This window comes from Stegastes partitus, unplaced genomic scaffold, assembly GCF_000690725.1.
Source record: "Stegastes partitus isolate 25-593 unplaced genomic scaffold, Stegastes_partitus-1.0.2 Scaffold547, whole genome shotgun sequence".
In the NCBI taxonomy this organism is placed as follows: domain Eukaryota; kingdom Metazoa; phylum Chordata; class Actinopteri; family Pomacentridae; genus Stegastes; species Stegastes partitus.
Genome location: NW_007578278.1, coordinates 202790 through 346968, shown reverse-complemented (window position 1 = coordinate 346968; position 144179 = coordinate 202790). Strand labels below are relative to the sequence as shown.

Below are 144179 nucleotides of genomic sequence, written 5' to 3'. Positions count from 1 at the left end.
GAACTAATTAAAAATTTTGCCTTTGGTCATTATTATCTTGCATTTTGGAATGACAGTTACTCCGAACCCCTGTGCCTCTTCACAGAGATGATTTATTCACAACTTTAGTGCTCCCACCTTATTTTAGGAAGTTTAAGCAACATGACGCCACTATTTCTGTAAACTCTTGTGAGTTAAACCCCTGAGTCTGTCAGTCTAACATATCGGACTGAAACCATGATATCACCTCAAACCTGAGACAAGACTCAAATGCTCACTAGACTGAAGACAATAATAATCTCAGAGTTTTGGAAATCCAGATGTTAAAATGTTTTATTATGACCAATAACTTTTTGATGACTGTTCATGAACACACTAAAACCAATATTTTAATCCACTGCAGTCACTGGGCGTTTATTTCTCCTGTCACTTTTGTACTCACTCTGGGCTTATTTTTCATTACAATGCAAAGTACTGCACTTTTATGGAAACAGCACAACCATGGCTAGAAGTAGAGAGGACTGAAGATGTGTTTTGTGCTGTACAATATGGTTATAAGGAGATACATCGTAAAAGAGAAAAAACAAAAGTCATATAAAGTTATATACACTTATTTGTAGTGATGCACGATATTAACATTTCTGGCCAATATCGATATCCGATATTAAGATTTCTGATATTGCCGATAACCAATATTACCTATGTCGATATTCAATTTTTGCTCACACCGAAAATGAGTATAAGTAAGCAGTTTGAGAACGTGATAGCTTTTCAAAAGAAGCCCCATACCAAATTAGACCACATAGTTTTCTTTATTAGGTAACAAAAGCAAAACATATTAAGACGTATTTTAACATATTTAATGTTTAAGTTCAGGACCAATTAAGTAAAATCATCTGTGAAATAGCAGCAATATCAAATGTAGAGACGATGGTACTAATGTTAAACAATCATCGGTTTTTCATAGGACCGATACCGATATATCGGAAAAAACACTAATATCGGACGGTACCGATGTGGTTGCCAATATATATTGTGCATCCCTACTTATTTTACAAAAACCTGGAATGAACATGTACACCATTTTTCAAGTGCCTACAGGTGTAACCAATACTGAAAAATGGTGACTCTACATACTGTAGATATTTACGTTTTTAATTTGTTTCCATACTTGTCTCCTATTGTACTGTGTATACATAGCGTGCAGTTCAACCACAGATTTACTGAATATTTCTCATTTAGCGGGATGGTTTCCTAGTTGTGTCAAGAATTCTTGACTTTTTACAGAACAAAAGAATAAAGAGATTTTTATGAAACACCATGATTTTCCACTTAAATGTGGTTAAGGTTCCTAAATGAACTGCATAGTGGTTCAAAGACCGTTGAAAAGTTCAAACTCTGATGATTTTTGTGGTAATTTTAAAGATTTTTTAAAGACAACATGCCTTTTAAACCTGCGTTACGGTGTTAGTAATTTTGCACAAACCTCCAATTTACCAAATTTCTTTGCACATACAGCTTCAAATGTATTCATGGCAAAAAAAAGGCTTTCTTTGGACTGCACTCTGCTTAATTATGTGTACATAACAAGCACTAAACAGAGACACGTGGACATGCTGTACATAAACAAACACACACTTATACACAGAGCTTGGCCTTGGTGATTCTCTCTCATGTGCTCGTAAAGCGAGACCTCGATACAGATTCAGTTAGGATGTCATTGTAGGTTTGATCACTGACCTAGTCAAGCGATTTCTCTTTACATACTCACACAAGACACACTGTTGGCGGTCAGCCTAATATGGACGTATGTTTCCTACAAACTGACAACACAACATCCACAACATCCAGTAAAGAAAAATTATCTCTTCCCTTCCATGCACTTCCAGTGTACTGAACAAAACACACATATTCACATGTTTTGTGATAACTATGAATGACTACTGCTTTCATCACAGCCTTTCTGTCTGGTGTTCACTATATCTTTGCATTGAGGAGCACATGCTCAAACACAGGGGTGTGTATGTGTGTGTGTGACTGTGCATGTGTATCCTTTCTTGTGGTTTATGCTCAGTCAACAGTCTGCCGACGGTGTGTTTGTCTTGGACGCCTCCAGCCTGCCTGTAGATTACCCAATCAGATAATCAAGGGTATAATTGCATCACATGCATCTGGGAGTGTTTTTCCCTTCCATTATCCCTCATAACACACACATCCATGTCTCCGTCACACACAAACGCGTGCTGCAGACACACAGTGATGACGTACATACAGCAGCTAATTGCCAGAGGTTGTCTGTGATGAGAGACAATAAGTGCCCTCGTGGTTTCGTTTGGAAATAAAAATGCAAAGCTGTATTCACATGCGGTGCCCTGTTTTGACAGGACAGCATCACGGAGAGCTAAAGCGCTTTCAAGAGAGAGAGAGTCTGGCATACCTGCTCCTTTGAAACTGGGTCTAAAGTTATTATAATGATGGGGAAGTGGACCGTGAAATGATGGATAAGAGATTACGATACTTTGCTTCTGATGTTTAAAATAACTCCTGGGATATTTTGGTTTGAAATGTGTCCTGATATTTTCCATTGGGTGATCCAACGGTCCCATTTTATTACATTGTTTTAATGTATTAAGTTTCCACTCTGTTTTTATAGTTTTGCCATTTTCCGTATTTGCCTTCTTACAGGAAGACATTTAATTCCTGCCTGTTTTTGTATATGTATCCATAATCATCAATACAATGCCACTGTGATGTAATGTAATTAGCTTAGCAGTATATTTGTTATATTAAAGCTACATAACTCAATTTCATAACTTCTCATCTCATATGAGAAATAATGACCAGAACTTCAAGGTCTATACTTTGATCCAAATGGAAAACACAAGGAGCTTCACCACCACAACAAAGAATTGGAACTGTATTCCTTTTTATACAGGAAGTAATCAAACTTCCATTACATAGATGTTTATCTATACTAGTTATTTTCATGCATATTAAACACCATTGCACTACATACTCAGAATTCACACTTTCATTTGAAAAGGATGTTTTCATTTAAAAAAAAGGCTGATATGTCACTAAAAACACATGTCCACCTCTGCTATCTATGGTTACTGTTTTTAAGATCACCTCACTGTGACATAGTGATGTTGATGATTATCTCACTGATTATTATTAATAATAATAATAATAATAATAATAATAATAATAAATGGCCAGCAAGTAGAGAGCAAATGTAGAATGTGCTCACATCATGAAGACACAGTAGACCATATTCTATCTGGTTGTGAGGCCAAAACAGAGTCCATCTCCAGGCACAACCAAGCTGCAGCGTATCTCCACTGGAAGATGACATTGAGGTTACAGCCCGAGCATGAGCTGGAGACTGTGATGCACAATAAAGACAACAGCGTCACCATCATGTGTGACATGCCAGTCAATACTGATAGAACTATAGCAGCGAACAGACCAGACATCGTCATTAAAGATTCAGTGAATTCTACCTGCAAACGGATTGATTTGACAATTCCATCAGACAGAAACATCGCACTGAAAGAAATAGAAAAGAAGTGGAAGTACAAAGATCTAGAACTAGTAATACAGAGAATGTGGCAGGCGAACACCAGCGTGATCGCTGTGGTTGTTGGTGCGCTTGTTACAATAAAGAAGGGGGGTGGTAGAACACATCAAGTATCAGAGAGAGCTACAGTAACAGAGACCCAAAAGATCAGCATGCTGGGATCTTCACGGATCCTCAGGAATGTCCTTAGTGCATGAACAGAATTAAAGACTTGAGTGACCTAGGAGCATGGTTTGCACTCGGCTGAGGTGCAAAAAGAACACAAGCAAAGACTGTGACAGAAGAGATAATGATGATAATAATAATAATAATAATAATAATAATAATAACTCAACTGACGAACAACATTTTAACTAATAAGACACAAGATGAAGGACATGCATGTCAGCAAAGTGATTGTAGATTAGCTGTAGCACCACCAGGTGCCTCTTGCTGTTTAACCAGAGACTGTGTGTATTTACCATTGTAGCAACTACCAGAAAGTTTTGTGCTGTGCCGGAGTTCTTGTGATGTTGGCAAGGTACTAGAACATCATTAGGAGCTTGTGGGCTTGTTGTCCACATCAGTAGAGTCAGATCGTGTGTGACTGATAAGGCAACACCACCAAGCTCTATAGGCAGCAACCCATCACACTGAAAATGTCAAGTTTTGTCAAGGATTTGGATTGTGCAGTAAGGCAGGCCTTAATGACAGTGCCCACCTCCCTACTTGTAAATCCATCCATCCATCATCTATACACCACTTAATCCTCACTAGGGTCGTGGGGGGGCTGGAGTCTATCCCAACTGACTTAGGGGGAAGGCAGGGGACACCCTGGACAGGTCACCAGTCTATCACAGGGCTACACTTAGAGACAGACAACCAAGCACAATCACATTCACACCTACGGACAATTTAGAATCACCAGTTAACCTCAACATGTTTTTGGACTGTGTGGGAGGAAGCCGGAGAACCCGGAGAGAACCCACGCTGCACGGGAAGAACATGTAAACTCCACGCAGTAAGATTCCGGTAAGAACCGGCAACCTTCTTGCTGCGAGGCAACAGTGCTAACCAACTGCGCCACCCTGCAGCCCTCCCTACTTGTAAATGTTTCACAAAAACAATTCCCCTGTCATGTTTTGAGGGGAGACCACTGCTGCTTCCTTGATTTAACCCAATTTGATTGTGATGAGCTCAGAGAAACACAGGCGACAGAGTGGTTTTTATATTTAGGGAAATGATGATGAGGTACAGTCAGACCATTCTATGCTGCATTCTTTCTATGCTAGACTGGTATATGTATGTCTCCGTAGGCGTCCTCACCTCGTCCTAGTCTCCTGATTGTTTATCAGCCTCTGAACTCTGAGCTTTCCCCTGCATTTACATAGATTCTTCCCTCGGTTGACTGTGTCAACATAACTGTTTCACCAGAATCAAGGTTCTTCACATTAAGTTCCCAAATCTGCATAAATGTGTTGCTACAAAAAAAAAGCAAAAAAACATGTGTTATTCTAGGATGCACCTGTTTTTAATAGTGTGGAGCAAACCCAGGCAGCTTTTAGGTAAGCCTGCTTCAGAAGTCTCTGTGGTCTAAATTGGGATCCATCTGATCTCATGTCGTAAAATGAAAAAGAAGAGCTTTTTAAGGGGACATGTGATCAAACATTTATGAGAAGTCATTTTAAATTCAAAATTTGCACAGACCTAATCTATAAATGAACAGCATTCTCTCAGACATCTTGCCTCAGGAGGAATGAACACACCTGGTATTTCTGAGCAATCAATGTATTGTTTTTCATCAGACAGAATTTAGGTAAGATGTTTCTTCATATCTTTTTTTGTGTGTTTGTTTAATTAATATCTTCTCATTTACAATACTTGGCTGGATGCCTGGATGAATAATTGGAGGCTGCTTAACATCTTTCAACATATCATATCATATTGATAAAAAAAGAAATCATAGACAAATCAAGCAACCTACGTTTATCTGCATATGATGTTATACAGTATGAGGTTTTCATTTAGTGTTTCTTATTTTTTTTTCAAAACAAATATATAATCCATGCATGATACAAGTGCACACACATTACCTCACTTCAACTCACCTCATACATTACAAATGAGCTAGTATTTGAGTATGAATTTGCTTTGAGGTTTGAAGGATATTTGAATACTGCATAAGATATAGTAAAATGCTACTTTGGTGCATTATTTCGCCGTCTCGAGTTGCAGCACATAGTCTAAGGAGAAGATGTGGAGAAGGTCTGAAAATGACTGGACTACAGCACTAATTTGGGTAATATTTTCCCTTGGGGCATTTTGCCTGAGGCCATGGGCATCTGTAGTCAGAAAAATCTCTTTTTTCTCCCTTTGTATCTTTCCTAGTCTCAGCCTTTCTCTGCCCCCTCTCTTTTCTCTCTCTCTCTTTTCACTTTCTGTCGCTTTTTTGTCTGCCTGTCCCTCTCTGTTTTCGCTCCCACTCACCCGATTTCCTCTCTGTCCAACTTTCACACGACAAATGCCAAAGGCAGTATTATTGTGTCCTCAGCTGCCATCACTCACTGTGTTATGTAAGACACTGCTGATGTGTGTCTCTGTGTGTGGTATGTATGTGTGTGTGTGTGTTTAATTGTGTGTTTGTGTGTTTCTCTGGCATCAGTCCTGATATGCCTTCTCTGAATTTATAATCATCCCAGCGTATCTAAACTAAAGCCAGCCTCATTTCAGGTCCACAGATGTGTGGTCTGTGTCTACCGCCATCTTTTAACATATAGCAATGCTCTGTTTTGAATCTATGAATTGGCAAGCTTTGCAGACTGGGCACGCTGAGTGTCACCTCTCTGGTGGGGCAGCAACCAGAGTCGGACTAGTCTGACTCTCCTGATGTAGACTGTGGATATAAGCCTGCCATTGGCCATCCATTTTACACATGGCTTTCTTCTTCCCTTCCAAAACCCACATTACAATTTTCTAAATACCCCTTACTACGGGAAATAACAAAAACAAACTCTGAACCAGCATCCTACCACACTGACAGTTTCAACTTTTGCAGAAAATTTCGATTCTGCTGTGTGCTTTTTTCAGTGATGTAGCCATTTTCTTCCACCAAAACAATTCCCTGTTGTCCCTATTTTGCAGGAGAGTTGTCATTGCATCCTTGACTTAGCTCCATCCAATATGATTGTGACTGGTTTAAAGAAATACAAATAGAGTGTTTTTCCCACTGTAGCAGAAGGATAGTGAAGTGGGAAAGTAGAATTGGACTACTAGTTCCTTTTCCATAGTTGCCTGTGGTAGGAGATGCTGGTGGTGGTGTGGGGATTTGCACGAGGCTTTCACTGAGGTGCCGTTTTCCCTGGAGAATGAGAGGGTTGCCGCTATGTGTCTGTGAGTTCCTGAAAGGAAGCTTCACTGTTGTTTGTGTTCATGCACCAAGTAGCATTTCAGAGTATTCAGATTTCTTGGAAAATCGGGGTGAGATCCTGAAAAGGATGCTGTCTGGGGATCAGCAGAGGTGGTTCTGGGATTTCAGAAGTGCCACTCGCTTCTTTGCAGATGACGTAGTGTTTTCAGCAGACTGTGAGCTGTAGCATCCACTGGGGTGGTTTGAAGCCAAATGGGAAGCGATTGGGAACGGAGTTAGAACATCCACTTCTGTGGATTTTCTGCTGAAGAGCAGTGCATCAGTTCAGATTGAGCTGGTGAAGGCCCAGAGTGAAGGTGTTTAGGTACTTCAGGGTGCTGCACCTGATTGAGAGGGAAATAGTGAGGAACTGACAGACGGGTCAGTTCAGCATCAGCAGTAATGTGGGCAGTGTACCACACCATTGTGGTAAAGAGGACAAATGATGTACATTCCAATAGGTATGAATGAGGTCGTGAATACAATCAGACAAAATGAGTTTCCCCTGCAGGGTGGGTGGGCTTGCCTTCAGAGAGTAAGACGTTTGGATACCCAGAGGGAACCTGGAATAGGGCCACTGGTCCTTCACAGTAAATCTTCTCAGTTGGTGTGGGAGGAAGTGGAAAACATTGCTGGTGAAAGGGATGTCTGGGTACATTGCTCAGCCTGCTGCCATCTTCACCTGATTCTGGATAACAGATGAAAATGGATGGTAGAGTGGACTAAACAGGGAAAACAATGTTTGTTGGAATGATCTAGGTTCCTCTCCTCACTCAGTCAATATCACTTTCATGGTGCTGATTCATCTAACCCTATGCTTTTTGTTGCATCGACGTGGCCAAGACAAAATTCTTATTTTGATGAACATGTAGTAACTTTGTTTTTGCATAAATGTTACATTCAACTGGATCATAGAATGACTTTGTTTAATATTCAACTTTCCTACACCTTACCGGAGCTCAAAACCAGTAGATCATAGACCACATCTTTAATCGGTAAGTGTGTTACATGTAAGTGACTTGTCTTTTAGGGTATTTTCAACCAGTTGTAGAGGACAGAATTAGTTGCGGGTCACGTTTCGATATTTAGAAATAATTGCATGCAATCTATAAATGGCACCCTGTTTTCTCTCAAAGCTTTGGTAAACCATCACAAAGTGAGCGCTTGGCTCTCATCTGAGAAGCAGACGAAGGAGTTGGCCTTGGGCTGTGATGTGTATACAGGATGATACACAAACTACACACTCTCTCTCTGTCTGAATCGCTCAGTCACACACACGCACACACACAAACGCATATACGTACAGTACACGTGTGGCCTGTTTGCTTCCTTTATGCTTCATGCAGCTAATGTCAACGTGTTCCCTTTTTTCATTCATCTTATTTTCCTGAACGTGTCTCTTGCTTTCTCTGCCTTTATCCTCCTCCCACTTTTTTCTTTCTCTACTGCTCTCTCTCCAATTTCATTCAACAAGCAATTCAATGAGTAAGTCCTTATTGGATGAAGCTGCTCTGGTGTGAAACACACTGAGTGTCTTTGGTTTAGCCTGAAGACAGGACTACCCAGAAGAGTTGCTTTCTTTCTATGGATTTGTTCTTTTTCAAATTTCCTACTTGGTGTCTTCCTTTTCTTGTTGGTCTATGAGACCACTGTTAACTGCATGCTATCTTTTCTGTGCACAAACCAGCAAGGGTCACAGGTTTTTGTATGGACTTTATCCCTGGATGAGACAGGACCAACACATGAAAAGAGAAACAGTCACATCATCCTCATACTATTTAGTGGATACTTTGTATTTACAGGCCTCTTCTGGAGGGTCTCAGTTAATGTTTCCCAGGAGAAAGTGCTCAAATAAACCCATAAAATGTTGGTTTCCTGTGGGTTTTGCAAATGGCAATAGGCCTAGAATCCAAAAATAATATGTTTTTTTTTTTCTTGCGAAGATTATTATTTTTTTTTTCCACTTTGATGTTTGTATTATAAAGGATTCTTTCACCCTCGTATCCTCTCCACAAAGATGTGTTTTACCTATGCTATCTGACAAGAAATCTTGACATCTACAGAGTGGACTACTCCTGTTAGCATTGCTGTTAAAGCGGGACAATTTACACTTTCATCATTGTTAATAATTCAGTTTGGTAACATTGTGGCTCCAACCAACCTGACAAAACCAGACAGAGTGACAGAAGAACACCTGTGTGGGTGTCGGGGGGCGTTAATAACACCAAACAGTTCACCACAAGATGAGCCTCATTCCCTATTTCATACTCAAGAATTTCAGTTTTCAGCACAACTTATATTTGCAGCTGTCTGCAAGAAGGACCTTTAAGCAAACTCTCACAAATATCTGACAGTAATGGAAAACAGTACACAATATGATTTACATCAGAATCAATACAAATACACAACAAAGTTGAATAATTCATAAAAAAGTAAGAGATGCAAGACCGATTTGTTTCATTTATCAGTTATCATGCTTAAAAAAGTATAGTGAAAGAGCAAAACTTCGAGAAGTACAGACACAAAATGGGATGTAAGTCATTATGCATGCAGCTTCAAATGGAAGACCAGTGTCTGGACGCTCACGTTGTTCCCGAGAGACTTGGGCTGAAATGCTAACGCCCGGCAATGTCAGTGTCAATCAGCAAGAGCAGAAAGCTGACAGAGAGAAGTGGGTTGTGGGAGCTGTGACGCACTCACCTCTCACAGTAATAGGAGTAGAGAATGACAAGCTGGCGTCAGTGGCCTAACATGGGTACAACAACACGAGGGAAAAGCACTTCACTTAGCCATGGAGCCTTGGAGGGGAAGAAGGGAGGGAGGGAGGGAAGCCAGGATGAAATGGTTGTGCGTTTCAGATGAGTATTTTTGCATGCATGAGAGCTTATTTGCGTGTGATGCAGCTTGTTCAGTGAAGTAAAGATGACAAGTGGATGGTGCAAGAATATAATAGGTTTTGTTATTGTTGCAAATTATATTATTTTTCCTGAATGTCGTATTTGCATGCATATCATTCATTCACTCACTGCAGTACTGCTCAGTATCATTTCAGCAGCTGAATTACAATAAGGAACACATGAATAAAGGATTTTAGTTTAGTTTGTCAGTACTATTGCTTCCTTCATTAGGAGAAATTCTGACAACCACAGTCAAGGATTGTAGTTATTAGTGCAAATATCCATCAAAAATACAGATTATGGAAGGGATATTTTCTTCTTCCTTACAGTCGGTTTGGGTGATACAGTATGTATAAAATCTCTTAACGTCTTGTAATTTCTGGTTAATCCAGAGTCAAAATCCTAAACAACAGCAGGAAGTATTTCAGGACAATGACACATACTATGAAACAAACAAACAAAAAACAAATACTGCTTATTCTTTTGCAACATTTACTACAAATACACTAGAAATTGAAGTTCTATACACACTGATGTGTTGATATATGTCTGTAGTGTCCGTTTTTCATGACCAAGCATATGTTAATCACTTCTTAGAAGCATATTCGTCTACTTTTAGCTACATCTGTAGTTTCAGAATGGATAATATTAATGCTTTTATTGAACGCAACAACTCATTTTCTTGCATGTGCACCCCTTTTTAATCACATCTTCATCACATGGCTCGGTGTCAAACCTAAATGCTGTTTCCATGTTGGCCACATTTCTCCCTTTTTTAATCTAGCGTCTGTGTAAGTGTACATTTGAAGCAGAATTTATTCTATTATTTGGAAAAGTAAGGGTTTTTGTGGAAAAAAGGGAAAAGGGCATCCTTTTGTTTTCCTCTTGGCCTCAAGGGAATGTAAATCCTTGAATTACTGGCATGTTTGGCCTGATTTTGGTCTTTCCAACTCTGGCGGAAATATCTGTCTTTAGCTTAGTAATATTTACACATCTTCATCAGTTACCTTGGCTCTCAGTGGTGTTACACGTGTATCATAGCATTTGATTCACCTGTGCGGGGAGTACATTGTGCTGAATTAAATAAAACCACTAAAACATAGTTGAATAGTATGAAAGGTAGGCATGGGAAGAATTAGCATCGCAAGGAAAATCTTTTTGTGCAGCATTATTGTTGAAGAAATTTCTAAGCTTACCAACCAAGTGGGCTGCAAACTCAAGACATTACCTTAATGTTATTTTTACCATTTACTGCCTTTTGAAGAACACACAATGCTTACATTAAGAGAGACAGTCAACACTTCAAGTGCTTTTAATGCCCGAGTGGTTTCATTCATTTAATTCCCGAAGTTCAGGGTGCAGTTCTATTAAAGCCATCGCTGGTTACAAGGCATCCCGCTGCAGGACACATGATCACATGCAAGTGCAAAACCAAACGCAGCAATTCATGCATCAAACATGAATAGGGGAATACAAATATAAAATGTATACATGTAAACTTGCTGACAGATGCGTGCATGCGTTTGACAGTACATGCGAAGGCTTAGTCATGCAACTCCACAGTGAAACACATAAACACACACACATACTTGCCCAAGGCTGTGTTAGTGGCTGCCATCAGCACAACGCATGCACAGGGGAACAAAACAGGGCAGAGATATGAATGAAGTGACATATATAACTGATATTTTTCAGCTTTTTTACAACTATACAACTCCTAAGTTGTATCCATATAAGCATTAACTCAGTTTCCATCTTAGCATGAACACAGTAAACGGTGTACTACACAGGAGGAGGAAGTCTTTTCACCAGCTGCCTTTTACTTATTCAGAAATGTAAACATGCCAGCTATGACTTCTGGGACTTTGTGATGATCATTAAATGATAAACAACAAAAGTACATTTCTTGTAATGAAGATTCTCAATTGCACGTGAAATTAAATCCTCTTGTCTTTACATCTCACATTCTGCCATTCTAGTTAGTAATTATATAGTGTATACACTTGTACTTACTAACTGCTGTGTATTAATAAGCATATACAAAAGGTGGTATTGATCTTACCTGAGTGTTTCTGCTGAGGAAAAATACAAAACACAAGTAGAGAGGAGCATGCAGTTAAAAATGTAGAGCTGTGTTTAAGGTTATTTATGAGTCCTATTAATTATGTGCTGTAGCTGCCAATATCAATACCGTAGTCTTACTGACATTTAACTGAAAATTTCAGATGTACAATAACTTGAGTATTAAAATTGTTGTTTATATTGGGGAAATTATCTATCAATTATTTCTGAAACATAAAAGAACATGAATCTACATTTTTTGGTGGACTGTTGCTGTAGAAAAAGAAAGTTTTCACTCATCTATTTCATGAGACAGGTGCTTTGGACAGCATGTCCAAAAGCTTCAAAAAGACTCCGCCATCTTACACAAAGTACATTTATTTGAAACAAATAAACAGTGTGCAGGAGTCAATTTGAAATTTTTGGAATTGTGGTAGTAAATAAGTTTTACAGATTTAATTTAAAAAAATAAATTTAAATAAATAAATAAATAAAATGTTATATATATATATATATATATATGTGTGTGTGTGTGTGTGTGTATGTATATATATATATATATATATATACAACAGTGATAACAGTGATTGTTACACTTTGATACTTTGATCCAGTCTAACCATATTTCAACAACCATTGGGTGGCTTGCCATGTAATTTTGTGCCTAACTACAGCGTTGCATGGTGGCCAACATGGCTGTACACTGCTAGTTTTGGTTCACTGAATAAAACAGATTTCACATGTTTTTGTCTGGTGCCTGATCATCATTTTAAATCCTTTTGAAGTTCAGTTTGAAATAGTTGCAGCACTGGGCTCCACTATGAGGCTGGTAGTGTTTCAGCGGGTCCATCAAACATCTGTATGCACACAAACGCTGGATGTAGTGACGTGAGCATGTAATGAGATCAATAAGCAATCGCTGGTGTGGTCTGGTTTCACGGTGCATTGACAGGACCCCTGATGTGCTGATTGGGAACAATTAGCATCAGTGAGCAGCGCTAACAGGGTTTTGAGTGATGACGGTAATGAGTGCATGTCTGAATTCACGTGTGTGTGCGTGGGTGGGTGGGTGAGTCATCATCATCCATCCCAGGAGTCCCATCTCTCTCCCTCGCTCGCTCACACACACACACTCACATACATACACTGTCATAAACACACACATGCAAACCGTAATGCACAGGCGGCATTGCCAAATCCATCTGGCAAGTTAGCTATGTTGAGTGGGTGAACAGTGATTCTTAGGGTCAATAAGTTTGCATTGAAAGCACAATCTGATTTAACTGCATGACGCGGAAGACAACAAAATTAGGATACTGAGCAACAATACAACAGTTAAAAAAAAAAAAAAAAAAGAAGACTTTAAATATAAGCAAATTTCAGAATCCTGAAACTTGAGGTTTTGCAACAAGGAGCTGATAAGCTTTGGCATGAGATGAGATGAAAGAAGATGTTTGCACACATCATTCAACCTTTTCCTGTCAGTGTATTGCTGGGCAATAATTACACACATTACTGACATAAGTATAATGGTATTATCTTTAAACAAAGCTTGATAAAGATGTCCATCAAGGACAATACTAGGTCCACTATTTCCTCAGTAGGTAGGTAATATTTATTTTCCAACTCTTCCAGGAGTGTAATACCAGTTTTTTTTTATGCTGATGATACCATCTTCTGTCAACCAAACTGCAAACTAGGCTTACTCCGGATTGGAGGCTGGTTTTTTTATGTCCTGCACAATTGACTGTTTCATTTATAACTTCTTCCAAAGAAAGACAGAAAAAGAAAAAAAAAAACATTTGAATTTCACAACAACTTGCACAATGTTTCTAATCTTATCCATGTGTTAAATGGAGATCTCACGGATGAAGTCCAAATTTCTAATTATATAGGAATCTGGCCAGACAGAACTTATTTTGAACATTATAACTGTGCTCTTTTTTCTTTTGATAGCAGAAAAAACCTACAACTGGACCATACTACATACAATAGATTATTAAGATATCTTGCATGCTGCAACCACCATCCTTAAACCAAAGGACACTGTTTACTGCAGTGTTATTCACTTCATACTGCAGGCATAACACAGTCACTAATGTGTAGCATTTTAAAAGCATACTTGCGTCTTGAGTTCTAAGTTCTTCATATAAGTGACTTAGATATCATATCTATATCTCTGGACTACTTCATTAGTTGTAGTGGCATAACGGACTATAGTTGATTGGCGATATGTACGGATCTCCACCCATGGTTCAGCACACATTGGAACTTTGGATGAATTGCAAAGTTGAACCATCATAGTATGAAACCACTGACATTTAATTGGCCATGCTCTATCTCTTGACAAATTTCATGAAATTTGGTGTGCTTTTGTTTTTCTTTTTTACATAACGCTGCTGACAGAGAAACAGAGACAAACAAACAACAGGGCGTGTTGAGTGCAGTTGACTATTGCTGTAACTTATTGATTTATTTTTTGTATTGCTGATTGAAAAAAATATTCAGTCTGTGATTCAGAAGTTATGATATGATCTGAAACCATGAGGTTTGTGAACTTTTGCACCCTATTTAGTTGAGTTCAGGGCAAATTGCCTGATCGCAGCAGATATTGGCCTTGAAAGTTCCTCATTATAACTCTGAACTGGTTACAACTGGTTTCTAGGACTGTGGAGCTACTAGAATGAGCAGCAGCACAGCTTGAAGTTAAAGATACTCATTCCTCTGAGAGACTTTGAAGCTTTACTCATTGTATTTAGTTTGGTCCTGTGTGTGTTTTAAGTGGAGGGTTTTCTTTGTTATGATCTTCTGTATATGTAATTTGTTCTCAGGTCTCTTTTGCAAAGGAAATCTAAAACTCAGTGAGGCTTCCTTAATATATAAAGCAAAATATATTATGCTGTCATATTATTTTTCATTCTTTACTTCTCCAAATATCACAACATCCCCAGATCAGACCAAGTCAGGTGAAATTAGATGGCGTCAGCTGAGGTAACAGCATCTCTGCTCAGATATATTATTTTGGTGTCTGTCGATATTTATTATTCACAGTATACAGGAATTGAATAAGATAACTTCAACAAGATTTGTTATCATCTGCTCTGCACTTCTGTTGTTTTTAAATTCCAGTCTCTCTCTGTCTCTTTTCATATATGTGTTATGTCTCTCGCAGCCTCAGCTGGGATCTAGTAAGAACAGTTGCTGGCCAGTAGGGGTTTTGGTCTGGCTTGCTGGGTTTTTCAGGACTACAGTGTCTGAGTCGTGACAGAGAGCATGTGTGTTAATGTGTGAGTCGGTGCATGTGTCTGCACCCATATGTGCTTGTGCCTCTGCGGGTGTGCAAGTGTGTGGGTGTGCATATGTGACGATGGACTTGCAGACATTCATTTTGCGCAGCTCCTTTGTTCGTACAGCCCTTACGTGGCATTTGTCATTGTGGGTCACAACATGCACAGTCACTCACACATGCTGCCGTTAGTTTGACCGATAATCCAGGTTGAGAGGGATAGTTTGGTTTCTTTGAAGTGGGGTTGCATGAGGTACATATCGGTCGTCAGTGTGCTAACTACAGTAGACAGTCAATTTCAATTTAACACTATATATAGAATATTTTAACTGCATTACCTCGTCGTCGGAGAGCCCATCCAACAGGAAACTGAGCCTTTTATGTTGCTCTCTTCATAGCCACCAGACTCTGTTGACAAAAAGCGTAATTTTACATTTCAGAACATAAGAGTTGTCAGCCTACTACTGTGTGACTTTGGCTTTATACCACATCAGTTTGAATCTGAACTAGTCTGACTCATCAGATGTAGACTGCAGGTATACGCTTACTGTTGGCTGCACATTTCAAGCAGCTTTCTCTTCCCCTTCCACTGTCTGTGTGTTACTGTTTTCAAAATCCCAATCAGCAAACTACCACACTGAAAAGTTTTCAAGTTTTGCCAAAGATCTGAATAACACAATAAGGCAACCATAACAGTTTTTTTGGTTTGTTTTTTTTTGTTGTTTTTTTTTTATTGTGAATTAGCCATAATCATGACAGTGCTCACCCTTCTGCATGCAAATGTCCCACCAGAACAATTTCTCCATTACTATTTTGAGGGGGGCACTGTTGCTACATCCTGGGCTTTGTAATGCCTTACACAAAATGAGCCAAAGTGTGTTTTTGTTTGTTTGTTTGATTGATTGTTTGTTTTTTTATTTTTTTACAGCTATAGCAGATTGATAATGAGGTTCAGCTAGACCACTCTACACAGCTCTGTATTGTTACTAGAGAATAGTCTGGTTTTACAACACTGGACTTGAACTGCTATGTTAAACTACCAAAGTCACAAGTAGCACAAACAAATTAGCCAAAAAAGGCAGTGGTAGAGCAGTGTTCTGCAGGTACAACCACTGTTTTGTCAACTTTGGAGACAGTGATATGAATGTTTCAATTTCCCATTAGAAGAGGCTGATGAAGAGGTATGGTGAAAATATTCTAAATATGGATTTAAATTGATATAGTTTTGTTTTGTTTTTTTTTCACTTGGCCTTTTTGTCTCCCCCTTATGTTCCTGTCTGCCTCTCCAAACTGGATGTGTATGTAATACGCTGAGTATTCATAAGTTTCTCATTGGTCCCTTTAAAGACAGTCACATATTGCATTTTATACTAGAATCTAAAACTCTAAAATGGTTTCACATTGTTGGAGTGACTTCCACTTAAAGCATTAGGAAAAGAAAGGATGTTGTAGTACACAGTTTGTATTTCCATGTTGTATCTGGGGTGGACTAATGTAATATTTTTTTAAATGCAAAACAAGGATGTTCTCTGTAGGCCTGTGGGGTTGGTGAAGAAGTTTCTTCTTTTATTTTTAGCTTTGAGGCTTTTTTTTTTTCTTTTATGATAAGTGGGTCACAACTTCTCAAAAGCTGCACAATTGTGGTTTGAATTATATTTGTCTTGTAAAAATAATGAGGTTGATGAAGGACACGCAGCAGTAGAATTCATTTAGGAGCAGTCAGGATTAACACAACTCATTTGTAACAGTCCTAGTAAACTGCAGTGTCTCTTGTATTGTTTCCTAATTGGGAAATGTCCCTGACATAGTTATAGTTTGTAACTGACCAACAAGAATTCTTTGGTTTGTAGTCTGACCACTAGTTATAGTGTTTTTCCAAGTTTGAGGATGATATACAAATACCTGATAGTCATGTGAACCTAAAGGTACTAAGGGCAGACACACACATAATAACAGGTTGGTCGTGATAAGCAGCAAGTAAAATCATTCCAATTCCGATTCCAGTCATCAGTCATCAGATCCAGACATTGGCAGTTGTTCTCATATTTTTTCTGTCTTCTTCTTTTAATCCTCTTCAGTGTAAATCTCACTACATTGAATTTGTTTTGGTTCAAGAACCTGCAGTTGTTAATGACCACCAAACGTTTCTTCCTGAGTGGCAAAGATTAAAATTCTGTGCACGCTGGTGGAAACTAACTTTAAATGCTGCTTGTCCAGTCCAGTAGGTTCCAGATAGTCTTCAGATGTGTCCAAAACTTTAGATACAAAGAGTTGTTTTTTTTCCCCGTTAGCACTGTGGTGAACTAGAAAACCTCTGTCAAGGCTACAGTCCTGTTGTTTGTCCCCTCTATGCTGGGATTGACTACTGTGAACCTACATGTTAAGTGATTTGTAGATTTTCCTATTTTCTGTGCATGTACTGTGAATTCTAAGAGAATTTAGGTTTATTTAATCATAACTCAAAGATACTCTGTACAATAACTGTGCTACCATGTTTTTGATTTCAGTTTTGTGTGTTCTTGGTAAATGTATTAACACATAGGAACGCTTGTTTCTTAAAGAGATGTAAGTCCTGAACATGCCAGAAAGCACCCCTCATACTAGCAGTGTTCAGCTCAACTAGAAGAGCTCCCCCTGCAGTGTGCAGCATGTCGTCGCATGTGTTGGCCATCGTAGTAATCTCACTCTGTGATGTGTGTGCAGCTGAAGCTTCTCTGCTTGCACAAAATGTTGACTTTTTGTTGCACAATTTGTATGAGTGAAATTAGTATCAGTCTAATTAAGACTGAATGATGGAGTTGTCAAAGATTATGTGGCTCAGAAGCACATTAGGCCACTGTGATTTCCCAGCCTCTTATAGACTTGACAAGAGAAGTGTATTTGAGTTGTAATGGAGGCTGTCAGGAGACAGCAGAGCGCAGAGGAGGATTTAATGGCTCGGGTAAAAGATGGAAGCTGAAATGTTTGTGAAAGAGAGAACAGGGACTCATTTGGTTTTCTAAAGTTTAATTTCTGCTACGGTGCTGCGCTGTGACTGCATCATTACTTCAATATAGCGCCTCGTCTCTCAAGCAAAGAGTGTCAACAAGAAAGACACAAAGGATTTAAATTCAAGTGTTTTACATGCTAAATGAGTGAAGAGTGACTCTAGCTTTTCATTTTTTTCCAAGCTGCCTCCCTCCTATTCCTCAAGGCCGTACATAAAACACAAATCTACTGTATTAGGCAGATTATCTCATCTGCCATTCAAGATGCAAAGTCATCTCCAGTGGATGACAGTTGCACTGTCAGGTCATCACATTTTATGGCGTCAGACTACAGCCTGGGCGCTCCACAGACACACACTCACAGACACACATGTGCATGCACACTGGGCCTGGGACCAGTTGTTATCGAGGGTTATGTACATGATTAAAACTGTCAAATTGTTGCACCAGAAACATTCTACACATTGGTCAGTTTTACAGAAGACACAGCGAAGTCACATTTAAACATTTTACCTGCAACAGTTTTAATTTTCCCACAATCACAATTAAATGTAGCTGCAGTTATTTCAAGATTGATTATTGATATTTTATATTTTTATTAATGTACTCTGCTAAATATATTTTATCAGGTAGCTGGTAGCATGCTGTGAACACATAGTTCCAACATATAGATGAATACAAGGATCTATGTCAAGATACTTTTGGTTTTAAAACATACTATATACGTAAAAATCCCACCCACAAGAAACAAAATCATATTGACTTTGGTCTGATATTTTCTTGCAGCATTTAATCTAGTGACAGAACAATAACAAAGTCACATCCCCTTTAAGTCGAGGACCAAAATTATTTTAATTTGCACTGGACAGAATTCTTAATGCAAAAATAAGCCATCTAAATCTATCTGAATCACACAGTGGGGATGCAACAGAGAAGCTGACCCTAGCTGAGCTTTCAGTCCAGCATCCAAATGCTGTCTGACGTGATTACAAGCGGAAATCCGTCTCTCCAGAAGGTAAAATTATAATAGTAAATGCTGAACTTCTAGCCTGAGCTTAGCTTCAAATTTCTACGTCTTCTTCTTCATCACTACACCAGCTGCTAGCCACATGAAATCTAGGTCAGAAGAATACGTTTTACAGTACTCGTGTCATATCGCACAATTTCTGTGCTGTCTTAAAGATTCAAACAGTTATATCTTGCTGCCATCTGGGGCCACCAGTCGTCTGCTGCAGCTTTAATTGGCCCCTTTTGTATTTTGTATCCTTCTGCTGGTCATCGATCATCAACTTCATCTTTGTGTTCACTACAGAGATCAGTCACGGATTGTTGTGTTTGCTCAGCTCAAAGACTGGAATCAAGAGGAAACATTTCGACTAGATCTCCTAAAGGGGCCTTCCAGAAACATAAAAGCTCTCACATTTAGGGAAAGTCACTCAAAAACGTGTCATCTGACTGTGAAATTGAATGACACCATTCTATGACAGAGGAAAAGTGAAAAATCATCGCAGAGAGGACAGAGTGGTGGTGGTGGTGGTGGTGGTGGTGGGGTGAGGGGTGAGGAGAGACGTATGTAGATCAGCCCTCCAGCATTAAGGGTGATGTGTCCTTTTCTTTTTCCTCATCAGTAGTGCCTGCTCTTGTTTTATTTTTAGATAGGTTGATGGAGAGAGTGATGGAGGAGGGGTGAAGCAAAGGAGGGTCAGTGGAAGATGTTCTGTGCTCAGATAGAGCTGTATAGTGTCATGGAGTGGACAGGTCTCTGACAGTAGCTTCTGTTTGTGTGCTTCTATCTGCAGATTATGGGCCAACCAGACTGGGACTACAAGAGAGTTCTGAGCAGATCCCAGGTCAGTGCAGCCCAGAGGGGAAGGCGAGGAAGGATATGTGTGTGTGTCTTTGGCATAACTTTTCCCTTCTAATTTGAAGATTGGCTTATCACATAAATAGCTGTACAGTAGATATTTTGTGTATTTGCTAATCTTTAGGCTCATTAGCATTTTATTTACAAGTGTGATGGTTCCTCCTCTCCCAAGCTGAACCCAAAACTTTTATTTACTTCTTCTTATTTTTTTAAATACAAAAATATATTTCAAGAAGTTGTCAGTCAGTGTTTGACTTTCCTCACAAGTTCTTTATTCCCTGTGACATATTGTGCTGGTCGGAGTCACTTGTGTAACTGGTAGCTGCTTAAGGTTTTATAAAAAGCAGCATTTTAGTGTTCTTGGCCTCGACAGAGCCAAATAAACAAACTGAAAGCTACTGAATTTTGATTTTCAGGGATCAGCAGAACTAGTAACCCCTTTACGTACCCTGGGAGTCAGCTCATTTAATGTTAATATAAACATATTGCTTAATATATCACTTTAGCTAGCTCTGTGCCTTGCAAACATTCGAGTGGAGTCATCACACATGAGAAATATGCAAAAGTGCTTTTATGCTGGAAAGCTTGGCAACATACACATTAGGGAGAATTAAGGAAGTGAAACAATGTGGGCCAATTTTTGAAAGCGAAGGAACAGCCATGGCTGCTAAAAATGATGTTCCTATACAACTAAACTGAGCTCTCAATTACATTTTGGGTCAATTTTAACCCTAAACATGATATTTTCCAAAAATTTTACCAAGTTGTTTTGGTCCTAACAAGTATTTAACATAGTATAAATGTACATTTTAAGCCAAAGCATGATATTTTTTTAAGCCCAGACAAGTAGTTTTGGTGCTTAAACGTAACCAAACAGAATGCAGAATGCAGTTTGGCTGTATAGGAATTTAGTTTCTGTAAATCAGGGTTGCAGCAAAGAAAAACATGTAATTCCCTTTTTCTGCAGGGTGAATGAATCGTTATTGACATGCTGAGGCAAAGATGCTGTTTACTCAGCAGGTAAAACATTACCTGTGCTACTAATTTGGGCAGGAATAAATAATTTAATTGTTATAAGCATGCAATGTGAAGTCAGTACACATCATTAGTTATCCATAAGAGGGAAAGCTGCAAAGTTCATTCTTATATATTTTGGGAAAAAGTTCCCACTGATTAGATTATTCTGACCAAGACTCCGAGATTTTAAAAATAAGTGTGATCTTTTCAGAAAACTGGACTGCTTTTATGTCGTACTAATTAATTATTTTGTATATTTAATAGTAACTCATACGTGTTTTTTTTCCACACTTGGCGTACAGCTGTAGTGTACAGCAAACCTACCATCTCAATGGACTTTTTATGAATCAATATGTTCCTCAGTTTCCTGATGTAGAAAGTGCATTTCCGATAATACACGTTACTCACTGCTTGGTTGTTATGCATCACCTGTTATCACAGGAAACACTTGACAAGTAGTAGGCGTAGTATGACTGTGGCCAACTGAGCCCCGAACAACTATTTTATGGTCCGTAGACGAGTCACTTTGATCTTTGTCCCGATGTTTCCTAGCAACCAGGTATTTTCAATACAACTGATTTCTCTGTGCTGCAGGTCTTCTCATCCCTGAACCGCCACTGATTTCGCAGTTGGCAGATGCAGAGGTAGGGGCGGGTGAGAGGACAGAGGGAGGTTCATGAAGCAGCAGAGCAGAGGAGAGCAGAGGAGATGAGAGGAGAGACTGAGGAAGCGTTTGTGGGCTGCACTGTTGAAATGTCAGCTGCTCTGGATTGAGTCTCTTACTTGTGACATTTGGGTTGAAGGAAGAAAAATCGGGCATACAGCCGTTCATATCTACAGCAGTCTAGATAGCGATATTACAGTTGTGTTCAAACTGAACACGAATGATGCAGAGGAGGCACTCAGCTAGTACCATGGGACGGCATCAGGAAAATGCACGTCTTCCTAAACAGGTTGAGTATTGGTTTAATTCAGCCTGGGTGTGTGCTGCATGTACATGTACGTGAGCTGCGTGTGTGTGTCTGTGGGTTGTGTGCACATGTGTGTGCCTGCCATTTAATCAGAAATGATGAGATGGTTTAAATAGGACAACTTGAAGCAATGTCTAAATTAAGCTTCTTGATACAGCCTAGTTTTTAGGTCAATTACGCATGTGAGAGACTGGTGTTCGTAAGCAGGAGAGTGAAGCCTCTGCTGGGAGATCCAGTGTCACTATTGTTTCTTCTCCATTTGCTGAGGAAAATGTCTTGCAAGGGTGGGTGTGTTATCTGTGCATTCATTACATATATTTGCAAATGCACGCTTTCTTTATCTTTCACACAAATAATCAATGCCTAGTGATTTTGTGTCTGTTTTGCTCAGTGTGAATAAGAGATAAAGGTACATGTATTGCAAAGTGAAAGTAACAATCAGAGGTAGGTGTTTAGTGATTCAGACCAGTTCAAAAACACACCTCTCAGCTGGCCTGTGCCAAAATACATAGTTTGCTCGCCATTACTAACAAATCAATAGATGCATTTGTAAAGGATTAATAGCTTTGCAACCGTGTGGTGCTCCAGCTCTGCAATCCTGCAACTGTTTGCAATTCTGAAATTGTCCTCTTGTATCGAGAACATGAACTTGGCCTCTGGCATACTTTCTTGGCTACTACTGCTTGAGAATTAATTCTTAAAGTTCAGGGAGGTGTAAAGGCTTTCTACATATTTCACCGTTTTTTTTTTTTTTAACTATTGATTTAGTAGTACAAAAACAATGGGCAGCCGACCACTGTAGTGCTGTATTTACAGTTATTGTGGATCGGACTGTGGAGGAGCTCAGCTGGTCTGGAGAGTGAGCTGTTCTCTTTTTCACTTGACTGGCCACGGCCTGCCTGTGGACTCATCTCCTCTCTTTCTATGCGTCTGTCAGTCTCTTTCCATCTCTCTATTGCTCCATCACTCTTTTTCTCTTTATCTCCCTCTCTGCTCTCACCATCTGCCTTTATGCCTGATCTGCCTACATATTTCCTAACCGTCTCTCAGGAGAGGGCTGGGGGATGGGGTGGGGGGGCTGAGAAAGTGGGAAATGGCAGATATGGGAAACTGGAGGGGAAATAATTGCGAGAAGGTGCGAGAGAAAGAGAGACGGGGGAATTGTCAGTGATATTATTTTTCAGAGCAAGTGTCAACAGTGAAAATTTGGTTTGGTTTCCGTATAATCTGTATTTGTGTGGAATATAGTCCATCTTCCAATAACTTTAATTATTTGCATTATGTGCATGTGTACACTTACTTGTGTAAATTTATTGCACAGGATTACTTAATATGATCAGAGACCAAGGCAATCTAAACCTAAAAAATCTGCCTATAAAATGATCTCTTGATAACTATCAGGGAGTTTTCCAGTGATTGCAGTTGCAGTTCCCAAAATAACAACTTAGTGCAACCCGATACAGACTGACTCAACTATATGCTAGTTTTTGTCATTTATGTTTTAACATATATAAAAAAGTGTTTATCTGTTGTCGTATTTTTTTTAAACACCTTGTGTGTGAGTTTGAATGCCAAACCCGACTCTGCTGTAAACAGACACGTTTTAACATTTGGCTCGACAAGTGATCCAAATCAGCATTTCTATTCTTAGAAGCTTAATATGCACAGATCTTGTTTTATTTATCTGCGTGTATCATCAGACCCCAGTGTTTAAAACTGTCTTCCGTCACAGTGCACTGCATTCGTTGAGGGATTACGACCCATCTTTGTGTGTGCAGCGTGTACTGTATTACCCTGAAAGCTTGACAGACTGATCCCAAGGGGCAGTTCTGGTACATGCATGCCTGTGTGTGTGTGTGTGTGTGTGTGTGTACACATTTGCGTGTGTCCACTGTTCATTTACTCATTGACATCGCTCCCCCTGCTGTATCCTGTGGGCCTTTATGCTGGGAGGAATCAATAACCTTCTCCCTCGCCTTGCCTCTCCACTGTGTCTCTACCAGAATAGCGCTCTGTAGCACTTCCATCAGCTCAACTCCTCCTGCACGTTGCACTGAGCGCACTTGCAAATGTATGCGCATGCTAGTTGTTGATTTTTTTAAACTCTAAAGTAAAAATGTTATACATCAGAGAATAACAGAGAAAAGTGCCTTAAAACAGCTGCAACGCCAACATCCTTGTGTGTGTGTCTATAAACACACAAATTCATGCTCCTACTATCTCACTCCCTCCCTGACATTAGCCGAACAGAGTCCATTACTGCCAGGTAATAGGTGAATGTCACAATAGCAGGATGTCATAAAGCTCTGGAGTGGTCTAATGGGTTTTGTTCAGGTTGAGGTGACACATGCACACTCGTCCACGCACGCACACACACACACACACACACACACACACACACACACGCTCTTCCAGGAAACTATCTTCCTATGTGCTTCATGCATTTTACTCATCACACCACAGCACGGAGCCCTGATGTGTTTGAAGAGCTAATACGGTCTGTTTAAAGAAGTAAATTATGAAAATCATTTTCGTTTGAATACAAAGGAGGGGCTCTGCTGTTGTTAACTTTTATGCAATTTAATTGTCTGTGCAATATCAAACTCTAACACAAACAATGTGAGAGAAAGATGAAGTGAGAGCATGAGTTAACTGACCCTGAAAGAGAAGTAAAAATGTACAAGCAGGCAACTTAGCAAGCTCAGGAGACCAAAGAAAACACTGACTGTAATTACAACCAAAGTGGGAAAACTTTGGCACGGATACAAGCAGAGAGGCAAAAGCAGAGGTTGCTGCCAGTCATCAAGCCTTGCAGCCTCAGGGGGCAGGCAGATGGGAGAGGAGAGGCTTATGGATGGAGTTATCATGTGAGCTCATTTGCTTCATGTGCCGGCACAGTGGGGAGGAGAAGGATGCAGGAGGACAGCAGGAGTGGGCGGGTGGAAACATCATGATTTGATTCAGCCACTCTAATAATCAGCTGCTTTTTAATAAGCTTGGTTTTCGTTCCATTTCCGAATTGATAAATAGATGACAGTGTTCCATTTTATTTGACATTTGAAGGACGTTGTTTTGGTTGTGCTCCTTTTCTCAAACACATAAGAGGACTAATGCTGTTATTATTAACAGCTGATATTGGCTCAAAGATATATTGGTATTCTATTGATGATGGCGAGTTTGTGATTATTCCATTTTCTTTTTTACATTTTCAATACTGAAAACAACAGTTTCATAGTTCAGTTGTAACACAGCCTTTGTGCTTGATATCAAACTGTATCGCTCCCATATTGTCAGCAGCAGCACTAGTCACACGAAAGAAACAAGATCTGAACTTTGAGGAGCTAACGCACCTTTCGATGGGGATGTTAGAGACAGTCAGGCTGGAAAATAAATGTCACTACTGTCATGATCGTGCTTAAAGTTCAGACAGAAATGTGGGGGAACATATAGGTCTCTGCGCAGCACTAGTATCGACAAGCAAACAATATCCAGCACTAGAGTCAGACTAAAGGCAGTATCTTAACTAATCAGAATTGAGAGAATCAAGCAGTGCTTGAGTATTTGAATTAGTTACATTTTTGATTTTCCTTCCAGTCACTGCTAGTGATTTCTTCTGATATTATCTTCAATGTTCTTGGCGTTATTACTGAAAGTAGAAATATGGTGTCAAAATCGAAAATACAAATGTTAAACAAAAACTTTTAAATATGCCTTTGTGTATTTATGTTTTCTGTACATTTACTTAAAATACAACTTTTCAACATTTTTTCTTTAGCATTAGTAGACTGTTATTTATGACATGTAGCCAGTCAGACAGCGCTGTGGGCCAGCTATTGCTTCACAAAAGACATAGTAAACACTACAGATAAAGAAGGGCAGCTGCATCAGACCCAAAGGAGTGCATATAAAAATATCTATCGCATATCTATTTTGTTTCAGTAAATTTCTCTCGAAGTTTTCGGGGTTTTCCCCCATAACACACATCTAATCGTAGTTTATTCGTCATTTAGTGTGTAGTCTGATGCATCCAGCCGTATTCGGGTGTTTGAAGTGTTGCCTCCCTCTGACTGAAAAAATGAGTGATGTGTAGGATCATTGTCTTATCGGTGTAGTAAATAAAGTAATAGTCAGCTCTGTTCAACCACAGTGATCAGTGATATTCTTACAGCACTGATTTGAACCTAATGACTGTAAGTAGATGACATGAAAAGGAAAAGAAACCAATAGCATCCTCTTCACCCTCATACTGGATTTATACATATATACAGTATATATTGAAAAGAGAAAACAATCAGGTCACCACTTGACTCCGCACCACTGTCAGTTCAGCTGTGTACTGCACTCTGCTACATGTGCTGCAGACAGTGTAAACCATGGGAATTGAGTTGCTCTGCTGGAAAAGCTATGTGATAAAAAAAACAAAAAAAACCCAACATTTTTTAAATTACCCCGAGGAGTTTATTCTACATTATGCTCTATAATAAAAAAGTTTTCATGTTTTCACTTATTACTTATTACTGATATATCTTTAATACGCTAAAATCAGCACATAATTATGTTCTATTATCCTCCTTTTGAAATATCTTTAAGTCATTATTTCAGATTTTTCACATTTATTAATAATTTTGTATTTGGATTGTTTTTTTTAAAAAAATGTCTGCCCTGTTGCAAGATTTTGAAATTTGGTTGAAATTCCACAAAATCCACTCCTTTTTTTGTACATCCGAGTCTTTAGCGTTCTCCTTGCTCATTTCTACGGATTCACTTTGCAATCTAGAAATGCTAAATTCCAAAGCATTGCATATACTGTGCATGTATAAACAGGCTGGTGCGTATGCATGTGGGTGCTGTGAGGAAATTGATTATAAGCTAAAGAGAAGCTGATTAGCACATGTTGACATTAACAGTGGAATCCATTACTGAAACCACACGTGGTTGGCCTTTGGCACAGATTTGTCAGTCAATATGTTGAATCACTGACAGCTAGATTTAGGCAGCAAGAGGTGGGGAAGGTGTGTATGAATGATGCTGTTTTATGACTATAATATGTTTAACACTGTCATTCGTCCATGCTAACCTGCTGTCATTGTTCCTTCTGGGACTGTAACATGTTTAATTTAGTGTAAAGACAGATGCATTCACAAGAAGCTCACTCACAGTAGATGTGTTCTGCCCCCAGCACACAGATGAACACATTCTCTTTCTCTTTCAGGTACAGTGATAAAGAAGCCACGTGCGTCAGTGCATACTGACGTTTGTTCACTGCGTCATCACTGTGTTACACCAGAAAAGATGAACAAAGAGCGATTGTCTCACTCCCTTTCCTTTCCTCTCACCTTGTCTTCCAGTCTTCGGGCACCAGTGTGGTGGTGGACATCGCAGTGATGGGTGAGGCGCACGGTTTGATCTCAGACCTGCTGGCAGATCCATCACTGCCTCCGAACACCTGCAGCTCTCTGAAGGCTGTCAGCAACCTCCTCAGCACCCAGATCAGCCTCCAGCCACTGCACCGACCTCGCATCCCAGCAGACACACACACCTGCTCGGACTCTGAGGACGGGCCGGAAAAGGTGGAGAGATTGGCCATTCCAAAGGTTAACGTTCGTCTTTCTTAAGAATTCTTGTTCATTCTTGCAGTAAAATCAGAATATATGGAGATATCAACTGGAAGTTTACTCACCAGCTGAAATTAAGGATGCACAGAATGGCCACAGTGCTGGTCTGTGAAGAAAATCAGTACTTGTGTCATTTGCAGCAGTGGTTCCCAACCTGAGGGTCAGGATCCCTCAAAGGACTCTCTGAAAAAACTGTGTTTGTTTTTTTAATTTATCTTATTTCAAACCAAAAATTTAAAACAAAAGTCAACATTTGATACACAAAATTAAAGTTTCAAAGTTCGAAAAGGGTTTTGGAAGAAGTTGAACACTTATATATACCAAAACCCTTATGACAATAATAACTTAAATATTGCCACTTTCACTGTGTCTCATCAGAATATGAAGCACATTACACAACACATATTGTAATACCTTCTCAAAATAAAATCATAATACACAATATACACAATGATAATACTCTCTCAGAATAAATCATAATGCACAATTACATTGATTTTAATAAGTCTCATTAATAGCAGCATATATTTTATTAATATCATCTTCTATTACTTGTTTAAATTTCCCTATTGTTTGACATGTTTTTTATGTTCTGACTGCAGCTGTTCCATAACTGAACCCCTCTTGCAGAGATACAATGAAGTTTAGTGTTTGTTCTTACAATTGTTTGGGCTTTCCTTTAATTATTGCAGTTAAGTACTGACGCAGTTTATCAGAGTTGTGGAGCCACAAAAGAATGTAAAGTGTAAAATCAACTCAGATGCAAGTATGTATAACTAAAATTCCCCTATACATTCTATGAACAACTTTTTTTGAGTATATAACAGGAAGGATGCATAATTGTAATTATGTTAGTTTTAATAATTTACAATTGTACTGTAGTGGACCAAAACAAGGTATGTCACTAAGTAATTTTTCCTTTTTATTCCAAAATAAAATGCTGCAGCAGTTAGAAAATATACACATATATTTCTGACATAGCAAAATCAGACGCATAAGTGTGCTCATAGAGACTAATTTCATTTAGTTTAGTGTGTGCTGCAGCAACACACTCAACCCAGGTGATGCCCAGGTGTTCCCCCTCCCCCTGCACACATCACCTCCCCCATTTCCTCCCTTGCTGCCGGCACAGTGCGGGCCTCTAATGTAGCTAACAATGACGCAAAAGCTTCCACGGGGCTTTTTAATGTTTTACAAGGCCAGCGCTTCAAAATGTATGCAGGCACTTAAGGCGGCAAGGAAACTAAATAAAGCGTGTGATGCAATGCAGGATAGCCTACCAGGAAAGTGACAAGCAGCTTTAACGCTGCCTGAGTGCACTCAAGCGCTCAAGCCATGTAGCGGAACTCAATGAGATGCTTCCTCATTTTTAGCTCATTGGGGATTTGTGAGTCTGCATGTGGCGGCTGGTAAAGTTGGTGATTCAGCTCACCTGTGTGGCTGTAAACCGAGGACAGGAATAGCGCTTACATAAAGGTAATCAGTAATGGTGGTGACTGAGGGCCATTCCTTAACTGAGAAACACTTGGAGTTTTTTTTTTTTGTTACAGGCTTTGGTACAATTTGTACCTTTTGCTTGTAGCAACTCTTTGGATTTGACTTGTCTTTTCTCAGTCTTTAACTGCCATAGTTCAGAGTATTTGATCAGTTTTCATCACATTCTACTACCTTTTGCTGCACAGATTTGCCTTTATATTATGTCTTTTTACTCTCACAGTTCCCAATCTTGTAAGATTAAAACTCTCAGACGGAAAAGTGAACATCACACCTATTATTTTTTGTCAACTCATTACTGTTGCATAATGATGCAGTGGAGATGTTTCACTTGAAACTGCAGTAGCACACAGTAATAAAACTCACGACAACAAATGCAGACATGACGTTCGCAGTGACTGTGTCCTCGTCCTGCCTCTATTTTACTCTCCTCCTCCTCCTCCTCCTCCTCCTCTGACTTTCTTTCACACTCTATTAGAGATCTTTGATTAGATTTCCCTCACTGTAGGAAAGAAGCATCACAAGACAGCCTGAGTGCATGTGTATGTGTGCGTTGGGTGTTTTTTGTGTATGTGTGCAGTGATCTTCCTGAGCACATACGTTTTTATTTTTTATTTTTTTAGAAGAAATCTGATCCTTTGCTGCCCTCTATATTCCACTGTGCATCTGTGTACAAATAAAATAAAAAAAAACTCATCTATCTAACCATTATCTACACACCGCTTAACCCTCACTAGGGTCATGGGGGGCTGGAGTCTATCCCAGCTGACTCAGGGTGAAGGCAGGGGACACCCTGGACAGGTCACCAGTCTATCACAGGGCTACACTTAGAGACAGACAACCAAGCACACTCACATTCACACCTACAGACAATTTAGAATCACCAATTAACCTCAACATGTTTTTGGACTGGAAGCCAGAGAATCCACGCTGCACGGGGAGAACATGCAAGCGCCATGCAGAAAGACCCCGGTGACCTTCCAGCTGCGAGGCAACGGTGCTAACCACCGAGCTACCTTGCAGCCCAAACTAAAACCCAGCAGTACAAAATTATAAGCTGACAGTTAACTGAGTTCCTCTCTTGGTTTTACAAGAAAATTTACAACACTGGATAGATTGTCAAGCATGTCTACTTAACATTCAGTCTCCTGTATGCTTTTTACAGAACAGCAATAGGCCTGAAATACAGATACGGCTCCAGTTTGATGTCTTTGCTTCTCCGATGGAGGAGAAAAATGTGCACAGCAGTTGCTCTGCAGATGTATATGTCCTTTTTTATTTGTTAAGACATACGCCTGAGGCTGAAACTTCAGGTTTTAACTTAAAATTAGAGCGAAATTTCTTCACAGAGCAAGTGTGACATTGATGCTCCGTTCAGTTGGCAGCACTTTTCTGTCTCTAGCTTGTGTCTAGTGTGAACTGTGTGTGACTTTTTGGATCGTTTTACTTTTTTCTATGCTCATGGAGTCAGTGTGATCCAAGCTTTCAAGCAGTCATTTTGGATAACCAATATCCAAATAGTAGCTGTGGCACGGTATGATTTAAATATGAGACAATGCTAGACGTTTTAAAGACAATATTGGGAAATGTGAAAGCAAATGAGAAATGCAGTCACATTAACACACTTCATTAATAAGTACTGCATTAATAATCTAAACCTTTTGAATAAGAAACTTATTACAAAACGTCCTACTGGGAAACAAACATTGTGATATTTATGAATAAGTCACTTGGGACTGTCTGGAAGTTGGTTGAACAATAATGATGCTCACCTTTGGTTGTATATTAGAACATAAGAGATATTCAGATGAGATTGAAAAGCTTATAAGAGTACAAATACATTTCCCACTATCCGATTTCTATTGCACACACTCGTCATAATAAACATTTGTCAGTTACAGACGAGAAAGAAATCATTTATACTGACTGTTCTTTTAAGTTTAGAGCATGAACAAGCCACACTGTGAGTAGCTCAACGTCTGTACGGCAACATTGAGGGACTTGGATTGCTGGGAAAGGCTGAATTCTGAAATTCTGAACTGTTTTTATCCACCGTTAGTCAAAGATTAACACAACTGAGACACTGTAAAGTCCACTTTACAATGTGTTTGGCAACATTTAATGACATAGCTCCATGTATCCACTAGTGCAGCCGTGTACTTTCGCCACAAGAGGTTATTTGTACCGCAGTTGTCACCCTTTCCAATTGATGTGTATGTTAGAATTTTAGCAAAGTAAAAAATTGAAGTATAATAATATTTGCAGAAGTTTCTATTACCAAATCCGCATAGCTACACGGGCATCTTTATATATTGGCATGCACAAAGTTTATTCTTGGGTCAATAAAAAAAAGAAAGTAAGAAAATTTGAATCTCAAGTTGTATGTCTACTTATCATGTTGCACAAACTGTACATATAGGCAGGGTTGTATCTTTGATGTTTCTGAATTGTGTCCAGTAAGATCTATTACAACTACTTTATTTAAAGTTCCTTCACTTGTAGGTTGTCTCTGAAGCATGAGCACACTGTTGGTGCTTCCCTGTGAAGCTCTTGTAAGTGGCTAAAAGTTTCTACGTTTGTCTGTGGTGCAGCGTCTCAGGCGGAGTTTGCCCCCAGGATTGCTGAGGAGAATTTCATCAACTTGGACCACAACCACCTCAGCTACGGGGCTGCCCACCATCGAGCCCGGCCCCGTACGCAGAGACCGCTCAGCCAGCATCAAACACACTCCAGACAGGTAACGCCACATCACTCAAAGACGTCTCAGAGTTCGTACCATTTCTTTATCTGACTTTCTTACCTTCACCCAGTGAATTGTGGGGCAACTCTGTGATGATGACCATCTCGAAGAGTCGCTCCATGTCCGCCTCCTGTGCTGCCTCTGTCACGTCCAACCACCTCTACAGCAAACCACTGGGAAGACCAGGTGTGTGTTTTGCAAATTTCCTAAGACACAAAGTAGTGTACATTGAGAACCTTACTTTCAGATGAGGGTGTTTACAATCTGAAACCATCTCTTTCAGGTTTCCCCCCCTCCAACATATCACCTCTGGGCTCTCCATGCCCGTCTCCTCCCGTCCAGGGCACGCCTGTCTCCAGCCCGACAATAAAGACTTGTTCAGTGCAGCTTCCTGAGCCGGCCGGGCCACTAACAGAGCGGGTACCCGGCGCTGTGGCCCCCAAGAGCCATCACAGAGCCTTAACTCACAGCCAGAGCGCCCCGAGCTCCACCACCACTCATTGGCGGCCTCCATCGCTTTGTGGCAGGTAACTGACACGCAGTCACGTGCCGGGTTAATTCTATTTCTCGCCAGTTTAATGAGCAAATCTAAATATAGAAAACTTAAACTCACAATTCATGTATGAGTGTTCATTTGTGTGAGAATGAGAGGAAATTAGTCACTTCATTAGTCTGCGCTGAGAGAGGAAAGTAGCTGGGTTAATTATCAGATGAAAGAGAATGATCAGGATGGACCAGTGCTTGTCCTCTGAATATGTTAGTGTTTCTCTGCTCTCCTTCTGGCAGCTGTGGCAGGCCGTTCAGCAGTCGATTAAACCACGGGGTAGAATCTGTCGACAAAGGAGACAGAATACCACATCCAGGTAACGTACAGCCTGCAAGCTTTTCTGCCTTTGTTTAGCTTTAAACTGACTCATCAACTTTAAGCAGGAAAACAAGAGTTTTGGAGAGACGATGCATTATTCATAGAGTCCAAAAAGTAATGAGGCCAAAGTGTTTGGTGTGGTAGAAGCATCTGTGCAGGAAACTGTAACAAAAGAAACTCTTTTGTGTGTACGTGTAATGTTTTTTCTCAGATGAGCGTGCAGTAGCTTCATCAGACTATGACAGCACCTACGACAGCACCTATGAGACCAACCACAGTGACAGCAGCGACTTTGCACAGAATGAAGAGGAGGGAGAAGGAGGCAAGAAGCCGCCTGAAGCGAGGGAAGGTTGCAGGGAGTTTCCAACAGATGGCATCGTTCTTCACCCTCTCCTGCCATCACCAGAGGTAGGCGATCAGACATGCTTGATTTTGCATCAAGGAAGCAAGTCATGAACTGAAGGAACCTTTTGGATTGGAGCTGAAACAGCTTCAAGAACCTAAAAGAGAAGCCATTTGTTTGTTTTTGTTTGTTTTTGTAACTAAAGCTCCTGGTATTATCATGATCTGGATGACTGAGAATCTACATGACAGGTCACGTGCTTCAAATTCTGCTTGATAAACAACTGGCACTTTCTCAAATGCCGTACAATACTTGCTCACTGTTGCTTACTGTTACTGTTCCTGCTGGTGCTTATCAGCTCCTCAAAAGTTAAAATAATTCAAGGTATTTTACTGTACTTGCAAGTATCTTTCCTCCGTATCTTTACCTGACAGGACAAGCCCATCTTGGCCTCAGAGGCCCCAGTAGTGCCAACGCTGGAGCCTCTGATGAGTCAGCTCGTCAGCTGGAACTTCCCAATTTTCAGTCTTGTGGAAAAGACTCATGGCAAAGCAGGCTGCATCCTCAGCCAGGTAAACACTGATTAGTGAGGAAATGTTGCAACCTGTATGATTTTATAAACATATCATGTTGATTCAATAAACAGGAACACATATTGAAAGAAGTGTCCATGTGAACGGTGTAATTAGCAGCTTAATGAGGTGGTGACATCAGATGTCATTGTAGGTAGAGGAAAGGGTAAATTTGTAACAACATTAACACAAGAAATCGAACGAAACAATCGGTGATATACGTAACTTTTTGGTATTTTTTGAATATATAAAACCTCTCGTAAGAACTGTGTGTTTGTACAGCAGGTTATAGTGTATAAATATTCTCACAGCAGTGAAACACATATCTGACAGGTAAGTTAGGTCCAACGGAGACACACCTGATAACATTTTTTACAATACAAGTATTTCTTTGAATCACAAAGAGATTCCCACCCCCAGATACTTAATTGCTAACATACATTGCTGCAAATTAAAGATATTAGTTCTGTCACAGGTCAGTGTTAAAATCATTCAAAAAGATTTCTTAATAGGCCTGGTTTCACAGACGATTGTGGTGATTATGTTGTTTATGTTGTCTTCCAGGTTTCTTATCGGCTCTTTGAGGACACGGGTCTGTTTGAGACCTTCAGGATTCCCGTACAAGAGTTCATGAACTATTTCCACGCTTTGGAGAACGGATACAGGGACATCCCTTGTGAGTAGAAGGTTCCACGTATTTATGTAAATTTAAATGTCTACATGTGGCATTACCTTTAGCTACCACAAGGTGGATGCATTGCTCATAAAATAAACATTTCACAGCAGGTGTTCTTTCTGCTGAAGAAGCGTGTGGCATATGTTTACTGTACAATTAGCAGGAATATTAATTGAGTGGCAATACTGGAAACATGTTGACACTGGGAGCTGATGGGTAGCATGAGCTTATGCTTTAATGTAAATGTTTGAGGCTAACACAATGCATGAAAATCTAAGAGTTCACATTTTGATGTGGCAGTTTTTCTTTTTCCAGATTATAACTCCCTTTACATTTGTGCAGCTTTAGATACATTTTACACACACACACACACACACACACACACATATATATATATCTACCAAAGAAAATGGAAGCACCCAAATGTCATTAGTAAAACAGAGCATTTGTAGGGAGGCAGTGATATAGACTAAATATCATCACTGCATTAAGAGTGCTATTACAAAGCTTGAAGGTTTTAAATGTTGGAGTTTTTTTGGGCCTTAATGAATTGGGTTTTTGCACCATCTTGTACAGATCTTGTATGTATCCCTTGTATGAAGGAAGGTCAGGTTTCAACAACTGATTGTGTAACAGTTTATAGTGGCTCCTAATCATATTTGCAGCAAGTACATTTTAGCTTTTCCCTTCTGGATGTACACCTAAACCTGACAACTTTCGGATCTTTAAGGACATTGTCATTCTTTAAGGGTCTCAAAATCCATCTAGTAATTCTTTAACATTGACATGCAGGAAATATGTGTGTGATTGTCAATTTGCAGCTCACATTTTTATCCAGTATTTGTTTGAGCTGCGAGCTGCAATGTGACGCAGTTGGTTAGCACTGTTGCCTCACAGCAAGAAGGTCGCAAGTTCATGTCCCGGTGGGGACACCGGGATCTTTCTGCATGGAGTTTGAATGTTCTCCCTGTGCAGCGTGGGTTCTCTCCGGGTTCTCCTGCTTCCTCCCACACAGTCCAAAAACATGCTGAGGTTAATTGGTGATTATAAATTGTCTGTAGGTGTGAATGTGAGTGTGCTTGGTTGTCTGTCTCTAAGTGTAGCCCTGTGATAGACTGGTGACCTGTCCAGGGTGTCTCCTGCCTTCACCCTGAGTCAGCTGGGATAGACTGAAAAATCTCTGCTAAGTGTCAAGTACCAAAGTATTATTCAAAAGTTTGAGCCTTAGATGCATTCTGCTCACTGCTTTGAACTGTTACAGTTACAATATGTCAATTTTAGGATAATAACAGCTGGATGGCATCGACCAATATCGGTTCCTTTCAGAAAAGTGCAGATGTGGTCCATATATACTCCACCGCCACCACTTTCCCATTTGCTTGTAGTCGTATCACCACAAGCTGATATAACTATTCAGATTCATAATGGGCTACTGTGATTTCTTTACTGTGGTCTTACTGCTGACACTTGTGTGAATTGGTGCTTTATTCTTTCTTCCCAGATCACAACCGAATCCATGCCACTGACGTGCTACATGCTGTCTGGTACCTCACCACTCAGCCTGTGCCGGGCCTGCCCACCCTGTTGACCGAGAACGGAATACACACTGGTACACACTCTTTATACTTACTGTACTTTATTATAATCAAACCCTGATGAAACAAAACCCCTACTTTTGGCGTCATTGTTACACTTTAATCTCAAACTAAAGTAGGTAAAAACATTGGTTGAACTCTATTGTTAACATGCTCTCGGAAAAAGTGTCACACACACTCATGGAAGAAGATTTTTTTTTAAAGCAAACACAAGCCAAGTCACACTTTAAACACACTGTCGCATGACAGACAATTAGGCATTCATCCAGTAGCTAAAAGTGCACACATAAACAGAGACATAAGCACGCTATACATTATGTATGCATATAGAACTGGCTGTCTTACCACCACAAGACAAACAGCTAAATAAGTATTAATGCATTCAGTCTTCCTTATGGGTCCTGACCCAGAACCAGCATTTACAACTTCAGTAAATGTCTCTTCTTGTGATCGACCTTCACTTGTGACTCTTCATATTCAATGAGTCACGAGTACAGTGTGATAGCAAACAATCATGCTGATCCTTTTTTTCCCTTCAGACTTCATGACTACATTTATTCTGATGCTGATGTTGGTTTGTCACTGCTGAGATATTGAACAGTGGGTGAAAACAGTGAAATTATTAACAGGTTCTACTTAATAAAAACAGTCTAATAACACAGTGTGTTTTATATTGGGTAACAAGAGGCAGCATTTCAGGCCTGAGTCACTGACAGTGAGTCTCTGTTGTCTTTCTGTTCACAGACTCAGAGAATGGTATTACACCTGGTGCCACAGGCTTCCTGGTGTCCAAGATGAACTCTGTGCTGGAAGAAGGCTACGGCTCCCTGGCTGGTCTAATCCCTGGCCTGGAGCTCATGGCTCTATATGTAGCTGCTGCCATGCACGACTATGACCACCCTGGAAGAACCAACGCCTTCCTAGTAGCTACCAGCGCACCGCAGGTAAACAAATGTAGCCGTGCTTCAGCAGCGCCGAAGGCCTGGGGAGGGGCTGGATCGACAGAGAGGTGGCCCTGATGGATAATGAGGTCCATTTATTGTAGGTTTCACAACAAACAAGGGCAGCTCCAACTGGGATTTCATGCACTTTCCACAAGCAAACACCAAGCTCAGAAATAGGGAAAGGTCATTAATAAAGTTCCAACCAGCAGAGTCCAGCTCAAGCTGCTGCTGCTTGTCCAACAGAACTGCTCCAATAATTGTGATGTATATTATCGAGTGAGCTAAATTCTACACCTGATATGAATTAGTAGGCCAAGACAGAAAGTTTGAGTTTATGCAGCAGCTAATTATTATTTTAAGCATGATAAGCAGCTCAGAATTGAATGACTTGAAGGGATGATTGTTGTGTATGAAATGCTCTGCATTACTGATAAGAAGCAATTTATTATTCCATGAATATGAGGCTAAAGGCTGTTGCATGTAGCAACAGTGTAAACATTTAGAACAGTTTAGATGTAGTAATATAATCATTATATAAAGAAGAGTAATGTAAGCTACAACATAAATCGTGTTTGCTTTCGCAAAGTTTATGAATAATCAAAAATGAGGCTACTTTTCCTGTGAGTTTAAGTATTAGTATAGAAACATACATATTAGTAGGAGCTTAAAGTGATCATAATGTAAATGCAAACCAACAACCAAAATATAAAGGGCTCAACCACTACAACAAAGCATTTCACAATTAGAAAAAGAAGAACTACAATAAAACGCTTTCTGTTTGGTCTGACCCTAACAACACCATGACACAATGAATACGTTTCCCATTCAATATTAATATTATTAATGATAAATAATTTTAATTCCACTCTCTCCTCTTGCATTACAGGCTCTTCTATACAATGACAGATCAGTCTTGGAAAACCATCACGCAGCTTCAGCTTGGAACCTCTTCATGTCTCGACCTGAGTATAACTTCCTGGTGAACCTTGAACATGTGGAGTTCAAGCGCTTCCGTTTCCTCGTCATTGAGGCTATTCTGGCCACTGACCTCAAAAAGCACTTTGACTTCCTCGCAGAGTTTAATGCAAAGGTAAACATCCACATCTGTTAATGATCCATCCAGCTGGAATTACTAACATGTCATTTCTTCTTCAATATGTTGTTGTGTTTCTGTAATACTTTTAGTGTAGATTGTCCTAAATACATGTTAACAGCCAATCTGTGGTGAATTTTATTTTTTACACATTTTCTTTTTACAAAAACATTTCTGTCTCCTCAGGTGGGTGATGAAGGAGTCTCTGGTATTGATTGGACCAATGAGAACGACCGGTTGCTGGTGTGCCAGATGTGTATAAAGCTAGCTGATGTCAACGGACCGCTGAAGTGTAAAGAGCTGCACCTGCAATGGACGGAGGGGATCGTCAATGAGTTCTACGAGCAGGTACGTCTATATAACTGTCTGCAGTCTAGAAGGAATAAATATGTTGGGCAGACCCTGAATTAAAAAAACAAACAAAAAAAACCCCATCAGTTTCCAAGTTAGAACAGTTTGGACCAGAAAACCCCCAAACAAAGATAGATGGGACTGTATTTAATACAGTATGAAATGAATTATACCAAATGAAAGGAGCGTGCAAGAACTTTACAAACAGAAGTGGAAAAAATAGTGTAAAAAAACGAAAAACTACCAAAAAAATGACATGAATGGTTACAAGTTATAATAGCGTATAATATAAATTACACAGTGTGCATTTGTGCAAGTTAGGAAATTGAAAGCCCCCCATACACTTGGCCTTCAATCAAAATGTATTTCTTCAAAGAGTAGGACTAAATAAGAAACATTAAGTTAAAAATAGATCATTAGTTATTCAATATTTATTAAATGTTTGGTCTGCAAATGTTTAGCTTATCTGTCTCATCAGTACTGTGTGAGTGTGGTTTGATTAAAATTGATTGAAAAATTTTGAAGCACATTTTGACTGAAATCAATCCTGGAGGCTGGTGCAGCGTTGCTGTGTGCCTCAAACCAAATAACTGTGCAAGACCAGCAAATTATTTGAAGGAAACTATCGTAATTTAAAATCCAGACTGTGCAGCACCCAAACTGCTTGAAGATCTGTGCTGATGTTTCCAATCGCAGTGTGCTGCAAATGCAGGCTGACACTGTGCATCACAAATGTTTTTGTTGTGCAGTAAATCAAACTAAGTGTGAGCATTTCCACACAAAAAGAGTTGAAAACACACTTCTTAGGTAAAGTAACAAACACTTGTTAAGAGGCTACAAGTGACAACAGTGGCTGTCTCACGAGATGTCAGCTGTGTTGGAATCATTAATAGCAGATCTAAGGTCAATTTTCTGTAATAAATTACATGGTTAGCACAGGATGAATAGTCACACTGCTTCCAAATCAGGTCAATGGCATTTAACTCTTGGGAAAAACTAGGAAATATCAAAATTATGGTTTGTTTAGAGCAAAATTATTGTACAAATACTATAATTATTGTACATAACATTTTTCAAACGAGTCAAACTAGTATGAGAAGCACCAGAACAACAGAAATAGCTTAAGTGAAACAACAAAACCTGTTCTGACTTTGGCAGAGAACAGTCTTTTCTTGTACACCCCCATTAGTCATAAAAGGAAGCTGAATAATCTCAGAATACATCATAATAAAAGCAGGTGCTATGAAGTTTTTAAAAAATAAATAAATATGACAGATAGGTGCATTTGAGTGTAGCTGAGCCACATCAACAGGGAGGTCAGAGGCCGCTGCATAGCAGCAGCTTTGCATATGATATGGATTTAATTCTTTGTTTATGGACCTTTCAGCAAAGGTTTATGAATGTAACCGCATGTTCCCTCTGAACAGAATATTCAAAACACTTACCTACTAGCTCATGAATTTGTTAGCGACCATGTGGATGGATGCCTGGCAACAAATCCTGCTCTGAACTAACAAGGCCATAATGATAAAATCTGATTATCCACAGAGATATGATTATTTGCCTAGCAACAACATTCTCAGTAGAATGGTGCTAATTTGACATTTGGTGGTATCTATGATATTCTGTCATCTCAGAATAAAATGTTTTTTTTACATTTGTACACAGATGCCCTGACTGTAACAGAAGATTGTATTCACAAAGTTCCTTAGTCATCATGAGAAAACTCAGTGTCAGCATATATTATATTTATTTAGTCCATTTTTCAATGAAGGGAATTTGTGCACCAAATGTCTGATCTGAACTCTGCTGATGGCTGAAGAAAGCAGCCTCCCTCTGATCTGTGTCTCATACGTAGCATTCTGCAGTTCCTGTCTGTTCAGTTCTCCTGATAGCTCTGAGAATCATGTTTGTCCTGAGCATACAGGGGTGAGCGAAGTGAGACAGAGTGGGTGAGAGACAGAGGGTGCGGATACAGTTTCCTTTTTTTCAGAGAGGAGACGGATGACCTAAATGTGCCATCCCTGGCAGCACTCATTCACAGTCACACAGAGGACGATCACAGATGGAAACAGAGCCAGCGCAGACGTAAACACACACACAAATGCATTTATGTCATGCTCTGCAATGCACCACTTTGATTTTCTAAACATTAGCAATATCCGCTTCTAACATTTTTTTTCTCTCTCAGATCACAGTGTGACAAAACAGACACACAAACACACCTCTCTCTCACTAAACCGCAAGTGCTGTGCACTGACGCCATCCAGGTTTCTGGTTGCCATAGCAATTGGAGCTCTTGCTCCTGTGTCCTCCTTGTGAATAGCTTTGAAATCCCTAGCATCAGAAAACAAACATGAAAGCGTCGTTGTAATATATGAAAGTAACACACAAGCTGTTGGGTTGTGGGTTGTGCAGCATAAAATACGACACAAATGGGGGTAATTTCAAGGTTGCTACCGTGGAATAAGGCATGCAATCAGCAAAATAAACCTAAATATCAGATTTCAGACATGTCGCACTTGCATGTCTGGGATACAACATGCATTAATCACTGCTCTGTTTTTGTGGATGAAAAAGCCTGACTGACAAGGACGAGGGAGGAACGAGACCCTAAGGGTCCACTTCAGCTTCTCCTTATCTGCTGTCCATTTACAGTAGATGCCAAGTATGATAACAATATATCCAATGCACTGTGTGGAGCCTGATGTGGTTGCTGCAGCCAGCATATGCATAGCTGGTGGTCAAAGATAATTAGTCACATTAATGTCTGTATTTACTGGCGGTGGCCTTGTGGGTACAAATATACCGATTAGTCACCATTACTGTGGCGAATCTTTACAGACAGCCTCCTTTGTGTGACTGAAATGTACAGATCAGCCATAGCTTGAATTGATGTTTTTCTATTTATGGTCCTCTTGACCTAATTTCAGGAGACTGTACCCAGAGGCAGCGTATCTGTGCCTGTGAACTGTACAGAAGAATAACTGCGCAGCCGAGATCATACCATTTCGGTGACGCAGAATTTACCAATATGCGCCGAAAAGGTTTTAAGATGTAAATATTGATAGATTTAATATGTAATTTCATTTGTATAATATTTTCTTGAAAGTTAAAAAAAATAATAATCTAACCAAATTTGTATCATGTACATTCATATTAGAGTTGATAGTAAATTTAATTGAATCTCTACTTTACTCTGTGCTGATTTCAAGACAGTTTAAATTCAATATCTCATGAATTCACAAATGAAAAACTTAGTCTGAAACGACTGCAGGATGCAGTTCAAGCCAAAAGCATTTTTTGTCCAAGGAAAATGTTTTCTGTCTTCCTAAATCCCATCCCTATATAATATATAAATGTTTAAGTTTCCAGTGCATTTATATTTCATCATCCCTGAGCCTCCTACATATTTACCATGTTTGCACCCCTCTAGGGTGATGAAGAAGCGAGCCTGGGCCTTCCCATCAGCCCATTCATGGACCGTTCCGCTCCGCAGCTCGCTAAACTACAGGAGTCATTCATCACTCACATAGTGGGACCACTGTGCTCCTCCTACGACTCCGCCGCCCTGATGCCGGGACGCTGGGTCGACCCGCCTGAGGGAGAGCTGGAGCCAGAAGTGGACAAGGCAGGACAAGACACAGAGGAGGAAGAGGAGGATCTGGCGGATGAGGATGCGTCAACAAGTTCTGACAACTCCCGTATGTCGACCTCTTAATTATTCATGTTGTAGGAAACATCTCACTTATTATTTTGTGTGGTCAGTAATGATGAGCCTCAGCGAGCATTTAGTCTGACAACATCACTGACAACTGAGATTAGTGTTTTGTTGCTCAGTGGAATCTGGTGAGATCTGACTGACAGTTTCTAAGAAAAACACACTGATAATGTGGAAACAGCCTTTCGTTTTTATGGACTGGTGATTTTTAGATGGTTTTTGTTTTGCTCCATTTATTGGAAACACATTGTAGCACTGGACTTACTTCCCACAACCATGATGTATTTCTAAATAATACCAGCAAAGATTGCAACAATGAAAACAGCACTGACTTTTACATAAACTACAAATTTAATGAATGGCCCATATGATTAAATAGTTGAAATTTTGGGAATATTGGCAGTACAGTTGGTAGTCAGTTGTTGCTCGCCATTAATACAATTCATGAGAGCAAAAAGAAGCACTTTCACAATGTGATAATCCTTTGCTAAAGGTTTGGCTAGGTTAGCAAGAAGGGAAGATCTGAATGAATACCTCCTCAAGATTAAAGGAACTTTTTTTTCATAGTTAAAATAATAAACACACAGTTAAAGTTATAGGGTCAATAAAAGAATCAACATTCAATATCAGTTAGACCACCAGAAAATGAGCAGCAAGTCTGGTCTTGCCGACCCATCCATCCACCCCGACCTCCTCCCTACGCTGATTTGGTGGCTGTACAACAACAGCACCAGACTTCCTCCTTGTGCTAATTACCACAACTTCTAGAGGACTTGTGACTGTAGTGGAAACCACAACATTTAGCTTTTCAAACTAATTCCCCATTAATTGTTGAGTTTTAGAGGTGCTTGTAGATTTTTTCTTTACTACGAACTGAGCCACATTAGCTGTTTCTCCGTTTTCTTCTACCAAGCTATGTATGACAGTGGTATCAATCCGCTTGCCTAACTGTTGGGTTTGTGTCCCGCAGAGCGTCGAGAAACCAAAAAGGTAAGCAGGAGGAAAGTGTTTTGCCAGATCACACAGCATCTGCTGGAAAACCATGAAATGTGGAAAAGAGTGATTGGTGCAGAAGCCCCGGAGGAGGCCCAGGAAGAGAACCCGAACTGCATCAGCAACCCCACCGACCCAATCACAGCCATTCACGAGGAAGAGGAGGAGCAGGCAAGCAAAGAGGAGGAGTTGACTGATGACCTCGATGAAAGGGAAGAGGTACCGGCTATCGAGGAAGAGGAAATCCTTCCCCAATCAGAGACTTCAGGAGAAAAAGAGGAAGAGCCAGAGTGATACTATGAACTTTGACCTTCTCGTAAGCCAGGAATCTGAACGTTGTCTAAAAAAAAAAAAAATCTTTGTTTCTTTCCTAACTAAACTCTTGATATGGTAGCCAGCACATCACTTTGACACAACACTGTAGAAGATGTTTTGGGTAAAATGTGCCTAACAAAAACAGGGTTGAGGACAGGGATGAAGCATACCCAGTGCATCTGACAAGAAGAGAGGTGAGATCAGCTAAAGATTAAGTGACAAAAGGGGAAAGAAGAAGAAGCTGAAAAAGAAAATGAATATGAGCTGTATTTGTTTATGTTTTAGTATTTTTTTTAGTCTGGATCGGACGACCTGCACCACACCCAGACTGCCCATCCTGCACTTTGGGTCAACCGCCCTGATTCACAAAGTTCACTCCACCTGAGAGTAAAACACTGTCACAGCGCCCCCCCCCCACCTTTACTCTTCTTGTTGCTCCCATGATATCAACACACTGTGGAGCCGCCCAGCTGGTTGAGGATGTGCAACAAGCCCCTTCTCCTTGAAGACAATGGGATGAAAGACAGGGAAAAAGCTGTGTCCACTGAGTGTATTTCAGAAGGAGGTTGAAAAAAAAAAAAAAAAGAGTCAGAGGTAGTGCATTGTGTACAGAGACACACACCCACACAAGCTGCACACACAAACACACACACACACACACACATTGCTGTAACAGACACACATTCCTCGCTCGCAACAGAAAGGAAGTTTCACAAAGAACCCTAATGCTCTAAAAGCTTTTTTTTCTCAAGGAAAAACATACAAAACAATGTTTTGTTCATATCAAACAATGTTAGTCAGCGGTCATTTTCTCCCTGTCTTTTATTAGTCGGTTCAGCACACTTACATGTTTCCAGACTGCACAACTCAGGAAGGCAGAAACCCGTAGAGAAACAGAAACAAAAAGGACTTCCAGCGTCCGTTTTCCTTTTACTCGCTGCTGCTTCTCGTTCCCCTTCAAAAAGGAACCACAAGGGAAACAACACACGCTAACGTTAGTCACTTTAAAACTAACTTACGAGACACAAAACTAGGTAATAAGGTAATGTGTTTTGTTAAGTAAATATCATTTGTGTCCATATTTTATGTCACTTTTTAGCTTGTTCACAGTAAATGCAGTCGCTAATGATGGGATTTTTTTTCTTTCTTTCTTTCCAAAATAATTTATAGGCTGGTATGTAGGCCAAATGTTTCAGAAAGTAAAGTAATCCAGTAAGCCATAGTGAACCTGGCCAGAGCTGAGTCACAGCTCCAAATCACCCAAGAAGATTTACGTTAATAAGACGTTACTACCCTGTGAAGGCTGCTGCCATCCAGGAGGTGCTGTGTGTCCACAAGAGAGCAAAGACTGTGAGTCTTTCATCATAAAGGCAATGAAAGTAATATGGAAATAATAATGTTAGCCATTTGTGAGTCATGGAACCAAGCATACTTTAAAACACAGAAAAAGAGCCACAGCGGGATAAATGCATCATGTTAAACAATAAATTGTGTTAAATGAAGTACAGCAAACTTAAGCATTAATGGAGTGCAGCTTCCATAGTCTCAAATGCTGCTATGATATTGTCAAGGCATTTTAAATACTCAGTCCTCAATATCCAATAGAAAAGGCAGAATGAGTGATGTGAGCATTTTACACACCACAGATACGCAGAGAAATGCATCAACAAAAGCTATCATTCAATATAATGTCTACATTCTGCACATTGTTTGCCAAAAGTGCAACAGAGCAAGCAAAAGTTATAAGAATTTCCTATCATGGGCCAGGAGACTCAAGTTTTTGTTTTTTTTTTTCCTCCATTTGTAGTCCTTGACATTACATATGGCTTAGCAGGTCTCCTTTGATGTCCTGAGAGATTCATATTGGTGGTGATGGAGGAAAGTGTGAGCAGGGAGAACAGCCTCAGTAATGAGGCTTAGTAATGAAAGAGGAAGGCGCTTATGAAGGGGTCAGAGGGGTGTCAGATCTTTTTTACATTTCAGCAAAGTCTTCCAGATGTAACTCTTTGAAGATGAGCCAGCTCGGTCGCATTCGAAACCATGTGATGATCTACGTTTCCAAGTTTGCAAAACGTATTACAGGGATATGCAGTACAGTATATTTGATCTGACATCAGAAAAGCAACAGGGGGCCTTTGTAGACTTGGATCCAGGGATTGAAGGGTACTCAGTGTCTTCACTTACTTATCTGTAACAGGTACTTTTGATCAGATTTGCAAAGTGAAGAGGGGCATATTTTAATACAACTGAAACACGTTCCAGCACGCTGACAGCACTTTTTGGACAAGGTGCCCGAGACTGGCTCAAGAGGTGAGGTAGACTAACAAAGGTAAAGCAGAGTGGGATGTGGTTATATATGCAGTGGTATATATTAAAGAAGGGCACTCAAACTGCGATTCCGCTTCAGCTTTATCTAGAAGGTATTGACTTTTTAACTCTATAGTTGCAAATAGTTTAAATAATTAGCTGAGGTGCATACAAGATGTCACAAAATGTCCTTAAGTATGGATCATTTGACGTGGGTGAGGATTGATCACTCTAACATGACCAAGGAAGGCAGGGAAACAGTGACAATTAAATTAAAAGAGCAACATAAGACAGAAACACAAACATCTACGAGGAATACACTTTATGGAAACAGTTCATTATTCACATACGCTGGATGAAAACAGACTAAGCAATCTATTAAATAGACTTGTTTGCTTATTTTTACTGGCTGAACTTGCCCTAATACTGTCGTAATACTGTCTAAATCCTCAGCTGTATCCATTGCACTGTTATCAAAATGCCCATTGTGCAAATGAGGGCTAAACTGTGCAGCATAATGCGCTTGATTGCTTATTCCCTGTTCTTACAAAAGGAGTGCAGCTTGTTTTTAACGCTACGAAAAAGGAAACCTGCGCTAACCAAAGTCTGTCTCCGTTCAAGTAGAGAGCTCTGAACGTCTGATGTCCATTTTAATGTCACAAATGATCCACAATGAGGAGAGCTATTGTTGCTTGGCAACAGTAAAAATATGAAACGGCTAAATGACATCTGACCCTAGAAACAACACGTGTCTTACCTGCCAGCACAAATGGCAGCAGTGCATTTGTAGCATACGGAGCACGACATGCTTGGATTTACAGGTTCCCTCCTTGACAAATTGTCTTCCAATAGCTTTTTTTTTCTTGCATTGGCTTGTGATGATAAGCCCGCAAAATGATCTGTAAACACCAGCTGATATACGACTGATCTACGCAGCTGTGGGTCAAGGCATCGACTGGGGTCTTTTAGTTGAACATTTTCAAACCTCTGTACAGCAATGAACTTTTGAAATCAAGTTATTCTACTAATAACCACCTGATTGGGGAAAAAAAAAAAAAAAAAAAAAGCTCTTCAAGCCTCCTGTCTCACGTAAACAGCAGGAATTTGAATACACACGAATGAGCTTGAGCTCCATGCACTGTAAATACCCTACGCACTATACAGTATATCAATACCTCACTTACAATCTAATGTGCATACTATTACAATGGACTTTTTATGTCTCACACTTGTACTATCCCATGTTCCACCTCTGTGTTTGGCAATTTGTTTAAGATTTTTTTCAGATTCCCTTCACTTTTTTTTGTTTTGTTTTGTTTTCTTTTTTTTGGCCTGCACGATCTGAGAAGCTCACCAGGGATCAAGTCAGTCAAAACAGACGCTTCCCTCCTCTCTCGGCCCTGCCTCACTAACTGTGTACACTACAGTGCAGCAATCAAAGAGACTTGAATTAATCAAAGCTGTGATAGAATACTGAGTTTCTGTTCTCATCGCAAACAATCCGAAACACTAGGAAGTGCTAGTGCGTAGCCTTTTAGGGGGTTTTCAGTCACCTGGAGGGGAGTGTTCAAGTGGTCACTCAGTTTTTTGAAAGAACAGGTTTCAAGTCTTTTAGCAGTTATCAAGGAGTTTTGCATTTTTTAATTTTAGCGTTTTAATTACAATCCGTATTCTTAGCATAGTTGCTAAACATTTTTAAATCAGTTTCAGGAGTATTTTTCCTGCATCTCTGCATGGTTTCTCTTTATTTCTGCACAGTATGAATATTTATTAGCAGTGAGTTCTAAAATGTATCCAAGTGAACAAGAAATTTGCATAATTTGGCCTTTTTTTTAATTTTTTTTTTGCTATTGTTACATGTATTATGTAGTATAATTGGAAACTGATTTGAAAGCTACACTTAAGGCAGATTTAATGTTCACTGGGATGGATTATGTACTTTAAATAAAGTTGTGCGTGAATAATTGGAACACATCGAGTGCCAGGAAATAAATACGAAATACATCCAGATTTGTAAAACACAGCTGCATTGTTTTGCAAGACGATTACTTGTGATGTAAAGTATACAGTATACGCTAATTAATTTGTAGTAAATGGGCCAATACATGGAAAACCACTGGTATAGTCCCATAGATTCCTTTTTAACTCTAAATACCATAGACTAGATTAAGATTCTTGACTGCCACAACATAAAAGTTCATGTCATCTGTTGGCTTTTTTGGTCTTGGTCATCATGGCGACACTGGCCAATGGTTTGTACCAGGGCATTCACAATTCTGCTTTCTCTTGATTTACAAAGTGTTCTTATTTTAAAAAAAAACCAAAAACCAAAAAAAAACTTGGCGACAAAACAACACAAGCGCAGGGTCTACAACTAACAACCAAACTATTTCAGATCATCAAAGCCAGTACAAGTGGTTTCTTTTAATTAACGAGAAGAAGGGGATTGCTGCACACTGGATTAACTTGTGCAAACCAAAGAAACTTTTTGAACTTTGTGTTTTTTTGTGATTTGCACAAAATGAGCCCTAAAAGGAGCATGTTTTGTTTTGGTTTGGGTTTTTTTTTTGTCAGTGTTATTATATCTGATATCTGGATATGCATATATTTTTGCTCTCATGTGAAAATAAGACAGATTTTTTTTTTTTAAAATTGAAGAGTTATCAGCATTCATGTAACAGGCAGCAGCTCGTGGTGTTGTCTTTACGGTCTGTTATTCTTTCACTGCCATGTCAATATGCACCAGTAGCACTACAATGTAACTGACCAACTGTTCTGTTCTCAGACTGACGCCCATGTACTTTCTTTTTGATGGTTTGAACCAAAAACATTTCTGTTTTGTATTGTTTGTTGTTTCAGTCATTTCTAAAAGGGGCCAGGCTCCTGTGCCATACCATTGTCACATGTATGTATGTATACATTGTTTGAATGCTATATTCTCTGCTTTCCTTGTTTGTCACAAAGGAAACCAAAACAAACTTTTTTGTTCACCACCTTTAAAGCAAGACAAACAAGATGTTTTTTTGTTTTTTTTAAAAATCTAATATAGCAGGCGCTTCACAGACTCAGTTCTTTTCTTCTCTCCAATATCTTGCACTTAACACATGTAGCAATACCTACAGGATGGGGAAATTGTGTGATTCACCAGTATTTGTTTAAGTGGAATATGACATTTTATTTCTAGATATTGTTTGACTTTGTATAAAAAAAATATATACTGTACAGATTTAAAAGTATATTATGACAAAACAACTTTTAGAAAAATATTTATTTTTACTGTTTTGTAATCTAGACACAATACTGTAGCTCCTCTATTGCCAGACTTACTGGAAGTGCCTCGATAATGTATTACAAAGTAACTATACAATATATTGGGATTATTAGAACCTGTCACTAGCAGAGCAGTGTTGATGTTGTAATGTGAATATTGTTGAATAATAAGATTTATAAATGCTGCACATGGGTCCGTCTTATTCTTTAGCCATTTCTTTAGCATTTCATGGGATGAATCTCACATTGAGTTTACTGTATTTCAAACTTTTTTTAAATCACCAAGTTCAAATTGAACATGGGTAAGACTGTAAAGTATCACTCTGACTTTACACGGGTTTCAGATGCTAAAATGTATCAGCAAAAATAAATCCTTTTGGTCCATAATTAGTCAATCTGACATATTATAGTCAAGAAACCTAAAGCCCAACATCTATTATCAGTTACTTATAATGCCGTCTTGAGGTTCCTCCCCAGAAAGTGTCACCACTATTAACATCTTGAGTCATCCTGCAACTGGCAATTTCACAGTCATTCCCACCAGGTAGAACTGATAAAGCCTCATGGAAAGAAGGTGAAACCTCTTCAAGAACCAAAGAAAAAAAAAAAAAGTTCATTTGCATTCTGCTTGAGTTCGTAGGGTTTACACAGAAGCATAGTCTTGCAATCCACACTACAGTACTGCTGTTCCACACACAGAGCAGTGAGTGTGCACAAAAACAGACCATTTATTGTGTCGACCGTCTTAATCAAATTCTTAGTTGCAACGCATTGACAAACAATCAAATTAATACACTTAATACGCATGGGCAATTAATAATCTCTAGTTTAATGGGGTTGCACTTCACTGGAACGTGAGAGAAAAGCCTCAACACACAAAGCATGTAAACTTCCTGAACCTACTGCTGCCACCGGTTTGCGTTTCTGACTGTGAGTCGTACGTTTTTCATTACATGCTGAGTTTGAAGAGGAAAGGCAGGCCGAGAACCACGAAGGATTGTGTACCACATGTCTGAGTGGAATACAGCACTCCTGCAATATGGCGAAGTCATTACAGTTGCATAAGTCATCATTATTACCAACTATTTGTTGGTGTTATTGACTCAAATGTGCCACTGTTGGCTATTGCCATGTTTACTACATTCCTTCCCATAATTCACTAAGCACTAATTAATTATAATGCTTTTCTGTTTAGATCTGACTCTGACCTAAAAGAACCTACAAGAGAACTCCTTAAATAACTCGTATAAGTCCGACACAGGACTTTCACCCAGGAGAAAGTGTTTGTGTCGCATGTGGGAGAGTCTTGTTTTCCCACTGTTTGGTTAGGCTTAGGCACCAAAACCACTAAGTTAGTTTTAGAAAAATATCAGACTTTAGGTTAAAATTCACCCTTTTAGAAGGTTTTTGAAACTTCTCCTGCATTTTCTGGGTTACTATGGTGATGAGTCCCATCCTGTCTCATACATGATTGTTTGGCTAAAAGGGACAGTTGGAAAGCAATACAAATACTGGCAAATCTAAGGCAGTTAAAACCTATTTGTGATATGTAACAAACAAAAGTAATATCGGTGTGTGCCACAAAACACAACTGAGAATGCAGTTAGTCGAATAGGAATGTAAGTTTTGGGAGACGGGATTTGGTCCACCGCTTCATACACTTTCAAACCTTTAGTCTTCAGCCTCAGTTGTTGCTTCCAAAAGCGATGTCAGGAGGCAGCTCATCGGTTCCTGCACAGCTCCCTCTGGAGCCACAAAAGCCTTTATGCTATTTATTTTTTTCACATGTATAGTAGTACTCTACAAGACCTACACAACTACACACATGCACAAAGATGATTTTAATGTAAAGGGCTCTTGTTTTCAATTAGTTATAATGGCCTTGTCAAAAAAAACAATCATTTAATTTTTATTCATGCCTGTTGATGGGGACAGACGGGAATCCAACATCTATTTCCCATGTTGAACTGAAACAGCAGGTGGATGCATTTTGATGATGTTTAGCATATCCTGCAAAGTATTTTACCACATATTATACAGCTTGACACTTAACCAGACACAGTATTCATCATTGTTTCAAGAGATTTCCTTTCTGTGACATTCTGAGTAACTTGGATATGTTGATGAATCTGGATGGAAGAGGAGGATGGAGGAAACGTTTACTCACGTCTTTGCTGACATTAGTTTTCATGTGTGCGTGCAATGTCTGCTGGAACTCTTTGTCTTTATTGACTTTCTCTTGGAAAAAGCATCAAATTAATCATTTGAGAGTTTGGTAGTAGTCTGTCTAAAGTAATTCCAGGTGGAGGATTTGATAAATTGACTGTCTGCTCTGTCTAGTATAGATCGAAGATAATCCCTTTAGTAATCTTGTTTTTACTGAAGCTGCTTTCTCTTTGAAGATCGATTTTGCGTCAACATGCGAAATTCACCATTGAGTGTATTAAATATCACGAGGCAGAGGGAGGTTATTTAGCACAGAATTCATACTCTGACAGACATTTGAGCCTTGATCTTTGGCAAGTTCAGTTTTAATGTTTTTTGCACACGTCTGTCGGATTACTTTTCTCTCTGGATATATAATTGAAAATTCTGCTAGGACCACATGTATATACTCCAGGGAGGCGCTTGCCTTTTTTTTCCATCCCTTCCCTTTTTGTCCTTTTACTTTGAGACATTACTGGTCATTCAGTGCTCTTTCATGATCTTTTCCTCCCTTCTACCTTCCCGTCCATGTCTATCTCAGATCTTCACCTCCTTTCTCTCTTCTTCATAGGTCTAACTTTGGGACCTCTGTGGATAATGACCATGTGTGAGAAACAAATCACAGGAGGAGGGACTTCTGTGATTTGTGGACCAGTACTTGGACCAACACCATTTGTCACCGCTGCACTTAGATCAAAATGTCCACTGCAGAAGAGTCACACTCCCACTGCGGTTTTTAATTTGCCTCTCAAAGACTATTTCTACACCGACTACATTTTTAAAGAAAGCTTCCTTTTCTCTCCATTTCTATCCTCTTTAATCGGAGCTGTCTTTTGCCACAAACAAGCTAAAACTACATAATACAAACACACACCTCCAAACCTCACACCTCTCCATCCACCTGTGCACAATGTACTTTGCACTAAAATACCAATGTGTAAAGCAAATTTCCAAGTGAGGAAACTACCAAGCTGTCAGACACGCTAAAAAAAAAAAAAAAATCAGCTGTCACTGTTTGTAAATTACTTTTCTTGCTCATTTTTGCTTGTACGCCAGAAACCAACAAAAGACGATTATGACTTCTGTTCTGTCATGAAATGGGACACATAATATACCTTAACAGGTTCAACAAGGCCTCATCAATGATAAAAACAAATAAAATTGACAATTCTAAATTAGATCTGATAAAAATCAAACCAAATATCTAAAGCACAATTACTTTTTTAATATCATGGCCTGTATAATGCAATAGAGTTTAGTGACATATTTTAACAATGACCAGCATTATATAATAATATGTCCCTGAATTTCTTTGTGATATTTTGATGCTCAGTTCAGTGTGAGTGCACATGTGAAAGGAGAGATGCACATTGATGGCTAGTTCATTCAACTGAAGCACTGCATACTGAGCACTTTGTGGAAAATGAGTATTGGATTGTAGAAGCCATGTATGTTTCTGGTGTGAGTTTACTCCACTGCCACTGTGGAACCAACCAGCACAAACTAAATACTCACAGCAATTAGTTTAAAATGTAAACCATCACATTTTATTAAGCACTCTCCAGACTTTAACTTGGCCTCAAAAACACCTGTACATATGGTTAAAGCAGGAGTGCTGGTATTCATTGACTGTATATCTTGTCCACAGCTGCTTATACTGTATGAACAACATCTGTATCATTAAATACCTGCAGCCATCTGAAGGAAACAGGACACATGTTAATACATCTGCAACCTTAGATTGCGGATTCAGAGCACAGTGCCACAATGCACATCAAGCTGCTCCAGAATACCCACACACATGCCAACGCACATCAAACTGAATGTTTAGAATGGAGTAATCTGCCTGTAGTTAGGTTGAAAACATTTAGATGTTAGATTAGATTAGATTAGATTTTAAAGTGCAAAAGCAGCAGTAAAGTGGATTATATCCAGTATGGGTATAAACCTGGTACAAACAGCTACTTAGATTATCAAGTGATTGATGTGATGTGCAAAGGAAAACGTTTATTTCACGACTATCATATGATTCCTTCAATGAGCTGTAATCCACATCCTGTTACTTATAGACCAAAGCCACGGTCACAATATGGATTTTCACAAAATAATTTCAACAGCAATTGTTCAAACTGCAGTGAGCCTCTCTGAGTTGTGCATAATTGCAACTCCATCTGACATGGAGTATTGCTTGCAAAAATTCCATTACTGCCATTATTTTTTTCTTTTGCACATCAAGTCACACAATCAAACACACTTTTATTTAAAGTTACCTGTTGGTTATACATTTCTGTAAATGTGGTTAGGGTTCTTACGTATTCTTAACACCGATTCATTAATTTTACCGCTGTGGATACACTCCAAACGAGACCAGTTATGCTTATGAGCTTTTCTTTATCAACTCTTCAGTAAGTTTATTTTTGAATTACAAAATCAGTGACAGAGTTTACACTTTACAACTCTAATATTGTACCATACAGTCGTCTAACCTCGCCTACTTACTGCTCTCTTTCACTGTCCATGCTTTTATATGTCTCTATCGCATGTTATCATCTTTGTGTCTTTTATTTTATTTTAGTTTGTGCTTTTTCCTTTCTGTCTTCTCCTCTTGTATCTTTCTTTCTGGCTCTGGATCTGCTTGTTTCTGATCTGCGGTTGCTGATTCCACAAAGGGTTTTTTGTATGTTGTTTCTTATTGCCCCTTTTTTTTTTTATCTCCCTGCGGTCACCAACTCCTTGCTTAAGGGGAAATTGTTTGGTCTTTCCCTATAATATTGTAAGACTTTGACCAAAGTACTTATGTAATGATTTGGTGCCATGTAAAGAAACTGAATTGAATTGAACTGACTGGAAAATGAAGATGTGTCTGAAATCACACCCTGATTCACTCATTCACAGCTTCTTACAAAAAGGTCACTCAGTACAGTTCTTTGCTTGACAACGGTCATTCCAGCCCCTATAAAAAAGGGGGAGAACTGCTTTATGGGCTTGGTAGCAGAAAGCTTTGAACATGCCACAGACACTGCTTCTTTTGCTCTAAGGGCTTAACATTCTGGATAAATTTATACACTCAGAACCTCGACACACAAATAAAATGCCGCAGTTAATGTAAAGCACTTTACTATACTGTCATGAAAAGAAAGTGATTTTAGACACAGCATGTGTCTTTTCTGCATCCTCGCAAGATCAGCTGGAAACAAACAGTGGCCAACTGCTTATTTACGTCAACATTTTTAGTCATCTGAAAGGGCAAGCATGAAATTCTTGAAAAAAAAAAGGCCTTTATCTCTTCGACACAGCAAATTTACACAACAAAATCTGCTTTTGTCAAACCTAGAACGTTATGTTCTGCTCCATTTATGGGTAATTACTAAAAACATTTTATTTATTTTTTTTTTTTTAAAATCACACATGATGACTTGATGTTTTCATGTTGTGCTGTAATCTTTACAAATGTCGTAATTAAATAAAAACAAGCTAAACACCAGATTCCTACACAGGACAGACACAACCGAGCTTAAGAAGACTGGTTATGACTTTGCAGAATCGTCTCTGTAGCCTGAAACAGCTAGTCTTCATGGCTCAGTGAATAAGTGAACAATCACACCTGACCGAAAGGAGGGAAGTGCTGTCCAGAAACTGCACAAGACTACTCAACCGAGTCGACTACCTGTTGCAACGCGCTAGTTAGATGTAGTCTAGCGCTCAGTTAAAGGGTTCTAAAGAAGTTTCCAGAGGTTCTGAGGGCAAAGACTCAAAGACAAGACAGCGTGTCTGTGTGCTTTTTGTATGTGCATCATGTGACAGTCTTGAAATACCAGCACTAACAGGTGCAACGTGGCAGGGCAGGTGCCAAGGTATGGAATAGCAGAAATATGCTACCAGTCACCTTTTGTTTTTACATCAATCTGTCATCCTGCACACAGAGGTTAAGGCATACACTGCTGTCAAACCTTATTATGATCAGTCCACCTCAAAGGGAGAGAGTCACGACACAGCTACACAACATGAAGCAGATTCTCAGTGAACATGCTGACACATTGAACCAAACTGTGAAAAAAATGACACTTTTCATATTTATTTTTGTTTAACTGCGCTGCATTCATTTTGTTTGAAAGTGCTTCCTTTGCAAACGGTGAATATTTAACGTCAGGTTTGTACTGCAGATGGTAACCAGTGTGAGTAACACTTGTCATTTTGGCAAGTGGAAGAAAACTGATCCACATTGCTCCAAGCTTTACTCCCACAAGTCCCAAATGCCAGCTCGGATAAATGGATTTCTGAATTTGAAAGTACCATGAAGCACCTCTACTACAGTAAAATATTAAATTCATGTAAAACTAACAACAACCCTTAATGCTATGACCTCATCATATGCCTTTTCTAAATCTGGATTGTGAGTGTATGTTCTACGACAGAAAGTAAGAAGTAAACAGGACTTTTATGAGAGTGTGCTGACCTGAGAGTAGAAGCCAACATAAAAACAAGAAGTCAGATTTTTGAACATATCACACACACACACACACACACACACACAGAGCAAATATTGTGGCAGTTATCCAAATCACGGGAAACAGGGCTCATTACAAAATGTTGACCATGAAGGGAATCCACAGCTGAAGCATCCAATTTTGTAAATCGAATCAAAGATGAGAGCACAGCTATGACACAAATATCCCTTTAAATATTCTGATCCTTTGGTTTGATGTAATGAGTGTTATTTTATTTGCTCTGGGAGTTGTGTCTTATATTATGCCTCATGTAATCCTTAATGTGGAGCACTTTGCAACTTTTGTTTTGATGAATGCTGCACACATAAATATGCCACTATGAGTCCATGCTTTCCAATAACAGTGTTGTGCTGCTGATGAATAACATCATGTCCTGTAACAGCTTGTTGACGAAGCCACGACACTGTAAATGTTACACGATTCCAATAAAGCTCAGTTGAATTGTGCAGAAATTGAGGAGGAGGAGGAGGAGGAGGAGGAGGAGGGGCAGGCGGTCTGGGGAGAGAGACAGAGAGGGAGAGAGAGAGAGAGAGAGAGAAAGAGAGGAGCTGCAGATTAACACACCCTCCTTTCTGTGAGTGCACGTTGTACCGAAAGTCTGTCCGAGAAGCAGGAGGCTGCTGGGGTCACCGCCGGAGCGCATCTGAACGCGCCACATCTCCAAAGCCGCGACGCACGGAGCCGCCGAGGACATGTGTCACAAGACCAAAGATCCCTCTGTGATTCGGACCAGTGTGTCCGAGAGTGAGCGCGCAGCGGGCTGGAAATGAACTCATGTCGGTGTCACAGCATTCACGATAAGCGCTTTCTCCTCGTTTCCCATCCACATGAGAAGTTTGACTGGAGCTGGCTGAAGGGAGGCTGCCTGCGCTTCCGATTGGCTGTTAAATCTCTGTAGCTCGAGCAACTTGACGACTGTTTCGCAGGACACTGAGGTAAAGTGGCTTCATCCTTCCTCCCCTTAACGTTGTAGGACATCCGAGCTGGATGAGACAAAGTGTTCAGGAGCGTCTGGCGTCTCTAATGAAAAATGGCAACAGCGGCTTTTTTTTTTTTTTTTTGTCTTGGTCTGACTGCAGCATTACGTCGTCACAATCTGACCTTGGATTTATTTCTATCCCAGTGATCACATACTCAAATAGCAGCTTTTTGAATATCTGTTCAACTAAAAATATCTGATTGATGGCTAAAAAAAAATCACATCTTAAAGAATTTAATTCAGTTTTTCTCAGCAAAAATTTTGACTTAACTATAGTGTTTTAGGGGAAAACTTTATAGTGAGCAGCACTGGTGAACAAGGAGCTGACTGAAAGGTGTGAAGGAGGATTGTTTTTTTTCTCTCACAAGGCACCTGCAGTGGCTGCAGGGCACCCTGCATGAGGAGTGCATCAGCAGCATCCTAAGTTTCAATCAGACAGGGGGGTGTGTCCAGCACGTCAACTTACTGAAAAATGGTTCTTTGATGGAGATTTCTAGACCCGATTGATAAAGATATTTTCCACAAGCTGTATCAAATTCTGTTCCTTTAAAATATTACCTTAGAAAACGACTTTTTCTTTCATTCTCTCAATTCTTACCAGCCTTCATATATCCCCTCATGTGAACAGCTGTAGGCTATTTAATAGGCACAATGCATCTTTAATAAACAATGGGATGAAATACAGGATGTAAACATGCTGTATTGTAGTCAAATTGCTCATTTATGCCCAGCAGGTAAATCATGATAATAATTAAAACAATAGATGGGAAAATGTGCAGAAACATGCCAGACATTGCCATCGTCTGAAAGTCTTAAAGGTTGGATATGCAGAGCACTCCCTTATTCTGAGCGGTCGGCTGTTCCAGTATTGATCTCCTTTTACTGACGGAGCAGTTTGTCCAAATGTCCTATACGGGACCTCACCATCCCCTCGAGTGACTCATGAGTCATGATTCCTTCATTCTAGGTTGCTGGACTTGTGCTTAAAGGCTTCTTGGAACAACAGATACTGGCATGATTAACCTCTTTCTCCACATCACCTTATTAAGTCGTCTAAGCAGTTATGAAGGGATCGTTAAAGCTGGCGGCAGGAAGGCCCGACTGATCACTAGAGCTGGGAGGTGACTGAAATGAACCTTTTCCAAACCCCAGACAGAAAACTTAATCTAAATATGGGGATATTTAATCTTAGGCATAAAGCCAACCTCCATGTTTAGTGTTTAGTGTCTGCATGGGTTTGACTATGTTTGACCTGGTTAGTTAGACTTGATGATGAGTTGAGGGGCTTTAACTAGTTAAACCTGGTTAAATGCTTTTCTGTTTGCTTTAATCCTCATCACTCCATAGTGAAGAAAATATCCCCTGGTGACAGTGAGTATCTTGACTTTTTGGCAGTCAAGTTTGTAGGAATTTGGATCATTTAATTAAAATATAACAAATATTTTTCATGATACAAGTTAGTGTAGTGAGTTGTTTTTGCTGGGAATACATGTGTGTTTGTTGACTGATAATATTGTGCAACATCATGGGTAGTTGTGGATTTAGTGTTGCCTGCGGCTACTCCAGTACTTTCTTTCTAAAAACTGCGATCCTCAGTAAATTGATTGCTAATGCTGACATCATGACGGTATAACCACAGCTTCCGCTTTCCAGGATGCTGCCTTTTAACAGCACGCTAAAGATTCAGTAGAGAGTGATTATCAGCCCCAGGCACATTCAGAACAGAAACCTGTGGGTACATACTGTACGGAGATACGGAGTAGAGAAAATAAGAAAAGACACATGCTGTTCAATGTATGTGAAGTATGAGGCAGGAGACAAAAGAGGAGGATGGGACAGTCATTGCTTGTGGCAGATTAGCAGACAGCTACATTTTTTTTTCAAGCTTGTGCTGTTGTGATGTCTTTTTTGTTTATAGAAATATATATTACAATCTGAAGACAGTGGGAATCAGCTCATTTTAGGTCCCCTTTTGGACACTGAATGAAATAAACTGTTATGTTGAACTTGTTACAGAACATTTGACCACAAAAACCTATTTAAAAAAACAATAAAATTAAATGGGTGTGTGTGTGTGTGTGTGTGTGTGCTGCACTTCTGAGCGCTAAAGCTGGCAAGTGGACTGAGGAGTTTTGTTTATGGTCAACATACAGATTTACATCCATATATTGTGTTAGTTGAATATTCCTTTATCTAAACTGAATATATACAGGAAGTAACCTGTTTGACGTGACTGTCTAGTGGCCAAAATTCTTTACTTCTGTACCTGTTTAGCTCGTTTTATGAGACATGACATACTTACTGATTCAATGTTGTTTGACACAGTACTATTTCGACTACGGCACAAAAAGGAAGCAATATTAAGTGTGATGAAGAAAAAGTCGCCTCAACTTCTGTGTTTGTTTTTCATAACCTGTTGCTTTCTAGAATTCTGTTTTATATCGGTCTACTTAAAGCTGCTGTTGGTCTAATTCCTTAAAAGTAGGGCAACGCTGTTGCAATTCTCCTGCTCCTTCAGTCTGCTCTGCTCCTGAAAACAGAACGATCATTCAGGGGAACATGTAAACGTGTAACACCGGTGGCAGCCTCGCTGACAGAAACGGTGACGGTATTGTGTTCTTTTCTGCATAGCAATCACCAACTGGGTCCCCTGGAGCACAGACATCACTGCTTCACATGGCTACTGAAATGGACTGAATGGACTGCAGTATGTGAAATAAGCAAGACAAATGAGAGAAGTTTGAAGGGGAAAAAAGGGTTACAATGGAAGAAATCTCCATATAGACACAACAGATTTGGATAAATGAATACCTATTTTCCATAATATATAAGTCTCTATTGTTTAGGCTTCGGTGATTCCTATAGTTTTTAGTATTCCTTTTGAAATACTGACAGTTTTTGACACACTTCTCCATCTCTGCTGTGTTGAAGCTCATCTGGGGTTCAGATCAGCCAACAGGGATTTACTGCACACTTGCTCGTTTCTAATAATTTCGATTTCTAATAAATAAAGCTTATGACAAAAGATAGTAAGTTAAAAAATAAAACACTTGAGACAATTGAGACGAATGACAACAAAACAAATCAGATCATAAAACACAGAGGTGTCTTTCTGTTTAGATGAATTGTAAGAATGAAAAAAAAACAAAACATCTTGATGCAGCAACTGCGACTTCTACCTCAAACAAGAGCTATAAAACCAGTAGATGTTTAGGATGGGAGTGTTTTACATTCTGCCCTTTTTCATTGTTTGAGTCGCACAGTTGATGATGTAGCTCTATTCAGGGAAACACAATCGTGCTTTGACCTGGCGTTAAAGCGCTGCTTGGATCCTGCATTGGGTGGTTCAGGAAGGTCCTGCTATAAATGCGTGTTTGAACAGACTGGCACAACATGGTACATCTAAAGTGGGTCATAGGCTAAAAGTACATGTGAATCATCCTGCCATTGTTTCCACATTTTTCCATAATACTGCCTACAGTATAAGCAATTCACCCTCCTTCTCTTGTGCATATATTCCTTTACATTCAATATTTATATGTAGCAGACACATGTCCAAAAAATAATTCCATTCGTCAGTCAAAAAATAGATGTGGGAAGGTAGTGGAGGCTGCAAAAGATTCTGTAAAAGACCAGCCCGGCTCAGTTAAACATCACCATGTTGGCTCGGCTGCTTTTCTTGAACCTCCGTAGGGGTCTCAGGGGTAATAAAAAAGCACCAGAGTCTTGCATTCCTCTGCCTTTATTAGCAGATGTTGCTAAAAAAGTGAACGGCAGCCAGCACCTCTAGGTCTCAATAGGTAAATTAAGACAAACACCCGCTTCCCTCCATCCATTCATGTCTTATCTGCCTCTTGTGGCTAATCAAGGGGCAGATAACTTGACGGCACAGTACATGTGAGAGCAATTTGGTAACCTACCAAAGGATTGTGTCACAGCACAGTATATATTATTCATTTTGATTCATTTGGCAGAATGTATTTTCACTGTGTTTTTTTTTTTTTTTTTTAAATCTCTCCACGCCATCAGTGAGTGGCCTCAATAGGGGTTAAAGTTCACCTCAGCAACCCTGTGGCAAATCAGATTTCATCTGAATTGGTGTTTATATGATTTCAGTTCACAGAGGTCCTTAAAACTATGGTTTTAACTTCACAGCCTGGGTTTGTGCCTCACTGAATCTGGTCACATGATATGTAAGACAGTTACTCCCTGAACAATACAGGAAGATATGTAGTTTGATATGCGGGGGATATTTAGCTCAGACTTTTTGATATTGTGGCTTAAAATAGTCAACTGGAAACAAAACCCTTTTGTTCTGAAAACATGCACACGTCATCTCTGTCATTAAAGTGTTGAATTATTAGCTGGGATATAAGTTTGAAGATTTTCAGAGCGTAAATACAGTCACTAGTGGGCTTTTCTGTGTTTGTGTGTCAGTCTCCTCTTTTTACGGTTGCTGTAGACATGTTTCTGTTTTTGTGCTGAGGATGGGAAGTGGGTCACATGCTTGAATTATCCATTTGCAGGGTTGCATGCCTCAGTGCCAAGAAATTGCATTACGTGGGAGACTTCTGCTAAGGAGACGCGACAACACTTCTGGAGGATGGAGGAGAGAGCTGAGCGAGGACGCGCGCAGGAGAATGGACGCAGCGACGGCTCGGCCAGAGAACCCCGACCCTCCGCCTGCACCAGTCTGAGGGTACACAAACAAGCATGTCTTTATGAATGCTAAGATTAAGGAGATGCAGCATGTGTGTGTGTGTGTCTATGTGTCTGTGTGTTGGGAGTCACATGCCTCCATAGTGTATACAGCGCCTATAAAAAGTATTCACCCATCTCGCAAGATTTCCTCTTTTACTACTTTTCAGCATTAAATCACGATCAATTGACCTCATTAGAAAACATGTTCTACAAAGTAATGTCAATTAATTAAAAACATAAAATGCAATTTAAATGCTTGCATAGGTATTCACCCCCTAGTTCAACATCAGTACTAGACACACAATTAGTAAAACGAAGCTCTTTAGAGTGAAGTAAATGTATCTCAAGTGATTCTAGTATAAAGACACCTGTCTGTGTAAGGTCCAGTCACTGGTGAATCAGTACTCCTGGTTATAACAACACCGTGAACACTCCAAGCAACACCACGACAAAGTTAATGAAAAGCATAAGTCATGGGATGGATGCAAGAAAATTTCCAATGTACTGAATGTCCCTTAGAGTGCAGTTAGAATCCATGAGTAAGAAATGAAAGGAGTGTGGCCCATGTGTAAATCTGCTGGAGCAGATAAAATAAAATGTAATAGAAGTGATTGCGTAAGTATTCACTTTCTTTGGTCCGTAGTTATTAGAAGCACCTTTGGTCACAACTACAGCATTGTGTCTGTGTGGATAGCACTCAATCAGCCTTGTACATCTGGACAATGCAGTTTTACCCCATTCTTCTTTACAGAACGGCTCAAGCTCTGTTGGTTTGCACAGGGATCAAGAGTAAACAGCCATTTTCAGGTCCAGCCACTAATTATTAAGTGGACTGAGGTCTGGGCACTGACTTGGTCACTCCAGAATCATTCACCTTGTTGTCTAAACCATTTCTGTGTAGATGTCACTGTATGCCTCTGGTCATTGTCTTGTTAAAAACAAATCTTCTCCCAAGTTGCAGTTTACGAGGAGTCTAATTGTCCTCAAGGATTTCCCTATACTTTGCTGCATTCATTTTACCCTCTACCTTTACAAGCCTTGCAGGGCCTGTTGCTGAGAAGCAGCCCAATATCACAATGCTGCCACTACCATGCCTCGTGGTGTTTGTTTGTGATGATGTGCAGTGTTTGGTGTCAGCTAAACATAGCATCTAGTCTGATGGCCAAAAGGCTAAGCTTTGGTCTCCTCAGACCAAAGAATCTTCTTCCAGTTGACGTCAGTGTTTCCCACATGCCTTCTGGTTAACTCTAGTCAAGACTTAATATGAGCTTGTTTTTTTTTTTTTTTTCAAAAAAAGTGGCTTTGTCTCCCATAAAGCTTTGACTGGTGAAGAACATGCAACAGTTGTATGCACAGTCTTTCTCATTGCAGCTGCTCAAGCCTGTAATTCCTACAGAGAAGTCAAAGTCTTGACTGCCTCCCTCACTAGTATCATTCTTGCACAGTCACCCAGTTTTTGAGGATGGCTTGCTCGAGGCAGATTTACACACACCATCTCTGACTGATGGATTAAATTGCATTTTGAAGGATATTCGGTGACGCTGAAATGTCCTTGTATTCGTCCATTGACTTGTGCTTTTCAATCCCTTTGTTAAGGAGTTGATTGGACTGTTCTTTTATATTCATGGTGTAGTTATAACCGTAAGTGCTAAATATAGGAGTATTTCACCCATGACTGGACCTTCCAGATACAGGTGTCTTTATACTACAGTCATTTGAGACACATTTACTGCACTCAGATGATCTCCATTTCACTAATTGAGTGACTTCTAGCACAAACTGGCTGCACCTGTGTTGAATTAGGTGAGTCACCATAAAGGGGCTGGATACTCATGCAATCACTTATTTTACATTTTATATTTTCATTTATTTGACAATACTATTAAAAAATCTGTTTTCACTTTGACATGTAAGAATCTTACTTTTCCTTTCTTCCTTTTCTTCTTCCTTTTTTCATCTTTTTATTCTTGTCAAAAGGCTACATTAAATTGATTGACTATAATTCAATGTTGAAAAGCAATGAAGGGGAAAAGCAAGATGACTACTTTAAACAGGCACTGTATGCTTTTATTCATCTGTGCTTATAGAGACCAGTAAATTAAATGACTTAATCATGGTAACAGACCAGCAAGTCTCTTTCCACAATGATGATGTATTTTTGCTTAGGAATACTGTACATTTTAATCAGTGACCTGTTCTTCTTAATATGAAAACATAACAGAATTATACAAAACTAATCATGCTTCTTCTGTTTTTCATATGCTGGTATTTTCACTGTATGTCCATCCATCCATCCACATCTTTACGTGACCATAGTGTCATTTTTTTCAGATAAAACGTTTGGTGTCAGTGGTTGATGAGTGTCATTATCTCATATGTGGTCACGAGTTAACAAACAATCATAGTCTTTTTAGGATGCACCTTTTTTGTGAAATCTTTCCCAAAATTAAGTTCGAAGAAGTTCCTTTCTCACCCTGGAAAAGCAGTTTACAATCACATTGAACAGCCACAACAACACAATCAACAATATTGACTATCATCTTATAATGCAATGTTCTGCTGGGAAACCTTGGGTCCTGGCATCCCTGTGACACGTATCAACCAACTAAACATTGTTTCAGACCAAGTGAACCCCCCCCCCATGGCACTCCCCTACGCCCCAGCAGGACAGTGCTCCTTACGACACGGCAAAAACTGCTCTTCAACAGCTTGAAGAACATGGCAAAGAGCCCAAGGCATTGACTTGGCTTCCAAATTCCCTAGATCCAAATCTGATCGTGCAAGCCCCATCCACGAAGGCCTCACTGTGCAATCCACAGCACCAAAAATATCCACATCCTGAGGAGTCCAAGCTGTTTTGTCAGCATGAGGGGAACCTACACAATATCAGGAAGGAGCTTTTAATGTTGTAGCTGATTGGTGTATCATCCATAAGAAAAATTTCAGCACTTTCCAACACCTCTAGCTAACTCACCCTTAAAATCATCATCTGAATACACTGGGCTACAGAACAAGTCTGTTTCGTTGTCTTGCTGAAAGTAGAAATCACATAAAGACCCTCAAATCAAGCACACCGAGGCGTTCTACTTTAGCAACCACCTGCTTTTTTACAATAATGCTACTCTTGTGGCCTCTCGTTGCCATGGTGAAAATGTCATAAGGGTTATCGACATTTCTTTCTGATGAAGGACTGATGAAAGTAGAGCAGGGCACGATGTGAATATCACATTGTTAAAAACAAACCAACTCAGGCTTTCCTTGTTTGTCTTTTCGTTCTCCCGCCTTAAACAACCTTTTTTTTTAAAAAAAAAAAAAAAGAAAGAAAATAACAACACAATGTCCAATTGGCTGAAAGCATGTCTTCTGCTAACAACATGAAAGTCATTAAAGACCTAAACGAGATCAGACACTCTTGTTGCTTTTTCCAACATGAAAGTGCTTTGAGACAATGGTGTTCAAGCAGCTTATCATAATACAGACTGCAGTGTCAGGATGGACTTACTTCTTCTCAGAATTGTTTGGTTCCCTGACCGGCTGGGTGGGGCATGGCACAGCCCGTTTCCACTCTAATCCGTGTTACTCTCTGCTTTTTGTTAATTCCACCGATAAGACAAGAACTTTGGTGCCACGATGTCGCTGTGTTTCTTAATTTCTCGTTCTTTTCTTTTCTGGGCTTCAAACACCATCTCAGAACACCAGAGGCCCTTTAGAATAATGATATGTATCATGTATAATTCATTATTTTCTACTTTCGTACATTGCTCTAACAAACAATTCTGTGTGTGTGGGTCAGACGCCTGTGTTAGTCTAAGCGTATTAGGTGGGTGACATCAAATGAGCTGAGAACAAAAGCGGGTCGCAGGTCACGAGGAGGCTTTGTCTGGATTTTCACACAGTTTTAATGTGAATCTCTTTTTAGTCATTTCATCACAATGAGGCCACTGATTATTTGGCATTCGATAGAACACCAATTAAAAGTAAAGGATAAAAATGTCACAATGGATGCCATTGTTGCAAAATCCCAAAACAAGCAGCATGGTATTCAGAAACGTTTGTGCGTTTCTTAATTTCTTTGTAAGAATGACTCACTCACTAAAGAAAAAAGAGTCACTGATGACTCTATTTTAACAGAAATGTCTTCCTTGCACTTTTTAATGAAAGCAATAGCCTTTCGTGTCACTGTTGTTTGTAATAAAACAAGGTTTATAAAGGAGGTGTCTTATTTGGAACTTTGATCGATCAGGCATGGGATTTGTCGCTGACATGTGATTCCAACCAGGACATATTTTATTTTAAAAAAGTTGGAATCAACATGTGCAATATTTTTCCCAGAGTCCAGCGGTGATAGCAATATTGGAAAAAGGAGTCTAGATACTATTGCTAATTAACTCCTTATATGTTTAACTTATTTAACGCAGGCTGCTGTTCAGCTCATCTCTGTTAAATATTCCTTGAATTTTGTCACGTAACTTCTGGTCGCAGCTGAGTCATTAATGGCTTTTCAGTTGTGCTAAGGGTTATTGAAGAATCTGATTAGAAAAAAAGTATTTATTTTGGGACCATTTTTAAATAATACATGTAGAATAAAAGGACTTTGCTGAAATGTCACAATTTTAAGGTTAGATTTGGTGAAATTTTCCAAAGTAAGTTGAAAATAAAGCCAATGATTTTTCTGTCTTTTATTGTTTTTACTGCAACTTAACTTTCAAAGCAGCAGGTTTGGAATTTAGAGGGTTAAAAGCAGTGTGGTCCTGTGGTTTCACACATTAGATGCATAAACTTATTGAGATGTGCTATCTAAATAATGCAGACATGCAAAAACATGATTTTTACAAACAAATGCCTCGAAGGGACTCCGTCACTCACGCTGGTAAAAAAAAATAAATTCAACAATTCAACATAACTGAATGACTAAACTGACTCCAGCAGAATCTTGTCAACTTGTGTCTGCCAAAACGTCATCAGCTTTAAACGTGAAACAGTTAAATGCAGCAGTGAGGCTTAATTCCCTCTGAGGGTCACTGCTGATAAAATATCTAGAGATCTGAAGGAAACCTTGAGTTTGTGAAATTTCCTCTTAAACATTCCACTGAACATCGCTTCAGAACTACAAACAAGATCTCGGTGTCAATATGAGTTTCTCACTAAATAAAATAAATCAAGCTTATTTAACAATCAGTTTGAATGACTTTCAATTTGAATGTCTCATAAAGACCATGCTGATTCACTGACAAAGTGAGTGAGGATGGGCTGGAAATAGTTTCTTTTATTTGTGGTTATTTGCTTGCATTTTGGGCAATGCACATGTGATGAGTTACTGTTCATGTCCTGCAGCCAGCGCTGGTGGTCAGCATGATCCCAACAGAGATATGTTTGAACTGATGGGTCCTCTCTCACGATTTCATGTAAATAAATGCTTGGTGCAGGGATAAGACAAGTTGTTACTCTGACCAGTACCACAAATTCTTATTGTCGTACATGTTGTTAAATATACTTAAACCTCCCCTCGAATTGTCTTTTTCCATCTTCAACTAATGGGGTTGTACCAGTAGAATAGAACAGTCTAGTCAGCTGCTTCCAATTCAGCTACCACTGAACGACCTAAGGGTCAGACTGTGGCCTAAGTGCTGATTATTTGCACTTTCTAACTAATTTTGTTGGGCTGTGTGCTGTATGTTGGTATGTATAGCTGTATAATAATCACAGTCATTGTTTTCTCTATGCTTATCACATGTCTGTAAGTTATAAAGAGGATGGGATACAGTACAAGAAGCCTGACTGGGGCAACAAATCATTACTTATTTACAAGCACTCAGGGTGAAAGACAGAGATTACAGATACTTACATGAAGGCTGCATTCTTGTTTGTCTAAACTGATCTGAGAAATCACTGGAGTGAAACAACAGTAATTTTTCTTGTTTTCTGCAAGATAAAATTGCCAAAAAAAGGACAATGTAATGATGAAGTATATTACATTGTTGCATAGGACCAAGTAATATTAAAGTGTATGTTCTATGCTGATTCAATTAGAAATAGAGAAGCATAAGGAAAATAACTTTAAGAACACACAAATCTATACAGAAGTAGAAGTAACAGAGGCAAGTCTAGAATACATCTGTTGCTTATTTAACAATAGGCAAAAACCTATTTACCAGGTCATAGTGTAATTGATCTCCATTAGTGTTATTGATGTCTAGCTGCAGTTTGTTAGCTAATGTAATTGAGTAACTGGAATTGGCATGTCCTGATTCTTATGATGTTTCTGTGTGCCAGGGTTGTCTTGTGGCTCCCGTGTGTCTGTGGGATTTGTTGGATGACCTTGTTGCATAAATAGGCATTAAGTGTATGTCTTTGTGTTCTCAGAAATATTTTGTAAAAGAAAATAAATTGAATATTAGCAAACTGGTTCAGAATCTTGACACTGTTGTTGGACGACAGATGTGCGATTTACACGCAAACATTATTCTAACTGCTTCAAGAAACAACGATCAATAAAAGTTTTGTTGACCTTGCCTTACGTTATTTCTAGTATTATTACTCTACAGTGGAGTGAAATGACTGGCATGGATAGTGCGCTGTACAGATTAGATTTTTTTGTGTGCTTTTTTAATTAGACAAGGAGAATGGCTACAGAAGATAGAAATGGATTTGTTTCAATAAATAAACGGGAATAATGAATGAATGAAATGAAAAATACTTTATTTATCCCAGAAGGGAAATTCAATTATAATAAACATGTAACTCTGGAGTGAAATACACCAGTCAGCCATTCCTGAACATGAAATTTGTTTAATGCGAACGTTGATTTAACACAGTGATTGAAATAGTTGCAAATGTCCTGACAGGTTAATACAGAAGTCTCATTGTCAGAGTTTCATTTCAAGCAGAAAGTGTATTTTATCTTTTGGAACAGTTTGTGATATGATGGGTAATTATGTAACAACTCAGTAAGTGCTGCCTTCTGGAATCAAAACACTCCAAGACATGAATGTTTTTGCTTTTAAAAAGATCAAATATATGTACAAGGAAATCTGATAATAACAGTTATTTGAATCCTTATGCAACTCATCGGGTTTTCTTGTTCAATCCAAACTCATTCATATCTTTACAAGGTCAGCACCTCAGGGCAACATCCCAACTTTCACAATTACACAAAATTCCAAGAAAGCACACAGACTGTCATTGACCTTTAAACGGTGCACAAAGACCACACAGTCCATGTTGGTATTTTTGCATTTTCCCTGTGCTTTGCATGACGCTATTAGTTTTTGAGTGTTTGGCTGGTGTGTTGGTACAGAAGTTTGTTGACAAAAACCTCCTCTCTATGCTTTTGTAACTATTAACCATGCGTAGCATTAAAACAATAGCTCGAATACGTAGTGTTCATTGAGTAGAGGCATGCAAATTAGACCAGAGAGTAGAATAACATTCTTTATAAAGAAGTGGGGAAATCAATCAAATTGTTTGTCCCGTGCAGCATGAAGAAGGCCCTGTGTGCAGTGCCGTATTTTGAGGAATGAGGATTTCTTTCCTTCTCAGTTTGTTTCTGTTACAAGATTTAAGGGACCAAAACAGGAACAATGAGAGAAAAAATAAGAATTTGTTTGTTTCGTTTTTTTTTTTCCTTTAATCAACTGCTGTCTTGTTAGATTTTTGGGGGGATCCCTTCGGGGCTCCTTTAGAGCCTCATATCTACGCTACAGAAAAAAAGCAAATGACTACTTTTATTTGTTAAGCACAACTGAGAATGAGTGGAACGTAGCACTATTAATGTGACAGTTATTATGTTGTAGGAGGATTAAAAGCAGATATTTTTGAAAACTGCCATTCAGTTTATAGCCCTCAAAGTTGTGTGGCTCGTGTAAGTAACTGACACCGTTGTACTAACTTTCTAATGTAAACATAGCAAACCTCAACACCTTCTGTCTGTTTACTTGTTGTTTCTATATCTGCTTGTGCTACTGTTCCTGACCGTGATTGGCTGCTCCCCTGTAGCGCCAAATAATTTTGCGTTTTCAAATCCAAATTGCAATCTGAAACAATGTAATTGGCAAACTACAAATGCTGCACTTTGGGATATATGTAGTGCAGTTTATCTATAACTTTACACCGCACTATAGAAGTTAGTTTCTACTGTATTCACTGTGGCCTGAATGATTACATTGTTTCCCAGAGTAAATGGGCACTGGTTTTATTTGTAATTTTTGTCTTGTTTTCAGTCAAACTCAGCCTCTTTTTGGTCTTGGAGCTGCTTAGTTAAGTGGTCTTGATTCCAGTACTAGTCATAACTCTCTCTTCTTTGTTACTTTTGAAAAACTTACATGTACCATCCTATATGACGTGAATTTGTTCTGTCTGCCACTGACGCTTACTCAGGTGTTACTGTTTCATTGTTGTTGAGTTCTTACTCTCTGACACTCTTCTCCCCTTCACTTATCTCGATTATTATTCCTGTCATAATGGTGCTTGCTAATTAGTGAATGGATTAATGATAGAGGTCCATGTATTGTAGATACCACAGTAATATCACACAAGTGCTTCTTTCTTGTCGATGTCAGTGGACAAAAAAACAGGAATATCAAATAATCAAGTAGTTTACGAAAAGGAATAATTGGGTTAAAACACTCCATTTGCTTCTTTTGAAGTTCCTTGCTTCTGTGCATATCGATGTAAAATCCTTGTCTTTTCTTTCTCTTTCCTTTATCTCATCTCACTTTTTTTTTTCCTCCCCCCCAGATGTTTCTGGTGGCTTTGTCCTTTGCCTATTTTGCAAAGGCTCTGTCAGGGAGCTACATGAAGAGTACAATAACTCAGCTGGAGAGGCGCTTTGACATCCCCAGTTACCTAATAGGTGTCATTGATGGGAGCTTCGAGATAGGTGAGTCGGCCCGCCAATCACTGCTCTTATTTTGTTGTTCTGTTTGCAGGCTGTGTGTCGTGGGCTCCCTCCCTTCTCTCTTTCTGTCTTTGGGGCGAAAAATATGAATGGGTTATCGAGATATTCAAGCTGCAGATAAAGGATTCATCTGGCTTCCGAGAAGAGGACAGAGGGCTGTGTGTGTGTGTGTGTGTGTGTGTGTGTGGTGAGTCATAATGTTGGGCAAGGACATAAGACGTGAGCCCTGAGCTCCCTTCGAGCTGTGCACAACCAGACCCCATGAATTTGTAAAATTTTGTTACGCAATAGCTATATTATCAATTTAACCTCTGCTTTCCCCCAGTAATATATATGGAAATTAGCTGGCATTTACTAATTAAGAGCAAGTTCTGGTTGCTGCTGTTGTTGCCAACTGTCTGGTTTGGTTTGTGTTACTATGCAACCCCTGTAAGTGGCCCTCTGGGATAAATAAAGTTTTTCCCCATCCTGATTTACTAGGTTTTATCTAACATGCGAATCAGCTACAAGCAGACTGACCCTGAAGGCACAAACTAAAATGTGTGTTGTGTAAGTGCATCGCATACTGCTGAGCTCTGTGTTGACATTTAACGTCAAATTCTGCTTTTTTTTCTTCTTTTTTTTCTTGCAGCGCAGGTCCAACTTTACTAGAAATATAGGTTATCTTAAGGAACCAGAATCTTTTCAATACTGCTCATTTAGAGTTTATCTGTATCAACCTAAATATCAAATCAAAAGCAAGCGATTGCGACTTAGAGAAACCAAAGATATGTGATTATAAAACTGTGCTTCAGCGCACTCACTACCTGGAAACTGGCTGAAATTTATAAATGAACTGTTTATAAAGGAAATCCCTATTAATGCTGAATTAACCCTATTCAGGACTTTCATGTTTCCATACATAGAAGGTCTTTCGGGGTTCATTGGACCTCAAGAAAGAATATGTGCAAAATATTTGTTGGTGTTCATTATAAACCTTTATACTATGTTAAATACATTTTCTGATAAGTTGATGTATTTTTGGTTCTAAATGCATGACAAATGTCCCTCTTTTTATATTTAGAAAAAAGTCCTGAATAGGGTTAAAGCCAATGTAGAGGTGTTGAGGGATGATACTGCATATGTGTAAAAAGTTGGATTAACTCTTTCAGGGTTCCAGGGAGAGCAATGTGATTAAGTGTGAGAACGGAAAAAAAAAAAATATGTAGAGTTTGTTGGGTTGAAGTATGTGGCTAAAAAGCATAAATTTGTAGAAAAAAAAAACAAAAGTGCATTCAGTTAGTAGATCTTGCTTGCAGCACTACTGTAAATGTACCACAGCCACTGTACATACGGTATGTAATCTGTGGTTCCTCTGCACAGCGGGGAGGTTTTGATGACATTCTGCAAAATGTGTTCCCGATTGTCCCCCTGACCAGTTTCTAGGACAGTTACGTAAGTCTACCCCATTCAAGTGAAGTGTCTCTTGCAGGTTATAAATCATACATAGCTTTCGGAGCGAGATCGGACCCAAAGCGATGCAGTTTTTACACGAGAAAAGTCAACATCTACTGTAAACCATTCTGCCTCCGTTCCTACGCTGTCAGACAGAAAGTTTGGCTCCACTGTGACACAATCGTTAAGAATAGTTAACATTTTCCTTCAGTGACATTATGAGTCGTGTGAGTGTGACTGTGTGGGTGACCTTGTTGGGTATCTGCCACATGGGGAAAGGTGACGATGACACCTTAGGCGCAGCCAAAGCTGAATACCTTGATTCTCTCTACCTCCATCGCCTGTAAAAGCTGCTTCTTTCATGTGGCCTTGGCAACAAGCCTTTTCTATAGGACTGTTGCCAGGGTAACATAGAGGCAGAGCAGGGCAGCGTGAAGAGGAAAGAAAAAGGAAAAGGAAAGAGACAAGAAAGGAGAAACAGAATGAAGAAGAAGACAAAGGGGGAGAATAATGAAGAGAAAGGAGCATGGAGAGTGGTAATGATAGATGCTGATCTTTACGAAGGTCACGACAGCAAGATGAGACCAGAAGATTGGATCCATGTATGAATATGACGTCTGTGACTCATTCTTAGCATGTAATTTGCACATACTGTGTATCATAATCACAAAAAAGTTAGAACAAGTAACAAAAACTAAGTTACTGCATGAGCAAAACACAGTGAAATAGGCTTAAAGGAAGCAGACAGCCACTGTACTGGTAGCGACCAACACTGTAATTATCTTGTAGAATACTACGTCAGATATAAGCACGTTTCCTGCAGCCACACATAAAGGTTAAAAACACACATTTACAAATCATTACTGACATTTCTCAGAGCTGTCTGTCTGTTTGTCACGCACTCATTCATGTGATGACCGCTGCATGACTGCTTTATGTCATTCCATCAAAGGAACCTGTACAATAACAAAAGGTCAGATAGCATGACTTAAGCTTATCTCCCATCTCATTTACAACAGATTTCCTATGCGTCACTGATCATGGACAAAAAGAGGTGCCGGCCAAAAAATTCCACCTGGCATTGTTTCATTTTTATGCTGTGTTTCCTACCACATCCCGGAGACAGTAAAAATCAAGACACAGCATGTTCTTTTATGAGCATACTATGAGCATACACATGAGTGTGCGGTAGCTGTCAGTTTTCATCTTTTCACTTGAAAATTTAATGCATAAGTCATCTCAGACTGGCACGTGACAATGTCGGGGATGCAGTGTACAATAGCTATTTTGCTGGCTAAGGCATATAGGGAAATTGGCTTATTAAGATCCGATTGGAATGGTAGGATTTTTTATTATTAGGGTCCGAGCACTTCAGTACGTAGGACCCTATTGGAACTGCTATATCATTATTTCTTTGTCACAAAGAAACACATTTTTCAGGTCCAAAACGTACTTGAAAACTCACAAAATTTGGCAAAAGATGGACGTAGCTACTGTGACGTCACCCGTTGGTTTCTGCACTGAAAAAATTAAGCCAGGGTTTTGCTACTTCCTGGTTGACATCTTGGATTTTTGGAGTCAGTGACGCAAAAATCATCGGAGGGGGGCGGAGCCATAGGAGCAGCGATTGGTCAGATGGATTGAGAGGCAGGCCCTCTCTGCCCGCCCACATTTACTGCCTTCTGCTCGCTTGAATTGTCGCTGCCGACTGTCAATCAAGCCAGCCACGCCCCTTTTCCCCCAAATTTTTGACAATTTTTTAAAAATTCAGTATTGATTTATTTTCAGATTGGCCACCTGATCTCTGGATTTGACCATGAAAACTAATAAGAAAAAAACCCTGAGCTGTAGGAATGCAGTATTTCGTGATCTGTGATCACCCAACAGGAAATGCACCATGTTGGAAAAACAGCGATCATGCCGGGCCATTTTCGTTCAAAAATGGCCATTTTTGGCCATTTTCAAAATCTATCTCCTCCTAGGGGGTGCATTGCACACACCTGAAATTTGGACAGCTCAAACTACAGGACGTGGTGATTAAAAGTTATCAAAACGCTCCGCAGATGAGGCCCGGTTTGGAAATGGCGGCCCGTGCAATTTTGCTCAATGGCCATTTTGTCCATTTTCGCTGTGTTTTTCGCATTCAACAGAGTCCTGTCAGAAGGCCGATTCACCTACAGCTACAAGATTCGGTGGGCACATGTACCAGCTCAGGACGCACAAAAAAGTCAATCAGCACCAAGTCCTTAACCCAACAGGAAGTCCGCCATTTTGAAAAAACTTGGTGACAATTTTGCCAAAACGGCATAAAATGCCAGAACACGAGGTGTGCTGTGTAACTGGCCTGTATGTGCCAAGCATTACACGCATGCTCCGAGTCTCAGCCAGACCTCGTTTCCGCCATAGTAAATACGCATGCCGCCATGGTTCGCCACTAGGCCGCATGTGCTTTGATCTGCCCCAAACTCGACACACCGGCTCAGAGTTACACCCGCAACACCCCGACGTGGGTGAACACATATGGCGAGAACCCGTCAAATGCCACTTGTGGCTTTAATTTGTTCTTGCTTTTCATTTGCATTTCTGTGTCCTGTTTAGCTGCAGAAAGTAAAAAAAAAAAAAGCTCCTTCACTTCACATTTTACAATTTTTCGAATCCACCTCTCATCTACTGACATGAAAAATAAATACTTGCCAGCATGCAAAGCCACAGCCGAATACAGCACAGTCACAAGGAAGCTGTGAAAATCAAATGTAATGACTCAACTGACCATTTGCTCCACCTCCTGTCCTTCCTTCATGCAGGTGGGGCGAACAGTTCAGTGGCTTTCTAAATCAATGATATTTCTGGCTCCATCCTCCCAGGTAACTTGCTGGTGATAGCTTTCGTCAGTTACTTCGGGGCCAAGCTCCACAGGCCAAAGATCATTGCAGTGGGTTGTATATTGATGTCCATTGGCACCTTTATCATCGCTCTGCCACACTTCATCATTGGACGGTAAGTAAAAAGAGCCAAAGGTAGGCAGATACTAATATGTTTACTGTATAAATACATTTTAAAAATCCAGTGAAGAGTCCATATTTTTCATTTTATTGTGTATACAGGGTGAAAATATGGCCATTATTTTTCTGTACATGCTTCATTACGTCAACTAACATACTGGAGCACAGTTAGTGGCCCTTTACTTTCATGCTCCTTCATAAAAGCTCCTTCCCGTACAGTGTGAAGCTTACAACTAAGTGAAATGAGGATTTTCTCTCTGTCCCTCAGGGTTTGAACTATTTGTATTTTATGCGCAGCTATGAATATGAAACCTCGGTGCGTCGGGTTGTGAACTCAACCCTGAACCCGTCTCCATGTCCGGTGGGCTCACCAGCAGACCGGACACAAGATGGTAAACTGCTTCAAGTGCCAGCCGCAGGTGAGTGCATTAAAAAATAAAAAATAAATAAATGTGTAAACAAGCAAGGAAATGTCCGATTGCACTCTTTACCTTTCCATATCGATCCCTCCAGGTTGCGAAAGCGAGTCCAACCTGTCTATGTGGATCTATGTCCTCCTTGGAAATGTCTTGCGGGGGATTGGAGAGACACCTGTTCAGCCGCTGGGAATCTCTTATATAGATGATTTTGCTACCGAGGAAAATGCCGCACTATATGTTGGTAAGAAAAAACATCACCCAGTGATAGATATAAATGAAAAAAACAATTACTTTATCTTTAATATTCTACGCACATGGTCAACAAAGTGACCATGAAAAGTACATTTCAAAGCAGCTTTAGGAAAAGCACATTTCTGGTATATTTTGTTTTTACAGCTTCTATTTTCAACATAGGCTTTATTAGATTTGATATGAAGTTAATGGTTCCTATATGCAAGTTTGCTAGACTCACTTAAATAACATGAAGGTCTAAGGTCGGGCCGGGGAAATTTACTGCTATTAAAAATGTCAAGCAGCAATTACTCTCTGTGAATATCCTATAATGACTTTGTTTCTATGTCAACCAGGGGAGCGTGTGCGTCAGATATAGAAACACTGTGATCAGGCCGAAAACTGTGTAGTTTCATAAACCCTCAGTTCGGTTTGTTTTGGTATCCTCACATGGCACCGAGCCAGGGCCAGCAGGCAGCTGAGCCAACTCTCACAGCCTACCAAGTGGCTGAAAGAAACAGGGCCTAAAACAGAGCGTTTCAGATAGAGGGTGAGAAAAGGTGCGACCATATGAGAATGATAGTGTCTTTTTGTGAGCATAAAGCACGTGAACATATTCTAGCAGACTCCAGAAGAAATTGTTATTTCAAACCTCTAAACGTGCATAATGCGGGCTCTTTAAGGTTTAGGACAAATGTTACAATACCAAAACACCACAGAACAGCTGAATTCCCCTCACACTGACGCAACTTAGACAATATCTTCCATTCATTATCTGAATCAGCCTCCTCATCCAACTTAATCATTTCATGAACTGAAGGACCATGGAGTACCATCTTTTCAAGATTTTTATGCCAGGGAACAAATGCTGGCAGCGAGGCTGCTGATGCTGATTAAGGACTGACAAAAAATTGTTTAAGTTTTGTGAAGCGGAAACATTTCTTTTTTTGCATCCTTTGAAATCTCCCCCCAAAAAATCTGTGGTGGCAAATCCCCGATTTTCAAAAGCATTCTCCAAATTAAAGAGTCACATGATTGTGCGGGTATTTTTAGGGTAGCCTAAAAGTTATTTACAAAAAAAAAAATAGCCATCAGGCATGTAACAGTTAACACAGGCGTCTTCAGTAGCTCACAATAGTGCCATGCTTGCAGAAAGATCTGCCATGTGCTGCGGTGGTGTTTTCCTCAAACATGAGCAAGACAATAAATCTGTAGTGTGAATAGAACATGCTTTCTCAGCAAGCCTTTTATAAAACAAATTAGTGTTTAAAATAAGTTCTGCATGTTTGTAATGCATGTAGTTAAACCAATATGTGTGTAAAATCTGTGATAAAATATCTTTGAAGTGCTCTGTACTGTTCATATCACAGCAGAGATTGCTAACTAGTCTGTATGTTGTGTGTCTCTTTGGATTTATCAAATCCTAGGTTGTGTGCAGACCATTTCAGTGGTTGGCCCTGTGTTTGGTTACCTGCTAGGCTCCCTTTGTGCCAAAATCTACGTGGACATTGGATTTGTAAAAATGGGTGAGTTTAAACACATCTGTATGTATTGCAAGGCCCGACTATTAGATGCATTTGCAAACTGTCTAGACGCATTTGTTATCATTAACCATCCTGGAGTCACAGAGAATTTATCTGAGTGGATCTGGAAAACATTTGCTCGGGAGCATTTATGTGGCCATACATAACCTTACATCGTATGGCAGCCTCTCCATCTTGCTAAACTGCTTTAGACTCGTTCCATAGAGAAATGGCTTGCACAGAATAAATTGAAGAAACCTTTCATACATTCAAGTTTCCCATACGTACTCTGGTCAAATATAGCATTCTGTTTGTTCATATCGCCATAAGGAATTTTAGTCTACGTTTTTGTGGTTCAGCAGTAATGACACCATGACAGCTGATAGGAGGTGGTTGATAAATATACAGTTAATTGTGACCTCTGGGTATCAATTGAACTTACGAATAGGAAGCTCTTTCTTCAGACAATGTGTTTAGTAAGGCCAACATTTCATAACACAAGGCCAAAAAAGAAGACATTTATCAAAGCTACATATGGTTTTAGAGTCCTGGGGCCAGATGCACAAATGTACATTGATTCTATATGTACACTCATAACTACAGTGTGTGTATGCAGCACGGAAAGACAGACCTGCTTCTGTTATATAAATCTAAGTCATTGTGGGAACATATGCACATGTCTGACTCCCACTTCCACAGTTCAACGGATGAATAAATGGGACATTTCCGTGAGAAGAAAGGTAAAGAAATGCAGTTTAACTGACTGTCCAACATTAGTGCAGCTGTTAAATATTGAGTGGTGCCATTTATAGCACCTGTATCATCAATTTATCACACATGTTCGTAAATCCTCACTATAGTGACAGCTCAAACATCAGTATTAAACACCAAAAAGATGACCAATCAGTGTAATAAAGTGCATACACTGCATTGCAAAAGCAGGTTTTAAAATATATATATATATAAATGATGTATAGAGGGCTGCATAGATTTCAGGTATAAAAACCCAATCAAGGAAACTGGCTAATTGAAAAACCAAACCACGCAATGCTTACTATAGGTTTCCCATCCTACATTTAATCTCTTTCACCTGCAGCTCGCCCTAGAAAACTGTGTACACACCTGGTCTGAAGTATGCATGGAGTGTGCACATTCTCACCATACATTATTCTTTTAGACTAAACATGAGTTAATGTGTGTACAGTCTTTTTCTGCATATACATTTGTATATACATCTGGCTCCAGGAGTTGTGCATGCTGGTGCACTGTCACACTATCAGAAGTTGAATACAGCGGAGCCATTGTTAAGGCTATTAGCAATACTGTTCTTAAAATACTGGTTGAAATGTCTGCTGTAAAAATAAAAAGCCTTTTCATTCATAAAACTGAGGTAGGATGTTATCAGATGCAGCAACAAGTGGATCGCAGTCGGAGCGTGCACAATTCAAGACTCAGAACAGGTGTGCAGCATTAGCATCAATTAGCTGATTAATGAGGGCAACGGAGGGAAAAGGAGGACACCAATCAAATAGAGTGCAACGGGAAGAAGGAGGGGGAATAAAAGACTGAAAAAAGGTAGCAAGCTACAGAGGAGAGACAGAAAAGTAGAAAAAATTAGAGAATAGTGATGGCAAGGATGGTAAACAGGAACAGGGACAACAAAGTCTTTCTTCTGCACTTGATTTCATTTCATGCTTAGTCTCAGAAAGAACTTTAGTTTGTTTGTTTTTCCTAAAATGTATCCATCCATTATCTATACACCGCTTAATCCTCACTAGGGTCGCGGGGGGGCTGGAGTCTATCCCAGCTGACTTAGGGCGAAGGCAGGGGACACCCTGGACAGGTCACCAGTCTATCACAGGGCTACACTTAGAGACAGACAACCAAGCACACTCACATTCACACCTACAGACAATTTAGAATCACCAATTAACCTCAACATGTTTTTGGACTGTGTGGGAGGAAGCCAGAGAACCCGGAGAGAACCCACGCTGCACGGGGAGAACATGTAAACTCCACTCAGAAAGATCCTGGTGCCCCCACCGGGACGCGAACCGGCAACCTTCTTGCTGCGAGGCAACAGTGCTACCAACTGCACCACCTTGCAGCCCCCCTAAAATGTGTATTACACCAAATATATTTTGATTACGTTAGATGGACAAATCCTCTCAAACTCTCTGAGGGCCAATTAATAAAACCGAAGCAGGAGAAAACAACCACTAACTAGACTAAGAAAACTTACCATTGAAACAAATGACCAGTTTTAACACACACACGGTGACTTCTTAGGTGGACTACAAAAACTACTTCTACAAAACTCTTTGAAACTACGAGGGTGAGAAGCAGAAATCAGAAGTTCATGCAATGGTAGGACCAACTACACTGTGTTGTTCTGCTGTTATGCCTGGATGACAAAGTGTACATACTCAGTGCTTCATCATTACATCCAGTCAAGTAAAAAGACTTCAAGAAAGCCTGTAGACTAAAGTATGCAAAAACAGCATGCATATCTCACGATGGAACTATTCAGCTAAACCATGCTGCATGTGTTAGACATTAAGCCACTAATATGTGCATTACTTACTGTACCTTTCCCCTCCTGTACTCCCAACATAGAAACCATCACCATTACTCCAGCAGACGCCCGCTGGGTAGGGGCCTGGTGGCTGGGCTACCTCATTGCTGGGGTCATCACCCTGCTCTCTGCCATCCCCTTCTGGTTCCTGCCCCGCTCTCTACCCACGTCCGGGCCCCGGGTGCCAGAGAAGTGCACGCCAGAGCAGACGAGTTTCATTAAAGAGTCTCCGCTTCTGAAGCACAAATATCCAGCAGACGAACATACTAGTTTTATAGAGATGGCCAAAGGTAAGGACGGATATGGAAGTCTGCAGTGGTTTAAGAATAAAGTCTGAAGTTTTGGATTTTTTTTTTACTTGTCAGAGCTGGACAACTATATTTCCTGGATGCCTTTCTCAGTGATGATAAAACATTTATTCTTTTGTAGGATTTAGGTGGTTTTTCAGATCCCTTTAATAATCGCTGTAGTTGTCGGATTTTCAACTTTCCCACAGTCCCTGAACTACTCATTAGTGATGTGCTGTTCTGTTGGGATACTTAACCAAACATCAGCTTAAAATTGTGATATTTCATCAAAGTCGCCTTATTCTGCAATGTCTCATTCAAGAAGTTGGCAAAAGTAAACCGTTTGCACAAACCAGATTCTGTAAAAAAAATCAATAAATCTGCGAGAAACCATTAGTACCTGAGCTGTAACCAACAGTTACATAACACAAGTTTTGACTTTTTGTGGCTGACTTGCAGGCTGTGAAATGGTATGTGAATGCGAATAGGAACATATCTGTAGTCTGTAGAACTTTTTTTCAGTGTTGGTTACACCTTTGGGCTCTTGGAAAACTGTTGTCCAAGTATGAAAACAGATTAAAAATGTAAATAGTAAAATATTTGTAGTATGTCGAACTTTTCCACATTGATTACACATTTAGACTCTTAGAAAATTCTTGTACATGTTGACTTGAGATTTTATTTTATTTTTTTAACATTTTTGTGAAACAAACAAGAAGACATGAGTTGTGTCTACGTCTAGGCATGGTTGTGTTGTGAGGTGCAGGACTTGGATTGCAGGGAAAAGGTGAATAAAAAATGTAACAGGAGCAAAAAAAAAAAAAAAAAAAACACCCAGAAACTTGGTTGGAGCTCAGGGGGTTAAATAAGGATGAGATCGTAAGACAAGAGACGAATCCATTACGACAGGTACAAACAGACGCTGAGTGATTCATGATCTTGAATTTAAATTGGCGGAGGGTTACCAAAGAATTAATTTTATGGCGCTTTGTAAAGAGTTCCAGGTGGTTGGAGCATAAAAACTAAAAGCAGATCTTCCAAACTCAGAACAAAATTGAGGTACATGGAATGAAAGGCTATCATTAGACACAGCGTGATATAGCCTAAAGCACTGGTTTAGTGTAGGATGTAGGGCTGCATAGATAAACAACAACATATGGCTTTCACATCTTTCAGATAGAGAAGACTACCAAACTTTCTCATACAAGATGCAATGCTGAGTGCTATGAACAGAAATAAACCAGAGGGCAGAATGATAAACAACATCCAAGGGCTTGAGAGTGGAGGCAGAGGCAGGTCTATAAATCACCATAATCTGAAACAGAGTGAAAAACAACTTCAGCAGTGTTTTTCCTACAAAACACTGAAGAGTTAGTTGTATTTCTACACACACAAAAAAAAAAGTTTTTGTTGTGAATATTGACGGATCGAATATTTAATCATTGTAAAGTCCCTATATGGAGAAATTAAAATGCTGTAGAATGAAATACAACAACATGAAAATGTCTAAAAAGATTTACACATCAGGTCTTTAAAATGGAAATTTTCTTTCTTTTCTCTTTTGACAACAACAACTTCAAGGTACCCTGCAGAGTTTTCTTGGAACAAAAAGTTTCCTCACCACTGTGCGTATGCTGTGAAACATGTTGAAGTTGAATGTTTGATGTTTCAATCCAGATTTTAAATCATGCGTTATTTATATTCCATTTATCGCTGCCTTTATTTGTGCATTGCCATCTTTCTTGGCGTGTTAGATCCATGTGTGCACTCACGCCGCATATAAAATAGAAAAACATGTTAAAATATTGCTTCACAGCATTCCCAGTGAGCTAAAACTCCACAGGATATCTTAAAGCAACAGCTTTCTCTACATATATTAGCTTGATTTTGTCACAAGGCGGCTTCACTGCAAAGAAATCATTAGAAATCATTACAGTCAGCAGTCACTGTTACGTAGAATTATTGCATATTTTCAGTCAGCCGTCTGTCTCAACTAAGATTTTTATCCCTCTGTAGACTTTTTTCCAACCCTGCGAACTCTGCTGGCGCACCCAGTGTACCTGATCTACTTGTGTGTGACAATCATCCAGCTGAACTCCCTCATTGGCATGGTCACCTACAAGCCCAAGTACATTGAGCAACACTTCAGGCAGTCTGCATCAAAGGCCAACTTCCTGATGGGTATGGGACATTCTTCATGAATATTGCACTGTGCTATATAAATTATTTGCATATTACAGCTGAAAAAAATCATAGTGAAACAGAACCGGGCAAGGCTTTTCTGCTTGGTTCATATTTCATAGGAGTAAAAACTGCTCGAATTAACTCTACTGTCATGTATGTACACAACGTAACATTGCAAGATTTACTCATTTGAAATGTTTATAATTATAGTTTTACAGGGTTTTCTTTACATTTAGCATTTCCTCATTGTTTTTGTACTTGTTGAATTAGGCTGATACAGACCCACAGAGAGAGGATATTGTTAAAGAAAGGAGAATTGGGTTAGCTATATTCTCATTCAACCCACTCACTGCCGCAGCTGCAGAGGCAGAAGCTTTGTGAATATGTGGCTCTGCACATGAGGTAAAATATCTAATGAAGCTTGTAGCATAAAATGAAAATATCTGAATTCATGCAGTCTTATCAAGGGAGATGGCTGCGCTGACCAGACTGGATGCATATGAAAGAGAATGCAATATTAGTGACCAGAGCTAAAGACATGGGTATAGATAAAAGACCATGTCTTCATACTGATGTTACATGAAGGTATAAGGAAAAAAATGTTTAAAGCAGTGCTCTTTTTTGATCATGGCAACTTGGAACTTGTGTAGCCTTATTTTTCCTCTGGAAGTCTCTCAGTACTTAACTTCAATGCAGCATGAGCAAGCATGAAAAAGACATCAAGCTATGATGCAGTAATAAAACGTATTGTCCAACTTTGATCAAGCTTTTTAAGCAACGTAAATCAATACTGATCACGCGTTGTGCTGTTTCTGTTTATTTTCAGGAGTGATCAATATCCCCGCTGTGGCACTGGGGATGTTCTCCGGAGGTTTGCTGATGAAGAGGCTGAAGCTGAACATCATGGGAGCAGCCAGGTTTGCCTTCGGCACCTCTCTGATTGGTTACATCCTGTCACTGTTCTTCTTCGCAATGAGCTGTGAGAACGCCAAGGTGGCCGGGGTGACGCTTTCGTATAACAGGTGAGTCACAGATAGTGGTGTGTTTGGGGACCACACATCACGTGGACCACTGACTATAGTCTGGAATGCAGATATTTGTTATTCTGAATCCACTAAACATAGTACAGTTGGTAATCTGCCAGTCAGATGAGTAGTCACTGTGGTGTTAGTGTCGTTCGTGAGTTTATACCGGGATATATTCATGTACATGTGGATAGCAATAAAAACAAAATGCATTTAGGTTTGTAACATGAATGAAGTAGAGAGTTCAATGGCTTTGATGTGCAGTAATGGCCCAAGGTCCTTCGAATGGTGTTCCTAAGAGCTTCAGTCACAGGCAACTGGAATTCTCTTCTTGTCTCTTGAATGTGTTTCACCTCTTATCCAAGAAACTTCCCAAAGTCCCAGATTTATACTGTCACCCCCAATGTACATGACTAATAACCCGTTAACAACCCATGACTCACATTCGTTGAAGTGTGAATGGTTGCGAAACTGCCAGCTCAAGGATGACTTAAGACGTCAATGGTGGTGAAACTTTCTGGAGAGAGACCTCAAGATGGAATTATAACCACTTGATAGTTGGTGTCAAAGTCCCCCTCCTCTGTTTAGAGATGGTTGTTCCAGATTAACAGGGATGGTTTCCTTCAGTTCTCTCTCAAATCGTCTGTCCAGAATGTGAACATTGCCGTCCTCAAATGATTGCTCCTCATCTTTTAGATGTAGGTGGACTGCTGAGTCTTGTCCTGAGGAATTGGTTCCCCATGTTGAGCCATGTGCTTATACATCTGTTGTTTAGTCTCCTCTATATACAGCTCTGTGTAGTCCTTGCATCATCTGAGTACATTTACACTGTTAGAATGTCAGCTTGTGTCTTGATGTTTTATCTACAGGGTGAACCAGTTTTTGTCTGAGAGTGTTACTGGGTCAGAAATGCACTAATATGTTGTGTTTGGAGAGAATCCCTATTAGTTTCTCAGACACATCAGCTACATATGGGATCTTCGGGGCAGTAATAGGCCATTAACCATGTGAGTTGGGTGTCAAAATGTATATCTGGGACTCCCCATTACTCAGAATTAAAGAAGCCTCTTGGATGAGATGAGAAACATCTTCAAGAACCAAAAGGAAAAGTCTAGTTGCTTTTTACTGAAGCTGGTTGGATTAACATGGCCCAGATTACTGAGAAACTACATGGATCACTTTTGACAAAAATCAGTTCAAGAGTGAGAATGTAGACTTGTGTCAAGGCAGAACTGTCACCGAATGAGTATCGATTTCCATGGTTGCTACACATAAAAGAACAGCACGAGAAGTGCCATGAAACAAGCAGGAACATGCAGACTGGTGCTAAACATAGTCTGCAACCCGAAGGTGATCACAGCCCACACAGGAAAAATATTACAGACTAACCAAAAAAAAAAAAAAATCATCCTTTGGGTGTGCCCAGTGCACCGCAGTCTTAAAACTGAGAAGCAGCAGATACTGAAGTGACACTGCAGACAAAGAAATGAAAACCACTGGCAGCTCAGTGTGTAACTTGTGAACGTGCTGAAGCTTGCACACACATTTGAAACCCAACACTGCATGTGGTTAATAAAATAATCACGTTTACCTCAGAAATAAACCAACATTATCCTGCCACTGACAATTAAAAAACAGTTGTCAAAAAAAATTAGAGTTTGCCAGCATCACTTCTTTAAAGCAGCAATATTTGATATTCTTACAATAGTGTATCAAATGACAGTGTTGCTTATGTTAATCGATCCTCAGAGAATCTGCAGCTGCTCTTTGCTTTATGAAGCCTTTGAGCTCATTGTATAGCATTCTGGCCTGCAGTTTCCCTTTCACTGCTCCCACAGCGTTGTTTTCAGATGCTGTTAGAACAGTTAGCGAGTAGCCAGTAAACATTAGCAGGTAAAGACCCACATTTTCTCCTAAGGAGCTGGTAAAGACCAAAAACAAGACCAAAACGACTTAAATGCCCCAGTGGGCCAGAAACATGATTCTAAATGAATGATGCTGTTTGCTCCCCAAAAAAGTCCCAAACAATCAGTTACTGCATGTTTAACTTGTTAAAGATAATAATATTCATATTAAAAGAGAATATTATCTCTAAAGGTAAATTATCTTTTTGTGTTCCACCAAATAGTTTAAATTTAACACAGTTTCTGCTGTTTCTGTTTCTTCATTGCATGATACTTATTTTCTTAAAGCATTAGATGCATGCTAAGGATTTAGAAGTATGATTTTGTAATAAGGGTTGTTGCTAATTTAGATCAAATCTAATTTAAGGGATATTGGTCTCTGAGTTGCACTTGAAGAGCTCATTTGCAAAAACAGATAACTCCATTTTTGCAGATTTTCAGAAAACGTTGTTGTTGTTTGCTTGAGATAATATCAATCAAACTAAAGTTGAGTGAATCTGACTCAGCAGAAATGACCTGACAAAAATGGAGATAACTTAAGTTTGATTGATAGTGTCTCAGGTAGACGACGGAAAAGTGGGTTTTCTGAAGGTTTGTGAAGATGGAGTTATCTGTTTTTGCAAATGAACTCTTCACGTCTTTTTTTGCTCTCTTTCCTCCAGCTTGGATAAGATATCATACGATAAACACTCAGTGTTCACAGCCTGCAACTCAGACTGCTTTTGCTCGCCGAGTGACTGGGACCCCGTCTGCGGAGAGAACGGCATCACATATGTTTCTCCTTGTCTTGCTGGCTGCACCACCTCTGCTGGCTCAGGGAAAAACACGGTACGTTGACAAAGGACTCAACCTATGTAAAATACTGCACATAGGAAATTAAATGGAAATGATGGCGGTAAAAACCTTAGTAGTGCGTTGGCTGCAGCAGAACTTAAAACAGTTTTGCTTGCCAAGTATATATAGCGCAATGTTGGCTGGCTCAGAGAAATAACACATGCCCACAGCTGAGCTTATGTTAAACATATGCTGAGCTTGAGCTGCACACTGTTGTTACCACGCAGGTCTGTTGATGTTAACTTCACTGCATGATCCATGGTGCATCTTAAAAAAAAAGCATAACTGATAAACGACGACACAGAGCCACCTGTTCATATCTGTGTACTCATTTATTCTCCGTTGTGATGAAGGGGGATGAAGGGGATGACGTTTCTACCACATTTACCATCAAACAGAGCTCAGTCTTTGTTGGAATTTCTGTAACATGCGATAAACGCTGTGAACGTCAGACTTAGCCAAAACTGAAGTGCTTTTTGTATCACTTCATCATGACTCTTTCAATTGTTGGAACAATCTCAGATGTAGGCAGTAAATCAGAGGACCGGGCTGGGTGGGGCTTTATTTTACACATGATTGGCCTCTATTTTTTTTTAAAAAGGTTATTGCTGATGGCAATTCATAGCAATGTGTGAACAAAAATTGAATATCGACATCGGTAATATCGGTTATCGGCGATATCAGGAATCTTAATGTCGGTACTGGCCAGAAGTTTTAACATCGTGCATCAATACTAACATTGTTTACATTTCATGGTTTGCTGCAGCATTATATGGTTTCTGTAACTTCCTGACTCACTGAAAATAAAGACAGCACAGACCAAACCACTGCACATTTCCACTTGTATATTCGTATAAAGTTTGTATTGCTGTGTATATATATATGTGTCTGTGTCCTGCTATACGTGGTCATGTGTGTGTGACTATGCATGTCTCTCCAGGTCTTCTCTAACTGTAGCTGTGTCGGTGTGGCTGGTAACTTTACGGCCAGTACAGGTCAGTGCCCTCAAAAGGACGACTGTGACAGGATGTTCCCGTACTTCTTGGCTCTCTCTGTCATCACCTCCTTTATCATCTCTCTTGGGGGGACACCAGGCTACATGCTTCTCATCAGGTTAGATTTAAACTTCAAAGAATATAATGAAAAAGGACTTTGAAGTAAATAAATGGCCTTCTTTTTTTTTTTTTTTTACACAGATATAAAGGGTCATTATGGCATGAAAGTTCCCATTGTTTTACATTTCAGGTCATATTTTCATGGCTGGCCTGGGAATTTGCTTTGCACGTCTGTGTGGTACTTTGGTCCAAACACATGTGGGAGGTTTATTCCAATGTGTAGCATAGCACAACTTTTTGATGGGAAATATAGGGATATTTAAAATAAATTTGAAAGTAGAAAATAAAAAATAAAAACATTTACAAAAACTGAAAAAAACGTCAATCAGCATGTGCAACATTTTATTGAAGTGCCCACAGGTGTTATTGATACTGAAAAATATGGCAACTCTACATACTACAGATGTTTTACTACTGACATTTCAAATTAGTTTATATACTTGTCGCCTATTTGGTTTGTGTAAACAAAACTCAACAGTTCAAAGAGTTAAACTAAAAAGTCCCTGAATTTTTGTCATGTGCTGAAATGTTAATGACTTCACAGTTGTACCAAGAAGCAATGAAGTTTTTGTTTTCTGATTACAGAATCTGGTTAGAAGCAGTGATATCAGCAGTGTAGAAGTTTTAACCCTATTCAGGACTTTGATGTTGCCATATGTAGAAGGTCTTTCAGGGTCCACTGGACCCCAAGAAAGAATATGTGCAAAATATTTGTCGGTATTCATTATAGACTTTTATATGATGTTAAATACATTTTCTGATAAGTTGACATATTTTTTGTTCCAAATGCACAACAAATGTCCCTCTTTATATATATATATTTTAAAAAATCTTCAAAAAAAAAAAAAAACAATACCTGTCACCTCAACCAAATGCCCTGGGGTCCAAAAGACCCCAAAGGCCCTGAATAGGGTTAAATGAGACATGTAGAATTGAACTATTTTATTGAAATATCACGATTTCAAGCTTATATTAAATCATTTTCCCTATGAAGTGGCATATCACAGATGAAAGTTCAGCAGATTTAGAAAGTTGAATCCGATTGTTCTTTCTGCTATTACAGTTTCTGGCTCAGATAAATGGTGTGGTTTTGGTAATAATCTTTAAAAAGAAAAAAAGAAAAAAGAAAAAGAAAAAAAGACGACTTGCCTTTCAAACCTGCTGGTAGGTGCTCAGCCAGAGAGCACAGCCTTTACACATGACTTCTGACTGGTATGTTTTAGTCTGTATTCTGTTGTTGATGTGTCCTGTGTGTTATTCCCTCCTGTCCAACCTTCTGTTTAGCAAAGTGAGAGTGTCTTAAGTAAGATAATCATTTAGGACATGAGATACTGCAATCATTATTAGTCATCATTGTACAGATTAAATAAAGACAACACTGCTTGCTTTTGGCTGCTGAGGCCTTTTACTATTGACAATATGTGTAACTATGATTGGCACAGCTTTTTTCAGAACAATGAGACCACTAATGTGACTGGTTACAAGTGACATCTACACTGTCCCTGTGAAAAACACCTACGACTGTGCATTTGTGGTATATGCTATCATGCATGGTAACATGTGACATGTATAAGTTTACAACTGATGCACCTTCAATTCCAGCATAGGTGATTTACACCCTTTGGAACTGTGGTAATTGTCCTGAAGCCTTTTTACAGTCAAAAAATGTTGATAAGTGGCATTCCGATTAGTAGGATTCTTATTTTGTTGTGGTTTCTGAGTTAGCCCTTCAGTGCCGTGGTCAGATTCTGTTAGATTAGTTCTAAAATTTGCCGCTTCGATTCAGGTACATGTATTTGTTTTTCACGACTTTGCGCTGGGTTGTTTACTTTCCACTGCTTTTCGTAGAACTTGTCCACCGGATCTTCTCATTTACAGGAATCATGGGATGTGATTTTTTTTTTTTTTTTGTATCTTAAGCTTTAAAGTAGTCAGGGACAATGATTTGAGCCGTTTATAGCCAACTTACTACGATTGGCAACGGTTCCATGTTTGTGTGGGCCTTTGTCTGTGTGATCCACGTATAAACAGTGGCTTTGTCAAACAGTGAAAAAAAAACAGTCTGTTGAGATGGTTAGTTGAGGATCACGGAAATTCTTTAAGGTGAATCTCTGATGTGCTGCCAGAAAGTGAGTTTAAGAAGACTGTCGTGAGCAGCTGCGAAGGGAAAAAGAGCTGCTGCTGCTGCTGCCCTGTTGACCCGGCTGATCTTGCAGTGAGAGCACATTTCCTGACAGTAACTGACAACAATGATATGTTCCTGAGAAGACTGGTAATTAGCTATGATAACACGTATCAGCTTCTACAAAGCACATCCTGCTCAGTTAAACCCTACCTGGAATTCAGCATGCTGAGCAGCAGGTATTTTAAGAGATCCGCTGTCCAAAATTACATTATGGCTTTTAGTTAAGGTGTGAACTCTGTGAGAAGCTGTCGCGGAGTGCTAACTTTGTTTAAACTGAATCGATGAGGTGTGTCACGAGTGGCACTAAATGATGTTGGGGGTTGAAACGGTGAACTCATCCTTCATTTATTTGTGATGATTACTACCTCTTCTCACACAAAAGAAGTAGGTCGTGACACTCTGCTGTGTCTCTCCCACTCGTTTTTTTTTTCTCAGAGGAGATTGTGTGACACTTTTGTAATCTTTTGTAACTGCACTGGTGAAAGGTAGTGAAATAGAGTGTCAAATTAGTATGACAGACATGCAGCTTTGTGAGTGCAGTATGTACAAGCCCTGACATATTGAAAATCAACACAAGTGATGGAGGAACATTTTGCTCACCAGCAAGAGACTGGCTGTTCTGTGCTCTGATTCAATTTAAATCCTTTTTTTTTTTTTAGAAATTATTGTCATTGAGGGTATTATATTCTCAAGGGGAACAGTCAAATAGAGAGGTAATAGTATAAATCTAATAATCCTTGTGACTGTAGTCTGAAGCACCTCTGAGTGGCTAATCATCTGAATTAACTCCGGGCATTTCATCTGTTCATCTTGGATTCAGTCTTTCCTGACAGCTGGATTAGAAGGCCCCACTTGATCATACAGAGAATCCCTCTACATGCTATATTGGAGTTTTCCAGGCAGCTGCTGAGTGTTCATGACCTTGTGAACAGACACACAACCAGCCTGACTCATGTACACACAATAATTATGTTTTAAAGAAAAAAAATGAAAGATTTTGTTAATAAAATACAGATATTTAGGGTTTTACTGCTTTGGAATACGTGCAGTTTACATGCTGCCCTGCCCCAAAAATCATGTGTTGTGAACTAGTTGTAGCTCTTTCTGTACCACAGCAGCCTCTGCTGGTGGATTTTCTGCTCTACATAGAGACATAAAAAGACCTTCCATAGATAGCATGAGCACACTTTTTTTCCCTGTTTAGCTCTCCCTTTATCTCAATCTATATATTGATGTTTTTTTTAATCAAAGAGATTGAATTAAAAGAGGGTTTTACACCCACTCATTAAACAAACACATTCAAGATCCCCTAAAGCTGTGTCAGCTGATCCTGTTGGAATGCTATGGCCTGACAGGAAAGAAACCACTCTGTGTTTTACTGTACTGTCTGTTTTAATGTCTGCACAGTCGTTTCACTCTGTTGATTTACTGATTGATGTCATTCTAAGATGGTTAGGACTGGCTTAAGGAAATTATAACATTCCTCATTAATCTTCTGGCACATCCATTGTTTTTACTTTGTACACTGGTTTCTCTTTTCTAAGGAGCAAGAAAAGCAACTTGGTTTACTGACCTCTGTGCTTTGAACATAGCTGACATTTTCTAACCACTTTCTGATGATATTTCCTGATAAATGTCTGCAATCTTTCTCTGTGCAGGTGCATTAAACCCCAGCTGAAATCTTTGGCCCTGGGTTTCCACGCTTTGGCAACGCGCACTCTCGGTAAGTCGCCTTCTAAACCCATCCCCTAGCTGGCATGTCTAAGTCACTTAAAATAAAATATGTTACTCTCGGTTTTAAATCTGCTTGAAAACCACTGCAACGGTTTTTGTTTTTTTTCTTCCAAAATGCATCTTTGCCAAAGTGTCAGAGTTTGAGCCAGGTGTTTACTCTGACTGCTCTGAACAGTGTTGCCAGAATCTGTCAGTTGTAGGAGACGTGACTGTGAAAATATGTTTGTGCTCCTGCAGCGGGGATCCCTGCACCCATCTACTTTGGAGCAATCATTGACACCACATGTCTAAAATGGGGTCAGAAGAGGTGTGGAGGTATAGGAGCCTGTAGGATCTACAACACCACGGCCTACAGGTAACACTGGCATAATACTGCTTTTATGTGGTCGCTTTATATTTTATGTAAAACCTGAAACAAGCTTGATGCAAAAATGTTTGGCACTTTTGTCCCAATCTGTTATTTTTGAAAGCTAAGTAATTACAATTAATAGAAAAACTACATATCCAGCCGCAGACTGTCAGACTCTTTGTTTTTGAAATGTTTCCGATAAGCCTATAAAAAAAGATGCCATGTCTGCAACAATGGTATATTCAACTTCAAAGCTTGGTCCACCAAGTGTTAGAATATACTGCGTGGGTTTTCACACTGTGTGGGCGACTCTAGTGGCTGTGACAATTAAGACAGCTATAAACACACCTACTGCCCAAATGCCATAATGTCCTCAAACATCATCCCTCTTCCGGGATTCATAACTCTGTAAACTTGGAACACATAGACATGACAAAACACCTTTTTAGATTCTTAAACTTGATGAGAATGTTACAGAACCATGAACAGGATCAGTCCGTGTCAATTCAGGTAGAATTCAGGAAATGTGTTGCTGCACTGTCAGATTTTATTGATAAAAAATGTGTTCAGTGGTGGCAAAAATTAAGTTTTCTTAAATACTATATAGAATAGAATTTTGATAATTTCCTATTTTTTCACAGCTTGGATATTCAGTTTTTAAAAAAGTAGGAGAGCTTGGAAGTTACATTCAGGGTTCATTATTGCCAGAAATATAACTCCCAGAGCCATGAATTTTGGTCAGGACACAGAAAAAAAAAAGTGTTTCCAGCAGATCCAAATTGAATGGCTCAAGCAGAGGCCAAATTTCGAATTATTGGCCCTTGAAAATGGAAAAAAGTCCAACATTTTTAAACAAGGGTGTTATTGGGGCTCCAGAAAGTTCCTGTAAAAGCGTATATTTATGGATTCATCCACATTTCCTGCTAGAAACACTATCTTTGGTCGACATTTCACCAAATTTTAGGAAAGTAGAATTGGACATGTGGCAACTATGGCAAGCCAAGGTTCCAGTTTTTATTTTTTTTTTTGACGTCAAAACATTTTTACAGAACTAAATTTTGGCTCCCAAATAGCAAATAAATGAAGTCCAACTCTAAAGCAGTGGAGCTGAAATAACACAGACTGAGTCAGTAGCAAATTGGTCATACTTTCATAATGCTACTTTGAGAAATATGAACAAATGTAAACTAAAAAACAATCTGACTTCATCATTCCTGTTTTATATTTTGGCAAAATACAGTCGTCCTCAAATGTATTCATACCCTTCCATTAAAGAAAAGGCAAAACTAAAAATAGTCACTCAAATAACTAGAATCTTAAAAAAGTAATAATGAATGAAAATTTGCTAAATTCTAATTTAGTGAAATAAGACATTGCTTTTGTATGGAAGCACATTGCAGTCAGTGGGTAAAAAAAAAAAAATTTGACACCCTATCTTGTAATTACGAGATCCTGATCTGAGAAAAGATCTCGTATTTACGAAAAAAGATCAGGATCTTGTAACTACGAGATGAGGAAAGGTACCGCATTGGCCACTGTTTCACTCAGAAAACTGCACACCCAGGAAGAGGTAAATGCATATGTGAGATATACGTTATCTAGATAAGATACCGTATATAATTAATAATTACGAGATCTTTTCTCGTAAATACGACATCCTTTCTCAGATCAGGATCTCGTAATTACGAGATATGGTGTCTATTTTTTTACCCACTGAATGCAATGCACTTCCGTACTTTTGAATTGTGGTTGAAAAGAATAATTAAAAAAGACAAAACTGTCCCAGACAAATTAGAGCACTTTGCTGATGAGCAGTGGACCAAAATCAAAATACCTGTCAACAGGTGCAGGAGTCTGATGGAGAGTTACAGAAAACACTGGACTACAGTGATTGGCTCAAAGGGTAGTTCAACAAAATATTAGGTCCCATCATGCTTGTTTGCTTGTATTTTTTCATATTTCTGTTGAACCGCAATTCAAAAGCAATGTCATGATTTTCATTTTTTATTTATTATTACTTTTGTCAATTCTAACTTATTTCAGTGACAGCTGATTTATCCTTCTTTAATGGGAGGGTATGAATACATTTGAGGACGACTGTAGGTGTAACTTTCATCAAATCAATTCTACTTTTGACTTCCTCACTCCTCAGGATAGCATATCTGGGCCTGACTCTGAGCCTGCGGACTATCTCGTTTATTATATGCATCCCGGGCTTCATCCTGCTCAGCCGACAGCTGAAGAAGGAGGAACGAAGCGGCATCCACGGAGCGCTGACCAACGGTGGAACTGAACTGGAGGCGCTCAGGAAGGAAGAGTTTGTGATTTCTAACTCTGAGCAATCGCAACACACGTCAGACAACAGCACAGACAGACAGACACGGCTGTGACGGATCCCAGCAGAACTGACCCTCCTCCCCCCTCCTCTCGACTCCTTCACTCATACGTATACAGCCACAGTATGTACAGAGCGATGCTGTACACATGTGCACACACTCACACGAACGAGATTTGCAGGGAATCACATATTGTATCTAATCATCTCATGTAAAGCATAAAATTCTATATTTGTACTACTGGACCTGGGAAGGCTTTGTGAATTTAACACAAATTTGATATAACTAAAATAGTTCTTGAATGTACATGCTGTTGTTGGTTTTTTTTTCCCTTATAAAGAAAAGCGCAACAATATTTTTCAGTTTTAATGCTGGCAGATCGGACAGGAAATGTGACTCGTACAGACTACTGCAAAACAGTACAATTGTTGAACACCAGCATTTATTAAGCTGCCTCTTGTTTTTATTTCTTTTTCGAATGAAGTTTTTCTTCCTGACGCCAGTGTTACTGAACAGAAGAGGTAAAGTGGCCTTAGAAACCAGAGCAGAGGCACAACACACACACACACAAGATCATTTTAAAAAAAAAAAAAGGGCCTTCAAAGAAATGAGAGGGGTTTTTTATTTTCCTGAAATTTACATAAAAAGCAACAGGTTAATGTAGAAATACGTGCCTGGATGTGTATTTCGCTCACTTAAACAGGACTTTGCAGTTGTTGATTTGACATATGTGCCTCATTCCCTCAACAGTTACCTCTAAATGTGTGTGTCATCCGTCTTGCTGATAGTAGAGGGCGATTTTGTTACATTTTGAACAGAGATATTTGAATACTATTTCATACTACCTACAAGTCTTTATACTCATTTAGCAAAAGAAGGTTTAATTTCTGACTAAAACTTCTGCCTTTGACTTAAAGCCCACAGTTAGGTTTCATCGTATCGCGGTTTGTGTTGTGCGCTTTCTGGATGTTGACTTGTTCCTTTGGTATTCGTAATCACTAAAAATGGAAATTGTGTTTTAGTGAAATCTGCTCGTTAAGTGGAGGCGGTTCTGGTGTCAGTATCAATGACAACCACAAGGACTTCAAATCTTTTTTTGTTTTATACTTTCAGCAAACACTGGTTGAGTCAACCCTCATTTTTACATCATAGAATTGGGACAAAATATTGTATTAAGAGCACACAGCATAGGAAACTTACTGAAACACTGATAATTAGAATGAAATCGCTCAGAAGTATCTCTTTTGATCTTATAGGGCTCCATAGAGATACAGTCGTCCTCAAACTTATTCATACCCTTCCACTAAAGAAGGTAAAAAACAGCTGTTGAAATAAGTTGAAATTGACAAAAGTAATAATAAATAAAACTGTAATGAAAATGACAACCCTTTGAGCCAATCACTGCAATCAAGTGTTTTCTGTAACTCTCAATCAGACTTCTGCACCTGTTGGCAGGTGTTTTGGTCCAATGCTCAACTGCTCATCAGCAAAGTGCTCTAATTTGTCTGGGACAGTTTTTTTTTTCTATTCAACCACAATTCAAAAGCAATGTTTTATTTCACTAAATTATAATTTACCAAATTTGTTTTTATTATCACTTTTTCAAGTTTCTAGTTATTTGAATGACTATTGTGAGTTTTGCCTTTTCTTTAATGGAAGGGTATGAATACATTTGAGGACGACTGTACATCGCTGTGCCTTGGATGTGTCTCCAATTTTGGACTGGTGCAACATTTTTAATTCATTTACTGTATATTGTCCCAGTCTTTGGGCAAACCCCCCTACTGTGTGTAAAGAACTACCATAGAAACTCTGTATATGGTGCTGACGTGTCAGAGCTCTGCTTCCTCTTCTTCAGTCATTGATATTATATGTGTCACTGGCTAGTGTTTTTATGTTGTATCAGTTTGTTTTTTTTTGGTGCATATTTTTGTATGTGAAAGAAGTCAGCTGTGCCAAAACCCACAAACATCATGATCTCTGCTCAGGTTTTTCCTATCAGTTTCATTCTCATGAAAATCTCAAAGTCCCTTTTTGTGAAACCAGGTAATAAGTTCTCAAAATGACATCAGTCCACAAGTAAGACAAGAAGCATGTAATTCTTTTCTAAGACTGTTTTCAGGGTTCATATGTGCCCTGGAAACCTTGTTAATTTTTAGACCAGTTTTCGGGTCATTAAAAATACAGAAAATGAAAAACAAGCTGGACATTTTCAGCATGTCTGAGAGCAAACTGTCAAATATCTGACAGAACTGACGGCTAAAATGAATACCTCACAAGGTTTGCTTTTTTTGAAACTGACGGCCAAAGTACTGATACCACCGACAGAGTGAAGGATTAATATCTAAAAAGTTGCTCCATCACACCATTATTCTTTAGTACAATTGTATTTGCATCTTTGCTGCTGTCGCACAATACTGGTGCTTAACCACCACTCATATTCAGCGTTTACAGAGAATTTAAACTTGTCAGAAAGTAAAAACCAGCCAACCTTTCCCAGTATCCATCCGTAATCACATACAGAGACAGATAAATGTGTTTGATGTGAAATTAATGTTTCATTATCCCAACCCGTGATCGAGTTGATCAACAAGAGCGATCAACAGAATTGGACAAGTACATTCATAAGTAGTACTGATGCACTCACCTCAGAAAGAATGCCATTAGTCTCCCTTATATGTCACTAAATTAGCCGTTTTTAACAAACAGTATCTGCATCCATAGCAGAGATCCTGTCCTGGTATTACTGGTAATAAAAACGTTGATTACAACCAAATGTTGTGGTATCATCCAACCCTAACAGGAGCTTTGTGTGATCATGTCCGAGAACGAGCTTCTTTTTTTAAACAACGTGTCGTCTTCATAATAATGACAGTAGCATAACCTCTGAATCCTCAAAGAAAATGAAGGATACTCACAATGTAGCACATGTACTGTTAGTCTGCTGTAGGATACCGACGTCTCACCACAGAGGATAGGAGATAGGCTCTTTTCAGACAGTGCTGAAGCTACCCTCTGGTTTTACAGTTAAGGGGAACTTAGATGACAGCACTGAACTACCGATTCTCCGTTTAATCGTCTTATTGTTACGAAACGGTGTTAGATGGCCTTAATGTTGTTTAACACTATTCTGGATAATACTGTCTAGATCTGTCTTGATCAATTTTTTTTCTTTTTAAATACGGTTATTTTTCAGCAAAAATTGTCCTAAACCTGAAAGTAATTCCTAAAGCAGTTTTACCTTGGATGTGTAACACCCTTCCACCAATGCAAGCAGATCAGAAAATAAGGATCTGTTAATATTATTGTCATTGCGGTTTGCCTAAACCTTCCCCCTAACTGGTGAACAGGAAGCTAACTACAGTGTTGTTTGTCTGGACTATTTGCATTTTTTCCATATCAGGCTCCAACAGCGGCTCGCCCAGCTGAGTGTTCAGTTAAGGCTCGGGTTAGTGCTAGAGTCAATGGTTGTCGTCCTCTAATTACAAAGCCATGGATCGACACATAAAGGAGACTTCAGTAAAGAGGAACTTGACTTAGGGAGTGATCCTCATCAAACATCCCATCCTTACATCAAAGATCATGTCCTGATAATGTATTTCTTGAAAAGAATGGGAGCCCAGCTCATTTCCAAAATGGATGCATACCATTTTTCAACTTGCAGGACGTGGTGACTGTATAATCTTTTGAATTCAGGTTCATTTTCAGGCACAGACAGACTCAGAGAGAAGCAGTGAGAGGTATAGACGATGGAACTCATTATCTCAATAATGTAAGGCATTTACTTGCATTAAAGAAATCAGAATGTAAATAATTTTCTTGGATTATTTTTGTAAAATTTCAAGGAATATCTTAAATGTAACACTAAAATAAAAACTTTTAATATGCAATCAAACGGTGTTTTTGGCGTCATTCATTGATTGTGTTCATGTAAAAAATGCAAAACAAGGCACAAGATAAAGTTTTTGTTGTTGTTGTTGTTGTTGTTTTTATTAAAGAAAATGTCCTACATCCACTTAAAAGGCACTTCAATCTGATTTCCGTGTACAAAAGAAATATAACACAATCTGAACAAGCACGTATCTAATTTTATGACCTAAAAATGAATTGTGGTAAACCCCTTGAATACCTACTTTAGCACAGAGAACCAGGAAACCTTGAAATGTGGTAATTACGACCTAAGCTCCTCCTTTACAGTGACGTGGCTCTAAATAACGGAAACACAACAGGCATACATTCCTGTTTCATGGCACACACTTAAAAGGTAAAAAAAAAATCCCAGTGTGCCCTCATGCAAAAATAAGCGTGTAAAATTCAGTGCAGCAAATTTTAAAGAATCTGGACCCTCAGTGGAATCAGAAACATACATAAGATACTCTCTCACCCACATGAAGTCTATTCTATTTTAAGACTAAAACAAGATCCTAAGTGCTGGAAATTACATTTTCTATCCACACAGATATTCTGTTTTATTTATGTTCATATATATGTTTCAGCTGATGTTCATCAGCATTTACAGCTTTAAATTAAGAGAGGAAACTTAAAGGGAAATTATGTATATGCTAGATGTTGAGACCTCTAACTGTTATCATCAAAAACACGTGAGCGTGATTTGTCGAGGTGCAACTGTACATGCAAACTCTATTTGGACAGTTATGCAAGCACACGCTGACTACAAACTTCTCTCAAGCGCACAGCGGGTGCAGCAGATGTCCCTACAGCATTCAATAATAAAGAAGGAAACCTCTCAATAGAAAAATACATGTGAAGACGTTTAACGCAGGAATAGGTAGCTCTGGCTCTCAACATATCTCTCACTCTACACTGTGCAAATGGCTGAAACAAACAACACAAACCTAAAAACGCTCACCTTTGTTGCATATTTAACATAGTAAGTACTCTGTGATCATACCTGAGTCAATTTCTCACTGAATTCTCTCCAATTACCTTGCACAATTAATCTGCCAGATAGCGTACACTTGAAAAACCAATCCTCTTAGTCACACTGCACCAGGCAGAAACAGGAAACCATCAAGTATTACTCACTCAATTTAAGCCAGTCTGGTGCCCAAATAGAAATTCACCTCCTTCAAAAGCGTTACTGATACCAGCCAAAAGTCTGTTCTTCAGAGGAGCCAATCCTGGTTTTATTATATGCACTATGACACACAGCGTTATATGAAGGTAAAGCATATGCAGTGGCTCTCTTGTGATTGGTCTAAGTAGCCGTGTAAACACACCAACCGTTTTACGTTTTACCAACATTTTACGAAAGCTAGTCGTCCTTTTTATCCCCACTATCCTGAAGATTCTGAAAGAATAAGAATATGAAAAGAAGACATCAGTTAATATGTTCAGTTATTTTATAAAGCTACATAAATGTATTAGAGGTTTTAAGATTTGACTAAACCTAAAAAAAAAAAAAAAAAAAATCATATTTGGAGGAAATAATGCAGCAAAATCTACTGCTTGTGTGTTGTATTAGTTGAGAGTCTGAACATGAACAGGATTTACAGTCATTTAGAGTTGTTTTGAGCAAATCAGCGTATACATCTATATGGACAGGCCAGTCATTTAGAGGCCTATTCTGAGGCCTATGCTGTGTTCTAACACACGTGAGGATGATTTGTGTTTTAACACAGCATAGGCCAATTTAGTCAGTCAGACCTTTTTCAGTTGAGTTTAGTTTGATGATAAATGGAAAACATCTTAAAACATGAAATACAGAGGAGCCATGCCTGATGTTAACTGGCTTGAACGCCACTCTGAAATTGTTATATCAAAGTACTGAATGACCCAACAAGTCATTATCCTGCTGTGTTTACAGCTCAGCCTTACCTGAAGCTCCTGATGTTCTTTCAACAATCTGTCATACTCCCTGGCGAGGCCATCCGTCTGCTTCTTCATTACATCTGCCTCTGACTGGGACTTCTTCAGGGCTGGAGAGGAAACAATGACACATCAACATCAAGTCATCCTAAGCGATAAGATGTGGCAAGCTGTAAAGGCTACAATTCTTATATCAGCATCCCTGATAACATAAAAGGCCATAAAACCAAACACCAAGCCTGTAAAAGCAATGCAAATATTCAAGTGGGTGTGTGCGAATGTATATGGATATTAACCTTCTCCTGAAGTCTTCAGTTCTTCCTTGAGTTTCTCTACTTCTTTCCTCAGCAGTTCCATGCCCTCTGCAGTAGCCTTGTCACCCTTCCCTTCCATCAGAGTCTGAAAGACATTGAATAACATCAATCTGAGGTACACAAAATTAAAAAGTTATCAGATGTGTTACTCTTATGTTAAACATTGTGTATTTACATCTAGAGCTGCCGCATGAGGGGAATCAAACTATGTAACACACAGGCAAATAGAATACATAATGTGTGTCTGCTATGTGGGGAATTCATCAGATTGATCATCAGATCAATTATGCAGGCTACAAATGTAGATACAGGAAAGGTGTGGATTAAAGTTTGAAGTTGAGTTGCACTGTGGGTAATGTAGATACCAGGTTTCAAAAAAGGAAGAAGACCGTGCAGAATAAAGAAGATAGCACTCTCCTTTTCCAAAACCACCAGGAGTCAGATACACACTTTGAACTGTGGTCTACAGTAACTGCAAGCTAATATATATATGATTAAAATTTCGATTTTTTTTTTTTTTTAATAGCACAGACTGACTTAACATCTGTACAATGCATTTTATGTAGTTGTAGTTCTAGAGTGGGTTATGTACTGGATGCAATAATAGTGCAGGTATACTTCTGAGTTATAACCCAGCCAGTGTGGAGCCTACCTGTTTCAGCAGCTCATTGTCTTTCAAGTATTTCTCAGCAGTCTGGTTAGAGCGCTCAGCCTGTGCCTGAAGAGCAGCTGTACTTCCAGACACAGATGCCAGTTGGTTAATTAAGGTGATCAGTCGCTTCATAACCCTGAAAAAAAAATAACATGGGTTAGAAGAAGATCTGGTTAAAGGTATAGACTTGGGGTTGCATTATATGACAGCAGTGACTCACAGCCAGAGGAAGACAGCAAAGCCGGAGATGTAGAGGTTCCTCTGGGCCCTAAAAAGCTTCATGTGCAGGTGGTCAAACATATTTGGTTGCAGCTTGGCTTCTGTGCCAACGTCTCTGCTGGAATATTTCCTCACTTCACGGACAGCATCTAAAGAAGAGCCGCACACCACAGGTTACAAACAAGAAATTTCAGATTTACACTATTTCTTCTGCGTGCCATATTCACAGAGAAATTTTGCCAACAGTTAAAAACATCTCTAGGGATGAGATTAAATAAGTAAACTTGGCTTTCCCATTTGAGCTTTCAAAGCTACATTCCTCATTTCAATTGCAGTAGTCAATAACTGCCCCAACTTCCTAAAACACTGTACAGTTAATGTTTCAAAACCCAGTTCATACTATTTGATGTAACAACATCTTCAGCTTAGAGCTGTTACCCAGCTACAAAGTACGGTAAAAAATAAAAAATACACATATGTGTGTATATATATATGGAGACAGCTGACGTTATGCTTACCAAGGAAGAGAACAATCAGTATTATGATCATGGTGAGAAACACTTTGTTCCAAAACCGTGCCATAAAGTTCCAGATCCTCAGCTGGAAAATGCTCTGCCACCTGCAAAAACACATGCAAAAGCATTCAAAAACATGGAGCATGTAACAGATCATTACACTACATAATATTCAACCTATTTTCTAAAGGATCACCACCGTTGTCGGTATATTTGTCAACACAAAACACACAGCTTGTTCTGTTTCTGGTAATGCAAACTTGACACACATATAGTGACCGGTACTTACCTCCTGGCCGAGATGAAGGGTAAGCACAGGATGACAATGACGCCAATCTCTGCATACAGAAAGAGCGCCACAGCAGTCCATTGCAAACCCATCTTTACTGAGGGCTTCTGAAGTTAACCGGTAAAAGATACACCTGTAACACAAGAGAACAAATAGTGAGCCTGACTCACCTCTCTGAGGTGAACTACACAATAAAGAATACACACCTTAGTTAGTATAGCTGAGACTTTAAGGTACAGAGTGTGTAGGATTTCTATTGTTAGACAACAATACCACCAGTGTTGAGAAACAACAACTTAAGCTGCTCAGCCACTCTGTTCATAGTTCACATACTTGAACATAAAATCACAGAGGCCACAGTTAATGCTGTCAAACTCACGTTCATTCATGCAAATATTCAACATTTATTTAAACACTTAAGGCCTTACTTCCAATGTAGCTGACTAAGAAAATAAAAGGTATCGGCACACAAAAGAAATTAAAGATATATATACATTAAAAGGCAAAGTCAGTAAAATAACTAAAACATGAATTACAGCATTGAAGTTTCAAATAAGTTAAAATGTAAAACCTGAATTGCCCTTTGGATAAAAATGAGTCAAGCTGTAGATTGTTGTGCAGGTTATACCAGGTTGCAGGTGACCAGTCGGTCAAACTGGACTAAAGCTCAGTAAAAACAGTCTGTGCTTGCAGTGTGATCCAATCATTAGAGTACAGTGTGTATTAAGGGCCCACATTAAAACGCAGTAATGAGGTAATGTTAAAGGGGTATAAAACAGTACAAGTCATAGAGATAAATAAAATCCAGGCCTTACAGAGAGGTAGGGCCAGTCAACTTTAGCATACAGCTCACAGTGATGAACATTATCACAGCAATAAATCTTATTGCAGAGTGATTCACAGCGGTCAAGGACTTAAGATGGTACAAAATGTCACCATCATCCAGTATTGACAGTAAAGCAACATAAAGAAAAGTTAGACTATTTAATTTATTCTTATAAAAGAAGCCAATTATTCGGCATGTTAGCCACTAATGCGGACACATGATACTTAGGAGTCAGCTTTTCCTCTCCCCAAATTCACAGATGTTTGTACTAAGAAACACTTTTAATATATGTACCATTAAAAATAAAAAACCATGTTGTTAAAAGCAACGTTATTGTCCGTATAAGGCCACCAAAATCAATAGTTAACAACAGTGTGCGTGTTTACATGTGTATTAGAGGCACATACATACAGAATTTCACCCTTTTCATCTCCACGTTCAGAATCATTAATCCAATGCTTGTTAGCAGACTAGCTAAAGCTAACGTTTAACTAACGCGGGTGATGCGGATGCAGCGAAGCAGTCTAACGTTTAAAACTGTTAGTAAGGTAAATATCTAAAGTCATGCAACAATTCAGGTGTCAACTGACACAACTTACCAACAAAACGCCAAACAATTGGCAAAAAGAGAGTTAACTAGTTGTTAACTTGTGAAATCAGCCGAGCAAACTTTCTCTTCCTGGTCCAGCGTCTTTGGCTCCAACCAACAGTCTGAAGGATCAGTCCCGTTTTTTCAAAATAAAACTAATAGGAAGCTATTAAATGATGTTTGGTTGTCACAGTGTCATCGATTAACATACACGGGAAAGACTTGTGTTTGTTCAATGGTTTAGTATCGGTTCCTGTTAATGTTCACAGATTTTAAATCTTTTCTTGTGTTTGTACTTTTGTCTGTACACTCCCGTCCTTTGTTTTGGATTCGGGAAACTAATTTTGACTTTTACATTGAAGGCACATTTACATTACATTGGTCTGCTTGTCCTTTACATTCAAGTATACTGGTATTTTCACCGATGGAGTATTTATATTCTTTCTGTTGTTACTGTAATAATCGTTAGTAAAAGAAAAAAAATAGAATAAATTACAGTGATTTCAAATAGCAGAAAATAAATCACTGTATTAGTATCATATTGTACTTTTTATTATTTTTCTACACTTTTAACCTCGTATTATTAATTTGTTGCATTACCTTTTATATTGCGGATATTTAAAATCAAACCATTCTAGTGCTCTTTGTAGTTATGGGGCTACAGTAGTACATGTTATACATGTTGTGAAAGTAAAATCAATTGTATGCTCTTAAGTTATCATGTGTTTGTAGGTTTACAATCCATTCAAAAATAATTTCTTCTATATTTTCTTGGAGAAGCAAAATGCTTACATGTTTAGGATAACAGATTTCCGTGATGGCACATTTGAGTGTAACATAATGAGGGCTAAAAACAGAGATCTCGGGTCATCTCTGGTATGGAGTTTCAGAGACTCCTTGATCAACTTATGGAATGTAGACTAGGCTCCAGGTATTTCTAGTGGGATGCTTTAACATCTCTGGGAAGATGTTTTGTCTATCAAGTCACTGAGAAAACATTTTTGTGTTTACTGTCATGTTATCAATAAGCTATCATTCTTGTTCTTTGGGAGAATAAGGGGTGCTGGATAAATCTTGTCTCTTTCTCCCCATTGCACTGGAATAAATTTGCCAATAACCCAGCAAAGTGTTTATTAAATAATGTAAGGCATGAAGAGTCATGGCAATATATCCACAACATATCATTCAGATAAGACCAGCACTATTAACAACTATATATTCCATTTAATTTTACGACATGGCGACTGTTAAGACTCGACAGAAGAAAACAAAGGAATAAAGACAGACATCAATGATACAATTATAGCTTTTCAGCTTTATTTGGCATAAAAACAAAACAATAACACTAAAATGCAAACCATCACATTTCAATATGCTCATGTTCCGAGATCATGAACTGACCCGTATGTGCTCTGGAGGTAATCTATTACTGCTGAGGTACTCGATAGAGAATTGAACACTTTTCTCTCCGGCTGGGAGCTGACCCTCTCCAGCATGTAGATGAGATGGTGATGAAAGCATGTGAATGGAGTTCCCTGCTCTATAGAGATGTCCACCCAGTCCCATACACACTCCAATGGAGTGTCCTCATAGCCGGCGAACATGGCAGGATTAGCAAGCAACCCCCGAGCTGCCATCACACCTAATAAGCAAATCCATACAAACAAGAAGATTATTGGCATTTATGCATCTGTAATAAATTGATATGTGTATTTGGTCAATAGTGTAATTGTGCTAAAAACAAACATACCATCGACACCAGTAAGCTGGTGAGTAGACTCCACATCACGAAGGTACTTTATGTCCCCATTGGCAATGACTGGGACGGATACACTGTCTTTGATCGTCTTTATGGCATCATAATGCACCGGCTGGTGGCGTTCTTCTGCTGTACGGCCGTGGACTGTTATCCATGATACACCGGCTGATTCAGCCTTCTGACACAGATCCACTGTTCGCTTCAAGTCCTTGTGAATTCTGTAGACAAAGTGATTCAGTGAAAATAACAATAATTTAAAAAAACAAAACAAAAAAACTATTACTCAAACAGAAGATCAGAGTTGCACATTCAGGATGAAATGACAGATAAATCACATGAAATACAGTACAATAGGCATTTTTCATACATAGAAAAAGTACATACACAATCTTGATTCAGATCCCTTAGATTAATTTTAATTGTGAACTGAAACAGAGAAATACTAAGTACATACAGATACACTGACACATCTGCAGTTGGTTAATACCAGTTTTTAGTATCTAGCATAATGTCAAACTGTTTACATTTTTTTTTTTACCTTATTTTGATGGAGGCTGTGTAGTTTGGATTGTCCACTTGGTTTCTGACCTGTCTAACCATGTCTTTCACAAGTTCAGGCTTGTTGATGAGGCATGCACCATACCCAGCTGACATAGCCCATCTGAAAACACAACAACAAAACTAATCAAATAACTTCTGCAAGATGTGCAGGCCTTCGTTTGATTTGTATCTAACTATCCAACGTAGTACCTTTTTATAAGCATCTGAAATACAATGTAAGTAATAGAGATCAAAGCAGAAACATAAAAGTTTCCATTACAAATGAGTAGGTCAAACAAATTGTCTGATCCTCTGTAAAAATCTGCTCCTAAAAACTGTTCAAATAACAGAGTCATAAAAGACAAATGGAGGCCAAATGCATTACGGCCTACAGCCAGTATCTGCACCTCTGGGGACAGCCACAGTTGAGATCAACTCCGTCTGAGAAAGGTGCCACCACACAGGCTGCGTCAGCCAGGGTCTGGGCATCATGAGCTGCAAACTGCACTATCAGAGGCCGGTCACCTGAGGAGGAAAAGACAACAATAATGAATACTTCCCATTACCTTATTATTTCTCACTGTTATGACACAATAGCAGCATGCATACTGATCAAAAATATGTATGCAGCATGTACTATTTTATTAAATTCTATCCATTCAAGTATTTGTTTTGTCAACACACAGCATCTCTACAACAGTATGGATGCCATGAAACAACAAAGTATGCACTGTACTGGAATAATAGATCTACATGGAAGTCACACACCAGAAATCAAGTCAGTAAAGACTCTTACATCTGCGTAAGGTTATTAGGGTTTATGTTGCAGATTTGTATAATGTTCATCCAGAGCATTATGTGGCAAATTGTCTGTTGTACCATGTTGTCTGAACTGATTTCTGAGATGACAAATGGCGGAGATGTTGGCATTCATGTGCCTGGCTATGACTCTAACTGACATGCCAGCATTCAGCATCCTAACTGCCTGTTCTGGTCTTTATCTTGTGATCTTCGGCTTCATGTCATTTGAATAAAGCTGCACGATTACGATGGCCTTTTATAGGTATTGGTCAAATGAGTGTCTGTGTGTTGGTCATGCAATCTGATCATCGTCCTTTAAAGTCACATCCGACTTGGGTGTGGATTAAGTCAGTGGTTGAGAATTTGTCACCACTTAAATAGCTCCAAAGCCTTCTTCTACTTCTAACAGTAGCAATGATTTTTTTTTTTTTTTTTTAACTTTCTCCCTAAGTCAGAAAAAAGACCACTTGCATGTTGTGTTTATAAATTAGTGCACAATACATACTAACTTATTCACCACATGGCAAGAAAAACAACACAACAGGAAGACATGGTAGCACCCAACTCCTATTACCATGTTACTACTCACGTTCGTTGGTAGTGAACTCGCTGTCTCTGGCTTTGACAGATCGCATGAAGTCAGCAGCAACTATCATTGGCGTGAAACAGATATCACAGTTGTACTTCCTAACCAAGGACCTGAACGCAAGCCTGCAGGAAAACAGACACACAGCATTGTACATATGCTTCACGTGGTGCAGCAGTGCAAAAACAACAAATGTAACAGCTACAATTACAGGAAGAAAGCAAAATCCTCTTACTTTGAGTATCGAACCATCGGGGCACATATTTTCAGGACTTTCCCCTTTTCAAACATGTCCATGATGTTCGTGTTGCCGCTGGAAGTCTTCATTCTTCACAACTTAGCACTGTTAGCCACGTAGCATAGCAAGCTAACTATCTCAGTATCCGAGAGAAGACTTTCGCTGAACAACAACTTCTGTCGTCTGACATCTATGTCGTTGTTTTAAGAAAAAAACGGACTTGATATACACTGTAAATCACCGTCCTGCCGCACATAGATACACACATACAGCGACGTTTACCTGCAAACCACAACGATGCTTGAGTGGGACATGCGAGGAAAAAAATGTGGGCGTGTCTACGACCTCTGAACCGTTGCGTCACGCAGCGTGAGCTTTACTTCTTTATTTTTAAATTCTACAAATACATTTCCACTTTATTGAGGAAATAATTTTCTACTTTAAAATAGTTTAAATAGCTAAAAAATGTAAAAATGTGGTTCGATGTAGCGACGATACATTTACGTTCTAACCAGTCATGCCATGCTGCCTTCAGGTACTGTGGGGAAAAGTAGCTTTCGAGCTTTCGAGTTTTCAGATTGGACACAACACTACGAATAACTTGATAAAAGATCAAATAAAACTTTAATTTCGAAGGGAATTCTTGAACAGAGGTTATTATGTGCATGCGAATAGGTGAAAACAAATGTAATGTCCTCATAAAGTTCGATATTACAACTACTTTTATTATTCTAAATAAAGCTTGAAATGTATAGAAATAATGTTGACTTTAAATTACCTGTTTCTATCTCATTCTGCACCAATAGGATGATGTGAGGCATGCATGTACACACAAATTAACAAAATATCTATCAATAACATAAATGTCAAATGCTTAGAGTAAACTTAGTTTTATCTTTATGAGAAGCTTCATTATTTAACTGATCAGCTCACTGCTTGCGACACATCACAAGTGAGATGAGTTATGCATAGTAAAAAGACAAATGAGGTGGCAGTGCAAGAGGTTTCCAAATTCTATCCTCTCATCAGGGCACTACTTACTAAAAGGTGAGAGCATCTTTTGAAGAATCCCCTCTGGCACAGATCTGATCAAGACACGTTTAACTAATGGAATAAGCTCTAACACTGCTGTGATTTATTCATACCCTAAAGCCAATCAGGAGAACACACACACACACGCACACACAGATAGTGAGAGAATGAAAAGCAAATAGGCTTTTGCACTTTCCTTCTGTGGCCATGGGAGGGCATTGCAGTAACACAATTCCAAAAACAAAAAACAAAAAAACATCTCCTTGACAAGTCACCCCAGAATAAATGTTTTTTTTTTTTTTTTTGATGTCTCAATAAATCAATAGCACATCCATCACTCGTGATTGTTTTAGTGGCTGTAATATGACCACCTAAACACAGTTGGTCTACTCAATGGCATTTGATCTTTGATGTTCAAAGTTTCAAAAATTGTTAAAAAACTTCAATAATTCACTTTTTTTTCCTTTTGGGACACAAACTGAACATAAAGATATTCTCTTGTGCAGATATACTCATTTTTCCCTGAGTAAATTGAGAAAAATCTCAGCACATGATAACTAATTTTTTTTAGAATTTCTACTCATTATGCCTGTGGTCCAGGCTATGAGTATGTTTGTTATTTTGCAGGCCAACATAATATTTATCTCTATCATTTGTCATCCTCCAAGAAGGATGGCCTCTACCTCCTCATAAAACACACAACTGTTGAACTCATGATGACTTTATTTCAAACTGGCACTGAATAAGTGACTAATATCAAAAAGAAGCATCAACAGATACATTAACAAGGTACAAAAGGCATCACAAAAAATATCCCTTGCCACAACAGTGGAGAGACCCGTTAATCAGGTGATAAAATCTCAGATCCTAAAACTTCAACAGAATAAATACAATTTCAATCCAAGTCACGGCAAAGAAAGTTCTAGCAGTGGAATGCAGCTTGTTACTTTCACTAGTGAAGCAAGTGAGTGATATCAACATACTATCCACTTTTCAGTAAACTCCACACTCATGATCCATCTATGCTACCTACTTAGTCTATTTGTTTTAGCTTACACATCTCAATGAACAGGAAAGTTCCCTCAATCTATCGACATTTTACAAACTGCAGCCGTAAACTGTGGCAAGAGTTAAGGCCTGCGAAGAGCTTAGCTGTGTTACACTGTGCACAAATACACAATACCCTGTGAAAAACACGTGAAAAGTATCAACACATCCTTTGTACAGTGCGAATGTGTGAGTGATTTATCATGAATTCAAACCCCAGAAACACAGTTAACCGCTCTTGTACTCCTTATCTGGTTACTAAACTAGCAGTCTCAACATACTCTTCCCTTTGATTACAACAGATCATATGCACTGAGGCAAGCCTCTTTGCTTTAAAATTTTAAAACCGTGTCACCTGACCAAGTTGATGTAACAGAAGTAGAATTATTTTGCTGAAGGCACGCAAGTATTCTCTTCATCTTGGTCCATATTAGTCCGTTCTACCGCCGATAAAAACTAAATAAAATACGATTATGCCTCGGGAAACTTTTCAACAAGCTACAAACTGAAGCGTTTAATAAAACAGCCATGCCAGTGGATAGCTTCACTCATTGACAGGGATGAAAACCCATCAAGACATGGATTGCATGTTTAATCCATTTAACTCATGTCTTAACCAATCTTTCTGTAACATCACAGCACAGATTCCTCCAGTCCACAGCTTGTGATGGGTGCTTATAGGAAGGCAGACTACACAACTGTAAAGAGACAACACAGCAGGTCAGTGGCAGCCAGCTTTAAGGGGGAGAACCGGTACAAAGGCCATGGGAATGACTGTCATCGCATGTCCCCAGCCATCTCTGCTCTCACTGAGATAACTTTCTGTGGCCCGCCGCCTGCAGCTCCACACTCGAGAGGAACCGCCTGGATAGCCGGTGGCAGTCGTAGCTCAGCTCTGTTGTGTAGACGGTGCTGGTTTTCTTGGGGTAGACGATCGTGGTGCTCTTGAAGCTTTGGGGACGGTGGCGGGGCTGGAGCTCCAGCTGTGTCTTGTAGTGGCGCCAGGTGCTGTGGGACACGGCCACGACGGTCTGCCTGCAGCGTTCGAGGCCCTGGCCCCACGGCTGCAGGGCCACGTCCTGGATGAAGTGGCGGTCCGAGTCGTAGTGCACCGAGGAGGTGTATCTGTGGATGGAGGAGAATGCGACGGTGTTATTTGGTGGAAAAACAATGCAAAGTCCTCTGCTACAGCTGTCCTATCGACTCCAACCCACCTCACTTCCTTTGGCGGTAATGGATCAAGTGCTATGCCTTCCCCAAAGGACAGCGGGTGCAGCTGTGGGAAAGATCGAGCAGGTAAAACTGGAACCTGCAACACAGGGAATGAATCAGCTTCACAGTCAACACATGAGGAGCTGCAAGTTCTCATTGACCCAGTTCACTGCTGAATTGACCCACTTTCTCCAGTTGGCCTGAGCATGGAGCAAGTTTTCCTCTCAAGTCAAAGAACTTTAACAAACATAACATTTAGTTCACTGAAGAAGAAAAAAACAGCTAAACAATACTGTGAGTGGAGGACAGCATCTGAGCCAACTTCCTGTGGCAACATCTATTCAAATGCTTTAACAGGATAAACAACGTATGCATTTAAGGAAGGCACAGGAGATGCCAAATGGTGCGTTTGAGGGCTTGCTTCAGAAAAAAAAAAAAGGATTTAAAACCAGACAAAATAGGAGCAGCGTTACCTACCAGGGAGCCCCTTCCTTCGTCTTCGGACACCGGGCTCACACCTCCCGCTTTATCCGCGCACACAGGCAGCAGCCAGGCGCTGGGGCTCGGACTGGGGGGCAACCCAGAGTCCGGGCTATCGAGTCCTCTATCAGCCCTGCAGCTCATATCCAGAGGATCTCCTTCGCATACATTCGGCAAGTTCAACCTGCCGACCATTTCTAGTGAAGAAATTTGCAAAACTCCAGCGAGCAAGACGCAGGTTACGAAAGGGGTTTGTAGTTCCTCCTCTTCTTATTTTCTTGCAAAATCCCTGGGAGCTGCTGTTGAGCTTCTTCCCGGACAGCACGCACGGCTGCACGCTGGAAAGATCATCAAACCAGGCGGCTCCACAGACGCCTCCGACCCCTCGGACCTCCTTTCACCTTCACATTAAAAACGCAGCAGCCGACTCCACAGCGAATGCGCGTAAAAGTCACCAGAGAAAGTTTATTTACTTCTGTGATAGGCGGAGAAAGAGCGAGTGGCTCCTGCTGCCCGCGGCTCTTCTTCAAACTCCCTCAAAGGAGGCTTTCAGATCCGCAGACATGGAGAAGGAAACGCCCTTCGGAGCGTTTCCTGGCTGCCGATTGGTTGGGAGATAATTGGCAACCAGACACTGGGAACTTTTCCAGATCCTCATTTAAATTGGTAAAAAAAAAAAATCAGGTTGATGTGTCTTCCTGGTATTGTGCAGAATGCGTAAAGTGGAACAGCACACACCCACTTGATGAAACATAAGGGGAAAATTTGTGGCAATGTTTTAATAGTGTTGCCAGTGGAGCATACAATTCAGACAATAGAAACGAGTTAACATTTTGTACCTGAAGGCAGGACTTGGTACACTAATGCAGTTGTTTATCTGATCTACAAGGACTTTGCAAGACTTGAGAGGCACTGGTATCAAAACAAATGAACAAAGCCAAATAAGTTCTCTTTCCGTTGCGGAGAGTGTGATGTATTGTGTTTGATATCATCCAGAGGGCAATTGGAAAAAACAAACAAAAAAAAACATGGGACCAACCTATCCTGGGAACAATTTCTAGGACAAAAGATATTGTTTCTCAAGCTATGTGGGATTTTGCAGTTTGCCCTTCAGAACTGATTAAATGAAACATGAATGAACACACTCTCTTGCAAACAAAACTTTGATTTCTTCTAAGTGTAAAAAGAGACAGAATATCAATATATTGGAATCGTAAAAATAATGACAACACACATGGAGTGTGTGGTTAAAAAGATGACCGTGTTTCATTATTATAGTACAAGGGATCCTCTTTGTCCTCAGCTTGAGAAACTATCCAAGTTCATTTTAGGCCACTAGGATGCATGTAGCTTTTATTGGATGGCTGAGACTCGCACTAATTCCAACCCATTACTCCCCATATTAAATTAAGACAGCTGAGGAAAACCATGGCTATCCTTGAATTAATTATATTCAGAAAACATCAACTTTAATTAAGATCAGGCTTCCTAATATTCATCGTGGATTAGATATGTCACAAAGAAGCAGCCAGAGGCTCTCTGAGCTGAATTTAGTTAACAACACTACATTCGGTCTTCTGAGTGCAAATACACTGTGCAACAATGAAGTAATGTTACAAAGCTCAGACGTTAGTGTCGCAAAAAAAAAAACAACGTGGAAAATTACAGAAGTACATGATATGTAACAACAGCAAGTAACAGTTGAGGAAGTTTCTTCATAATCCAGCATCAACTTGGGTTCATCGTACTGTCAGTCAGAAAATTCAGCCAACTTTTTGCTCTTTCTGTAATTCTCCACCACAGCTGAAAGGAGCGTAATGAAGTCTTTGAGATGAATAACTTCAAGGAAGTTGAAGGCCATCCCAGCCTACACTCCTTTTCACTCTCAAGATGTGATTTCAGTGTGTTCACAGTCTCTTCTTGATTAGTTTCTCCAGTTTGCGGATACGGGAGGATTCCTGCTCAGGGGTGGGGGTGCTGAAGGACAGAGAGGGGCCGCCGTCAGCCCCAGACGGTGGGGTGGGCAGCCTCTGTCGGAACAGCTCCAGCATGCTGCTCTGTTCACTGCGCTTCAGACCCTACGTCATAAAGAATTAAACACACAAAACAACAAGAACACATATCAGTAAGCGCTTGTTGGTTCATAATAAAAGATCAGACAACATGTGCACTACAAAATTTGGTGAAAACAGGCAAGATACAAGAACAGTCAATGCTATGATTTTAAAAGAACAGTTTGACATTTTGGAAATGTGTTTATTTGTATTCCCGTTTGAAATGGATAACAACCATGGCCTTCTGTAAAGCAACAGGCTGTAGTTTTTTTTTCTCACAGTATTTTTATCGTAGGAATTAAACAAACAAGATATATAATGTGAGCTTTACAGGTTCTAGTTGGTAGATTTTGTTGCCGTTGGATAAGGACATTGGAGAGTGGTTTGGATTTCAACAAGAACTCAAAAAGGCAATACAAAATTTGGGATGCGAGAAAATGCAAAGATATGATTTTAAAGGAACAGAAGACATTTTAGGAGATACGTTTAATTGCTTTTTGTTTGTTGTTTTTACTAGTCAAAAACCTACTGTATCTGTATGTTCAGCTTTATCCAACAGCTACAAAACCTACCTGCCAAAACCTCGAAAACTCACATTATGCATCTTGTTTGTTGAAGTAATATAAAACATACAGTGTAAAAAAAACTACAGGAACTCAAATAAACTATTTACTCACATTACTGTTAGAATCAAAATGCCTCACCTTCATGTCCAGAATCTTCTGGAAGGTCTCAGGATTGCCATCAGCCAGGAGCTTGATGTAGTTATCAACAAATACCACTGGTGGTTCATGTGGGGCCATCACCACCTGCAGAAAAACAGAGCTTAACATTGGTTTCACCGCCCACCACACACACACACACACACACACACCAACACGCACACACACTTCCCTGTGAACCATCATACGACGACCCAAGAGATCTTTAAATGATCCCACATGGGGCAGCTATGGCCCAAATGAGCGAAAGGGGGGCTACAACTGACAGAACCGAGTAGTTCTAGCTGCAAACAAAGTGGAGACTATGATTCTATATTTAGGTCCCCACTCCTCAGACTTTTCTCCTTTTACACACCAATTACTCCACGCACGAGTGGGCAAGAATTAGCTTCACCGGTAATTATTTTGGGGGTATAATGAGCCTGGGCAAAAATCAGCATTAGTCAAGAACAGGCAAAAAAGTTTAATGGGGCACAAGTCTTTCTGGATTGAATTCTCTTGGTTGATTTTTTTTTCTTCCAACAATAGAGACTGGGTGGAAAACGTGGATCGGATAGCATTTTTTAAAGCCGCAACAAAGAAGGCAGACCAACACATGGCTGACAGACCCCCCCGCCCCACCTACCTACCATCTCATGCGTACGAGTCCGCATAGGGACCAGCTCACAAACCGTTTCTCCGATCCTTTACTTCAAAAGTGACTTAATGTGTCCTTTCAAGCTTTACTTCTCTTTTAACTCGAGGTAAAATACATGAGAACATGAGCTGAGCAGAGGGAGTGAGTGGAGGAATCACAAGCAGGAGAGACAGAGAGGGAAGAGCTGGCATGAAAGGCTCAGGATCGTGTGGAATTCTTTGCTTTCTTACTAGCCCTGCTGACTGAGTGATTTACTTAGCAACTGTCCTGGAGCCAGGCCAAAGGAAAGGCCTGTAGGGACCTTGTAAAAAAAGGAAAATGGGGGGGGTGGGGGGTTTAAGAATGAAAACGGGCATGAAAAAGGGAGAGAGAGGGAGAAACAGAGTGAGGTGGGGGGCACTCTGGCTGAACAAGGGTGGGGATGAGGGTTACCTTTTAAATACTCCCCAGAAGAGAACTTCAGAAGTGGGAGAGAGAGCTGGGGCTATGGTGGGCTGGGCTGGGATAGTGTGGAAAACAGCCACGTCTCACAAGCATTGTACCGGCCAAGAGACGCTGTCTCAGGCAGACAGAAAGAATCCTATGTACTTTGAACATAACTGAGCACTGGTTCACAAACCAGACAGTCCAGACATATTTATCTCCAACACTCAAAGAAGATACTTTGACAGCTACACAAAGATTTAAGAGATGGGATCTTCATTGGAAATGAAAAATCACAGTAATTATTCTCCTATGAGAACTGATGTCAAAGTTAATATTTTATCTGTTTAAAGCTACATTCATCAAGATGTTTTCATTTAATTTTTGATTGTGAATCAAGTGGCTGTGTGTAACCTCAAAGGGGCCTCCAGAGTAATTATCAACCAACTCTGTAGTTCAACTGAGCTTTCTGGACTGTTTTCGCATCTTTTAGCTCGTTCTTTTGGTTTTATGACACAGAACTGTACAGTTATGGTTCAGTCGTACCACTGGCTACTTCGGGCAGCAGCTTTTTATCAAACAAGCGCTATTATTCTCACTGTACACTACCTGTCCAGCAGAGAAACAAAGCAGGCAACACTGAAAACCAAAGTCGTTGGAGACAAAACCGAACTAAAAGCAGTGTGAGTACTGAATGTGCATTATTCATGTAGCCAGAAACACAGCTCCAAAAAAATGATTATATTGTTTTATTATTCCTAGACGTGAACTGATTGCTAATACATCACTGTTGTGTTTACAGCTTGTTCTGCTGCTTCCAAGACACAAAAAATACCAATTTATGTTGCTTTAAGTGGCAATCACACTCTATTCACAGCATTCAGCATAGTTTGGATTAAAATGAGATCTTAAGATATACTACAGAACCATAAGATAAAATATGTGCAGCTTTTTAAATGCAAACAATCCAAAAGCAAATATCTTAACCTAAATACGGTGAATAATTATTCTTGTTTTGCTTGACTGTAGTGCAATAATCAGGCAATAAAATATGAGCAAACATCATGGCAAGCTTATATAGTGGATAATTCTCAGAGGAGCTCATCTAAATATTAACAATACAAAAACAAGCTTTAAAACTCCAGTTTTTCCCTCTGGACTATTTATACAAGTTCTGTATAAATCAAAACTTGCAAACACAATACTGTTCAAAGAGTTTAGACTGCACTTAATTAAGTCATTAATTAATACAAGGTATGCTGCACTGGGCTATCTGCTTAAATCTCAAAGTGAGCTTTAAATACTTAAAGTGCTCCTCTCTCCCACTCATTTGCAGTTTCTCAGTGGGGGTAAGCCAGATTTAATTTCAAGCCACAGCCTCACTGAGTGTAATTTAAAACTATCGTTGAGTCGAGGCAGAGGAATTCTTGTATTGACCTTCTTTCAATGGGTTTGTCTTTCAGAAGCTTCAGTCTTAGCCAAAGGTGGAAGCAATTACCTGTGAGGAACCTTGATGTTACACAAAGTCGATGGCTAAAATGCTGGCCACAGTACAAAAGCTTCTCTCTTTCCAAAGTCAAAAATGCTCACAGAAGAAATCTTTGAGTGGCTCTTTACAAATAGTTTCTTTTAGACTGAGAACTCATATCTTTCCTGTTCTTCTACCAGGAACAAAAGTAGATTTTTTTCCTCTACATTTTCCTGCGATTGTGCAGCATTTCTATTACGTGGAACTGTTACGAAATTGGATTCTATCCCTTTTCTGTCATTACAAGTATTGCTGAGAATTTTCTTCTCTCGTGTGTTTGGTGTCAGGGCATTTCTGGTGACAGCTACCCTGGTATCACATTTCAAGCCTTCACAATGATTATTTTGTCCCCTGCTGTCACAGTAATGCACGTGGATCAATCAAAGGCCTTCATGCAGCGTCAGCTACGTCTGTAAGAGCTCTTCAGAAGCCGTATAGATCACATTCCAGCTGTAGGGGCCCGCTGGCAGGCGAATTCAGAAAGAGCAGACAGTAGAGGGCTGATGAGAATGCATTCATATAGTTCTATATAGTGAAAGCCTCTTTAATGTATGGCAGATGACTGGAAATTCGTGTATATACATTCAGAGCATTTTTCCAGGGGACAGGCTTTACACAGGCCACATGGAACAGAATGCATTCCGGCAGAGAACAGACCGACAAGACAATCAAATATGAAACGGTGAGATGGTTGAGTCGACTGTCAGTGTCTGAGACAAAACAAAGTTAGTGCGTCTACAGGCCTAAATATGAGAGAAGGTGTATAAGTGGTCACGACACAACACTATAAATCCAAAACTATTTTGCACACAGTCTGCCACCGGTCCACTGTTTGTCACTTTGAAAGCAGTATGATTACAGGAGGTCACACTCGTTGATATAAACATCAAGACAGGCCAACTGTAGGAAGGAAATAAAGCCTCCTGGGAGTTGAAGGGAAATCAAGCAACAGGCAGGCATGCACTCTGTGTGTGTGTGTGTGCGTTTCTCTACACTCTGGGGACAGTTAATTAGGGTGGGGTTAATCTATGGCAGCCACATACCAGTGTCCTCTAGAGTCTCATAAGGTAACTCTGAAGCGAGGCTAACTGTCTGAGTCCTGCAATTGCTCTCCTCACTATAAACAACATCCAATATACAGCATGGTGTTCTGCATGTGTGAGGGTTTTCGTGAGTAGACGCATGGTTGCAAGCATTTACTGATTTATTTGCTCACACCTTTCAACTGGCTCAAAATCAACCACATACTGAGTTGAAGAATATGTGTGTGTGTGCTCATTAAACCAGCAGTGCATTAGTTCCATTCCTATATCTCTCCTTACTTCATGTGAGATGGGTGATTCTGTGGAAACATGCTCATAAAGTGCTATTGTGAGTGGGGTTAAAGACACAATTAAGGGGTTATTCTGCTGAAAATAAACTCTAAGTAGATAATCTGCACAAGTGACTCAAGACAAACATTTAAAGCTGGCTCGCCAGTTCAACCACAAACACTCGGAGGAGAAATGTTTGTTCAGTCTATTGCTTCTTACGATGAAACCTCAATCAGTGGAAAAGCAGTTAGCTGCAGGTTGTGCCAGAGTATTCTCGGTCAAGTGTTAGCGTCAGCACCAAAGCTCATGTTTAACTGGATATGTCAGAGTTTCAACATCAAATCTGTTAAACGGCAAACAAGAGATAAAGAAAGCCCACTCAGACCACGCTTGCATAAAAGGGTTTATCCAAAGTTCCGAGCCTTTAAAGGCCAGAAACTGCAGCTTTGGTTGTAAAGATGGGCAGCATGAATTTAACCACCCAGAGTTAAATACCATAAAATCTGAAGTGTCCCATAAAGATTGAGTATGGCTGATACTGTGTTTAAGTTGAATAGTCTAGTATTTAGAGTTAAACTTGGGTTCTCATTCAAATCCATCAATTAAAGGTGCAAGCTCCTTCTGAGTTTATATGTGAGAGGTAAACTGTTTAAATGAATCTCTAGTGGCCTTAGGAGCAAGGTTGAGTGTTTTTCCAACATTTATCTAACAAAGGTTAGGCTGGCTTCTTTTTAGGACTGACACTAATTTATGCATGAAACCTGCACACATATTAGTGACTGAACAGAGCTGCTGCACTGAAGTGTAGTACATGTAAAAGACCCCCCACACGACTGCTCACCTTAAGTATCATCTCTGCACGCGTCATGCCTTTCACCACTATCTTAGTGTAGCTGGCAGGAGCCTTTCGCAGCACCTGCGAGCCTATGGAGGGCAGATCCAACAGGACTGTCTTCAGGGAATGAGTGTCAAGGAGGAGCTGGTAGGGTAGTTTGCAAAGACAGAAAGTCAGACATATAAAATCAAGATGAAATCAGTGCACAATTCAGACAGATTAGAGTAAAACACAGTTACCTGTTCTGCGCCCACCATGCTGATAGGCTTACATCTAAACAGGTGGTTGATGAATTTAGGAATAAAAGAACTGAGGAAAGAAAGAAATGGCAAATATATCAACTTCTAGAATCTTTAAATATGGTTTACAGAAGTGTGTTTGTGTGAGTAATTATGGGTCGTACTTTGTGAACTTTATGCAGAACTGTGTGAAGTATTTGCGTGTCGAGGCGAGATTGTCTCTGATGATTGGCACATTTTGTTTGATGTGCATGATAATTGATGTCACATAAGGACTCTGGTCCCCCACATGTTCCACACTCTGCCACGGCATCTGAGGCAGAAAGATAAACGTCCGTGAGGCAAGATGACTATGGAGCACGAGGAATTACACACAAGTATGATATTATTTGAAATACTTTTCATCATCTGGCTAATGTGATAATCTCTTTAAATGCACTACACATTAAAACAAAGAGAAAAGTAGGATGACTGGCAGCAAAGATATATTAACTAGAAAGCGTCTTATACTATCCTCTTAAGGGCAAAAACTATGATCATTTTCATTTAACTTTTTTTGGATCGCAATTGTATGAGAGGCCAATCTTATACACTATATAGTATGAGCTGAATGTGTGCATGCGTGACTGTGTTCAACCTTGCTCATGGCTGTTAGAGCAGGATCGCAGGCAGCATCAAGATCTTGAACAAGCAGCTGGATACTGTTTGAGATCACACTGTAAAAATATAAAAGGGACACCAATAAAATATCCCCCTCACATAACAGAAGGTAGGCTCATTTTTATAAGGAAAAAAAGCTGGTCTGCAGTTGTCACTTACGTGCTGAATGTATCCATCTCCCCAGTCAAATTAATTCTTTCCACCAAGACTTTATCTACTTTCTCCTTTAGCTTCTCTTCCAACTGGAACATACAGAAACCAAACCATGAATGCATTCTTAAACACAGTGCATCTGTTAAAAATTAACTTAAAAGAAATGTAAACTGCTGTGTGTGAGTTGCAAAAAAAAAAGGATGAAAACTTTAAGGTTGTCACTGCGAGTTTCTTAAAACACTGATTTAATATATACCAACTGCTTAATTGCTACTGTTATAGGCATTATGAATGTTCCCTAGCATATACCGTCATCGTGGATAATTATCGATTTCAAATCAACTAAAGACAGAATGAGCTTGTATACATGCCTGTTGTGTGGTAGCCAGACAGTACTCTGCAGTACTGAGAATGCTACAGATCAGGCAGAGCTCATCCACAGTGAACTTTGCAGCTTCAGAACCTTCTTTTTCCTTCAGCAGACTGCTGATGGTGAGACCCCCACTGTTACTGCTGGATCTGGATAGAGATCGACAAAATAGCAAAAAGTAAAAGAGCCGTAAAAATGGAAAGAACAGAAAGAGGAAAAGAAATGATTTGATGTGAAGAAAAGAAAACATTTTTGGTAACGTACAGTATGTTATATGCACATGAATTTAGTTGTCATGACACAGTCCCGGCATGTTCTGTCTACATCTCTGCTGCAGCTATCAAACTACAGGCCAAAAACATACACATAATTCAAGAATTTGACTTGTTAAAAGAAAATCTGAGATTTCTTTTCATTACCAATGTCATATGCATCTAATAACTACAAATTTCTAACTGGAAAAAGTCTATGGTTTAGCTGTGGTATAATGTTAACACATGTATTATTATAGACAGCTATACATTTTTAAGTGATAGCTGAGGTCAGTCTTGTGAACTTTAAATGTTTGTGGAGAGACTTCAGATTTTGTACATTTCAATCATAGACTAGTCTATTTTGTCTAGTTAGAGGGTGAATTTGAGAGATCAAGGGTTGAGATTGACCTAAAGATGCTGTGTGTTGTTCCTCCTGAGACTGGCTGATACGGACCCCCTTTACTTCAGTTTTAAGAAAAACACTTTGCGGTACACATATTTTTGAACCACAGGTAAAGGGGGCCATTTTTAGTAACTGAGACACGATGGGCAAAACTACACGCAGACACAAACGTGGGGATGTTGGACCAATGAGGCTTCATTGGCAACCCTGTCATTAATAAACGTCATAACAGAGACATGTGGGTAAAACCACAACATAGTTCAAGCTCCTTTCAAGGGCCCCTTTCAAAACCTCGCAAAACCAATTCACAGCACACCACACTGGACGGGTGTCTGCATGTGTCTGTAAGCGTGTGCACTTGCATACAGACGGAGTGCATCTATGACAGTGCTTGTAGACGGCTCAGAATATGGTACACATTAGTCGGTAAACACAAGTGTGTAATTAGCATGCATGCACATCTGAGAGAGAAACAGAACACGGCGTGTGTTTGTATGTACACAACAACCAGTGATTAGTTTGAATGTGGCCAATAAGCCAGAGATGTTTTAACTGGTATCATATTAGGCTTTGCCTCAACATAACTAACTCCAGATCGCTCATAGCATGCCATCGTAATCCGTCAAACGCAATGAGAACTGAACATGCTGGTTTCAAACTAAACTCCTAAACAGCCCCAGCACCATACCAAAAGAATGAACAAGTATGGGCGTGACATTCTTGTGTGTTAAAAGTTGATCCCCCAGAAATTTGTGTTTGTGTTTCTGCCCAGAAAAAGTTTTAGATTCCCATGGATAGAAATGGTTAATATACTAGAAATACAGCTTTTACCTATTTTATGATCACTGAAATTTGATGTTTTTTGTGATGTTATAAGCAACTCATACTTATTTTTCTTATCAGTATTCCTCTTGTATCCATTTTGGTTTTCAATTCAGTATATATGGATGTTGAATCATCAACAAGTTGTTGAGAGAGACGTTCTAAATCTTTAAGTGACGTGCTTGCTGCTAAATCTCTGTCATGCTTGCCAGTTTACCGGAATCTTCTTCTTGAGCAAAGAACATTGTGAATAAAACTTAGGCTAGAAAAGCAAGCTGCAGTCACCACGACCCAGTGTGACAGACTGATACGCCAGTCAACAAAGCATACATCTCTGGAGGCTTTAGGGTAAGGGTACCATTACTGTACATTTTACTCAGTGTCATCATATCCCACAAAATTAAAAACCAAAAGTGTCTTAGCACATCTCTCACGACTTCTTAAATTCCTTGTCTAGTCTTTGGCCCTCAGCATCAAGCTTATTTTTTTAAAAGTGAAGTTCTAAATCATAAAAAGTTATTTCCTCAATGATCAAATGATTGTGTTCACTTTTTAACAGATTAAAGAGAGTCTAAATTTCTATAGTGACTCTCTCGGTGAATTTAAATCAGCCAGTTTGTCTGACAGTAAGCATCTGCAGGCCTTGGCAGGATATGCTGAGCAACTTCAAAACTAGCTTCAGCAAATGACATGGATGCATGTTGAAGTAAATGTAGAAGTGGCTAAACATTAAAGCTGTTTAATGTGACAATGCCAGTAAAAAAAAAAAAAGTACAATTTTGATAAAGCATCCTTGTACAGTGTCATGCCAGTGCTCATTTTTACAGCGAATCTCTCTGCGTTATCAAACGTGATGCAAAGCTGGTATTGTTTAAACCCTGAGAGTCTGTCTGCGTCATCGCAACAAAATGTGGTTCTGATGACACCTACTGTAGAAGGACCAACCACAAAGATGGTTTTGAGTATTTTGGTAGGTTTGCATTTGTCTGTTTGACTGCTTGTCTGGGGATTGTAATGAATTAGATTTTGACAAAACAATAGCATCACAATCGTAAAAAGATAGGGTCAGGAAAAAAATAATAAATAAAATAATCAAAATGAAAGTCAACTTGAAATAGGATTAATTCTACTGTGGGCCAAAGGTTACTCACTGAAAACTACCTCTAACTCTATAGTATAACTTAGAGAAATGGAATTACTAATTTAATACTTTTGCTTTAAATGACCAAACATGAGCCAGTCTTACTTAGGCAGGTTGCCAGAGAGAATCTTCCACGCGTACTCTCTGAGGAATTTCTGGAAGATGGTAGTGAGGGCGATCATTGGCTCTCCGGTGCTCAGTTGGGAGCACTGCACCATACACTTCTTGTAATAAACAAACAGGTCAGCACAGCTGGGCAGTACTGCTCCACCCTCCTCGGTGCCTGCCTTGGGGGGTCCTTGTGCTCGGAAATCAGCCACAAATCGGTCAATCAGTTCACCCAGGTTCCTGCAGATACCCAGAAATGTACAAACAAACCCACACAGGTTCACACACACACATGGGAGGTTGGATTAGCAGCATTAGAGGCATTAAATGAATCAAATACAAACATTGAAAACATATGATTGGTCCCTGACCCCAATAAAGACATAACATAATAAAATAGCAAGCAGACAGGCAGAAAGCCAGATGGATAAAATGTAGAAAATATTCCAAACATCAAAATCCTCAGTGCTACAGTCAACAGGTCCACAGCCAGTTGGTGTGGCCCAATCCTACTGAATCTAGGAACTAAAGCCAAGGACAAAACAAGCAGGCCACTGTTCTCTTCTGCTATGTCCCACTGGGGACAAGCTGATCTGGCCTTTGCCTGTTTAAGGTCTTTGGACTGAACTGAAATGAGGTTGTAGTTGTAGAGTAGGTCAATCCTGTCCCCTTGGACAGACAAACTACATTTAACGCTCCAAAGAGCCAAAAGCCAGGGGCTGCATACAAACTCTGTAGTCCCAGAACTGTGTTCAGTTTCAGGAGCCATCCCCAACACTGGGGGAGGGGACGGACTGCCAGAAAACTGAAGGATGGTGGTAAAAGAAGAGGAAGGGGAGGTGAAAAACAGGCAGGAAGAAGATAAATAAAGAGAAAACCAGACTGGAAGACAAAGGATTGAGATAAATAAAATCAAGAGAAAGACACTGAAAAGAGAGAAAGAATGAAACATAAATTACACAAAAGGAGACTGGAGAAAGGCTACCAAAAAGAAAAAAAATAAAGAGGTGGGAAAGAAAATAGGCAGATCTGCTGTGGCAGCACTTATCCAGCCTCCCTCTCTCTTTCTCTCAGTGTCTGTGGTTGTGCAGCTAATGGGAAACATTTCTGCCACAGTGGAGACAGAGGCATGTACAGGAACAAGGGATGGAAAGACAGAAGAGGCAATGAAGTAGAATAGGAGGAGGGGGATCTGATTGATGAGTGGGCAGTGGAAAAACCACGCATGTGCCAACTTTACACACAACCTGCTCCTAATTCTGGGTTTGTGTACCACGACCCAATTTGATCTTTTCTACTTCAATGAGTGTGTGTTGCTCACTTGTCTTGGGATTCTATGTAGACATATAGATGAGGTTCAAAGCACTTTGAGACAATGCCATGGAAAGGGTTGTCTGGAGCTTTGGGCTTCCTGGGCTGAAAATGTGAAGACAAATGGGCTGTTAGCGAGATAACAACCACAAGCCTCAAGAAAACTGCACATCACAGGATGTCATTTGACAATCTCTTAGCGCTACAAAATTTGTCAGATGAGGTCAATCCAGATCAACTCACTTTAGCAAGATCCTCATCCTTGTCTGTGCCCACGTCCTCTCCTGGCTCATCCTCTAGAAAGGGGTTAGTCGGGTCTAGCGGGCTCTCTGGTCTCTTTTGCTGTACAAATAAAGATATAGCACAACTTCAGTACGAATCACTCTCACTCTATTAGAAAGAATTGCCATTAAGACATTCCAACAGTATGCATTACATATTTTTGCAATATTATACACAGTGTCATTTAAAATTAATTCCTGGTTTCATCACCTTCTTTCAAGTCTATGAAGACCATTTCAAGTGAGGCTGTAATGAAACTGAACGTCCAATTATAAAATTCTAGTCAGTCAAATCCCCGATTGAATTACAGAACTCAACAGGCAAGGGTGTAAATTGAACTGAAGACAAAAGGGCCTCTGTGTAGTCTAAACATTATCTGTTCTGAGCAAATGTGGCCTAGTTGGCTCTGACAAAACTAATGGCGTTTCTTATGATCGGTTCGCTCTGTGTATCACTTTCACCTCCACATGCCACCGTGACCTGGATTAAAAGGTTTGTTCAGGTTGTCACACTCCAAAGGCATCCAGTGTGTGCGTGACTGCAGGACACAATAAACTATAAATCTGCAGTTTTTATGTAAATGCTATTGTACAAATAAAAACAGGAAATATCAAAGGGATGTTTTGATGTAGTGGGTTCAATCTGTATCCCACCGGTTTGCTTCGACTAGTACAAAACTTGAGTCCGAGTATTTCACAATCATTTTAAGTGTTTCATTAATTTGCCATATGACAGATCTTTGCTGTATTGTGGATGACATATCATAAAGCAACACAGGTGTCATTAAAGAATGCATTTATGTTGCACTTTTCCTCTATGATCGAAATCTCTATCCTTAATTTCAAATATGTACCTACATTTTTAGCTTGAGGAATATGAAGTAGCTGAGGTCAACAAATCTGCATTGTTAGACACGTGTTGTGCGTCTGTGTGTGTTTTTCTTACTCCAGGTGCGTCCGTCAAGGTGCATCCTGTGAACCGTTTGGCCAGTAAACCCTCGAAGTTTGTGGTCCTCTGAATAGCAAACAGAAGCAGTTTCACCTCAATCTCTTTAGCCCGTGTTCGCATCACTTTGGCCAGCTCCACCCTATAGGTGGGAACATACAGAAGCACACAAAACATGGGCAAAGTGTCAACTGCGCATATTACCTCTAGTCTAATAACAGTCCTTCTAGCAAAATCATGCTTTGTCAGGCATTTTTCAAATGACACAAAGACTGAAGAGTGTTGACTGTAGGTCACTGCTCATGTAGGCCACTTATGCCAACTGTGCAGAAAATTGTACCAAATCCTAGAGTCACGACAGACACGCCATGAGAGCTTAACAACCAATTTCTCAATTTGTACTTGGTTTATCTAATTCTGTTTCTCCTTTTTCCCCCCCCTTTCTTTCCTCTTCTTTTGGACAGAGACACAGTATTCAACAATCATCATTAATTAGACCATAGATACACACCACCTAATTCACAGCCTAAGCTTTGTGTCAACACATGCCTTCTGCTGAGCTTTCATGTTATACGTTTTGTGATTCCGGACCTGGTGATGTGGCAGAACTCCACAGCGATACGCTCTGTCATGCACCACTCCTCAGGAAACATGCGTCCATATTTTTCTTCATAGTCTAACAGTTGCCGTTTGATCCAGGCATAGCGGCGATCGATCTTGTCCAGCCAAGCAACCTAAGCAACAGGGCAGGGTATTTCTTGATTAATACCTTCACATCACCCTTTTTAAAATAGGTTATTAGATTAGACTAGGAGCCTGCAGTAAACAAAAATTCTATGACATTTTTCTTCCAACTCTTACTCACATCTTGATTTTCCTGGAAGAGGACTAGATACTCTGAGAGGTGCTGCCTGATGAACTTTTTGATGATCTCCTGTTTGATGCGTGGATCAAGCACATTTGCCACCAGACAAGCATCTCTCAGCACATTACTGGGTCCACCTGGTCGCTGTATGAAAAGATTAGGACATGAAGGTTTGTATTTTTTTTAGAGGGGTAAAAGGGGAACATCAAAACAGGGATTTTAATCCAACGACGATTTACCTTGGTTCCCTGAGAGGGGAATGCTTCTTCAAAATCTGCCAGGATCTGAGTCCCCAGCTCGCTCTGTGCTGCCTTTACTCTAGAGACAACAAAAACATATTGTCACTGAACAATTAATTGTTTTCTCAATCAGTCCAGCATGTTACTGTATTGGAATAACATGCGGCAGTTTCCACAACAGATTGAAGCCTCCTCTAGGGCTTGAGTGTTTTGACTCACTAGCCACTGTGGCTGAGATATTTAATGGCGAACGGCCAGCTAAAAGATTCCTAATCTAATCATTGTCCAAGAATTGAATAGAAAGACACACCAAACATTTAAAACTATCAGCTTTGTATTTACAATTTACTTGCTGGCACTCATCAAGACTAGTGTCAGCACTGACTACAAAAAAAGCTATGGTATGAAATATTTTGAAAACTCCAAAAATGGCCTGAGTTTGTCCAGTCCTTGGGGAGTCTCTGTTTGCCCAAAGGCATCCAGGCCAGGTTAACCAAGGACAGCACCCAAAGCCGTGACAATCATCCAGAATAAACAGGAGAGGGTGGAGAGATATTATCACAGTTAGATGCCAACTGGACTTGCAGCCCTCATTTCAATACTGACTAAATACACAAGTTCTCTCCCATCTGTCTGGTTGGTTCCAGAGCTCGAGGCTCTAATCACATACACTGACTCACACTGATAAGTGATGTCTGTGGGTGAGTTTTGTCTAATCATGTACATTTATATATATAAAGCACACAAAGACAGCTATGCACAGTCAATCACTGCTTCACACTGCGCCACAGCTGACTAGTGTAGTTTATACAAGAAGCAAAGCATTACGTGATGAGGGGGGAGAGACTCATTAAAATATAATCAAAGTTAAACTTGTTCAAAGGTGACAGCTGCACTGACTCCATTTAGTCATGGTTCAAAGTACTGTCTGGACAAAAGATTCATTTCTCAGTCAATTTAAACAGAGAGATGTCAAAGAGAGGCGGTTATAAAGCTCTAATGTGAATATTAGCCTGTAACCCCCTGAGAAGTTTTAGACAAAGCTTTGCTTTATTAAAAACTAGAAACATCCTCTTTAATCCGAATATAGTTTTAATACTAAATCAGTAGTTTAGCTGTGCATCTTTCTATAGTGAATGTCTGCTGTCTGTAGCTCTATGTTGGCTGAGGTCTGTCCATCTTCCTTAAAGAGAGGCTTTGATACTTTCTATTAACTGTTTGCATCCAGCTGTCGGCCCTGCCTTCATATCTTTCCCTTCCCTGTGTCTCTCCTCTCATCCTTTTCTCCAGCGGAGTCACTTCTTCCACGCAGCTGTTATTTGGTATGAGCACTATCTACCACACCTCAGTCAAAACAGAACAGAAGGTCGTCCCTTTTTGTTTTTAGGGATCAGCACCGCTTTGAACCTGAATATCAAGCTGGCCCATGTGTCCCAAACTGATTCTGATGTTCTTGGAAAATATTAGTGAAGATGGAAATGTTGTCAGAGCTGTGTGAAACAACAGCTTAACAAAGAACTTCTGTGAGAGTGTGTGTGTGTGTGTGTGTGTGTGTGTGTGTGTGTGTTTGTGTAAATCCCTCAGTGAGTTCTTGTGTGTTCAAACAAAACAACATTCAGATACTGGCATGACTGACTCCAGAGAGAGCAAACATCAGCAAGTGGACAAATAACTAAAAGTTACACAACTGACATGCATGTTGCAACCATGAGCAATGTGATAAACACAAGAGAAAACGCACACATAGAAATACAAACACACCCTTAGAAAAGTGCGCCCCTACTGTCTCACAATGCAAGAAATGCAGGCATAATGAGACCCTATTCAGCAAGTTTCCTTCCTGTATGTGTGGGATTGTGCGTGTATGTGTGTTATATCTCCATAAACAGGATGTAATACGCAAAACACCTCACCAAATGCTGCAATCACTTTTCTACAGAGGCTGATGAGCTGTGGAATATTTCAGCTACAAGTAGAGGTGAACCTCTGGCTACGGGAAATGCACTCTAGAGTTACGGTACTCGCTAAATAGTCTACATGGGTTTGAGCATGGCATTAACTTTAGAGCGCAAGTGTTACTGCAATGACAGCACCTTACAGATGCTCATATATCACTAGTGAAAGAGTATATATGTGCCAGTGTGTGCATATTAGTTACCTCTCAGAAAGCTGTCTAATCTGGGGTATGCCCATATACTTGTGGAAATGTTCAAGTACATTCACCACTCCCTGCAGCAAGTTGGCCACCTCACCGTACTGTCTCTTTCTGGTCATGGCTCTGGAACAAAATCACACAGTTAAGATTTCTATTATTAATATATTTTTTAAACTATCCATCTTTACATTCTCTGCAGTTGTAAAACCAACCATCTCTGTAAATATGTGTATCAATATTGGTCTAGCAACAATCACGCTGTATCTCACAAACAAAATTTAAACACTGAAATTAAGATGCTTAAGCCCCATTTAGGAACAGTGTGCACAGCTTTTGTTTCTATCTAACAAAAGATTAAATTCTAAAAGATTTCCTCCTTGTTCTGCAAATAAATCACATGCTGCAGTATGCAGTAGAAGCTTTAAAATCATTTAGCTCATGATTAGCTATATATGTTTTGCTTAAAGGGAATCCAACGATTCCCCATGAGTAAGCACTTGGCGACAGTTTTTTCTTCCTGCTGCTGCCAAGTGCTTGCTCATAGGGAATCACTGGGTTTGTTGGGTTCTCTTTATATAATATTCTAAGGTCTTCAATTCACTATGTGGAGCAGCCCGAAATGACTTATGTTGTGAATTGGTGCAATATAAATAAAATTAAATTGAATCGACGACAAGACTCATCCTGTGCCAACATCAGCTAATCCCTAATCCCTTCAATTTTGGCCAAATGAGCTCGACATAAATCTGGGGAAGTCTTTTAGTGTTGGAGGCGATTATACCCACTCCAAAGAGTCAACGCCTCCTGCTAGCATGTGCAGGTGGTTGAGGGTGGTGATGGAAGTAGTGAGGTGGCGCTTGGCATGGTCCAGCTGCTTTATGTCTCTTGTAATCTCCTTGACCTGCGCAGGAACAAGTCAGAAGGTTTGGGTAAGTAAACCAGGTGGAGAAAGAAAGAGAAAATAGCATGGAAGGCTGGAGCAGGTAAAGGTACACAGATGGGAAACCAACACGTACGAAAAGTTGAACAAATATAAGAGAGCGGTGCACTGGATGAAGCAATAGAACAAAGTAATAGAGCAAGATGAACGGTGCACCCGCTGCTTCGAGAAACAATTTCTTCTACATGCCTCCTGTGGGAGGGTCTGCTGTCAAACTCCCCCCCCACTCACGACCCAAACCCCATCCATTCTTTATTCTCCCAGCCTACTGGCCTCCCTACGACTCCCACTGACATACACACACAGTGCTGCTTGTAACAGAAAGACACATGGAAGGTACATTACCTTGACTTTAAATAACCTGCCCTACTGCCCGCTGTTGTAACAGAAGGAGGATACAGGCTGTATCTTCCCTGTGCTAAGGTCATGTCCCTGATGAGCTTCAACTAGCCACTTGGTGTATATGGATGTGTGTTTTCGTGTGCGTGTATGTACCATTTGTTCAGACTTCTCTGCCTTGTCCTTTATGTCTTTGATTTTGCCAAAGAGCTGCTGGATGGCTATCTGGGCCTCCTCCAAAGCCTGCACAAAACAAACAGAGCAACATTAAACATACAAAGATGACACATTTCAGCTACTGTATCAGAACCACTAAAAAATACTTGCTCTCACATACTATTTGAGGAATGTTATGATGCCAAGGCTTGACTGAGTGAACATCTACACTGCTTTCTACCTCTTAAATGGTCAATTATTGTATAGACAAAAGTCTTCACAGCGTGGTGCTTAAGTCATGAGGCACAATACATGTGCCTTATTCCTTACAGATTTTTATTTCTTACTGTGCATTTTACATACTGTACAATTGTAAACTGAGCTGTCAGACTTTGTGGAGAAAAAGTGTGAATGAGTCAAGCTAACAGGCGGAGATCTAACTGTATGTGTGTGTCTGTCCATATAATGTACGAGATGATCTGGATTTTATGTGACAATTTACATATATTCAAATGCCAGATGCTCTTTTTTGATGCTTTTTTTCTCCAAGCCAACAATAGAAACACCCCCACGAAATCATGAGCAAAAAAAACAAAAAAAAAACATGGAAAACCTGTCAGCAGCAGATGGTAAAAACTGATCTATTTCTTGTTAAGCCTCAGTCGAATATGAAATCTTCCTGTTAGATATCCTTAGCGAAAGTAAGCTGTTTTTCTAATAATGTTTTGTTGTTGAGAAGCAGGTGTTGGGTAGAATATCTGCGAGTTATTTGTGGTTGTGGTTGTCTGGGTCAAATTTCCAAGAAATGTCTTTTTATCCGGTCTCACTGGCTTTGAACCATGTGAAAAATTCTCCTGCTAATGCCCATTCCCAGCTTGAGAATAAGGGGAATGCCAAACATACTAATTGCACCTCTAATTGACAAGCTATCTAGATATCTCACATTGATAGATCTTAAGTTGACACACAGGCCATAAGGCTAAGCTCTGAATAGAAGCTGTCACTACAAGGCTAAAGAGATCATTAGCAGTTTTAAAAGGCTATAAAGCCAGGCCAGATTAGATAACGTTAGACAGCTACAATTGTAAGATAGCTGTGGTACTATTCTAATATTTCCCCATCATCTGACAGAGCAGCTGTTCTTTGATGGGCCTAAACAGAGACTTTGCTCCGACATCTGATGCCAAGGTAATTGGCTTCATTTGGCTTGATGCTGTGGCGGCACTGCAGACACAACTCTAACTCTCCACAAACTCTCTCGCACACACTCACATATGCACACGAGGAATGCTAACAGCCGGCACCAGCTGTGCAAGGAATTTACCGCTTTTACAAGCACCTCTAAGAAACAAGTGGACAGTGGGGTTAGCAAACACACAGAACGATGCATGTGCGTACACACAAACATGAATACAACTTGCACTGACGGCAGAGGATTTATTTTCCTCCCTGACTGGTGTCAAGGATCAGTGATTGGTGACAATGCCATGAAGACAAGGTCAAGATCGCACCAGGTAATATGACCAGGTAATAAAATGTCTACAAAATCATATTTGGCCTTCACCCTAGAGAGGGTGTTTAACCCAGCTAAAGGTTCATCTACTCTGCGCAAGATGATTTTCCATCAAGACAGGCTGCCATGGAGGCCAGACAGAGACTCTGGTACTGATTAGCCTTCAGTCAAGATGAGCAAAAGCTGCCTCTTTATTGCATGCCTCCTTGTTTGGTTTTATGCTTTGTACCACCCTTTGGTTGTTAAATGATTGGGTGAATTAATTTGGGGGGGGGGGGGGGGGGGGGGGGGGGTTGTGAATCCAGGTTAAGTGATTATTCTTTGATCTGAAGGTACAGGAGGAAGGGAGTGTCACTGAATCTTTAAAGAGGTTCCCTGGAGGAGTTCTTGAGCAAACAAAGTGCATGCAGAAGAGGCCAGAACTTCCAAAGCTGCAATTGCCGCTCATGCAGACTCAGCTGAGTGAATCTGGCTCGCTTCCTAGTGCTCATTTCCTGTATTTAGCCTTGAGGAAAGCTGAGAGAGACCACTGCCCAGCAGGCGCCTCCATGCCAGAGATGTTATCTGCACTCACACAAACACACACATGCAACCCAGTGTATCCCTAACATGCAATAAGCAGCACATGTTTCATGGCACACATAGGTTGTATTATAGAGTTTACAAAACGAGCAGGGGAGCTCTTTTCGATGCCTGAACATGCTTGGGATGAACTTCACTATTCCTTCTGGCAGACTTCAGTTTAGTCTTCTAAAGTAGAAGGCATATTAAATGGTAGTTCAGAGTTTTGGGCCAAATAAAATAAATTAGATCAACCCAACAGTGCTATTTTAACAGTTGAAATGTAGCCTGAGCACAAAGCTTCATGTAAACATTTTAAGGGAGACAATTCAGAGAGAGGAGGATGGCTCAGGAAAACACTCCTTGCATTAAATGTTTTGTTACAGCTAAGCTTGACAGAAAGTAATATCAAAGGCAGCATTTTTCTAAACAGCAACAGGCTACTATGGTGCTGCTACTATTTTTCTTGATAGTTTAATTTTCCCTTCATATTCAGTTCTGGAAAATATAAAATACTGGCACAGTTGGATTTTGCAGATGATGAAAAAGTCAGATTTAATAGGTTATACCAAAAAACAAAAAAAGTCACAGGACATAATTGAAGCAAAGACTCATAGAATCTGCAGAGTGACCCAGATTTTTTTAAAAGAAACACAAATATAGAAAACAGAAAGTTATAAACACTGTAAAACTGTAAATTATGAGAGAAAAAGATGGTTTAAGGAGGACAGAAGACAGAGCACATTAGGATCAAGCTTTAAGATGATGAAAGCATGGAAACTAAAACTGTGAGCGTTTTTTTCCTGAGTTGACATTAAATATTTACATTAGGCCATTTCTATAGGAAGACCTCCTGACACTGTGGACATACAGCATAATGACTGTGCACACATGAACTCAACACACACTGAAAAAAAGCACAGATGTCAGGTTGTCAACCATGCATGTAGCTCTGTCTCACCATAAGGGTGGAAGAGGGTGTGATTGTATATATGGAATGGTTGTATACCGCTGTGCACAGCAGCTCTCTCTGCAGGGTTCTTCCTGCATACAGGACTCTTTGGCAACCCCCAAAGAGGTTTTAGCGAGCACTGAAAGAAAATCACCTGTGCCGAAGTGATGAGAATTTAAAATATGAAAGAGATTTTTCAATTGATATCTCATGTACTCGGGCATAAGAGGCATTGTTCATCAAATGCTTTGTCTGTCAAATAAAGCAACACAGACTCATTTCCTTTACTGTAAACGAACTGATCATGCTCTCTATCGTGCATAGTCACCTTACGAAGCTCCACTCTGAGCCGGGAAAACTGCAGCTCTCGGATAAGTCTGTTCAGCACTGAATTTACAGGAACATGAATGGCAGGCAGTAAAGGATAACAAATGTTTGGTCTTGTTAATGAGCTACTCCTGCTGCCAATTCCACAAATAGATTCAAAACGAAACGATTTTAGTTTTCATTTTGGGTGAATCCAAAAATAACCTCTTCAATATTGGGCTCAACTGACTGGAGCAGGTGCCTTATCGACATTACCATGACAACGGGCAGCCAAGAAGACACGCTGGCAGCTGTTTGTGGCGAGAAACTCTCAGATTTGCAGACCACAAACCAGATACAGATATTTTGTTTGTGCACTGTTGTGTACACACAGCCAGATTGGCAAGGAAATTCTAACAACCTGCCTTCATCTTCAGCCCATTAGGTAATAGCATTTGTAATAGTTTGGCTGCATGAAATCATTTGGGTTAGCAGGTTTATAATAAGCCACAAATGAACACTGTCGTAATTTCTGCTTAATACCAGAATTCCTGTCATTGTAACTGAGTTTGTCTCTTTGTCACTGAACACCGTCTATTACAGTCATTCATACTGTCACCAATTTGGCTTGTGGGCCTCTCAATGTGTTCAGTGTTTCCAGGGTTTAACTGCCCTGACAAAAACTAAATGGACTCTATGTCATATTAAGGTTATCTTCAAAAAAACTATCTACCAAATGTTAATGTTACATATTATTAATATCCTTCATCACCTAGCCAATATTCTCATCAGCATTTTTAACAGCTGGTAATACGACTGGTGCTGCACGCTCAGGATCAATCCAGTGTTTTACGACAGGGCTCTAATGACATTACCAACTGTTAGAATAAATTTAGGGACAAGCAATGCAGTAAATTCAATACAGTGTGGGCAAGAAAACAATGACATGTTAAAGTAACACAGCCATCGCCACACTAAATATCATCTCCAGTAGCCGCCAGACTCCGACCACTAAGACAGTCACATTTCCACATTCTCAGTCAGCAACCATATTACTGTCTGACTCCCTACAGAAAAAAACCCAAGGGAAGTCATTCCCCAGAACTCCTCCACTTTCCCTCTCTGCCTAACTTGCTCCCTCCATCCTTCTCTGTAAATGTTACCATCTTGGGTTTCAACTTGGGGACAGCATTCAGCTCGGTGAGTGAGTTCAGTCAACAGCCGAAATGACTAAATTGCTGATCTAGTTATTCTATTGGTGTCTTTATGTTTCAAGTCGCCTTCTTGAAATGAACACCTCTCCGTCTTTCCGTCTGCCGAAAAGATTTTCCCCCTGGAAATGTTGGAATGGCTCTGAGGGGTTGGAAAAACAAACTAAAATTATTGTGTGTGACTGTTTAATGTTATTAGTCTGGAGGGGATTAGAGTGTTTCCGCTACCAAACAGTAGCTAACAAGGAAAGACGGGGCCACCGAGCCAGACGCCCCGACGACAACGCGCACCTAATCATGTCAACTGGTCAGAACATACATGGCTCACCCATCAGGTGTCACGTTCCCTTTAAGCCACAACTCCTTGACAGAGCAAGGACCTGGATTAAATCAGCAGGAGCTACTCTTTTCCGTCATGCTCCCACAAGAAACGGCAACGATTCAAAAGCGAGGGCTTTAAAGAAATCTAAGTATTTACATACAGGAATCTATTTCACAGACGTGTTTTCCGTAAAGAGGGGCAGTTTGAGCTGCGGGAATGGATCTGAGTCATATTGTCCTTTTCCATGGAAGCAATATGGACAGAGGAAAGAGAAGGAGAGGGGGAGGAGCACTGCTTTCTGGTTTAGTTATAAGCAATGGTACCATTCTGACTTCAGGAGAAGGACACAAGTTCTAACAAGACTGATGAATACAAATATTCTGTATGGTATTAATCTCCCTTGTCTCCCAGACTGTGGCATTCGAGGTCTACAAGGTCTCCATGATGCTGTTTAATAACACAAGATGCTTTTTGTTTTCTTTTCTTAGACCAACACATATATCAATTCGCCGTTGGGGACAATTCTCCTGTCCAGTGTAAATACTCTGCTATTGTGCTCTAACACCATCACCGTAACAAAATAATATTATTCAAAGACTTCTTGAAAATGTAAATCTGATTCCCAACTAAAACAAGAGCAATGTGTTTTTATTCCAGTCATATTGCCAGAAAGATTATCAAATCATTTTAAGAAAAACAAATTCAAACTCAATCAGTTTTGTCTAACCACTACAGTATGTTCCTTTGTGAACTGCAGCTCAACCTACCTGTCTGCCATCCTGACCCACATTGGTTTGGCCTCTCACCACTGTCCTGATGTTGTCATCCAGACGTCTGACAAATGTGACACAGAATAGCACTTAGGGCACATTGAGGGTAAAGTACAAACAAATAAAAAGCATGATTTGATGTGAACTCACCGAATCTTCAGACGTATCTTGTTCACCACGTCATCAATGTTAGCCAAAGACTGAAGGGGAATACAATGTTGGAAATCAGGGAAACATAAGGCAATGCTTTATTACACATGTTAAAAATACAATATATTGACTCAAAGTTATATTTTTTCACGAGCAACAATTTTCTGTTGTACCATTTTGGTACTTTTCTTGATGTTTTATGTGTAGTTTCGTTTGTCCTATATTGTAAACAAAATAAAATGTGACTGAACAGAAATACAGATTTTATTGTATTTCATACACATTTGTGCTTAAACAAGCAGATGAATTTGCTTCAAGTTTTAACAAGTCTGTTGTATTATATGTACAGGTCAGATCTGGTGCATGTGTGACCTCTCACCTGCTTAAGTACTACGCAAAGTATAATTAGGTGAAAATGCATGCATAGCTATGAGCCCTTCCACAGAATAAAAGCACAAACTATAGGGTTACAGTGACCTCTCATGGAGATGTAATATACATACACATGTACAGCACACAAAGGACTCCAGTATTGTAAACAATTATCAAATGAATGATTACAAATGTTGATATCTAAATTAGTTTTTACTTGTTTTTAACACAAAGCTCAAGAGAATTAAGCCAATTAATTTGAAACACAGACTTTCTGACTAATTCAACTATGACGAAAGGTCAATATTTAGATGTGCAACAAAAGCAAGTATAAACATAAATTCATTCTTATCGTTAGGATTTTTGCATCTCTGATTATCTTTGATGACTGATTCATTCCTCAGGGGGAATTAGTGAGCATGAATGACTTGTGTTCTACGAATCTTCTATTAGATTTAAATTGGTGGCATGCTTAACTAGTTCATAATTTTTACTTTTTCTTTTTCAAAAACTTAAAAGTGTAACTGTGTGATTGCTGCAGTATGTTGTTGGGCTGCAAAATTCCTCTTCTGCCAAGCTCTTTGAGACTGATAGTCACCTTTTCATTTAGTATTTGCTTCCATAGTGCCACAGTATAAATGTTCCTCCAATACACCTATTTCTCTCATACAGCCTCCAAATTTCCCAGAAAACATGATACAATCCTTGTGGTAGTCCTGGCCAGGACCACACCAAACATGCTGGAACCCATCTGAGCCAAACACATTTGTTTTGGTTTCATCTAACCAAAGACTGCCATGCCAATTTTCATCAGGCTTCTTTTCATGTTCTTTGGCAATGTTTAATTTTGCAGTTTTGAGCCATTCTGTGAACAGTGGTTTTGTTCTTGGACATTGTGTTCATGCACTGTTCTTCACATTGTCTCGGGAATAACTGAAGCATCAATTTTCACAGATAATCCTTGCACCAGGTATGGTTCCTCATATACCTCCAAACTGCTGCTTTTGTGTTTCAGTTTATATGCACATTACGCAGCAGCCTACTGATGTGCGTGTATCCTTTCCCAATATGGTTTCTTATTGCTCACACAAGTGGAGCCACGATGCATTAGACATAATCCAGGACAAAACTTAGAAAATGGAGATGTTCACATGTTCGCTTTTACCATGTACATGCAAATAGCCTTAAATGGAAATCAATTATTTTCACAATTGTTGCATTTGGGGCCTATACAGCCCATACATTTTAGTGTTATTGCATTTGAGTTTCATCCACATATCTTGTAGGATGTATACAGTACCTATGTATCAATACTTGCACTGGCATGTGCAGTACATATACATATTGGAAATATATTAAAATTAATATAGTCCTACATAATATTTAAACTGTTACATTAATTTCTCCTATGCCATAATGGTTACCAGGTCATTATTGAAAATGATATAAAAAATGAAATGTTATTGAAAATAAGCACCAGTTCTCAACCTACTTGCTTGGTAAAATAAAGGTTAAACAAACAAACAAAAAAAAACCTATATTACACCTGATAGAAAAAACAACATACATTTTAATCCATGCACATATAAAGAGTTACATTTTCTGCAATTTTTTAAAAATTCTGTAAAGTAAGAATTTTTATTAATCAATGATCATCACACCTTTTTCATGTCACATAAAAAGGCACAGGTGTAATAACATTAAAGAAAGCTGAGTTTCATTTAGCTGCTCCAAATTCTGTGGCATTAGATTCTAAGGTTAATAACCAGGTGGTCGTGACCCTTGTTGCTGTTGCACAGTTTCCTGGGAATGCAAACGATCTGAAGCATAACCTCAAATCACATGCAAATTAATACATGAACCGACTCTGAAGCCTTGGAATGTAACGTTTACAACTTTGGATTTGTTTATTGTGCATACTGGTTCACTGTCACACTGCCATTACTTAGTGGGACACCTGACAAGACGACTAAATGTAACAAATCAAACATGTCTAATGTGAAAAGGGGTTATTAATTCTATTTAAGCCACAAATAACTGTCAAGAAACTAAGGACAAGGAAATCTGCCACTTACTATTACAACCTACAGCTGGACAACACTAAAATGCATATCAGTGTGCATGTGTCAGTGTGAGCCTGGCTGTTTATTTATCACTTCACTGTACCTGCTCGGTGGGGAAAAGTGTGTTGATATACTCCACAGCATTGAAGTCTGCTCTGTCCAGCGGGTCTTGGCTGGGGAAAACCTTATACACAAAAGACAAACGACAGTTAGTCGGCAATTCTTCGTTAAGTGAATATTTGATAGTTTATTGTCATGACTGCAACATGCAACCTAATGATGTCGACCGACTCTTGCACATACATGTTGTAAACCAAGTCGTGTGTAGCTCATATAAGCATGTAAGCTAGCCTGACATTCACAATAACGTCTCAAAGGAAGACGTAAAGACAGATAGCGCTGCGGTGAACACATGTATTAACTGTGTGATAAACCGTTTCAAGGCAAACACTATAAACACTGTTGGGTATTAGTCTTCATCGCAGTGTCACATCCAGAGAGCCTCTCCGGTTAGCCTGCTAACAGCTATCTGTGCGTTAGCAAGACAAAAAACAATAACGATTATTCTTTTTTAAGGCAGTGGGAACCAAGTCAAGCGGTTACCTGTTCAATGGCTAGCTGCACCTCTGGGGTTAGGTGCAAAATAGCCTCCAGGTCCTCAGCAAATTCAAATTCTTCTTCCTCCATCATTGTCAAAACAAACCCAAAGCAAAGACCTCTCCGGCATTCTACTTCCTGGTGAGGAGGATTCTGGGATGCCGGATGACGTGACGAATCATGTTGTGTTCCCGGACTGTCGAAAATCAGAAAATTTAGCTGTGCAGTTGATTTTGGTTGCAATGCATTACAAAGTAAATCCATGCAGTCTACGGGTGAACTGGGGTAAAATGCCCCTCGAGGTAAGAACACCCCCTCCCTTTGCTAATAGTGGCTTTGCTAATCTGTAAATAGCATTGGAACCATTTTACTGGTGCAAAGAAATCAGAAGAAATGGTTTAGAGGTATGTTGATGAATTTGGACACAATCTTAACACAAAATAAGCCTCTCTTTTTATATAATAAACATTTACAAACATTTTTCACTGATTACACGAGAGTCATGTGAAGAGTTGGCTATTGATCTGAGCAAAAGATAAATTAACTAAATAAATCATTGATATATTTAAAATATGTGGGAGTAGAATTTATGAAAAAAAATGCAACACCTGACATGGGTGGCAGTAATTTAACATTTAAGTTAATTAATTCCTGGTTATTTGCATCAGGTCATGGGGGAAAATGCCTCTTTTCAAATTTATAATAGCACAGACGTAGTGTGTTATGATTTAATTACCTCCAAAAATTTGTTCACTTCAGCATACTTCATGTGTACGTAGATATTGCAATTTAAAATGCATATATTTTAGAAGAAAATAGACATCTTTAGGGGGGCAGCCTACCCCTATTTACCCTTTTGTTTACTGTTTGTTTGTTAACCCTTTTATTCATAGGGCACTTTATGAAATCCACAATACAACGTGCTGAACAAAGTAAACCAAACAATACAGAGAAGTCATGAAATCAGTAATAAGGAGACAATACAAATAAACTATTTAGTGCATAAATCCAATTTATCAATAAGAACAAGACAGGGAAACATGGCAGGAAATTAAATTAAAATGTTGGCTGGATCCTCACAGCTTTATTATTTTGCAACTTACAGCAGGACTGTAGCTGTTGTTGTTTATGGATGATGCCTTCTCTTTGACTTCACAGGATCATGCTCTCCAATGTCCAACAGGATCAACTCAGAAGAAGCATGAGTAGGCATCATCATTACCCCTGCATGTTGTCTGTGTGTATTTAAATAAACTTTCACAACAATTAAAGATAAATGTCAGATGCATATAGAAAGCACTTCCAATGTGTGCACTTTTCACGTTTTATTCCACCTCCATCCCTTAAAGCCTTGTGTGAGCTACGGTGATGAAAATCCCCCCCTTAGAATCTTCTAAATAAATTTTACACAGCATTACAACCATCTTCCCACACTGTCTGCCTTCCATAAGTCTGTACATCTCCTCATAGCTCTGCTCTCGTCTCCAGACCTGTAGCCGGAGTCCACGGACAATGCGCCTGCTCCTTCTTGCAGTGACAATTTCCTACACCAAAACTGCCTCTACTGCACTTTGAAGAAACTGGCTCTTACTGCAGAAACATACTGCGGTCATCTGTAGCACACATTGTCATTTAAGGAGCAGCAGTGCCTCCTGCTGTTACAAGTCGAAGCAACACACAAACACACGCATACAGACGTGCTCCCATAAGCCCCGGCTTCAAGGCATTACACTGTTTTTTTTTTTATTCATAAGAGAGCTTTTTGTACATCTAAATGACTACAGAGAAGAAGAGAAGAAGCTGGGCAAAACAGATGAGAGACGAGGAGAGAGGGAAAGCAGTAGAGACGCAATAAAGCCAAAGATGATAGAAGAGTGAGGGGAAAAGAAGACGAAGTATCAAAAAGCAGAGGGGGGATTAAGAAGAAAGAGTGGACAAACATAGAGAAAACAGGCATGGTGCTACAAGGTTTAACTAGATATTGTTGTATGGAGGAAAATTAATCTAGTAGGAAGACGGCGAAAAAGAAGAGAAATAAATTAGTTTTTCAGATGTAAGAAGTGATCATTGTACCTCTAGGATAGAACAGTTTCCATAATGGTTCATTTTTATAGGTGAAACGTAAGACATGTAATTTAGAGAGTGTGAAATTTATGACTCGTAGCATGGAGACGCAAAAAATTAATTAACAAATAAGTATTGTCTGACATTTTTAAAGGATGCAGGGATGCAATGAAATGCAAAGGAGTGTGAAAGTGGAACAGGACAAGCAATGAGGGCAAGGAGAGTAAAGACGTGGCTGTAGTGGACTGTTAGTGAGGGACGGAGCAGCTGTCATATAAATCTCCGCTGCTGACGAAACACGTCATGTTGTGCGACTCACAGGGGTCACAACATGCGCTGCAGACAATCTGTGTGGGTGTGTGTCTGTATGTGTGAGCACATACTCTATTATAACTAAGATAAGAAAATGCAATGCAATATCAACTGTGTTTGGTGAAGAGGTAAGAAGAAAATGGCTACGAGGTACTCCTGCTATATAAAAGTGTGGTATTTGACAGAGATTAATGCAAAGCTGGAAGTTATTTGAGAAATGTAAAATTGTATTATCAAATTATTTAAATAAGGGGTCAACAAAAGCATTTCATATAAGTAAATGTGCTACTATAACAATGTAAAAATATTCCACTAAATGCAACCGTGTTGAGGGAATACCTTGATATTGTCAGGAAGTATATTTGTTCTGCTAGTGAGAGTTAGATGAGAAAATCAGTACAATCAATCAATCTATCTTCAAATCAATACAGTTACATTATATTTATATCGTGCCAAATCATAACATAAGTCACCTCAGTGTACTTCTTAGGGTACAATATTATAGAGAGAAAGCCAACAATTTCCCATTGAGTGAGCACTTGTTAACAGTGGAGAGAAAAAAAAACTCTCTTTTAACAAAAGCAAACCGTCAACAGAACCAGGCGCAGGGTGGGTGGCCGTCTGCCTTGACTAGTTGGGGTAAGAGAAAACTGAAAAGAGAAAAAAAAACATGACAATAAACACTGTGCAAGTTGGTGAGGCAAGTAACCGCAGATCAGAAATGTGCAGCTCCAGAGCCAGACACACCTGCAGAAAGGTAGAGGGGGAGAGAGGACAGAGAGGAGAAAGCACAAACTGCAGGGGAGAGTAGACACAAGGTTAATGGCATGCACCAGTGGCATATAAATGCATGGAGAGTAAAACAGAGGAGAGGCACTCAGTGCGTCATGGGAGGTCCCCTGGCAGCATGGGCCTCCAGCAGCATAACTAAGGAATGGTTCAGGGTCGCCTGAGCCAGCCCTAACTATAAGCTTTATCAAAAAGGAAAGTGTTAAGCCTAATCTTAAAGGCAGAGAGGGTGTCCGCCTCCTGAACCCAGACTGGGAACTGGTTCCACAGGAGAGGAGCCGGGTAGGTGGGGTGAAGGCTTGACTTTCAGAGAGAAACGTTCTATTTGGATAACATGGTACTATGATGTCTTTCCAATATGATGGAGTTTGGTTATTATAGGGCTTTGTACGTGAGGAGAAGGAATTTCAATTCTATTCTTGAGGAGCTAATGAAGCTAATATGGGAAAAATATGATCGCTCTCGCTGGTTCCTGTCAGTATTCTGCAGCATTTTGGATCAACTAGAGGTGTTTCAGAGCATTACTGAGACACACAATATTAAAGAATTACAGTCGTCTTTCCCAGAAGTAACAAATGCATGGACTAGTTTTTCAGCATCACTCTGAGACAGGATGTTCCTAATTTTGACAATATTGCACAGTTGAACAAAGGCTATTCAAGAGACTTGTTTTATATATGAATTAATGGGCATATCCTGAAACCCCAAAATAATGCCATTCTCTCTTGTTGTAGTATGGAAGCAATGGCAAGGCCTTCCAGAATAACTACATGGTAAGGAAATCTGTTTTTTCTCATATAATTCATTCAAGTGTTGCTCAAAACACCGAACTGTTCCTTTAAAAGGAAAGCACTCATTTGACTTGAAATGACCCCTGTGAATGATAGCATTAGATTTTAATGTCAGTGCATCCATAAGCAGCATTTTATTGTTGCAGCTGGACGAGGAGGAGCTCATTTTAATTACTTTATACTGCCAGGGTGTTTAATTCAGTGCTTCCGAACCTAGAGGTCGGGCCTTCACTGAAGGGTCACAAGATAAATCAGAGATGATATAAAACACGTCTGAGTCCAAGGCTGTGGGCCTCCCCTCAGACAAAGCTTAGAAAAAGACGCCCCCTCTTCCCGTTTCTTTGTTTACTCTCTTAGTTTTGCTCAATTCCCGGATGCCTGTAGGATTATGATTATGTTGTTTGATCCCATAGGCACTCAACAACTGAGCCAAGATAGCCTAATATTGCTGTTTGATATCACTTCAGACTACACAAAATACTTTAAAAAAAAAAAAAAAAAAAGGTCCATCCTAAGGCAGTCATTAGTTTCTGAGTCACAGAAAGTAGGAAAAGCAGTAAAAAAAAATCCACAAAACTACTGTATCTCTGAGTTCTCTTTTACCAAATCACATATTTAGGCTATTCTATGTGATCTCCTTTTGATAAATAATTTTATTTTTTCATTTCCATTCACTGAGCCTCCCCTCAAGCTGTTTGTAGCCCCCCTGGGGAGGCCCAGCTCTCATTCTGAAACACACTTATAACATGATTAGGGTACAAAAGGACAAAAACAAACAAACAAACAAACAAAGAACTCGACTATGCACATGCATTTTTGTTCTAATATTTTATTTTTTTTGGTAGTCTTCCATTTTTATTGCTATTTGATCATTTTACTGTTTTAGTCCTTAAAAAGGTTTTTATTCCATGTGGTAAAGGGCACAAAATGCATGAATTAAAATTGATTTTATAAGCTCGTCATGTGCGTTTGAATATGAGATCTTAATATGCAAGTAACTGCAGCTGTGCATTAACTGTAGTACGGTAGAATATACAGTGTCTCTTTGAACTGTAGCGGAGTAGAAGTATAAAGTAGCAGAAAATGAAAACACAGCAGAATGAGTAGATAACCACAATCATGATAGAACTTAATTAGCCAGACGGTTTTTGATAGCTCGCGGAAAGCCATTTGCTGCTAATGCCTGAGCTGAATATGCTGAACTGTTGTCACTAACAGCTTTTTCTGTCCTGCTGGCCAGGCAGCTTTCACCAGAAACAAGAGAATTCAGGTCAAGCAAAAACAAGTGGTTCAGCAAGGCAACCATACCTGAGCTTCTGGAGTAGAAAAGAAAGGCAGATAAGATTAGTGCATGTCAGGATGGAGTCGTCACAAGGTCTCGAAGTTATTTGTGGAGATGGAGTTGGTGTCTTTCGAGGTCATGAAGAGGTCAAGATCCAGAGTAGTTGATTCAAAGTTGTGAAAAACAGACCCTTAATATATACCTCCATGCTGAGGCTGAGCTACAAATCAATTTTCTGAATCTGAACATGTGTTTTGAACCACACTACAATCATCACTGATCATCCAGACGGTTTATTTCCACATATTCACATACCATGAAAGCATGTCCACCTATCAGTCATAGTCAAATAGAACCTTAGTGGGATACTGACCTGAGAACAGCTGTGACGGTCACTATTCATCACAGCCTCCAAAATGTGGGCTCTGCTGAGAGTCTTTCCGCCAAAATCAGCTACTTTGGGCATAATTTGCTGCTGGAAAAGCACTGAGGATTTACAAAGTGGATACAGCAGTCGGTGCTTGCAGTGTGGTCCAGGGATTTAACTACTCCCGAAAGAAAAGGAGTGAACTGTCAAAGATCTTAGCACAACCAGATTTCCCTAAAACATTCCAATCAAGACATTCTGCATTACATAAGATTGATGGCTGCATCTGCCAAATGTTTATTTAGTTTTATTGAAAATACAGAGAAAGTATGCTGAATACAGCAAAAGAAAAAAAAAGCATTTAAGATTGTACAAAGGGCATCACTCCTGTCAGTTCCTGAGAACCTACACTTATCTTAAGTCACACAGAGCTTCTGAAAACAGCTACAAAATCTGCACCCATGAGTCCAGCCTAACTAAAGAGGATTACAACCACTTCTCAAGATTAAGTGAGTAGCAAGTGCAAAAACAATAATTCATTTTACTGCATCATCCCAACCACAGTGTGGCAAGAAATACAACAAAGAA

General features: G+C 39.6%; 6 protein-coding genes across 7 annotated transcripts in view; 2 read left to right on the top strand and 4 right to left on the bottom strand.

The window, feature by feature from the left end:
• The window catches only part of LOC103361980 (cGMP-inhibited 3',5'-cyclic phosphodiesterase A-like), a 59149-nt gene extending 10042 nt beyond the window's left edge, over positions 1-49107 (top strand). The window contains exons 2-15 of the mRNA XM_008288211.1: positions 27376-27621; positions 31728-31873; positions 31947-32062; positions 32160-32403; positions 32663-32739; positions 32953-33149; positions 33519-33656; positions 34221-34332; positions 35834-35941; positions 36672-36871; positions 37758-37961; positions 38151-38312; positions 41752-42019; positions 43007-49107. Coding sequence (XP_008286433.1) covers positions 27376-27621; positions 31728-31873; positions 31947-32062; positions 32160-32403; positions 32663-32739; positions 32953-33149; positions 33519-33656; positions 34221-34332; positions 35834-35941; positions 36672-36871; positions 37758-37961; positions 38151-38312; positions 41752-42019; positions 43007-43323 — 2535 coding nt within the window. The 3' untranslated portion in view covers positions 43324-49107. The remainder of the gene's footprint in view (positions 1-27375; positions 27622-31727; positions 31874-31946; positions 32063-32159; positions 32404-32662; positions 32740-32952; positions 33150-33518; positions 33657-34220; positions 34333-35833; positions 35942-36671; positions 36872-37757; positions 37962-38150; positions 38313-41751; positions 42020-43006) is intronic.
• Positions 49108-56232: 7125 nt separating this feature from the next.
• On the top strand, positions 56233-93653 carry slco1c1 (solute carrier organic anion transporter family, member 1C1). The gene is made up of 15 exons (XM_008288210.1): positions 56233-56569; positions 61140-61312; positions 70051-70192; positions 74509-74641; positions 74944-75065; positions 75160-75306; positions 76724-76822; positions 79436-79684; positions 81698-81862; positions 82692-82887; positions 85457-85622; positions 86569-86741; positions 90587-90651; positions 90900-91017; positions 93164-93653. The coding sequence occupies exons 2-15, from the start codon at positions 61217-61219 to the stop codon at positions 93399-93401; spliced, it is 2109 nt and encodes a 702-aa protein (XP_008286432.1). The 5' UTR covers positions 56233-56569; positions 61140-61216; the 3' UTR covers positions 93402-93653.
• A 3656-nt stretch (positions 93654-97309) lies between these two features.
• Positions 97310-102677, bottom strand: bcap29 (B cell receptor associated protein 29). Its single transcript, XM_008288208.1, has 8 exons — positions 102591-102677; positions 101166-101298; positions 100880-100980; positions 100363-100510; positions 100143-100278; positions 99473-99575; positions 99186-99286; positions 97310-98658 (listed from the first exon to the last, which is right to left on the bottom strand). The coding sequence occupies exons 2-8, from the start codon at positions 101255-101257 to the stop codon at positions 98623-98625; spliced, it is 717 nt and encodes a 238-aa protein (XP_008286430.1). The 5' UTR covers positions 101258-101298; positions 102591-102677; the 3' UTR covers positions 97310-98622.
• Positions 102678-103875: 1198 nt separating this feature from the next.
• On the bottom strand, positions 103876-106835 carry dus4l (dihydrouridine synthase 4-like (S. cerevisiae)). Its single transcript, XM_008288207.1, has 6 exons — positions 106502-106835; positions 106270-106391; positions 105287-105404; positions 104878-105000; positions 104331-104557; positions 103876-104222 (listed from the first exon to the last, which is right to left on the bottom strand). The coding sequence occupies exons 1-6, from the start codon at positions 106591-106593 to the stop codon at positions 103957-103959; spliced, it is 948 nt and encodes a 315-aa protein (XP_008286429.1). The 5' UTR covers positions 106594-106835; the 3' UTR covers positions 103876-103956.
• A 1406-nt stretch (positions 106836-108241) lies between these two features.
• Positions 108242-116368, bottom strand: rflnb (refilin B). 2 transcript variants are annotated; one of them, XM_008288205.1, is made up of 4 exons: positions 116357-116368; positions 110273-110669; positions 109798-109892; positions 108242-109708 (listed from the first exon to the last, which is right to left on the bottom strand). In XM_008288205.1, exons 2-4 carry the CDS (start codon positions 110468-110470, stop codon positions 109390-109392), a joined length of 612 nt encoding a protein of 203 aa, XP_008286427.1. In that variant the 5' UTR covers positions 110471-110669; positions 116357-116368; the 3' UTR covers positions 108242-109389. The 2 variants fall into 2 exon arrangements, with proteins under 2 accessions (XP_008286427.1, XP_008286426.1); XM_008288204.1 differs by lacking the exon at positions 116357-116368 and having other exon boundaries at positions 110273-110810.
• vps53 (VPS53 subunit of GARP complex) lies at positions 111029-138112 on the bottom strand. The gene is made up of 22 exons (XM_008288206.1): positions 137993-138112; positions 137493-137573; positions 134955-135004; positions 134802-134868; positions 129170-129256; positions 128520-128635; positions 127738-127857; positions 125580-125658; positions 125341-125484; positions 125067-125209; positions 124476-124617; positions 123492-123590; positions 123259-123353; positions 121935-122177; positions 119211-119358; positions 118846-118928; positions 118664-118742; positions 118191-118339; positions 118027-118096; positions 117794-117931; positions 113034-113138; positions 111029-112353 (listed from the first exon to the last, which is right to left on the bottom strand). Exons 1-22 carry the CDS (start codon positions 138077-138079, stop codon positions 112183-112185), a joined length of 2496 nt encoding a protein of 831 aa, XP_008286428.1. The 5' UTR covers positions 138080-138112; the 3' UTR covers positions 111029-112182.
• Positions 138113-144179: the final 6067 nt, after the last annotated feature.

What these genes read in the sequence shown, in the direction of transcription:
- bcap29 (XM_008288208.1), bottom strand. Translation starts at nt 101,257, where the DNA reads ATGGGTTTGCAATGGACTGCTGTGGCGCTCTTTCTGTATGCAGAGATT. An exon ending in ACTGATTGTTCTCTTCCTTG is followed by an intron (nt 100,511 to 100,879) that starts GTAAGCATAACG and finishes GCTCTTCTTTAG; the next exon opens with ATGCTGTCCGTGAAGTGAGG. An exon ending in TTTGCTGTCTTCCTCTGGCT is followed by an intron (nt 100,279 to 100,362) that starts GTGAGTCACTGC and finishes TTTTTTTTTCAG; the next exon opens with GGTTATGAAGCGACTGATCA.
- dus4l (XM_008288207.1), bottom strand. Translation starts at nt 106,593, where the DNA reads ATGAAGACTTCCAGCGGCAACACGAACATCATGGACATGTTTGAAAAG. An exon ending in AACTGTGGCTGTCCCCAGAG is followed by an intron (nt 105,001 to 105,286) that starts GTGCAGATACTG and finishes TTGTGTTTTCAG; the next exon opens with ATGGGCTATGTCAGCTGGGT. An exon ending in ACAGCCTCCATCAAAATAAG is followed by an intron (nt 104,558 to 104,877) that starts GTAAAAAAAAAA and finishes CTTTGTCTACAG; the next exon opens with AATTCACAAGGACTTGAAGC.
- slco1c1 (XM_008288210.1), top strand. Translation starts at nt 61,217, where the DNA reads ATGGAGGAGAGAGCTGAGCGAGGACGCGCGCAGGAGAATGGACGCAGC. An exon ending in CCGCCTGCACCAGTCTGAGG is followed by an intron (nt 61,313 to 70,050) that starts GTACACAAACAA and finishes CCTCCCCCCCAG; the next exon opens with ATGTTTCTGGTGGCTTTGTC. An exon ending in CTGGCTCAGGGAAAAACACG is followed by an intron (nt 85,623 to 86,568) that starts GTACGTTGACAA and finishes ATGTCTCTCCAG; the next exon opens with GTCTTCTCTAACTGTAGCTG.
- vps53 (XM_008288206.1), bottom strand. Translation starts at nt 138,079, where the DNA reads ATGATGGAGGAAGAAGAATTTGAATTTGCTGAGGACCTGGAGGCTATT. An exon ending in GAGTTCTGCCACATCACCAG is followed by an intron (nt 124,618 to 125,066) that starts GTCCGGAATCAC and finishes TCCCACCTATAG; the next exon opens with GGTGGAGCTGGCCAAAGTGA. An exon ending in AGGATGAGGATCTTGCTAAA is followed by an intron (nt 123,354 to 123,491) that starts GTGAGTTGATCT and finishes TCACATTTTCAG; the next exon opens with CCCAGGAAGCCCAAAGCTCC.
- rflnb (XM_008288205.1), bottom strand. Translation starts at nt 110,470, where the DNA reads ATGGTCGGCAGGTTGAACTTGCCGAATGTATGCGAAGGAGATCCTCTG. An exon ending in ACGAAGGAAGGGGCTCCCTG is followed by an intron (nt 109,893 to 110,272) that starts GTAGGTAACGCT and finishes CCTGTGTTGCAG; the next exon opens with GTTCCAGTTTTACCTGCTCG. An exon ending in TTACCGCCAAAGGAAGTGAG is followed by an intron (nt 109,709 to 109,797) that starts GTGGGTTGGAGT and finishes CTCCATCCACAG; the next exon opens with ATACACCTCCTCGGTGCACT.